At 32.5% G+C, this 138,295-nt stretch overlaps 18 protein-coding genes, 3 long non-coding RNA genes and 5 other non-coding genes across 47 annotated transcripts; 13 read left to right on the top strand and 13 right to left on the bottom strand.

Annotated features, from left to right (window-relative positions):
• The first annotated feature begins 1,851 nt into the window (after positions 1–1,851).
• LOC111199445 lies at positions 1,852–3,132 on the top strand. 2 transcript variants are annotated; one of them, XM_048736635.1, is made up of 3 exons: positions 1,852–2,233; positions 2,336–2,455; positions 2,787–3,132. In XM_048736635.1, exons 1-3 carry the CDS (start codon positions 2,159–2,161, stop codon positions 3,027–3,029), a joined length of 438 nt encoding a protein of 145 aa, XP_048592592.1. In that variant the 5' UTR covers positions 1,852–2,158; the 3' UTR covers positions 3,030–3,132. The 2 variants fall into 2 exon arrangements, with proteins under 2 accessions (XP_048592592.1, XP_022545244.2); XM_022689523.2 differs by having other exon boundaries at positions 1,858–2,233; positions 2,321–2,455.
• A 14,911-nt stretch (positions 3,133–18,043) lies between these two features.
• Positions 18,044–18,818, top strand: BNAA07G08040D (precursor of CEP14). Its single transcript, XM_013796084.3, has one exon. It carries the CDS (start codon positions 18,314–18,316, stop codon positions 18,632–18,634), a length of 321 nt encoding a protein of 106 aa, XP_013651538.1. The 5' UTR covers positions 18,044–18,313; the 3' UTR covers positions 18,635–18,818.
• Positions 18,819–24,271: 5,453 nt separating this feature from the next.
• LOC106357965 (putative uncharacterized protein DDB_G0271606) lies at positions 24,272–29,129 on the bottom strand. Of its 2 annotated transcripts, none has more exons than XM_022688732.2 (10): positions 28,797–29,129; positions 28,418–28,461; positions 27,942–28,059; positions 27,762–27,876; positions 26,695–27,251; positions 26,102–26,330; positions 25,729–26,002; positions 25,418–25,549; positions 24,839–25,285; positions 24,272–24,742 (listed from the first exon to the last, which is right to left on the bottom strand). In XM_022688732.2, the coding sequence occupies exons 1-10, from the start codon at positions 28,978–28,980 to the stop codon at positions 24,467–24,469; spliced, it is 2,376 nt and encodes a 791-aa protein (XP_022544453.2). In that variant the 5' UTR covers positions 28,981–29,129; the 3' UTR covers positions 24,272–24,466. The 2 variants fall into 2 exon arrangements, with proteins under 2 accessions (XP_022544453.2, XP_022544452.2); XM_022688731.2 differs by having other exon boundaries at positions 25,418–25,552; positions 28,797–29,127.
• Positions 29,130–30,042: 913 nt separating this feature from the next.
• Positions 30,043–30,124, bottom strand: TRNAS-AGA. The gene has a single exon. It is a non-coding gene; the product is annotated as a tRNA-Ser (tRNA).
• A 1,657-nt stretch (positions 30,125–31,781) lies between these two features.
• On the bottom strand, positions 31,782–35,942 carry LOC106357966 (protein MEI2-like 5). Of its 4 annotated transcripts, none has more exons than XM_048736633.1 (13): positions 35,751–35,914; positions 35,316–35,401; positions 35,057–35,204; positions 34,581–34,951; positions 34,351–34,509; positions 34,162–34,278; positions 33,908–34,059; positions 33,743–33,831; positions 32,875–33,655; positions 32,714–32,798; positions 32,568–32,636; positions 32,311–32,493; positions 31,782–32,156 (listed from the first exon to the last, which is right to left on the bottom strand). In XM_048736633.1, exons 3-13 carry the CDS (start codon positions 35,181–35,183, stop codon positions 32,079–32,081), a joined length of 2,211 nt encoding a protein of 736 aa, XP_048592590.1. In that variant the 5' UTR covers positions 35,184–35,204; positions 35,316–35,401; positions 35,751–35,914; the 3' UTR covers positions 31,782–32,078. The 4 variants fall into 4 exon arrangements, with proteins under 4 accessions (XP_048592590.1, XP_048592591.1, XP_013653145.2 ...); XM_048736634.1 differs by having other exon boundaries at positions 35,057–35,207; positions 35,751–35,908; XM_013797691.3 differs by lacking the exon at positions 35,316–35,401 and having other exon boundaries at positions 35,751–35,942.
• Positions 35,943–41,489: 5,547 nt separating this feature from the next.
• On the bottom strand, positions 41,490–48,403 carry LOC106358037. The gene is made up of 3 exons (XR_007314839.1): positions 43,959–48,403; positions 43,032–43,774; positions 41,490–42,948 (listed from the first exon to the last, which is right to left on the bottom strand). It is a non-coding gene; the product is annotated as an uncharacterized LOC106358037 (long non-coding RNA).
• Positions 48,404–53,980: 5,577 nt separating this feature from the next.
• Positions 53,981–59,283, top strand: LOC106357968 (protein FAM91A1). 2 transcript variants are annotated; one of them, XM_013797693.3, is made up of 11 exons: positions 53,981–54,168; positions 54,448–54,585; positions 54,716–54,833; positions 55,201–55,297; positions 55,392–55,498; positions 55,775–55,897; positions 56,034–56,187; positions 56,416–56,476; positions 56,574–56,941; positions 57,057–58,659; positions 58,734–59,283. In XM_013797693.3, the coding sequence occupies exons 2-11, from the start codon at positions 54,458–54,460 to the stop codon at positions 58,975–58,977; spliced, it is 3,003 nt and encodes a 1,000-aa protein (XP_013653147.2). In that variant the 5' UTR covers positions 53,981–54,168; positions 54,448–54,457; the 3' UTR covers positions 58,978–59,283. The 2 variants fall into 2 exon arrangements, with proteins under 2 accessions (XP_013653147.2, XP_013653148.2); XM_013797694.3 differs by lacking the exons at positions 53,981–54,168; positions 54,448–54,585; positions 54,716–54,833 and having other exon boundaries at positions 55,195–55,297; positions 55,767–55,897.
• Positions 59,284–59,340: 57 nt separating this feature from the next.
• LOC125576119 lies at positions 59,341–60,010 on the bottom strand. The gene is made up of 2 exons (XM_048735493.1): positions 59,482–60,010; positions 59,341–59,366 (listed from the first exon to the last, which is right to left on the bottom strand). The coding sequence occupies exons 1-2, from the start codon at positions 60,008–60,010 to the stop codon at positions 59,341–59,343; spliced, it is 555 nt and encodes a 184-aa protein (XP_048591450.1).
• Positions 60,011–62,423: 2,413 nt separating this feature from the next.
• Positions 62,424–64,360, top strand: LOC106357971 (pentatricopeptide repeat-containing protein At2g13420, mitochondrial-like). The gene has a single exon (XM_013797701.3). The coding sequence runs from the start codon at positions 62,615–62,617 to the stop codon at positions 64,157–64,159; it is 1,545 nt and encodes a 514-aa protein (XP_013653155.2). The 5' UTR covers positions 62,424–62,614; the 3' UTR covers positions 64,160–64,360.
• LOC106357973 (probable methyltransferase PMT24) lies at positions 64,326–68,057 on the bottom strand. Of its 3 annotated transcripts, none has more exons than XM_013797700.3 (8): positions 67,737–68,057; positions 66,405–67,299; positions 66,181–66,330; positions 65,722–66,103; positions 65,471–65,645; positions 65,134–65,403; positions 64,853–65,047; positions 64,326–64,761 (listed from the first exon to the last, which is right to left on the bottom strand). In XM_013797700.3, exons 2-8 carry the CDS (start codon positions 67,254–67,256, stop codon positions 64,533–64,535), a joined length of 2,253 nt encoding a protein of 750 aa, XP_013653154.2. In that variant the 5' UTR covers positions 67,257–67,299; positions 67,737–68,057; the 3' UTR covers positions 64,326–64,532. The 3 variants fall into 3 exon arrangements, with proteins under 3 accessions (XP_013653154.2, XP_048592587.1, XP_048592586.1); XM_048736630.1 differs by having other exon boundaries at positions 66,405–67,311; positions 67,737–68,013; XM_048736629.1 differs by having other exon boundaries at positions 66,405–67,308; positions 67,737–68,013.
• A 197-nt stretch (positions 68,058–68,254) lies between these two features.
• LOC106356311 lies at positions 68,255–69,428 on the top strand. The gene is made up of 2 exons (XM_048736632.1): positions 68,255–68,530; positions 68,608–69,428. The coding sequence occupies exons 1-2, from the start codon at positions 68,384–68,386 to the stop codon at positions 69,172–69,174; spliced, it is 714 nt and encodes a 237-aa protein (XP_048592589.1). The 5' UTR covers positions 68,255–68,383; the 3' UTR covers positions 69,175–69,428.
• A 6,523-nt stretch (positions 69,429–75,951) lies between these two features.
• On the bottom strand, positions 75,952–76,040 carry LOC125576786. Its single transcript, XR_007315212.1, has one exon. It is a non-coding gene; the product is annotated as a small nucleolar RNA Z196/R39/R59 family (small nucleolar RNA).
• Positions 76,041–76,079: 39 nt separating this feature from the next.
• On the bottom strand, positions 76,080–76,166 carry LOC125576785. The gene has a single exon (XR_007315211.1). It is a non-coding gene; the product is annotated as a small nucleolar RNA Z195/SNORD33/SNORD32 family (small nucleolar RNA).
• Positions 76,167–76,199: 33 nt separating this feature from the next.
• On the bottom strand, positions 76,200–76,284 carry LOC125576816. The gene has a single exon (XR_007315240.1). It is a non-coding gene; the product is annotated as a small nucleolar RNA snoR4a (small nucleolar RNA).
• Positions 76,285–76,330: 46 nt separating this feature from the next.
• Positions 76,331–76,419, bottom strand: LOC125576813. Its single transcript, XR_007315237.1, has one exon. It is a non-coding gene; the product is annotated as a small nucleolar RNA U31b (small nucleolar RNA).
• A 1,569-nt stretch (positions 76,420–77,988) lies between these two features.
• Positions 77,989–79,149, top strand: LOC106357977 (membrane protein PM19L-like). The gene is made up of 4 exons (XM_013797709.3): positions 77,989–78,240; positions 78,391–78,610; positions 78,708–78,753; positions 78,849–79,149. Exons 1-4 carry the CDS (start codon positions 78,105–78,107, stop codon positions 78,933–78,935), a joined length of 489 nt encoding a protein of 162 aa, XP_013653163.2. The 5' UTR covers positions 77,989–78,104; the 3' UTR covers positions 78,936–79,149.
• A 58-nt stretch (positions 79,150–79,207) lies between these two features.
• LOC106357974 lies at positions 79,208–81,615 on the bottom strand. 9 transcript variants are annotated; one of them, XR_007314837.1, is made up of 5 exons: positions 81,332–81,615; positions 80,902–81,096; positions 80,307–80,782; positions 80,115–80,244; positions 79,208–79,430 (listed from the first exon to the last, which is right to left on the bottom strand). XR_007314837.1 is itself a non-coding variant. In XM_048736628.1 (5 exons), the coding sequence occupies exons 2-4, from the start codon at positions 81,005–81,007 to the stop codon at positions 80,121–80,123; spliced, it is 672 nt and encodes a 223-aa protein (XP_048592585.1). In that variant the 5' UTR covers positions 81,008–81,096; positions 81,332–81,611; the 3' UTR covers positions 79,208–79,435; positions 80,115–80,120. The 9 variants fall into 9 exon arrangements, 5 of the variants coding, with proteins under 5 accessions (XP_048592585.1, XP_022544443.2, XP_013653159.2 ...); XM_048736628.1 differs by having other exon boundaries at positions 79,208–79,435; positions 80,115–80,210; positions 81,332–81,611; XM_022688722.2 differs by having other exon boundaries at positions 80,115–80,210; positions 81,332–81,607.
• A 616-nt stretch (positions 81,616–82,231) lies between these two features.
• Positions 82,232–83,132, top strand: LOC106356313. Its single transcript, XM_013796086.3, has one exon. The coding sequence runs from the start codon at positions 82,301–82,303 to the stop codon at positions 82,709–82,711; it is 411 nt and encodes a 136-aa protein (XP_013651540.2). The 5' UTR covers positions 82,232–82,300; the 3' UTR covers positions 82,712–83,132.
• A 750-nt stretch (positions 83,133–83,882) lies between these two features.
• On the top strand, positions 83,883–88,408 carry LOC106357978 (eukaryotic translation initiation factor 4E-3-like). 6 transcript variants are annotated; one of them, XM_048736623.1, is made up of 13 exons: positions 84,812–84,936; positions 85,103–85,168; positions 85,263–85,356; positions 85,965–86,104; positions 86,307–86,396; positions 86,475–86,612; positions 86,702–86,833; positions 86,924–87,022; positions 87,229–87,312; positions 87,374–87,448; positions 87,517–87,780; positions 87,870–87,923; positions 88,015–88,408. In XM_048736623.1, exons 4-13 carry the CDS (start codon positions 86,015–86,017, stop codon positions 88,204–88,206), a joined length of 1,218 nt encoding a protein of 405 aa, XP_048592580.1. In that variant the 5' UTR covers positions 84,812–84,936; positions 85,103–85,168; positions 85,263–85,356; positions 85,965–86,014; the 3' UTR covers positions 88,207–88,408. The 6 variants fall into 6 exon arrangements, 5 of the variants coding, with proteins under 5 accessions (XP_013653166.2, XP_048592580.1, XP_022544438.2 ...); XM_022688717.2 differs by lacking the exon at positions 87,229–87,312 and having other exon boundaries at positions 87,377–87,448; XR_007314834.1 differs by lacking the exons at positions 87,870–87,923; positions 88,015–88,408 and having other exon boundaries at positions 87,229–87,295; positions 87,377–87,448; positions 87,517–87,754.
• Positions 88,409–92,732: 4,324 nt separating this feature from the next.
• LOC125576473 lies at positions 92,733–93,302 on the bottom strand. Its single transcript, XR_007314836.1, has 2 exons — positions 93,163–93,302; positions 92,733–93,058 (listed from the first exon to the last, which is right to left on the bottom strand). It is a non-coding gene; the product is annotated as an uncharacterized LOC125576473 (long non-coding RNA).
• Positions 93,303–97,091: 3,789 nt separating this feature from the next.
• LOC125576472 lies at positions 97,092–98,286 on the bottom strand. Its single transcript, XR_007314835.1, has 2 exons — positions 97,669–98,286; positions 97,092–97,564 (listed from the first exon to the last, which is right to left on the bottom strand). It is a non-coding gene; the product is annotated as an uncharacterized LOC125576472 (long non-coding RNA).
• Positions 98,287–99,710: 1,424 nt separating this feature from the next.
• Positions 99,711–103,054, top strand: LOC111199217 (putative zinc finger CCCH domain-containing protein 9). The gene is made up of 11 exons (XM_022688718.2): positions 99,711–99,850; positions 100,023–100,112; positions 100,195–100,329; positions 100,421–100,624; positions 100,715–100,807; positions 100,895–100,930; positions 101,134–101,226; positions 101,320–101,379; positions 101,522–101,641; positions 101,724–101,864; positions 101,970–103,054. Exons 1-11 carry the CDS (start codon positions 99,761–99,763, stop codon positions 102,060–102,062), a joined length of 1,155 nt encoding a protein of 384 aa, XP_022544439.2. The 5' UTR covers positions 99,711–99,760; the 3' UTR covers positions 102,063–103,054.
• A 2,539-nt stretch (positions 103,055–105,593) lies between these two features.
• LOC111199345 (putative zinc finger CCCH domain-containing protein 9) lies at positions 105,594–106,800 on the top strand. Its single transcript, XM_022689340.2, has 7 exons — positions 105,594–105,701; positions 105,777–105,812; positions 105,961–106,047; positions 106,120–106,173; positions 106,246–106,308; positions 106,474–106,614; positions 106,708–106,800. The coding sequence occupies exons 1-7, from the start codon at positions 105,594–105,596 to the stop codon at positions 106,798–106,800; spliced, it is 582 nt and encodes a 193-aa protein (XP_022545061.2).
• A 303-nt stretch (positions 106,801–107,103) lies between these two features.
• On the top strand, positions 107,104–112,630 carry LOC111199444 (trichohyalin). Its single transcript, XM_022689522.2, has 11 exons — positions 107,104–109,979; positions 110,168–110,269; positions 110,345–110,539; positions 110,697–110,867; positions 111,044–111,088; positions 111,191–111,274; positions 111,362–111,514; positions 111,580–111,720; positions 111,793–111,996; positions 112,073–112,297; positions 112,395–112,630. Exons 1-11 carry the CDS (start codon positions 109,896–109,898, stop codon positions 112,494–112,496), a joined length of 1,506 nt encoding a protein of 501 aa, XP_022545243.2. The 5' UTR covers positions 107,104–109,895; the 3' UTR covers positions 112,497–112,630.
• An 18,405-nt stretch (positions 112,631–131,035) lies between these two features.
• LOC106435236 (mediator of RNA polymerase II transcription subunit 9-like) lies at positions 131,036–132,476 on the top strand. The gene is made up of 4 exons (XM_048736622.1): positions 131,036–131,143; positions 131,242–131,382; positions 131,453–131,515; positions 131,601–132,476. Exons 1-4 carry the CDS (start codon positions 131,036–131,038, stop codon positions 131,727–131,729), a joined length of 441 nt encoding a protein of 146 aa, XP_048592579.1. The 3' UTR covers positions 131,730–132,476.
• Positions 132,477–133,634: 1,158 nt separating this feature from the next.
• Positions 133,635–137,762, top strand: LOC106435232 (exonuclease 1). Its single transcript, XM_013876099.3, has 13 exons — positions 133,635–133,931; positions 134,059–134,178; positions 134,291–134,414; positions 134,501–134,638; positions 134,733–134,942; positions 135,119–135,294; positions 135,387–135,459; positions 135,547–135,670; positions 135,803–135,963; positions 136,037–136,085; positions 136,175–136,692; positions 136,797–137,053; positions 137,161–137,762. Exons 1-13 carry the CDS (start codon positions 133,771–133,773, stop codon positions 137,231–137,233), a joined length of 2,184 nt encoding a protein of 727 aa, XP_013731553.1. The 5' UTR covers positions 133,635–133,770; the 3' UTR covers positions 137,234–137,762.
• The last annotated feature ends 533 nt before the right edge of the window (positions 137,763–138,295 follow it).

Genomic DNA, 138,295 nt, shown 5'->3' with positions numbered 1-138,295 from the left:
GGAAGCAACTGTGCTTAATAATGATTTACTATACACATGCTTTACTATATTTACTCTAAAATTCTATCTGAATAAAATATTTTCATATCTTTTTTTCATTTTTTCATTAAAACATATATATTTCATTTTATCATTAAAATAAATATTTGGATAATTAAGTAATTTCAAATTTATTTAAAATAAATTTATATTTCATTTTTATTTTAAACAAAACTTTTAAATATTTAGTTAATGTCGTATTTATTTTAAAATTAAATTTATATTTCATTTTAACTAAAACAAAATTTTAAAATATCTAACTAATTTTGTTATGGGCAATTCTCTCAAATAGACCTTTTTATTTTGAAAATTTTAATATTTTTTAGTTTTTAAAATTTGAAATCATACCCCCAAAACCCCACCCCTTAACTCTAAACCCTAAATCATAAACCCTAAGCCCTAAATTATAAATCCTAAACCCAAAAATACACCCCTAATAAAACTTTTTGGTCATTTTGATATTTGAGGTCTATATTTGTTATAAAAACTTTTTTAGGTCTATCCTAGGGAATTTCTCTTTTGTAATTACAACTAAAGACATGTATAGTTTTGTATTAATCTGTGATTTAATTTAATATAATATAATACTTTTTAAAAAAAATTGATCTTTCAGCAGTAAAATTTTTCAATTTAGAATATTGTATATCACATGATTTAAAATATGCTTTCACTCAAAATTTAAAACAAATAAAATAAATTATTGTAAATGAACTATAAAATTATTGTGTTTTAAAATGTTTTATAAACAATTAGTAATATTGTAAATGTAGTGAAATTTTTTGTAAATTAACAAATTTGAATCATGTAATCCGCGCGTAGCGCGGAAAACGAATCTAGTTAAAATAAAAGTAAGAAATAATTCTGAGATCGTACAGTACAATACTTATATATTTAAAATTAAGCGAAAGTAAATTTTAAATTACGTATACTGTGATAATTTAGACGTTTGCTTATGGTAGGAAAGATAACGATAGAGAATAAAACAGAGAAAATGGTAGCAACGAAGCATGTGAAACAATCACTGAGTAGCTAGCTCCATGCTGAACACTTACGGTCTGCTCTCTTACGCACCTTTCGGAGTGAGACAAACGTAAAGATACAACCCGTGATACCTCTGATCTCTCTTCCCTCGACACTTCATCTTTTACTATCAACATATATGCAACACATTACACATTTGAACTCGCTGATATGTATTTATCGGTTGGATTATTATGGCTAATTCACAGGCGTATCTGACATCTGGAAGTTTGCCATTGTTTTATTCTCCTTTCTCGTTCATCGATGTGTGCTCAAACTGTCTTATTTTAGTTTATGCTCAAGATCATTTACTTGAAAGTTGAAAGAATATTTTTTTTTCCTTACCAACAAACCTTTAAACCCGTGCTACAAGTTAGTATTTTCTTTTGTCAGAAAAAGTTAGCATTTTCTTTCTTCAAAATATTATTTAGCTTAGTCCCAATAAGTCTGATGGGTTTAATCAAATATTCAAATATTTATTTTTTATAAAATTAGGAATATAATAATATAACCAAGAGCTCTGGCCTCTTGATCTAGTGGTAATAGAACTCCAGCTAGAGAGTGTCCGTCCTGGGTTCGAGTCACTTTGGTCACCTTCTCGACTATAACTGTGTGTGCCCGGATGGAAAATTTCGTGGGGATTAGTCTAGGTTTACCGTCTGGGATCCCCCACGAACATAAAATATATATATAATGTATGGATAATAAGTTAAATACAAATTAATGATTTTAATGTCCACACACCAATTATTTTCATATTAATATTTGAATAGATTATTTTATTCGCTTTACAAATAATATAGTACTATAATATGAAGACATTATATAATTTATTTGTCAAACTATCTAGAATCAGAAATCAATACAACACGAGATATATAATCTTAGACTCACTTTCAATTTCAAATAACCTCTAGTCCGCTAATTTTACTATTTCTAATCTTATTTGGTTTTTGATGTTTCAATAAGCTCATCACCAAGATGTATGTTCGTGCTAAACGACAAAAAGATGTGTGTATATATAGATCCCGAGATATATTCTTTAAAGCTCAAAAAATAATAATCTTTATCTCAAAGAGCTCAAATTATTGAGAAAGCTATGGTGGCTCGTGGACAAAAGAAGAGGGCACGCCAAGAGAAGCCTCATTTCCTTAATCCCAGACACTCTAAACTTGTATGTATATTTATTATGTTCATATCCTTATATATGTCATTATGTGTGTGTGAATTTAGAAGCTTTAGTCCGTGAGCTATTTTTTAGAGTAACCATGAACAGAGCATGGTCGATAGCGAAGCTCTTTTATACATAATCATGCTCAAACTCAAAATAGAAGCTCTGCAAAGGAAAGCTGAAGTTTTCAAGATCATCAAAAGAGAACCTTTACACCAGTTTCAGGTTCCCCTCTCCTCTCTTCTATACATATTGCATAATCATATATTGATAAATCTTTGTATGGTCAATTGAGAGCCTGTTTTCGTCATTTGAAACTCTGTGATGAGTAACCTTGATGTGCAAGTCTTTTCACCAAATTTAAATTTGATCATACAAACTACAGAGCAAGTAGATCTATAATCTTTTGAAGTTAAATTAGCTATCTTCTAGGCTTTTAGTTCAAATATCAGCATGACGTATAGAGGTATATACATGGAGCTCTATATGAAAGATTACTACGGCCAAGTCAGTGAATATTGTTTTATATATTATAAGTTCTTGTGAACTTTGGTAGGATGTAAAGGTGGAGAAGATTGGGGAAAAGTTCCAAGTAAAGATAAAAAGTCTAAAGGGAGACGATAAGCTTATTAACATTCTTGAAGCATTTGAAGAAATGGGGTTGAGTGTAGCTCAAGCAAGGGCTTCATGCCAAGATACATTTGTCATGGAAGCAATTGTTGTACCTCAATCCAAAGACAAGCTGTGGAGCGTAGATGATATGACCGATACTCTGGTTAAAGCACTTTACCCACTGTAATAATATATTGGAAAAGGGAACTAAAGAAGAAAAAAAGAAGCTCAAGAATGTAATTCTTATTTTCGAATTGGGACTTTGAATATATATGTCGTTTTGAAACTCAGTTCAGATTCAGTGTTGCCCAATGCAAACCATAGAAATCAAAATGTAAACTGATGATTATAATAATTTACTAGAAGATTAAATATCAGGTTAAATCATATATTTTTCCATAAATAACAGTTAAGATGAAAAGTGAATAGTGAATGAAGATGATGATAGAGGAAAGTCATTTGAACTAAAACGTTATAATAAAAAGAAGTTTCAAGTAGAGGATCATGACAAAAGAAAGTCAATTTTTTTTAACTTTGAAGGTATCTCAAGACCAAAACCACGGAAAAACTCAAACTAATCCTTAAAGAGGTGGTGTGACCCATGGACTCTCATTTCAGGTATTCAAATTAGGTTAAAGCATGGCTCCATAGAAATCTAAAGCATAGCCTCATATCCGCGTGAAATGTAGTGGAGTACCTCCGAACCCGAATTACTTAACACTCTGAAACCTGCCTACCACTAGAACACCATATTGTAGTTCAAAAGAAAGTCATTAAAACAAACCAAGAAAAGATTCGGATGTGAGGGATTATTTCACTATCATTAGCTTTCGCAGAAAATTATGAAAAAGTATAATACAATCCCTGCAAGAAGAAAAAAGTGCATGATACACCAAAAAGGTATGAAGTTTGTAAGATAGTGATGTTGGTAAAAATAATGATGGTACGGAAGCAAAATTACAATAACACAGAAATGATTATTCTATTTTCTGAAATGGTAAATACAGAAATGATGATTTGTAGAGTTTTAGATCGATTTGCCTTAGGTTTTAACTTTCTTAGGTTAAGGATTGATTTCGATTGTTTATGGTTTAAGGTTCGAGATCAAAATCAAAACACAAACAAAGACACAAGACACTTGTTCACCCGGTGTTCGCTGATATACTCACCGTGGAGGGAGACGGTATCCCTCAACTGCTTCACAATCGGATTTGATCAAGTTACACAAGTACAACAATGGTGAACTTTGTGTACAATCGAAATAATGAATGAAAGAGTTAGCAAGCTTATCACTTTCCCTGTGAAGCCGGAAAGTCATGCCGGAATGATCCAACCTGATCATTTACCGCTTTCATGACTCCGTCGATCTTCACCTCGTGATCTCCAAGCTAAGTTTTCTACTCTCTCCTTCTCGATCTCTTTATTTTGATCTTCTCCACCGTGCAGTGATGATGCCAGCTCATGATTTTGTTATAACAAACTCGTCAACTTGCTTACCCGAAACGCACCGTTTCATTTAGCAAGTAATCTTTTAGACTATTGGACTGAGACTTGGGCTTCATATCTTTCTTGCAGGTTTCGGACAAGTCTGGGCTGTGGAACACGAAGCCCACTTGGAGTTTGGCTGAACAAAACCCACAATCTCCACCTTTCAAACAAAACACCAAAGTGATGTCTCTCTCTTCAAAACCCTAACCTCATGTTTCTCTCCCTTTCTCTCTAAGGCGATAAGTCGCCTCCACTGCATCATCCTTTTGTTAACGTCTACCAGAGCCACCGCTTAGGTCCTTTGACTCCAGAGAACACCCATCTCAACAATGTACTCTCTGTAACTATTCTCTTCTTTTCTTCTCCTTCTCGTTTACATCATTTTCCGATGTAAACCCTTATTGGATCTTCTGCCGACTAATCCTTTCTCTGTTTCTCCTGCAGATCCAGGATTATTCAGCTTCAGTCTCTGACCATAGCTCTCTGCATGTACCAGAACTGAACTGACGAAACTTCAACAACTCTGCATGTATCAGATCTGAACCATATTACCTATCATCTGACCATAAAAGCTTCAAGCTTTTTCATCGCCGAACCAAATAAGTCTTCTATGACCTTTCTCTTTCTTAGACAAACCTTGAAAAGTTTTCAGGATACTGACGATGATTGTAGAAATCTTTTTCTGACTCGGATCTTCTTTCTGTTTCAGGAAAACTGAAGAGACTCCACCTGAAACTGAACTTTCCCAGAGAACTCCACCTTGCTTCCAATACTCGGGTAACGAATTTTTTCCTTATTCTTCAAGTTGGTTTGAGAAACATTAAGATTAAATAATATCTGATGTTTGATATAATCTAACCTCACCGTCAATTTGGTTTTGCGAGATAACCAACAACGGAGACACATCGTTACCCGAAGCCGCTTCTTCCTCATAACAAGTTCACTAGCTCAAAACAAAGCCTGAACTTCGGACCAGGTAACACTGTAGGTAAAAAATTGCCTGGATTCTTGCTTGTGTGTATCTTGTGTAGGATAATATCACCCTGAGCAACAATGTCATGGATGAAGTGATATTTGTTTGCAACATGCTTTATTTTTTCGTGAAAACTCTGTTCTTTGCTAGAGCTCGGGAACTCTGTGAATCACAATGCATCTTGACACTTCCTGTTTGTAGACCTAGTTCTTCCCATATAGCTTTTAACCAAACTGCCTCTTTGGTTGCTGTGGAGAGTGCCATATACTCTGCCTCAGTAGTCGATAGAGCTACAACTGATTGTAAATCTGATCTCGACGAAACTGTATTACCCCATACCTTGAACACATAACCAGTAACTGAACGTCATCTGTCCAAATTTGCTGAATAATCTAAATGTGAAAACCCTTCAATTGAACAAACAGAACTCTTAACAAATGTTAAATTGGTTTTAGATTCACCCCTCAAGTATTTAAGAATCCACTTAATTACTTGCCAGTGATCCATTCCTGATTTGGACATAAATCTGCTCACAACCCCCACTGCGTGAGCTAAGTCTGGCCGGAATCCCTTCCATTTTTGCAGCTTGTTCTAACGCCTCTGCCTTGGTTAGACTCTTCAATTTGAATTGAGGCGCCAATGGAGTTATGCCTGGCTTAGAATCTTCCATTCCAAAACACTTTAGGACTTTCTCAATGTAGGACTCCTGAGATAGCACTAGTGTTCCTTTCTTTTTGTCGTGTATAATGCCCATTCTAAGAATTCTGGAAGCTTGTCCCAAATCTTTCATTTCAAACTCTCTGCTCAGTCTATCTTTCATCTTTTGGAACTCTGTCTTATCTCATGAGTTTATCAACATGTCATCGACATAAAGCAATAGCAGATAGCCTTAGGAGCATTGACACTTCTCATGTAGACAAATGAATCATAATCGCTCTGTAGGAACTTTTTTTCTTCATAAAGCTGTCAAAACGCAAATTTCATTGCCTTGGAGACTGTTTTAAGCCGTACAAAGATTTTCTCAGAAGATACACTTTATTCTCTTCACCTGGTTTCACATAACCTTCAGGTTGATCCATTAGAATCCTCTCGTCTAGGTTTCCATGTAGAAACACGGTCTTGACATCCAACTGTTCCAACTCATAATCTTTATTCACCACAATTGAAAGCATTAGTCGTATTGAGACGTGCTTGACCATTGGTGAGAAAATTTCGTTATAGTCAATTTCTTCCTTCTGTGAGAATCCTTTTGCAACTAGCATACTCTTATGCCGAAGATCTTTAACTCCAGGGATACCAGACTTATACTTGAAAATCCACTTGCATCCCACAGTCTTCTAATCTTTTGGTCTCTCAGTAAGATCCCAAGTGTGATTTCTCTCAAGTGAATCCATTTCATCATTTGCAGCATTTTTCCAGTGTTTCCAGTATTTGCTTCTTTTAGCTTCGTCAAAAGATTTAGGTTCTTCCTTCTCTATTTCATCTGCCACTGCTAAAGCGTAAACAACTATGTTAGCATCCTGATATCTCGACCATGACCTCACATTATGTCTACGGACTCGATCTCTTGCAAGCAGTAGTTATCAACATACCCCATAGCTTCAATGTTTTCAACAAACGTCAACTCTTCTGACTCATCATCACTTTCTGATTCACTTGAACTTCCTTGATCCTCTAAGCCCTGTTGAGACATACTTGTGTTTCCAGGATTTGATGTTTACCATGTTCATAGTTGGGATCACTAGGTCCACGAATCAAACTGGGACTGAAAGAGACTTTCTTCGTTGATTTTTTGGTTTGTTTGTCTGTGCATCTGACCCATCTACGCTTTCTTCTTGTTTATGAATTATCGTGTCCTTGTAGATTTCATCTTCCTGAACACAACATCTCGGCTTGTAGTAGACTTTAGGTCTTCTAGAATCCATACCCTGTAGCCTTTAACTCTAAACGGATATCCCAAGAAAACTCCTTTCCTAGCTCTAGAACTCGTCTTCTCTTGAGTAATATGAACATATGCCGTGCAACCAAATCTTCTCAAGTGTGATAAATCAAGCATGTTCCCAGACCAAACTTCCTCTGGTAGTTTGAAGTCTAAGGTTGAATTTGATGTCTAGATTATCAAATACATGCTGTAGAAGTAGCTTCTGCCAAAAACCTTTGTCCCAAACTAGTTTATGCGAGCATACTCTTTACTTTATCCATGATGGTGCAGTTCATACATTCTGAAACCCCATTCTGTTGAGGCGTGTAGGTGCAGGTTTGATGCCTCTTGATTCCAACATTTCTACACAACTCATCAAATTGATTGTTGCAGTATTCCAGTCCATTGTAAGACCCTTGATTCTTTTCTTTGTGTAGCTTTCGACTGCCTCTTTCCACTCTTTCAACTTGGAGAACTCTTCATCCTTAGTTCTTAGGAAATATACCTAAACTTTCTTTGAGAAGTCAACGCTTCATCCTTATTTTCGGAGTTGATGGAGAACCCCAAAGATTTAAATGAACATACTCTAGGATGCCTTTAGTAGTATGCTTAGCTGTAGGAAAGCTTTGTTTGTGTGATTTTCCCACGCAGCCTTCGCAAAGTTCTAGTTTTCCCACTTCAGTCTTTGGTATGAAACCTTCTTTTACAAGCAACTTCATGTTCTTTGAACTCATGTGGCTCAATCGAGAATGCCACACTTTTGTTTTGTTATGAGTAGCTTCAATGACATTTTCTTCACCTCGTGACACTGTTTCTTGTAGATGGTACAATCCATTTTCATATTTGCAAGTGATCACTTTATGTCCTTCTTTGTAGAATGTTATGGTGAAGTCTCCACCTTAATAGTTACATCCTGACTTTTCTGGCATTCCATAAGAGATTAAGTTCTTGCTCATGTATGACATATAGCGAACATCTTTAAGAATGATTACTGCACCATCTTCATTTGTAATTCTGATCTTGCCAATGTTTTTTATTTTGCATTATGTGTTGTTCGTCATTAGAAATTTGCTTCAATTTCCTTCTTTTAGATCAAATAGGACATCTTTGCCTAGTGTGATGTGAAATGTATAGTCTGAATCGAGAACCTATTTTTTTTTTAAATTTAAATTAATTATGACATATTTAAGAATCATAGTATAAAATACAAATACTTTTAAAATTAATTCTGAAGTTTTATTTTTGAAAAAAAAAATGTCATTAATTGCCAAATATGAAATTTTTGCAAACTTCAAATAAAATGTTTTTTCAGAAACGCTCTTAGTTATCATCGCTCCTCGTTTTCTTTGTCGTCTTTTTCACCACCAGTGTTCGAACTTGGTGGAATTTTTTTTTTTAATGTTTACCATGATCATATTTGTAGACTAGTATATCACAATAAACTTGCAGGCACTTTTTAAAACATTTTATGATTTTGTTAGGATTGTTGGCTCTCATATCATATTAAGAAAAAAAAAATTGAAGAAATTATCTTCTTAAGGTTAAAGGATAATTAAGCACTTTTGAATTAAAATAAAAACAAAAAAGGTTAAAGGATAATGAAATAAATATATTATGGCAGACCAACAAAATCTTATTTTAAGGCGAGAATTGATTTACTCTGATCAATTAGAACTTAGAATAAATTTTCTATGCATGCCCATATCATCAAAAAGTTTATCACAACAGAATTCCAAGTAATTAAATTTGCGAAAACAATTAAAAAGTAATAAGTCAAGCCATAAAGTTCAAATCCCATGCAACTCTTCCAACATTTTCACCATTTCACTCAGAACGATTAACATTGAGTTAATTTCAGTTTTGCATAATACAATATGCGTATAAATCTAAACAGACAAGTTCAGAAAAAAGGCCTTTCGTGTGAAATAAATTAGCCTGAAAAAAGTCACCACGAAGTATTAGTATATATGTTCCAAATCTAACATTTAGAAGTAGGCCTGGGCATTCGGGGTCCCAAACGGGTTTCGGTTTTATCCAATCGGGTTTCGGTTTTTCGGGTTTATCAAAATCAGCCCCATTCGGATTATATGAAAGTTCGGTTCGGGACCGGTTCAGGTTCTATCGGGTTCGGGTCGGGGTTAGTAAATCTTCAAAGAACCGGTACAACCCAATATACTTTCGGGTTCGGGTCCCAATCGGTTTTTCGGTTTAAAAGTACCTGATTTTTTACCTATTTTATAACCGAAACATGAGTAAACTTTGTTTTTCAGTTTTAAAATACCTGATTTGTACCTATTTTGTAACCAAAACTTAAGTAAAAATCGATTCAAAAATAAGGAACATCAACCGTGATCATTCAAAATCAAACGAAAAGTAAACATATTTACTGATAAAAAGAAAACCAAATAAATAAAAGCATAAAATGAAAACCAAGTTCTCATGAAATGAAAAACATTGTTTAATGAAAACAAAATCAAAATCTAAATACTTCAAGATTCAACGGCCATCTTCAACCATCAACCTTCATGTAATAGAACCACCAACCTTCATGTAATAGATAAGTATTTTAGATGTTCAATATTTCTTAGTGTATTTTGGATACATATTAGGAATTGAGATCATGTTTGGTACAAGATCTTTTCGAGGTTTTGAATGTTTCGGGTTCTATCGGATATCCATTTAGATTCGGGTTCGGTTCGGATAATACCCATAACCCGAAATACCACAAAACAAGATCCATTCGGTATTTACGTCGGGTTCGGATCGGTTCGGATTCATTTTTATCGGATCGGATTCGGTTCGGGTTTTCGGGTTCGGTTTATTTGCCCAGCCCTATTTAGAAGTCAAAATATATACAAGGATTTTTTAATCATAGCCCATTGGTTTTGGCTTAATTTTTTTTATGAATTGTTACGATTACAGTGCATCAAATGATGCTTTTCATTTTTGAATATAATGCAATGTAAACGGATTCAAACTTCAGTTTAAAATGATAATGTTTTGCTGCAATGGAGAACATCTATTGATTTCATCCGTACTTATACGTAAAGTAAGTTTGCCTTTGGGCCTTGGGTCCTGCTATGTTAATGGGCTAAGTTAACTGAATCTTACTCCAATTTTAGGAATCAAGATCTTAGAAAAGTATTAAAATTATTTATTTTATTTTACTACAAACGCCGTCCAGAAATGCCATCGGCATCATCTTTATTAATTGTAGACCTTTTTTCAAAAAAAGCTCTCATTCTCTCTCGTGTAGACGCCGTTCGTGAAACACCTCTAAGCTCCGGTGACCGTGCAAGCGGCACCGGAGGCGTCACGCCTTCTTCCTTTCCTCATTTTTCTTTTGCTTTCGTCCTTTCCATCTCTCCTGGGTCAAGATTCTTGTCGCTCTGTGCTTTCGTGGTCACTCCAGAAACTCGCTTAGCGACGGATGGAGACGACTTCGGACTTTTAATGGAGGGGCGGTGAGACCTTAGGCGACACGGCAGAGACAAGAGTCGGCGTTTAGGGTTTCAGCTTTAACCAGATCCAGTTTTCCCTTTTGGAGATCTCCCGTTAAAGCTGTTTGATGTTGGCGCGTGACGAGGCGTGACAGTTCTTCCACCATGGATCTACCTTTCCCCGGCGGCGGTGTGACTGTAGAAGGAAGAATACGACTGGCAGCGAAAGAGGTTCCGATCTCTGAATTTGACGCGCGGATTGGATCTCAACGATGGACTTATCCTTCGGAGAAGAGGTCCTTGCCGGAGACGCGCGGTGGAGAAGTGCTCCAATGGCGACGGTTCAGCTTGTGACTGGTCCAATTTTCGATCTCTACTCTCTTTCAAGCTGCGATGTGGAGTCCTCGTTCCGTTTAGTTGATGTCAAGGCCCGCTTTTCATTCCGGACAGTCACGTTCGGCTTTAGGCTTAAGGTCGGGATGGTGTGACTGAAGGGATGGATTTGCGGTCGGTCTGCGCCCTTAGGTGAGTTACTGTTAGTCCATGTGCTGAAATCACATTATATGGAGGCTAATAGTTCTGAAGCTTTACTGGTCCTGACTGCGGTTCAGAACCCGACAACTCAATTCCATCCTAGCGCTTCAAGGTCTTATTTATACGACCAGCCTGTCAGTACGGAACTGTTCCGTTTTTTGGCTTAGGAGCGGAGTTTTTCAAACCGGTGGTGACACATCTATTCAAGGAATGCATCGAAAGATGAGGAGTGTTGTTCATGTGCCCCAATTTTATCATATAGAGATCAATGCTATGGTTCAATATTGGTCCTTGGATAGTGCTTGTCATCTAAGGGGCATAAAGCTCTCGTCTCGTGGGGTCTAATTAGGTGGTTTAAGAACCGGCTTCTTCTGTGTCTTGGAAGGAGTTTGTGTTCACTGGGGGAAATTACAACAAAGAATTGCATTTGGTAGTGTAGGATCCAAGCAGTGATCTTAGATGTTACTAAATCTCTTTGTTTGTAAGTGAGGTTTTAAACACTTGTGTGGTGTAAAAGCTTTGTACCCTTATTTGGTGAATATAAAGTTGATGTTGAGTTAAAAAAAAAAAAAAAAATTGTAGACCTTTCCCCTCAACCAGAGACTGAATTTTGTTTACTACTTCCATGAAAAATGCACATGCACGTACCATTAGTAATTATTATCAATCCATTTGAGAAAATGATGCGACGATAGAACAAAACAAAAAATTGAAAACATCATTTTGTTTTAATTAACAGAAATCCAATATTGACAACACATATATATTTGACCAAAAAGAAAGACAACACATATATGCTCAAGAAAAAACTAGTGTTTTGATTTTCTTTTCATATTTTTTAATCAGCCAACACTCGTACGTATTTAACCAGAAGAACAACAAAATACTTGAAAAACTTTTGAGACAAAACGAATACTATGAGGCACCAAAAATACTTTATGTCTGAATTCAGATACCTTAGCCACTGACATCGATCATCCATTCAGGCCCCATTTTGCTCACCAAAAGCCCCACTCATGTTTTCTCTTCCTCTATTTTTGTCCCATTTTCATAAGAAAATTTTGGGTCTAAGAAACATTTTTGTTTAAAACACTGTGATATTTCATGTTAGGTTAATGATATCCGAATTAAATATATAGATGTCATCTTCTCCTCCCGCTATTTGATAAACTTTCAGATTCGTGTTATACAGTAGTAAAGGGTACAAAAGAAAACCTTATTACAAGTAAAGTCAGCAAATGCAACAGTGAGACACCGTTCCGGGCTCTTGGTCGTCGAGGAAAATTGTGTCACCAACTCTTATTATACTACACATAGATTGCAACCGAAGTCGGCTATCTTTTTCACTATTTGGAAACATGTTCTCATTTTCTAAGACAAACGGGGTATAAAACTATTTATCACATTTCTTTAATAGGGCAATATATTTGATAGCTGTATGATATTAGATTAGACCACATAAATTATAATATCTGGGAAGCAATTATTGTCGGCAGCCCATAACTTGTTTGCTTGATTCACCTTTTTATTATGTATATCTTGTAACAGAGTATGCGATAGGTTGTGTACAACATGATCAAACACGTCGTCTTTCGTATTTTAGAAATTATAAGTCAAATAATATTCATCTGACAAAGATAAATTCGTTTACATGTCAATTAGTACAAGCTTCTTGTACTCATTTTCAAAATTTAAATTAAATCTTATATTAACGAGAATAATTGTCGCACAAGTCAATTCGACTATTTACTGCTTTGTCAAAAGCCTGAACCAAATATTGTTCCGTCTAATAAATCGATAAAGACAAGTTTTACCCAAAAAAGTTCTGATGTGGGGGTTATGCTTGAGAAATGATACTCTTATTTTTTATGACTAAAAAATGATACTCTTACAATAGACAGTATAAAGGTAATAAGAAGGTAATAAAGATTGGCATCGCCTACATAGATTTCCTGTATCTGGAATTTTGTGATGCATAAGTACTGAAAAAGTGATGACCGGTGGTTGGTAATTGAATAATTTATCTTGTAGACTCTTTTATATATTTTTGCTAACTTTAGATGTCTGGCCGAAATTTAAATAATTATTCAGAAGATAGATATTGATGAATAACTTAATCTTTAATTTCTAAATAAAATTTGAGACATGGTTTCATGTCGTCTGATCAAACAAATGGCAATTAGTTTCTAGTAAGAATCGAATCCATGAGATTCTTTCATATATTTGAAAAATAATTAAAATCAATATGGGATAGTCGCTAGTTAAAACAAGTTTTATACCTTTTTGTCAAGTATGGAATTTTTAACGGCAATTACTAGATAGGACATAGATATCAAACATCAACATTAGTTTTTAAACATTTCTATGATCTCATGTAATAGTTTGTTTTATTCTTTTTCATCATTCGAATTTCATTTTAAACTATCACATATAAATTGTATTTGGTGATAATATTGTAGTTCGGTATAGACGTGTATACATCATCTCTTGTGTGTGCTACTAGTTTAACACATATTATGTGTATGCATGTATTACATACAAAGGGATTAAATTTAAATGTGTACATAACGGAGCATGAAGTAGAGGATGCATGGGACCGGACGTGTTCATGAAAAGGCGGAACGCGCCAATGTTTCTCTGTTGATCGGCAACACCAGAACATGCCCATGTCACCCGCTCTTTTTTTTTTTTTTTGTCATTCTTCACTTCCGTTTCTTCCTCTATTTCAAATTCGTTGATTACACCAAAAAAAAAAAAAATTGATGAAAACATGTTCATCTTCTTCTTTCTTTTTCTCTTAAAAAGGACCTACCACTTAATGGTATTGGACGTCACAGATATTTACCTACATCCACCGGAGAAAACATTAGTAATTTAACTAAGCAGTGGTAGCTTGATGATGAAAAAAAGCATTGGATGGAGAAATACATAAATTCGTCGGTCCTTTGATTGGTTTTTAAGTTTAGCTCTTAATATTTGTTGTTTATCCAGTAGTAAGAATTTTGCCTATATAAAGCTTTTGTATTTTTTTCGTTATTATGCAGTTTTGATTGGTTACAGAAAGTAATTTATAAATGAGATTTATAGCACCGAAAAACGTATTATGCTATTACAAACTATGAGAAATATTACAGATGATTCTACAGTATCTGGTTTATGAGGATTCACGCCTGACTATATTACCTGAGCCACCATATGGAATCTACAGTTGATGATATTCTTTGCGTCTTGATGCATATCTTTTTTATACATCTTTTTCTTTTAATGTTTCTTGGTGTAGAAACATTAATGAACATTTATTTAAACCACTAGAACAATGAGACTTCTACAAATAACTTTTGATTAAGAACTAAAGAAAAATACTCAAACTCTAGAAATTTCTACTCGATCATTGTTTCTTTTGAAAAATTGATTAGTCTCTGATCCATGTATGTACCAAGTCAATAAAAATTGTTTTTAATTTGTAAATATTGAAAAAGTTGGGTTGGCTGAATACACGTATACTGTTCTAAATCATTTTGAAAATTAAAAAATCATCATATATTAATCTAAAAATTACTTGGTTCATTTTTCTGAACTTAAAAAAAAAGAATCAAGTAATTTTTTTCTTATTTGATTCCGGAGAATTTTCAACACTTTTTAAGGAAAACCAATAATTTAAATTTCTTGAATTCAAATTTGTTTTTCTGATTCAATGAGAATTTCTATGTAGCATGTTCTAAATTTCAAGCAAAAGTTGTTTGAAATTAGTCAAATGGCTTACAGGTCGACATGCTTATATGAGGATGAAGAATTATTTAGATATAAATAATACAATAAATATATAGATAGAAATTAAACATATAAATATAAAGAATACAATAAACATTTTGGTTCAATAAAAATATAGATAGAAATTATAGAAGTATGTAATATTTGTTTGGTAAAATACTGTTGTCATTACATAAGGTAAATGCATACGTGGAGCTGGAGCGGCGGAGGCCCATTTTGGAGTCTTAGAGCATCATTATCCTTAAAATCCACTTTGGATTTTTAATTTTTTTTTTCTGATTTAACAAAAAATTTTTAAAAAAATGAATTGCGGGCCGCTACGTATCAGTGAGACCCGTAAACAATACAAAAAACTCTCAACAACCGGATCTTATTTGATGATTATTATAACCGGTTCTTAACAAAAAAGGGAGACCCACGTGCTAAGAAACCCATTTGGGATCTGCGATAATTGTGCCCTTACGTACTGTACATGCTCTTGACTTTCCTCTGCATCCACACCACACGTTTATGTTTAGCTTATTAATATCGTGAAAGGGGCTGGGCACGGGGATATCTGGGTATTTAGAGATATTTGTGATTTGTTAGAATATTACGGATATCAAATTTTTCGACTTTTTTTGCTCTAGAAAAATATAGATATCCGAAAAACCAGATATCCTGAAAATATGTAGATAGTTGCGGATATCTACAAAATACTTACGGATATATCATTTTGTTTTAGTTAATACAAATAATCTAAAAAAAATCAAGCTAAATTTGCTCTTTAAAATATTATATATGACATATAAAATAAAAAATAAAATATAGTAAAACTATATGTTTGTAAATTTTAAAAGGAAAATTTTCATGTTTACCACATTGTTGGTATCATTATTTATGTTTACCATCACTAAAGATCGTCAAAAGACTCTTATAACTTTGCTCTCTATATATATAATAAATAATTATTTAAAAAATAAAAAAATAATTTTTTTATGTTTTCGAATTATACTTTTTGAGATTCAAACTTTTTTATAAAAAAAAAGAAATTTTGAATTTTTTTCAAAATCCGAAAATTATTTTTGAAAAAATAATTAGACTTTTTAAATATTTATTTATATAATTATTATAATCCAAATCTCTAAATTCCAAAAATCCTAACTCATCCCTCAACTCTAAAATCTAAATCTAGATTAGTTACTTCTAGGGTTATAAATATCATTTTTCTTCTTTAAAAATGAGGGTAAAAATGTTTAAGGAAAACATGAAAAGTGGTATCATGAATGTGGTATTTTTTGGTAATTTCTCATTTTAAAATTAGTTATAAGAAAGACAAATTTAAGAAAAGTTATAAATATCATAAAAATTTCTTTTCATTTTTTGTGTTTAGTACCCTTTTAAGTAATAATGTGAATATAATTTATTAAATCATATGTTAAAATAAAAATTATATAAACTTATACACTTAATCAATATATATGTATTTATATAGCTGGCGGAGTGGAGTAGATATCATGTTATTAAAATCAGAGCGGAACAAATATATGGTTATGAAAATCTTAGTATTTTGAATTGTTTCATTTTTAACGGATATTTATTTTTAGTATTTAATTTGCTCCAAGACTTTACGGATATCCGGATTTTTCAGATTCAATAAAAAAAAATAACGGATCGAATCAAATTTAACGGATAAAATTCTTAACCCTAATCATGAACACGGTTCAGCTTGGCATACTTCCAAAGATAAAACAGTGACTAATGTTGACAATGTTTGGATATATAATAAAACAAAATAAAAATTCTAATTATTTTTCGATTATAATAAATTTTGCAAAAAATAAATTTACGATTTCACATGGTTAAAAATAAATAAAAGCATAGTGTTTTGACCATTTTAATGAAAATAATTATCAGAAAATAATTTCTTTTCTTTTATTTTGGTATATTATTTTTAAAAAATTACAAAATTATCAAACTTATCTATCTCTCTGTATTTACTATTAGCATTTATCAGTTTTCACCAAATTTATATAAAAAAATTTGAAACTTTTTTCCAAAAACTTAACAGTTATTCAAAAATTGAAAATTATGAAAATTGCTATAACTTTTTATTTACAAATAATATTTCCGGTTTTCTTGAAGATAAATGTGATTAAATATCTTATAAAAGCTAGCTTGTATTTTTTTTTTTACAATTGTAACAAATTTTGTATATTATCGCATTACCATGAACACGTAATGATTAGTGCGATATGTATGTGTGAAAAAAAGTATATGATAAACAACATCTTTTAAGAAAAAAAGTCCAAAAATTGAGAAACTGATTTCACTTTCTTAGTAGAAATTGATTTCACTTGTCATAACTCAAACTATAGAAAAAGAAGACTCCAAAATAAAAAGAATGAACCCAAAAATGTGAAACTTGTGAGCCTAACATTTGGCGGTCGCGTGATGACCGCCGTTGAAAATGGTGGCCGGCGGCTTCTATATTTTGAAACACATAAACTTCAACAACACCAAACTCCACCCACGTGTTACATCGTATCTAATACCTATCCCAAGAGATATAATCAGCCTACCTAACTAATTAACTAAATTAATATAATAGTATTAAATTGATTAACTTGATTCACTACGCACATAGGACTCAGCTTGATTCACTAAAGATTATTCTGATTACTGCATACTTGATTAAACAATCTTTGTAATCTCGTTCATGACTTATCCCTTTCTTGTCAAGCCAAACTTATCTTCTTCGTTTCTTTCTTTTCTTTTAGTTTCATTTAATCTTTGACTTGGGCCTCCTTGCAAACAAATACCTTTCACATTTTGGAATAACAAGTTTTTGATAATGTGTATCTTTCTGCAATTAATAATTTCACTTTTCTTCAGGCTGCTGTCTAAAATTTCCTAAATTCATTTTTCATATACAACTAAAATTGCCAAGAATCTTCTTAAGTGTGTACATAACTTTGGAACGTTTGATTTGCGTTCCTCGATTCATTTTTCCAAATTACTATATAAATGAAATTTCATTGGAAAAAAAAATTTCATGGAAAACATATTTTTTGAAAATTCTAACCAAGTCATACTAATTTGCTATGCATGCATGTGGTAGACTCTCACTTTAGATTTCTATTTAAAAAAAAAACAAGCCCAAAAGACAAATAGGGATTCCACCAATTCATTAATGAGTCACCTTTTATCAACATTCTTAAATAGGAACTTTCCTTCTCTCTCTCTATTATATCAACTATATATACATCATACTTCATGCTTTCATATCAACCTTAAGGCTAAGAATTTTATTGAATTCATCTCTCACTACTATTTCTCAGAATCTGATATATCAAAAGCTTTTCATGGCCGTACGTTTAGTGACGATCTGGCTTTTCATAGTCTTAGCCGTCATCATCGTGGCCTCGCCGTCGCCTGTTGTTTCAAGAAAGCTGTTGGAGATGAAGAAACAAGAGAACTTGACGGTGAGAGAGGAAGAAAAGAGTCACATGCCTCACGTGACCAAAACCACTACCCTAACTGCTCTGCCAAAGGGCAAAATCCCAAACTCGACGCCGAGCAAAAAGGGTCATGCCGCCGTCTCCACCGTGAAACTCCGATCTCGACATCTCTCCACCGTTAGCCGGTTTCTTCAATCCGTTCCCAGTCCCGGTGTTGGTCATTGATAGTCTCCGTTAGATTCCTACTTCATTTTTCAAAAAGTTCAGTACATTCTTTTCTCCTAACTATCATAATACGAAATTTCCATGAGACTACACAAATTGTTTTGTTTTATTTTCGTTTAAAAGTACATTTATTCAGGTATCCAAATTTTCCTTGTGTAAATTAGTAAAAGTTTATTGTTTTCAATATCACACGGGGTTTTAACATCCCATCTTGTAATTAATTAATGAATGTTACTTCACTTTTCTTCAAGCTGTCTTTTATTGGCCAAGATTAGCGATTCTTATTCAGTAGACGTAATTAGTAAATTTAACATTTATATGCAGCCACGGTCTTGAAAGAGGCAATTCGGCTATAAATTTATAATACAAATGAGAGATCTCAACTTACAAAAATATCAAAATATCTCAACTTACAAAAATATCAATATCGCATGGTTCTTGTGGCTATTGATATTTTTGTAAGTCTAGAAACTGTAAGTGTTTTCACAATTGTTTGAAACCAAGTTGAGTTTATGGACTGTTTTCACAATTGTTTGAAAACAAGTTGAGTTTATGGACTGTATTGAATCCAACGTCACTATAAATGTTCGCACATTTTCCCCAAACTCAGTGAATCCTTCTCTTATTGAGGTCAGAACTCCACCAAAACATTGCAATCGCTTTAGTAATCTTTGAAAAGGCTAGTAAGAAGTTAGACATGATGTAAATTGAGAAGGTCAATGCAACTAATTTGATTAACATGTTATAATCGTGGACCGAATGTTTTAGGGATTGGACGTTGTTAACTGGAGAACCTTTACCGATGGTCGTTAAACTTTTTATTTATTTCCGTGTTACTGAAAGCAGTAGTATGAAGGGGCGTATCTAGGAGAGTTTTTAGTCGGGGGCATTAATTTTAAGTTTCCGTTTATGCATCGTACATTTGGAACATGACAGAGTGAGATTTCAAATTTGATTTGTAAGAAAAAATATTCAAATTTGTTTTGCTATCTAATTATATGTTTATTTTGATTTGAAAATGTTTTCAATTTTTAATTATAAAGGTTGAGGAGAGTATTAATTCCTGATATACTGTAAGAAATAATTAAAGAAAATGTAAAAACAAAAATATCCATCAACCAAAAAATCAATCAACTCCACACCCAAGTTTAGTGTTTTAAGCAATGTTTTTAAACCCGATCCGGACACTGAACCGGACGACTTACCGGATCGTTGGGTCACTGGATCGACCGCGGATAAACCGCGGGTTAATAAATAAATTAATTTTATTATCTAATAATATATTAGCTATGAAAATAAATATATAAAAACTAAAGTTTTAATATTTTCTAAATATTTTTTAAAACATAAAATAATAGTTTGGATATGTATATACTTTATGTTTAAAAAGTATTTAACAAATATTTAACTTTAGTTTTTATATTTTTATTTTCATTTGACATGCAAAATATCAAAAAGATAGTTTAGACTATTTAAAATTTTTAGTAACAAAGTAAGAGTTATGACATTTAAGAAAATCAAGATATAAAACTCACAAATATTTAAATATCTAATGTGAATAATAAATTAACTTCATATTTAAAATAAACTAAAAGTAAAAGATCATTGTAATAAATTGTTAATAACAGAAATAAACTAACATCAAATCACATCAACTAATTTTGGTTTTCTTTATCATCGTTCACTTCATTTTTTTTAGGTGGCATAGTGAAAAATCTTCATTAAAATATATAAATTACAAATATAAAACTGAAAAAGGAAAACCTAACTTTTTTTTTGTCAGCACCTAACTTTTTAATTGAAAACTTAGAATATAAAACATAATTTAAAAACTAAAAAAAAAAGTAAAAATTATTTATTGGTTCAACCAGTGGTTCAACCGGTATCGGGTTTAGTGGGTTTTTGCGGGTTTTTACGGGTTTTTGCGGGTTTCTAAATATTGGATTTTTCATAAAACCCAAACCGATTTTTTTATGGGTCACCGGATTTACCGGTTCAACCACAGATCCGGGTCGGGTTTCAAAACACTGGTTTTAAGGTAATTAGTTCGATTCGATGAGATAATCAACCAATGGGCCCAACTGATTTACAAAAACCCAATTATTGAGTTATTCCATTGAGTTTTACGGCATAATATATTGTATTATTTTTGGAATTAACAAAAAAATCTAAGCAATATTGAATGCAAGATTTTTTTTTGTTTTAAAGAATTCACACACAAACATATATATTATCAACCAGAAAATACTGTTTGATAGACGAAAATCAAAATTTATGAACAATCCTAAAAAGACACAATATTTTTACATGTTTGAATTGTAATTTTTTCTAAGCAATTTTTACATAAAATTTATACATTCGCAAAAGCGATTACAAATATGTTGAAACGGTAAAGATAAGAAAACATCAAATGTGAAGTTCGTCTTATTTTTCTCTTAAGCACAATACCCCCTAAGGAAAGTTTTTGTGTTCTCTTTTGTCATCGACATAAGCGATTACTTAGAGCATGATTAACCCAAATATCCAAATGGGTTTCTAATTTTTTTTTTTTTGGCTGATTTAAAAAAAAAAATTAAAAAAAAATCAATCGTGGGCCGCCACATGTCAGTGGGGTCCGCACACAGTAAAAAAACCCAACTGCATACGTTTCTTATTTGGCTACATTTGACTCCCTTCTTCCTCGGTTCCCTCATTTTTGTGGGCCCCCACTCTCCTAAAAACCCCTCTACATACCCGGTTAATGCTGCTCTTATGACGCCTATTTTGGGTATTGAAAAACCGCCTACTTTCAGCCTTGCCTGTTAACCGAGAAAACTCATCCATCAATTTCAACTCCAAATGCCATTGCTCCTCCATGAGCTGTAGTTAATGGTGAAGAAGAGGTTCCTGACCTACCAGAATCTCACTCGATTCCTCTACCTCAATTATTGGATTTGCGATTGGGTTACACTCTTTATCTCATTGATCTTTGTGTGTTGATTTAGTTTCTTTCAGATTCAGTGATACCTTTCTCGTCTTAGTATGATTTTTTTTACTGTAGTATGCAACCTATTTCTTGAATATATTCCAAATTCCATATAAAATGCTTAATCCAAAAACATTAGCCTACGGTCTAAATATAGCATATACTCAATTTCATTAAATTTAATATTCAATACTATATTATTATTAAAAACACAGCCAAATTTTTCTTAATCTTCAATATTCACTAATGGATTTTGCAATGACTCTAGTGATGAGTTTCTACTATTGTGCTCTTGCAAGAATTTAAGTACAAGAACACCATATATAATTGTTTTGTGTTAAGTTCAGTTCAAAATCAAACTTATCAATAATGACTATCTTTATCCTTCCTCTTCTTATAAATACCTCATCATTTTTTCTTCATATTTACAACAGTTCAATTTCTCTTCTTCTTTATATCTCTATTGATAGCTCTCAAAATTCACAAAGAAACTTACAAAGAAGAATATCATCAAGGTTATGAAACACGTCATAAGATGCGTGTCCACCGTAAACACCAAGACGGTAACAATTAATTAAACCATGTTGCAACAATCGGTGTCTTGAAATCTAAAAGAGGCAGCAAAATACTTAAAAATATTGTGAATGCTGAAAAATGGAATTCTAATAACAAGTATATCAATGAGAAAATCTCTGAATATTTTTATTTTTCAAGATGAGAATCGACGCTATAGAAAAATCGTTTGTTCAGATTTCAATAAAGTCAAAATGAAATGAGAAGAAATGTAACAAAACAATGTTTCAATAGAGGAATATCATGTTGATGAGAAAATATTTCTTTATTTGAATGATTGTGAGCAAATACATTTTGTCTATTTTGTTTGTGTTTTATTTGTCTTGGGAGTTCATATTTATAAAATTTTACAATTTAGTAGAAGCTTAACAATCTTCATGTTGAATATGTCGGTTGACAAAAGTGGTGAACTAACGTGGACCGCCATGGTTTTTAAGCACCTACTAGGGCTAGTACGGATCTACCAATCTAACACAACGTAATTACTTAACATTTGATCATTGTATCGTTATATTAAATATTTGATTCATTTTATAGTTTATACAGAAAGCCATTGTAGTCGTTCATATCGTGGTTTTTTCCCAGATGGAATGGATTATTTAGATAACTGATATAAGTAAAATATATACATTTAAATATATCTTCTTGAATGATTCAATGAAAGATCATATCGGCATGCATACGTAGTTTCTTTTCTGCCTAGTTTTGAACAATAGTGTTATTATAATGCACATTCAAAATAGGAAAATTTTCATTCACACATACTTTTAGGCTTTTCATTTACACTCAGACATACTTCTACCATGTAGAATATTTTGTCTCAAACAAATGTCTCTTGTACAGTTGTACCCTCCAACTAAAGGACCTAAAAACACAAGTTAACTAAATTACTTTAAAACTCAGATCCAAAAACATAACTTTTTTCTTACTTTTTTCTACAGAAAATCACTTTACTCTTTTACAAACCCTAATTTGATAATTTGTCTCTTTTTTTTTCATCGATTATACTTTTGCAACCAATTGCAGTTGTTGAGGCAGAGACGGAAGTGGTAACGGAGATGGTGGAGAATCATCTTATGGTGGTGGAGGTCATGGTTACGAAAATGGAACTGACGAAAGTGATAGCACAAGGTAAAAATGCATATGGAGGTGTTGTTCGAGGTGGGGCGGTCATGGAAGAGGTGGTTTTATGGTGATGGTGCTTACGGAATTAGTGAAGAAAGAAGACCCATAAGTGGAAATAGATCATAAACCATATGGTATGGAAGAGGTGACGATAGAGAAAGTGGCAGTGGAAAAGCTTATAAAAATGGTTATAGAAGTGATAGTGAGGAAGGATGTGGATATTGTATACAATTATGCATGACCACACTACTCTTGACCACATGGACAGCACACTTCCCCAAAGTCCCTCCAACCATGTGGTTCTCCACCCACACATCATCCAACCAAAGTACTAATCTCCATCGACCACCGGACAAGTAAATGTGTACTTGCTTCAATAATAGTTGTCCAACTTTTTTTTATAAATTTTTTATCTAAGGGTTCCAACCCAATCTCACTATTCGATAAATCTACTAAACTAATACACCCAAAGCAAGTTAACTTTTGGCTATTTTAAGTTTAGTCAGCATCCAACCAAAACTTATCATTTTTCTCATTCACATGAAGAGTAATAAAAGAAAAAAAAAATAAAAGTAAGGCACAAAGTACACCTCATGAAAAAAGTGTATCAACATGATAAAGATCCATGAAAAAAATACCCAATAATGTAAACTTCTCTTCAAAATATTGACTTTGACTCCACCGTCACATGCAAGTTTTACTAGTGTAGTACTTGTTAAAATTAGACTGAAAATCTAAAAGATGGATTCAGACATTATTTGGCTCCACAATCCCTCTATTGACTTTTACAGCTGGAGACAAGTTTGTAATTTTCTAACCCGTTTTAAAAGTTATTTAGAAAGATTAAACTTGACATTCAGGGGGAGACTGGACTAAAAGGTTTGGTTTAGTCAAGCTTTGAAATCGTGTTAAGCCCAAAGCTTTAAGATCTTTAAAAAACGTTTAAACACTAAGGCAAGAAAAGAAGAGGCAGATTAAGAAAAATTTCCATTTCTATAAGTTGCATTGATGAAATAGGAATTGCGTGTTCCCTAAGTTAATAGAGGAGGCAAAAGGATGATGATGGTAGTAAAGTAAATACATTCAGAACATATCCATGCCTCGACAGTCGACACACAAACCTCTCTATAACCGAAAGAAGCTGATTAAAACAAACTCACTTTCTTTATTTAGTAAGAGTTTTGCCAGAGCTGCTGGGTTTGGTTCGAGGGCTGACCAGCCTGAGCCCCTGCACCGTCTCTAGGGTTTTGCTGCTGGCGCTCGTGCGACACTTCTGTTTGGGACTGATAGTAATTAGGGTAGCCGTGAGATCCATAATGCTGTTGTTGCTGAGCTTGACGTAGTTGTTGTTGTTGTTGTGCTTGGGGGTTGTAGTAAGTGTTAGCCGGAACACCAGACATGGTTCGAGAACCATGACCGTGATGCCACATTGCCGAGTTTTCGTTCTGAATGGTTAACGCAAGAGGGAAAAAATGTCATGAAAACGGTTCTTGTCTGAAACCAAAAGAAAGTGTAGGGAAGTGACCATAAAGAAATGATACCTGCTGCTGTTGTTGCTGCTGAAGTGCCAAGAGATGATTACTCTCTTTGTATTGAGAACTAAGAACATCTTCATAACCCATCGTTGTACCGGGAGGAGTAGACTGTTGGTTAAGAGGGAAGTTTCCAGCGGATCCAACATTAAGAGCTGTTGCAGAGTGAGGCAAATTACTGGGAGAGAGATTGGTCTTGTACTGCGGAAGCAAAGCAGCTAGTTGCTGCTGGTATAAGCTGTTACCAGCAAACGTTTGAGGGAAAGCTGATGGCATGTATGGATAGTTCTGAGGCATTAGAGGATAACCAAGCATGTTTGCAAAGTGTGCTAGCGGGATTGTGGGTTGAGAGTAGGGATGCATTGGAAGCTGTTGAGGAGGAAGAGCTGTTCCAGTTGCCATGTTAGCACCGGGTAAGGTTTGCTGCGTTGCTGGAACTCCACTGCCTCGGAGGGCCTGCAATGTAAAGAATATACTACCTTTCAGTCAAGTAAACAAGAGAAGACTACTTCGTAATAGAAAAAGCTAAGAGAAGTTGGTAGAAACAAAAGACATCTCGTGTTTGTTTAAGGCAAAGGGATTATTCACCTCTGGCATGGGAATGCTTTGGCCACCAAGTGATGAAGCATTGTTGTTGTTTCTTGACTGCATAGCATATTGGATTTCAAGCTCCCTCGCATTTTGTGCCAATAAACTGTTGGGAACTGAGTGTGGATACCCCTGCTGCGGCAAAAACAAACAAGAACCAATGTTAGCAATGGCCGTTCAAGAATTTCATACGTATTACTAGCCTCACAAAACTACCTTTCCAGCAAAACTGTGAACAGCTAGAATGCAGTAATTAGAAAGCAAGACGAATTTCCTAAAAATATATCATAAATAATGCACATTTAGCTTACCATCACATTCGATAATGAAGCAAGATTCTGCATCTGATTCTGTGCATTTGTCTGTGAGGCATCATATGCAGTATTCAGCTGCTGCTGCTTAGCATACCCTGGCTCAGATTGAGCAAATGCGTACTGGTTCTCCTGAGCAGTCTCGGAGTTTTCTTGTTTCAGAACCTCCGGCCTAGATTCCAAAGAATCATCATAACTTCCAGCGGCAGGTGCGTGGCCCATATTTCCATTGGCTCTACTTCGAAGTTGTTCATCTCCACAGAACTCAGTATTTCTGCAAAAAACAAGGATTGATCATTAGGTAAAATAAGATATAAACATGAAACCCACAATATATTTTGGGAAAAGGATATCATCAGTTGTAATGGGATACCTAGCATCTGAATGTTCGACCTGTTGAGCTACATCAGGAGTCTCTTCTGCGTTGTTGCTCAAAGTCATTGATCCAAAACTTCCAAAACTTAATTGGGAGCATTCTTTTGTATGGATCAGTAAATGATTTGGAATAAGAACAGCAGGTCTATCCTCTTCATGCGAGGCTTCTTGATCATCTACGGTTAGTTGTTGCAACTCCGCCGAACCAGATGAAACCTCATCTTCATCTGAAAAGTAATAATGAGACAATGAATAAGATATAATCAAGAACGCCAAAAGATCCTCTCACATGCTACTCATTTTCAAGCTTTTATTTTGCAGAACTTGCAATGTTAAGCAATCAACTCTACCACCAAAAGCTATTAAAGAGAATAAAACAGAACAGGCAAAGTATAGTTTCAGAACAAACCAAATAGCAAAGAAGCTTTCATCCACCCTAGGCACACTACTAGCAAACGACTAGCAATCACTACTATTGTCATTCACAGCCTAAGTCCAGAGAGTGCTCACATAAAAATCAGACAAACACACACTAAAGTTTATATCCGAGATAAGCAAAAAAGAAACATATATACAGATTGAAGATATTACCTTTGTGGTGCTCTACAGGATGGCTCTGCGTCTGATATGTGTACTGATTATCTTTAAATTCAGACGAAACTACAGAGTCATCTTCTTGGACATTTCTACCATTAACCGAGTCATGCTGCACATGATCGACTCCAAGATTCTCAGAAGGGCCATTTTCAGCTAAATGTATATCTCCTAACCGGTCACTCAGATGCTGATCTACTCTATCGGATTGGAGATCAGCTGGACTACTGCAGATCTCTGACTCTACTGGTGCTACCGATACAGAAGATGTATTAGGAGCCTGTGGCTTTTCAATCGATGGCCATTCGTCTTTGACAGGGACCTGGTGATTTGCATTAGCTTCATTCTCGTGATTAATCTCAGAGTGTGTATTGACATTTTGTTGTAAGTTTTTTGTCTTGTTCTGTGGTCTGCCCATCTTCACAATGTCAGCCATAGACATCTTGCCTGGAGCTCCGAACCAGGCAGTTTGATGTCCAGAAGCAGACTGTGATGATGATATTCCATCGCCAGAGGGAGCAGATGGTAATTTGTTTTCTGTGACAACAGAATCACTGCAAAAGATATGCACCATGGATCAGAAACCTGCACAGCCCAAATGGAAATATGTACAAAAAGACTTGAAGAGAAGAAATATCATATTCTCACACTTACAAGTTACAACTACACTCAGCATGTAAAACCTTTTCAGTGCTTCTAGTTAATCAAATATACATGAAGAAGAATTGAATAGAGTTATAAATCTCAGATCTTTCAGAGTTTAAAGACTTGCAGGTAAACCAATCAAACTAATTGTTTTATTCTACTACATACCTAAGCCATAGGTCATATAGAAACTTTAAGCAGATAAAGCTTTGTTTACAAAGAAGGACAAGGACATATTCCTTAAGCACATCATTTTGGGATTCCACGAAATGGATTCTACCAACACAATCATTAACTAAATGGGTAAAATATGAAACCAATTATCTGATTCAATATGAAGCACACGGAACTTCCATTGAATATTTCAATTTGCATCCAAACTCCCAACTGCAAAAGAAAGAGACCAGGCAAGGGAAAACCTGTGTGGTGTCTGATGGTGGTTTGCCACTCCAGAGGCAGAAGACCAAGAACCTGCGTGACCCTGGGTTCCACTCTTTTTCTTGTCTGTAGATTTCCCCTGGAAGTTTCCAGAACCTGAAACACATAATAAGCATGAATCCTATGGTTAAAATATGTATACAAGAGATCGAAATTTATACCAGTAGAGCTGAAATGGCTAGATCCAGTTCGTCCAGTATAACGATCAGAAGCACCTCTACCACCACGGTTGTATGTGTTATAAGTACCACGCAGCCGGGAATCCGGTATATCCCTTGTCTGAAGAACAGAAATAAAAGACTTCAAAAAAACTCGCCAAAGTAAACAAAAATGATAAGTAGATAAACCTAGAATCCATTTAATTCCAACAAAACATCTAAGGTCAGGACTCAGGTGCTACATGAAGACAGCTAGTAAGAAAGCGTTTGACGGGAGTAAGTAGTAGTTCTCTCAGCAATGAAAACATAAATTGCTACAATATTTTGATACCATTAGACGTGTCAATGTAAAGATTGTGACTAGAAGCAGACGATAATACTAATACACCAACTCGTTTGCATTTAAAAATGCCAGCACTGGACACAGAAAGCACACAAGACATTTAGAACTGAGAAGACGAGTTTGAGCAATGACTCACCTCTTTCTTCTTTTCTTTTTTGCTCTTCACCTCGTGAAAAGGATCTGTGTAGAGAAAAAAAAAAACAAAGTATCAATCAATATCATTAATAATAGACGCCAACTGTTACAAAGACTTCCTAACTATCACAAGAAAGCAAGAAAACAAAAAAACGAACTTTCACCAAAGTAACAAAAGAACAAAACTTTCATTAGAAAGTATGAAAGAAAAAGACCTTCAACAGGAAATGGTGAAACAGCTTTAGACATTTTTGCACAAAAAACATAAAGCAAAACAGTTGGTTCTGTCGGAATCAATTAACACCCGAATAGTAGAAACCATAAATAAAGTCAGTTAATTTTCGATTAAAACCTCGTGGGGGAAACATCAAAGAAAATACCTTGAGAGAGGAGGCGATGAACGGCTTCGTTAGGATCCATATTACACTCTTTGAGCATAGCGTAGATCTCAGCCTCAGGGGAGTTTACAATCTCCTTCAAGCTCTGCACTATTTTTCTACACCCAGACGGAATATCATTTCTCCCTCCGCCGCCGCCGAGGCTGACCTTGCTGCTGCTGCTCATCTTGTCAGTCGCGAGAATACGAAGAAGAGAGGAGGTAGGGGAAGGCCAAGAAGATATATCTCTGTAGAAGGAAACCCTTTCTCTCTCGAGAGAGATATTGAATAGTGTTTTTTCTTTTCTTTTCTTTTCAAAATTGTTAAAATTACTGGACCGTTTACTTACGGTGGTTCTCTTGTCTTAACCAAGCGTTTCTAAATTAAACCGAACTCAATTAAAGCTGTGACGCATATTGAAGCGGCGTCTATTTCCTCTGCGGATCCAACGGCTACGATTCAGTTCTCCTGCTAAAATAGTAAAAAGGAGTATATTAAACAATAGATTTTTATCAAAACAGAAAAAACACACACAATAGATGTTACTTGTAAGGTGTAACCTATGAAGCACGGGGACGTCAAATTGATTGACGTATCCGTACCGGAGACGTTTCCGGGACGGGGACACTTCGGGGACGGCACGGGGACACTTTGGAGACTGAACGGTTAATTATGGAAATTTTCTGAACATATTTGCTTTGCTATTATTCTTTCTTAAGCTTATTTACTTACTTTTCTTCCAAATAAAACATAAAAAGTAGAAGTTTATACTAGATTTTGAATTTATAACCTACTTTCTAATCTTTTTAGTTTATTAGATAAGATTTACAGTGATATATTTTTATTTTTCAGTATATAAATATACATATATATATTTTTATTGATATATATTTGCTGTACCCGTACCCATAATTTTTTAGTTTTACCGTTTCCCGTCCCCGCTTCCGTACCCGTATCTGTCCCCGTATCCGTCCCGGTGCATCATAGGGTGTAACAGAGGGTGTCTATCTCTGAACTCTCTCTCAGGTGTAATCCAATTTCAAACGTATGCTCAAATACTAGCCTGTCCATTTGTTCTTCTTAGTGTTCTCTAAGTTCAAGAGAACATCAACAAAATTTGGTCTGTTTTGGACCCTACTTGCTCCAATAATTAAATAAATAAAAAAAAGGAGCAACTAGCGGATGTAACTAAAAGAGCAAAACAGTAAAAAAGTGAGCACGGAAGAGAGTCAAAGTTATAAAAATAAGACGTGAACGGCAGGATTCGAACCTGCGCGGGCAGAGCCCACATGATTTCTAGTCATGCCCGATAACCACTCCGGCACGTCCACTTATGTTCAACTGTTTCTTCATTTAAATATATTTAGATTAGTACTCAAATATGCTCTTATACTGCTTCAGGTAAAGGAAGCTGTCGCTTCTCAGCATCATCAGGAACAGTCGGGTATGTTTCTTTTTCCACTAAGTTAACGTCTTAACCTGCCCAGAGAAATGTGAGAACAAAACAAAGTAATACTAATATATCTATGCTGAATGCAGCACAAGCCCGCCATGTCAACTAAGTCCACCAGATTTAAACTCCCCACCTTCTAATTCTACATTCCTACCGCCAATAACTACTTCAACTACAGTCATACCTGGTTCTAGACCCAACGGCGTGGGATACTGGTGCCACTGCTCAGGCAAAATTATCTTTGAATCCAGGACCTTACTCTCATCATATGTTCTCTTTCTATAATTCATATTGGGAAATATATTTATTTATCCCCTATATATATTATTTGAGAAACATTGCAATATTTTTTTGTAGTCACGTGTCATCACTACAATGATTCTTAGAATCCTTAGAGAAATAGGTTGGTCCATCTAAATATATAATAAGCTTTTTATTAAACCACAATAAATACATTATTAATGTGTTTCATTATTTCCTTAAATAAGATTACGGAATTGCCTAATGTGGCTAAAGTATATATGACAATTAATGATTTTGAATAATAAAGATTTGATAAAAATAAGTGTGTATTATAATTATATTTGTTTAATTTTAAGCTATTAAAGTAAATTAAACAATCATAGTAACCATATAATAAAAACTAAAAAAATTATTTATATATTATATTTTGAACTTTTAAAAACGAGTATAAATTACTAAAACTGTTAAAAGTTTCACATTCAAATTTTGTGATCTATGATTTAAAACTTTTGTTATGACATGATACAAATAATTAAAAAAATAATATAAGTTGAAAGTCTCATTTAATAAGTATCAAAAATAAAAGATATATAAATATATGTATCATTTTAAATTAAACTATATGCCATATAAAAATACATAAATATCTTAATTTTAAAATTTACTTTGAACATTATTTTGATAAAAAATTTGAAAAAATATTGACAACTTAATTTTTTAAAATATTATAAATTACATAAACCATTAATTCCACAGTGAAAATTTTGTTATCACTAATTTAGACTTTTTGCTATAACAGATACAAATGATAAAAAAAAATATGAGCAAAAAACATCATCTAATAAATATTAATATTAAAATATACCATATATGTTACTATCATTTAAATTTAATTATATATCATATCAAATAGAAAAAAATAGTTTTTCGATTTATATAATTTATTTATATGTTCGCACAAATTTAATTATATAAGTAGTAGATAATGACTTTTTTTATTCAATATATATTTATTTATTTCATAATATGTTATAAACAAATAATATATAAAATAATATATATATATAATGTTCATCCCGTGCAAGGCGCGGATCTTAACCTAACCTAGTTAGGAATTATTACAAAATCAAAGTGCTTATGTTATATACATTCTTGTAGTAACATGAAGGATTATCTTGTCTCCACAGTTTGAGTATAAAAATACTTAGCGAGCGGTTAAAATAATTTAGACATGAAATCTTTTTTTAAGACAGAGACTTGTGAAAGTAGTCTGTTTTTCTTACTGTACAAACTGCCAAAGCTTTGTTTAACAAAAGCAACAAAGAGTCACACAGAGAGTTACAACATAATATACCCACATAGAACCGAGAATTCATGGTTTCTTAATATACACATACTCCATGAAACCAAAAAAGAAAAATATAGTAGTAGATACTCCAGCTGCAGCATTTAAAACCCGCAAATCGAAAAACACACTTTGCAGGGTCCCCCGCATCAGTTAACGCTGCCTTTCACCTATATATGTACGGTTGAAAATTAGTACTTCAAAACAGCCATGACCACAACACCTAGTCTTCTTTACTCTTGTGTCACCACTTCTCTCTACCACCATCATCATTAAGCTCAGAGTCACGGAGATCCACACTCTTAGTTTCCTTACCGATAACCTATAAAGGACAAAAGAAACACCATATCTTCCTCAACCCCCGTAACAAGTCTAATAGATCATCTCCAGCTGTTATCCAGTATTAACTTCCTTAGGGATTATCTGGACTGTAGTTGTTTCAGACCAAAGAATAATGTTTTAAGAACAGGCTTTACCTGTTGAACAGACTCTGAACTGTTAGGTGTGTCGAAGATGATTGGACGGCAACGCATGTCTTCATTCATCAAGCTTGAGTTCTGAAAATGGCTTATAAGAGCACATTTTCCTTGTATCCGAGCGTAAGCCAATGATGCTACTTTCTCACTGTTGAACTTCTCCCACTTCTTCCCGTTAAACGCCTGCACATACATTGAGCTCATCTTAACTGAATTTAATAGTACTTTGAAGCAAAGCAGATAGAGAGATGGGAGACCTCGTAAAATGGAATGATGAGATCTGGAGAGAGAATGTTGATGAACGCATAGCCAACATTGCATTTGTTCTGCAAGACCATCAAGATTCATTAACCGCTCATTTTAATCAGTCAGTGAATCTGTATTGATGAGTCTTCTTTTTTACCTTAAAATCAATGGGCAGATACAGAAAGTTGTAAGTTCCTTGGTTCTTTTCATCAATCGCTGCTAACAACATCTTTGACGTGTATCTGTTGATAAACGGCATGAAACAAAGTTAGTTATATTCAGCAAGAATTAGCGGTAGAAAAAATGAAAAAAGCTTACTTGTTTGGAATGTTCTTGATCATCAAGGTAGTCCGGGAATCCTCTCCGTTCATAATTTTCTCCAAATCAAGCTGAAACTGCTTCCTGCTTTCCACCTGGCTCGAATAGTTCTCGACTCTACGCGCCCTTTCATTCTCATACAAACCATCAAAGCCAGAGGTGGTGAACCGTCCCGGGTTTAAGAGGCTGATGAATCTTGGTGAAGACATCATTCTGTACTCGACCATGATCCCATGACTTGCCATTTTTGACGGGAAGCTTCCACCGTTGAGACCAAAAGAGTTCATGAACATAGTGTCCTTTGAAGACTCTGGGAAGAATCCAAAACGCTTTTCAAGAGGAACACCAGATGGTGCAGACCCAACGTTGAGATGATGATGCGGAGATGGAACAGACCGGTGTACATGAGCTGAGGAGAACGGAATGCCACTGGATGATGTTGACCATACAGAAGCGTTTGAAGGTTCAGAGCGTGAGTTAGGACTTCCCCAGAGAAACTCTGATCCTGACAACGTCTCAATGCCACCTCCATTTGAGATCAAAGGACCAGAAGGTGAAACATTCCCAGCGTACTTGTTATCCATCTTTGTCTCTTGGAAGACGTTGCTACCGGTCTGAGCTCTACCGATGGGTGCAAGCTTGGAGCCTGGTGCTTGTGAGTTTGGAGCAGAAGACAAACCAGACAAGTTGCTGTTCCTTGTAGGACTAAACCCGAAAACAGGTGACCTGCTCATTACACTTTGAAGCGGGCTACCCTCAACAGGACTCTTCATCCAGGTACCTGCCACCACATCAAACAGTGTTAGCCTTTAAAGGATGTCAAAGTTACACCTTTGTTTCAAGAGAAGCATAAAGTTTATAAACTCACTTGGAGGAGAGTTTGCCATTGGTGAACCAAGCAGTGGTAGGTAATGCAAATCATCATCCTCAAGTTCTTGGTTAAGTTGCAACATCAAGCTAGAAAGATCAAATATATATAGTCAGAAGAAATATCATACTGAATGTGACGACTCAAAGAAAGAAAGATACAAACCTTCGGCGAGCTCCTCCAGGGCGACTAGGTTCAACTTTTATACGTTTACCAGCAATCTCACACCTATTCAAAGCCTTTAATGCTGCTTCAGCATCTCGAACATCGTAAAACTCAACGAACTTGTGATGCCACTTGTGCGGTGTTTCCCTTATCTGCTTTTCAGTAGGAAAGAAACAACAACACTTAACATGAATGTTTGTTTTCTTCCAAACGTTCTGATATGAGAAAAAGATAAAGAGAAAGATATGTATCACCTCTTTGATCTCGCCATGAACACCAAATATTACATACAAGTCATCGTTAGTTATTGAAGGATCCAGGTTAAAAACCACTAACGTCCCCTGATTCATATCCTTCTCAGCTGGATTATCCTACAGATCAGATACAAATTAGAGCAGCAACAAGAAAAGTGGAGAATTATATACAAAAAGACACTAGTGAACCTTGGGAATTGAGAAGTGAATATCCAACTTTCTACGTCTTAATGGCTTGTTCTGTAACGACCGCATAGCCATTAGAGCAGCACGGATGTCATAATAAGATATCATTACAAATCCCCTATGCTTACAAGTAGTGTAGAGCGTCCTAATGTCACCGTATTGCTGCCACACATCACCAAAAAATAACCCATCAGTGTCTGTAGAGTTAGTTTGTTATAGTGTAGAGAAGTTACCTCAAAGAGAGCCTTGAGCTCGGAGTCCTCTACATTGCTGTTAATGTTCCGGACAAACAATGTCCTGGAGGGATGTTCACCATAAGGATGCTCGCCAGTAACCGTTCCCGTTCCAGCAAGGCTTGGAATGGATAACCTTGGAGGACCACCACTCATGCTAAAGCCATCTCGAGAATCAGTGTCAAGTTCCATTCCTCCTCCACTACCGAAAAGATCATAATCATCAGGAGAATCTGGTATCTGGGCAAGGTCAAGATCATCCATCATCCCTGTCAGAAGATCCTCTTCATCAGGGAGCATGTTTCCAAAGGGATGAGAAGCAGCCGCATCATCTGTGAATGAGAAACCATCTCTGCTGTCACTTGATTGCACTGCAAAAAGAAGCAAAACATGTAAGCGACAGAGAGAGAGAGAGAGGGAGAAGATATGCGTTTATATAGCATATAATAATGAGTTAAGGGGACTTGTTTTTATACGTTTTGCATAGGGAATAAGAGGTAAAGAAGTGGAGAACAAAGAAGAATCAGTGGGGAGATGGTTGTGGCGACCAAATCTAGAGGGAAGCCCCCAAGCTCCAGCTACTTCTTCTTGTGGGATATCCATTCAGTAAGTTACTTCTTTAATCTGCTAATTGAAGGTCAAACACACACACATTAGGCCTCCTTTATTCAAGCTGGAACTAGATACATTAGAGATACACTTTGAAAATCAAGAGACAAGAGTGTGTAAGTGTACCCATAAGAAAATCTCAAGTCATGTGTTGAATAATTAACATGCAAGCAAGAAAGATTGATTTAAGGAAGCAATCAAAACCCACAAACCTACAAACAAAAGCTTGATCAATACGAGAGTAACAACAATAAACTCTCTGCAAAAGCTCAAAGCTTTTAATCAAGCATGAAGTAGAGAAATCAAATTTACATGGCATGAAAGTAATCTTCTCTTTTTTTTTTGCTCTTAAAGAAAGTCTAAAAAATTGAGTAATTTGACTATAGCAAAAATGTCAAATGATTGAAGCTTTAGCATGATCAAACGCTCAGAACCAGGCTGTTTCCGGATCATCAAAAGCTGAGACTTTTCAGACACAGTATTGATCGATAAAAAGTTGAGACTTTTTTAACGAATAAAAACCCTGTAGAGAAATAAACATTCAATTCGAAGAGGTGATACCTGAAAATGTGAAGTTACCAACACCAACGACGATGATCACGATACAGAGAGTATCCAGAGAAATAGATTCTCGCTACCACTAACAAAGAAAGAGAGGGAGGAAGGAAGGAAGAAAAACTGGATTTTTCTTGGGGGGGTTTAATAGCGAATAAAACAAAAACAGAGTGTGGGAAAGTATCAAAAGACAGAAAGGGTGAGGTGAGATTTGATTGGTTGGGCTCAAAGATGTTTTTCTTAAACTCTTATTTAAACATGATTTTGACACTTTTTAAACATGATTTTGACTCCCTATGTATTTATTTATCTTTTATTATCCATTAATGTGTTCTAATTAATCGAACTATATTTTTTAACCGCGCTACGCACGGATAAGATATTATATGTATTTCTCAATTCTAAAAAAATAATGTATAATATTGTATTACATTATTCAAAGAATATAAAATAAAACTACAGAACATAAATATATTTTTTAAATTTTCTTTGTGAAAATCATTATGTTGTTTGATTGTTGTACTTGATTCACATATTTGCATAGTTATTTGTGATAGATGAATAACTATATTTTTATTATCAGTAAATAATATATCTTTATTATATAATATAAAAAAATAAAATTATTAACTTTTAAAACAAACTTGTCTCATGTGGGGACTCGGTTATAGACATATCATATTCGAATGAGACATTTTTACAGTTATCAATTTTCTTAACAGTCAAGAAACAAATCTGAATATCAAAACAATATCTCATACTATCTCTTTGTGGAATAGCTGCTCTGAAGAAATTGAATTTATTAATATTGTCTAATTAATAATAAACTTTTAGCTGACAACAAAAATCATATTTGTCTAATTATCGCTTAAATATTTTATTAATATTGTCTAAGAAGCTTTCAATTGATATCATAGTTTATTTTTTATTGGTTTTTTTGTTAATTTTAGAGTTTTTTGTATTTAAGATTTTTTTCCATATTAAGCTTATATTTCTTTCACATAATATACATATATATATATATATGTCATAAAAATTACCATCAAATCAGTTTTACTTATTTATTATTTTGTTTATAATGAAAATACACTTTTTAAATAATTTAATTTAAAATAAAATTATAGATTAATTTGTTGTATTCTAACAATTTGATTGATTTAATTAATTTGCTTTGGTGGATAACTTAAAAAGTTTTCATATGAATCGGGGAAAGCAAACTTATGTTGTTATATTATATTTATTTGTGTATATGTAATCTATATATAATGCTAGTGTAATAAAGAAAGAACATTATTTTTTTGTAACTTCAAAATGATACATTATTAAAATTTGAAATTAATCAAAATTGAATAAAATGGTAATTAAATAAATCTAATTATTTTTTATCCTTAAATAATATTTTATTAAGACATTAGAGAACTATGTTTTGAGTTGTTTTGTCAAAATTGTACAAAAATTTATGTTTTTTCATATTTGTCACGAAAATTTATATGTTAACTTATTTTACAAAATTCTTAACTTTGTCACGAAAACAAAAATCTATGCTTTTTCATATTTGTCAATGTTCTCACACTTTCAAAGAATATATTAGCTTAGTCACTTACTTATTTTTTTTACAAAACAAAGTATCGAAGTCTTGAAAGTTGAATCCATATTATTGTAAATGTACATAAGAGTTTGTGATTACATATTTAGTGATGCTTGTATATTTGTCCAAGAAAGTTTCAATGGCTTAGTGGTGTATGCCCTATATTCATGTCATACTAACCCAGGTTCGATCCTTTCCTTTATATTGTTTTTTTCTTTTTTTCCGAAAAAGTAAATGAGATGACGTGACAACTTCGAACTCTTTGATTGGACGATTTTTTATGCCTACGTAGACACTCTAAGAGGAGCTTATATCCTCCTTTTAGTATAGTATTTTCTTTGTGAAAATCATTATGTTGTTTGATTGTTGTACTTGATTCACATATTTGCATAGTTATTTGTGATAGATGAATAACTATATTTTTATTATCAGTAAATAATATATATTTATTATATAATATAAAAAAATAAAATTATTAACTTTTAAAACAAACTTGTCTCATGTGTGGAATCGGTTATAGACATATCATATTCGAATGAGACATTTTTACAGTTATCAATTTTCTTAACAGTCAAGAAACAAATCTGAATATCAAAACAATATCTCATACTATCTCTTTGTGGAATAGCTGCTCTGAAGAAATTGAATTTAGGCATCAAAAATGACTGGAAATGGATGTGCAGATGTGTTTTCTAAGTCAGCTTTACAAAGTACTATTCATAGTTCATATATCATTTATGTCCATCCTATTTTTTTGTCCATCATTTCTTAAACATCTTGAAATAACTGATGCTAATTAATAATAAACTTTTGGCTAGCAAAAAAAAATCAAATTTGTCTAATTATCGTTTAATTTATCTAACTAATATATATGTATTTCTCAATTCTAAAAAAATAATGTATAATATTGTATTACATTATTCAAAAAATATAAAATAAGACTACATAACATAAATATATTTTTTTAATTTTCTTTGTGGAAATCATTATGTTGTTTGATAGTTGTATTTGATTCACATATTTGCATAGATATTTGTGATAGATGAATAACTATATTTTTATTATCAGTAAATAATATATATTTATTATATAATATAAGAAAAATGAAATTATTTATTTTTTAAACAAAGTTGTCTCATGTTGGGGATTCAGTTATAGACATATAATATTCGAAGGAGATATTTTTACAGTTATCAATCTTCTTAACAGTCAAGAAACAAATCTGAATATCAAAACAATATTTCATACGATATCTTTGTGGAATAACTGCTTTGAAGAAATTGAATTTAGGCATCAAAAATGATTGGAAATAATGTGCAGATGTGTTATCTAAGTCAGTTTTACAAAGTACTACTATTCATAGTTCATCTATCATTAAAGTCCATCCTTTCTTAAACATTTTGAAATAACTGATACTAATTAATAATAAACTTTTAGCTGACAACAAAAATCAAATTTGTCTAATTATCGCTTAAATATTTTATTAATATTGTCTAAGAAGCTTTCAATTGATATCATAGTTTATTTTTTATTGGTTTTTTTGTTAATTTTAGAGTTTTTTTTATTTAAGATTTTTTTCCATATTAAGCTTATATTTCTTTCACATAATATATATATATATATGTCATAAAAATTACCATCAAATCAGTTTTACTTATTTATTATTTTGTTTATAATGAAAATACACTTTTTAAATAATTTAATTTAAAATAAAATTATAGATTAATTTGTTGTATTCTAACAATTTGATTGATTTAATTAATTTGCTTTGGTGGATAACTTAAAAAGTTTTCATATGAATCGGGGAAAGCAAACTTATGTTGTTATATTATATTTATTTGTGTATATGTAATCTATATATAATGCTAGTGTAATAAAGAAAGAACATTATTTTTTTGTAACTTCAAAAAGATACATTATTAAAATTTGAAATTAATCAAAATTGAATAAATGGTAATTAAATAAATCTAATTATTTTTTATCTTGTTTAGTTGGATTCTCATGAAAAGAAATCGATAGGTTAAACAAATGTTTCAAAATTTGTTGTGTTATTGTTTTGTCTATAAATTACCAAATATATTGAATTGATATATTTAATTATTGCATCCTTAAATAATATTTTATTAAGACATTATTGAACTATGTTTTGAGTTGTTTTGTCAAAATTGTACAAAAATTTATGTTTTTTCATATTTGTCACGAAAATTTATATGTTAACTTATTTTACAAAATTCTTAACTTTGTCACGAAAACAAAAATCTATGCTTTTTTCATATTTGTCAATGTTCTCACACTTTCAAAGAATATATTAGCTTAGTCACTTACTTATTTTTTTTACAAAACAAAGTATCGAAGTCTTGAAAGTTGAATCCATATTATTGTAAATGTACATAAGAGTTTGTGATTACATATTTAGTGTTGCTTGTATATTTGTCCAAGAAAGTTTCAATGGCTTAGTGGTGTATGCCCTATATTCATGTCATACTAACCCGGGTTCGATCCTTTCCTTTGTATTGTTTTTTTCTTTTTTTCCGAAAAAGTAAATGAGATGACGTGACAACTTCGAACTCTTTGATTGGACGATTTTTTATGCCTACGTAGACACTCTAAGAGGAGCTTATATCCTCCTTTTAGTATAGTATACTAGGGGTTGGCCCGCCCTTCGGGCGGGTGAGTTTACAATAAAAATTATTTAATATTTCAATATGCTTTAACTTTATATAGCTTTTTAAAATATATACATATATTAAATTTAAGATTATATTGTAAATTTTATTAAAATTTGTTGGTTCAAGTTGAAAGACCACTAATGGATTTTAGTAAACATAGAATTATTAAATAAAACAAAAATAAGGAAAATGTAATGATTTATATTGCCTCTTTTGACTTTTATTTCACTTTTATATAGTTGAAGAAGATCTAAAAAACTGATACATTTTTCTAAGAGTTTTAAATTTTAATATTTTACTCTAATTAATTTCTCACGATATTAATTATTTCATCTCCAACCTAAGTAAATTGAAAATATTATGTAATAAAATTATATTTTTTTATTATTTTAAAGTACTATATAAACAATTTCAATAATTTCATAGATAATTAATATATCTATTTGAGAACAAATGATGTTTCGTAATATATGTTTGTTTCACTTTATATTAGATTTTCAATTTATAATGAAATTTTATTTAGTTATAGGATTTTATTAATTATCTTTTGTAATCATTTTAGCATTTGTTAAACTTTGTATTATAACAAAATTATTTGTTGGAAATTTTGCTCAGGCTATTTGGAAATATTTTTTTACAGATTAATAGTTTTAAAAATTAATAAAATATTACAGTTTTAACTGAAGTTTACTTGTGTTTCACACCACATCATATCAAATAATTTACTTCGGATAAGGTAAGATGAACCAAAACGTATTTTAACCAAAATAACTTAAATGTAGCGTGGAGACGATCGTAGCGTTAATTAAGTTGGTGTTGTGTTAAGAGAAGTTGGAAACTGGTTGGAACAATTTAATTAGAGGTTAATCATACTTTTTAGAGCAAATTAGGTCAATATACTAAACAAGTTGGGATACCATAGAATAGGGGGAAAATAGTAGTGATGGGGAAAAAAAAATTGGGGGAAAATAATGTATGGAGTGCAAATAGGGTGGATTTTATGTATAGGGAGTGCAAATTCTCTACTTTTTATAACTAAGATCTAGTCCTAATATTTAGTAGGGCTGGGAGAGTTGAGAGACGCAGTCTCAAAATCTCTATTTTCTATAACATGTACCTTGTTTTTAGTTCTTTTTCTTTTTGCCAAGGTAAATCTTAGTTTGTTTAAAATTTTGTAAAGTTTCACAAACACTTTTTTTATGGAATTTCACGTATATGGCAAAAACAATATATCTTTCGTAATTTAAGAATATTATGCATAGTGACATCTATCTATTCTATTAATTTAGAGTCATGTTTTTATTTACTTAAAAAGTTATCATTTAAGTTTTGGAGTTATTCACATATATTAGAAAAAAATATCTTTAATGATTTGGATCTTTTAGATATTACACTTTTTGGATCCATTTAAAACATATTTCATTAAAGATTATGTCCTTTGATGATTTGGACGTAATAATCAAACACAATGATAGAATAATTTATACATTTTACTAATATGTATTATTTTTTGTATATGTATTATTATTTGTTGTATAACATAATATTTTTTTTAATCTAATTTCTTTTATCGTAAATTAACACTAAGTTGTAAAATTCTATTTCAAGTATTTTTGTTCGTCTGATGTTGTTGCCATTGCTGTCAAAAACGGTACCTTCGCGTACATCAGTCATCTATATATCCTTAAAGCTTAGATATATTTATTGATCATTTGCATTTGTATTATGTATATCACTTATTGTTATGTTTTTGTATGCGAGTTGTGAATAATTATTAGAAGCAGACATAAACATTTGTAATATATGAAAACGAACATATCATTTAATTGCATTGGAAAAATTCCCAAATCTAAATGAATTCTTAAGTATAGTATAGAAGAATAATTATTGTGATGTATTAGTTTTGAATTTATTTAGTATGAAATTCGTGCTCGAAAAAATTACTTGTAAAAATAACACTTGCTTATTGTAGTTTTTTGTTAGTAAAACTTTCTATTGAATGTAGTATTGAGAAATAACATGTGTCTGGTTCGAGACCATTAACAAATCTTGTGTGTTATTTCTGAACCAGACACTTAAAATACATTTAATATTCAAGATAACCAAAACTTCATTTCACCGTCTTACTAACATGTGTCTGGTTCGAGACCATCAACAAATCTTGTGTCTTGTGTTTTCAGTCGTTACCAAAAGATCATTTCCCATCAAATGCTTTGAAAAAAGTCTCCAGTACAGCACCCAAAACGTACCTAAACAAAGTGTAGTCATTAGAAAGACTTGGACATCATGTGAAGCTTAACAGAGCACAAGAAAGCAACGATTGTCACACTTAAGAACGTTCCCATGAAATTTTCCTTGAAAGGGCCCAGGATTTAAGCTAACAAAGCTCCATCAACTGCTTTGCCAAGAAAGAAGCATTATCCCGACCTCCCAGCCAAGAGCAGGAGAAATGAGATAATATGGTCCCCAACCCACCCCGACCAAGGAAGTCGTTACAAAATAAACTTGTATCTCAGTTTTTGAAAACACTCAAATTTGGTTAAATTCTTTAGTTTACATGTTGAGCAATACAAAGGATTGAATTTCTTTTGTATTATTATCAGATGGCATTAGCAAAAGAATCAAACATTTATTGTTCCTAGTTATACGTTTATAACGCTAAGGTAGGTTATTTGGTTACTGAAAATTTTGCTGAGAATAAAAAGAACAAAAGACTCTGGATGAATGCAACAAAAAAAAAAATGAAAGAAAGAAATGTTCTCTATCTATCCAAAAGGTAGTCACTCTTGTTGTCTTGGAGTTGCTCTCGGAGCTTTTGTTACGTCAAATTTGCTCAAACCACGGATCAGTTTGATGATATGAAGTTGTCTTTCTATTCCGATTGAGTTTGCTTCTTGTGGTTCTAGTAAACTACCAGTTCGTAGTTCGGGTCGAGAGCTTCAATGGCCTGTAGAGAGATTATAACATTGTGTAAAGAGTAAAGCTCCTTCAACAGGTTCTATAGAAGAAGAGTTGGTCCTAAATGTTTACCTGAAGCAGACTTCACACGCAGTGTATAATGGCTCTAGCGGAACCTGTATGGAGATAGTGAAGCCCTTTAGCGCATATCTCAAGCTTCTGTCTCCAGCTCAACCTAGGATTATCCGAGTCATACAGATGGTCTTTAAGCATTCCTTTTTTCATATACTCATACACAACGTTCATCTTACTTTCCTCATTGCAATACCTGATTAAAGAAACCAAATGCATGCGTCTGAACTGAGACAACATTTTGATCTATGTCCTGAATTTTTTTGATGTAAAGCTATATCGAGCTGATTACTATTTCTGTGTTAAAAAATTAAAAAAAAAAGAAGACATTACATTCTGTGGTTGGAGATACTCACGGTCCAAAAAAGATTGATTCTGGTGAGATACCATGTAACAGAAAGCTTTCTTTCGTTGTTTGCTCTTTTATCTCAGGGACACTGCACTCAAAACAAAAGAGAACAGTTCGATCCAATTAATATTTTTAATATATTCAGTATTTTATCAGTGGAAGAGCAGAGAAGTTGGTTTCAAACCTTTGGATAAGGCACCAACGAAAGTGAAAGAAATTGTCGGTCAAGAAACGCACTAACAGATGGGTTACGTGAAAGTGGTCACCTGTGGGGAGATGTGATGTAAGCATTTAGCTCAGACAGTGTTAACGTTCCGATCTTCTTAACACCACCATATTTTGTAGACGTTGAGGATGAACCTTCCTACCGAGACCAACCTTGTGGTGACCAACTCTGTATACGATTTATAACATGAAGAAATGTAAGTTATTTGCAGAGTAACAAAGGTTATAACTCCTTACTTTGTGAGATAACTTTGGCTGGCAATACTCTCATGGTCAAAAAAGAAATGTATTCCTGGAGTAGCATTTAGAAAAAAGTTGGCCTAAAATAACAGATGAGTGTTAGAAATGGTTACCTCCAACTAATTTAGGGTTGATATTGGTGGCTACAACAACCTTTGGTTCCACACCTGACATTACTAATTCCTCATCGATGAGCTCTGCGAGGTTGCCAAATACACTTATGCATGCGGGTCCGTCCCTGCAAAGTTGAGCATTCAGACAGTCGGACATTAACAATTAAATGACATTTTGCAACCCATAGCCTCCACCTTTCCACATATGAAAATATCAAAAGATACAGAGCAAAATGAATAAAAATTAATACCACTACACAAAGTTATAGACTTTTATCATGACATTCATCACATAATATATTTTTTTTAAAAAGTTTGATACAAAGAAACTAAGGGTTAAGAGAGAATGTTTTCCTATTCCAAACTTCTTCCTCTGTTCTGTACCAAAGACAAATAAAGTTGTATATATTAAATTGGATCCACAGTTCCTAAAATTAGATATCTCAGAATAGCAGGAAGCAGTCAACAACACAGAGAATGAACATTTTCCCTAACCACACACAGACTTAATTAGTACTTCAGGGAAGCATGTTAACTAAACCTGAAGATGTAATCTAGATGTCATGTAAACGACGTAAGGTCAGACGACAACAACCAAACCGCTAAGGGGATCTATGTGAAGCAAGTAATGAGTTCAGGCTTCAGACATGAGGCGTCAAGTGGATTAGTATCTCGGTCTAAGTGGTCCTTATGCCCCGCACCTCCCCCAATGATATCTGCAGAGAAACATAAGGATTAATGGCAGATTTTAGAGGATGAAATTAATTATAGGTCAGGTAATGAAGTGTCTAACTGGCAATTCAGTGTTTGTGTTCGCCAGTGACAATAGCTGGTCGAAATTTACAAAACCTGAAGCTCTTTGTTGGGCTAGGGTTATTGCTAGCTGAGATATCGACGAAACTTGTTTGCTCTACGAATCTGATTGAAACAGGGGCATCAGCGAATCTGAAGTTTTGGATGCTCCTGGTGACATCAAAAACAGTTAGCTCATAAAAGGATCCTTGTTTGAGCAGGTGTTTGAATCTAGATGGTGAAGGATTGAAATAAAATCATGGATTAAAGTAACTTATAAGAGATTAAAGAGAATCAGATAATCTTCCCGTCAATCAGAACCATGTCAACACCTATGAACTTACCCCTTTTCTCTGCAATGACCTTCCTTCAATTCTGAAAATAGAATCTGGAAATTAACCATTCATTTTTGGATCTTTTCTGGAGAACTCTTGAAAAAACGTTAGCAGACAGAAGAACTATGAAACTCACTTGTGAAATTGATCGGAGAAAAGAGTCGTTTAAGAAGAGGTAATGGGTTTCATTGATTCAACTCGACGTTACCTCGTAGAACCGAGGCGAAGAGGAAAAGGTACGGCTGAATCTGAAGTGATTGAGTTGCCACGTGGCGAAAAAAGCCCATATCTCCTAAATGACGTGGCTGCAGGAAGTGAGAGAAAACTCTCCTTTATAGTTATAGATATATAGATGACAATTCTCTTAAATAACTTTTTAAAGTTTTTATCACAAAACTAACTCTAAAAAGACCAAAATAACTTTTTTTTATTTTGAAAAAATTAAAAAGCTCCTCTAAGAACGTGGAGTCTCCTTACCTTAGAAGTCAGTAAAGCAAATTAGTGTTTTCAGTGCGACCTACCTTGCAACAACAATTGAAAATACACATATAATGATCTTGTTTATTAACTTAAACTTCAGAAACAATCAACGTGCTGTTAGAAATGAGAGAGTGAATCAGTACCGTCCACTTTCTAGTTTTATGCAAGCTGTTAGAAAAGTCGTGAATGCAATAGGCAACGTCTGTTCGAACACGAGTTATTGCTATTGCTGCGAAGAAAAATCATTTCAGAGAACTTAGGATTCTTGAAAACATAACTGATAACACAAAATAAAAATGAATACCACTCACTTATGAGATGGCGATCTTTAGGAGAACACTCGACATGATTGGTAGCTTTGACTATGAATGGGATTGTTGTAGAGACAAAAGAGATTCATAATGATCGTTAGGCTCCATAAGCTTTACGCTATGGCTGCAGAATTCCCATCGAATGAGACTTTTTCAAATATGTGTGTTGGTGTTATAAAATAGAAGAACCCGTGTTTGTAGTCTTCATAGATGGATCAAGAACAAAGTGGAGATGCGCATTGTTTCTAGTAATATGCAACTTGGAACTTCTACGATGAAATATATTTGACTGCTTGTGACTGGCCAATTGGAGATTAGTTGTGTGTTGACATGTAATTTTTCTCTACTTTTACTAAATTTCTGTAAAATACATTTTACATTATGTAATTTTTCTAGTTGTTTTTTATATATATCTTTTTAAAAAAATTTAACTTCAATAAATATATCAATAATAACTCATGTGTCCAGAAAATAAAAGAATAAATTATTGCAAATGTAAAAGTGCTACGAATAAAATTAACATATTAATAGCGGTTAGGAAATGGTGCTGTAAAAGATACTATCTAAATTAGTTGAAGTTTTACTAAGTTTTATAGCTACACCAAACTTACTAAAAGTTATCCAAAATTTTATAGTTACACCAAATTTACTAAGTTATAGCATTCTGGGTTCGTAAGTTATGGAGAAGAATATCCGAATTTTATGAGCCGGGTTTAGATTGTCCGCGAAATACTCTTGATAGGCTTGTAATTATGCAAGTTTCTCTTGATTTAGTTTTTACTAATTTTCCATTTAAATAAAGTTTTATTAAATTAATTTTTGGAGGAGTACGAAAAAAAAAATTCTTCAGTTAAGAGCACTGGAGCATTTGATTCACCTCTAAAAATTTTGATGGTCATGGTAGGTTTCTGGATCCCTTGAGTTGTATGTAATTATCTTATTAAAAACAATATTACTTGGCCTTGTTATATAGACTTGCAAGCGATTGCAAAATTTCATAAAAGTTTTAAAGGTCATTCCTCTAGAAATGATATTATTAAGTTTTGATAGATTTCTTGGCTTGAGATTTAAAGGTCATTTAATGATTAGAGAGGAGAAGCTGAAGAAAAAGAAGAAGAAGAACAAGAACAAGAAGCAAGCAGATTACATGTTGACTTCAATCAATGAGCAAAATGACCCGTATATCTGTTTGGTCTTCCCTTCCTAGATGTTCGCCTTCTCGTCTCAAAAACATGATGGTTGTTATTTTCTTCTCTTTCACTCATCAATGAAGAAGAAGAAGCACCAGCAGAAACAGAAGAAGCACCAGCAGAAACAGTCAAATGTGGTTCTTCTCTTGCTCTCTTCCTCTCATACCGGAGATCATCAGTCGGAAGCTGGAACCTACAAACAGGACACGAGTTTCTTGTCTCTAACCATGGCAAAATACAATTATCATGGTAAAAATGTCCACATGGAAGCTTCTTCCCTATTTCACTCATCACCATGGCATCTTTACACACAGCACACATCACAGCCGTCCTCTCTCCTTCCTCAGAAGAAGTAGAACCAACCTCAAAAGTCTCTAACGCCTCAACCGCTGACTTCGCAGCTGGTGGTGCTCCTCTCCTTCCACCAATATTATCGGCGACTCGTTCCAATGTATTTGGAGGCGAAGCTTCGTGCCTAGACCATAAGCGGTTGATTACTCTCTCTAGGTTACTTTCTCTTCGCTGATGGAGCCCGTACGACTGCACTTCAATCTCAGTTGAATGAGCGGCGGGAATCGCCTGGATTAACCTGACGAAACCGTTGTTGCATTCGCAGCACAGGACCTCGTCGTCTAAGGTTCTAACGGCTACATGTTTGAAGCAGCGGTAGCACCAGTATGACTCCTGAGCGTCGGACATGGTTCTTTCTTTGCGTAAAATCGGTTTTGGTTTTATGTTTTGAGTTGTGTTTTTCTTTAGACCATTATAATAATAATAAGGTGGTCATGCTACTTATACACAGCTAAAAGACTTGACTCTTGGTCCAAATTCATTCATAGTTTTATCATAGAAGTAGAATAAAATCTGCACCCTGCGCGGGTTGAGTATCGTATATAGAATTTGTTTTTTTTTTCTCTTACAAAGATTATTGAATCTGATTTTCTTTGAAAAAGGATGAATGAAAGTACATTTCTATATACTTATGCAAATATGAAAACAAATATATCATTACCATTTAATCACGGTTCTTTTAACTAGATTTCACGTACAAATCCGATCCAGTAAAAGTTCATTCTGATTAAGCTGACTTTAAATATTCACATCCCAATTGATTAGTCTTACCATTAATACTACCTTAAACGCGACGATTAGATAAGAATGGATCAAAATCATATAAGATTTTAGGTGGCATGCTTCCAGACAACAAAGATTAGATAAGACCGTATCAAATTAGTTCCACAAAAGTTAAATATCTCCATAATAATATCTGGAAATCTCAATTTCCTATATACCGCACATATGTTAAATTTAAAAACGGCTAATTACAAAATTAATCTTAATAAATTACAAAATTTATATTTAACACCACCATTATAATTTTATTTTTGATAATTTTGTCACTTTGATTTTAAAATTTAAAAACGCGTTAAAAAATACATTTTCATAAAAAGGAAAGTTCACAAAAATAAGATTCATATATATTTAAAAAATATAATTTCCTTTTTTAAAACAATCTCACACATCATAATAAATTTTTTAAAGGTAAAATTTTTTAATTAGATTTTAATTTTAAATTATTTTTCTTTATACTGGTTTCCAAATAACATATATAAAATGAAATATCTTTCTAAAATAAAAAGTGTTATGTTTTATATGTATACTTGATTTCATAAAAAACGTACAAAAACACCTATCATACTTTAGTTTGTAAATGAATATCATTTTAAACATTCTTTTATAAACTAAAAATCTGGAAAAAAAATTGGTGTATCTTTTACAAAAATAATAATTAATATTTAAAATGATCTTAAGAAGCCTAACAAATTTATTAGAAAATATAAGTAAGAGATTTGTTTACTATAAACCTATTTTAATAAAATAACTAGATTCTTACCCGCGTTGAACGCATGTTATATTTTGATTATTTTAAATTATTTGAATTTTAAATTTATTTTTGTATAAGAAAATTATATTGTTATTAACTGTTTCTTTAAAATATTTGATTTGTTTTGATAAATAATATATATAAAACATATCATTTTATTTTTATCATATATTTTTAAAAATATTTATTTTATATTTGTGAACATAAACTGAAAAGTATTTTACAATGTAAAATATATTAATTCTTGAACATATGAAGAGTAAACTAGTACAAACTTCAAAATTGTATTATAGCGCATAATAATTATGTTTTAACCTCTAATCCAAGTTTTAAATTCAAATCATAATTTGATAATATATATAATGCTTTAATTAAAAAATAGTAATTATAAAATATATGTTATGTAAATTTAATGTTTATTTTATTTTAAGAAAATAAAATAATCATTTGTTATTTATAAGATTTTGTAGATTTTTATTTAAAATTTAAAAATAAATAAATATAGAAATATATACTCTGGATAGTAAATAATATATCTTATCATATTTGTTTTTTTTAATATTCTAATTTTGAGAGAAAAACTTCAAATGTCTGATAAGGAAAAAAACACATTTGTTAAAGATATTTTTAATTGATTTAAACATAATATATATATTGAATTTTTTCATAAAATTTGTTATTTTTAACAAATATGTTAATTTAGAAATAAATCTGAATACTTGGTCTAATCATGCAACTCATCTATTAATATACTAAATTATGTAAATGATTGGAATACATATTATGGACTGACCATTTGTTTAGAATTTCATTTGATATGTTCATAAATAAAGTTAAAAACAAAAATAAATTATGTGATATATTTTTTAAATTCCATATAAGCTATTGAAATTTGGTTGATATCAATTTTGAAAGATTAAAATCTATTATATATTATGTTTGTATAATTTCATAAATAGTTCATATATTGTTATAACAACGTATGTTTATACAAATATGTGACAAAATATTATCAAGGAAAAAATATTTTATACATTTAAAAATTTTACACACGTAAATGTGTAAACACCTAAAAATGTTATATATTTTTAAATTATATAAATTTATAGTATTGGTTAAGTATTTGGATAAGATGTATAAAATCTAGGGGAAATTTCATGTGTATCACTTTCATATTACAACTTTTCATTTTTACCATCACTAAATAAACATTTTCAAAAATGTCTTCTTCATTAAATGACAAAAGACTCTTAGAGCATCAGTAATGGACGTCCTTATTAATTTTGGCCCAAAAGAAAAATAAAAAATGGATTAATTTGTTAAGGATTGTGTCTGAAAGTCCCAGAATAAGAAGTTTGTGGGCTCGTCCTGGGCTCGTCCTTCGTCAGACATGGTGAAAAAACAATATAAAACTCTAAGGACCACCAAATAAGTCCCATTGATAATCATGCCCTTATATCTTTGTTCTCTATATAAATAATAAATTATTATTTAAATAAATTAAAAATAAAATAAAAATAATAAAATAAATTAATATTTTTTTATTTTTTGAATTATACTTTTTCACATTCGAAGTTTTTTAATATATTTTTTAATCTTTTTTTTATTTTATTTTTTCAAATTTTCTTTTTGAAAATCAAAAATTATGTTTGAAACTATTTTAATATTTTTTTTTATATTTTTAAGTATTTATTTATATATTTATTAGAATCTTAAATTTCATATTTTTTATATTTATTTATATTTTTATTTATATTTATTTATAGCACATTCATAGTACCTCTTTTCATGTTTACACTAACCACTTTTACCCTCACTTTTAATGAGATTTATAAAAAATATAAATAAATATAAAAAATATGAAATTTAAGATTCTAATAAATATATAAATAAATACTTAAAAATATAAAAAAAATATTAAAATAGTTTCAAACATAATTTTTGATTTTCAAAAAGAAAATTTGAAAAAAAAATCGAAAAAGATTAAAAAAAATATATTTAAAAACTTCGAATGTGAAAAAGTATAATTCAAAAAATAAAAAAAATAAAAATTTATTTTATTATTTTTATTTTATTTTTAATTTATTTAAATAATAATTTATTATTTATATAGAGAACAAAGATATAAGAGTCTTTTGTCATTTAATGAAGAAGACATTTTTGAAAATGTTTATTTAGTGGTGGTAAAAATGAAAAGTGGTAATATGAAAGTGGTAAACATAAAATTTCTCCTTCCAAAAGGCAAATTGCCACAAATAGCATATTCATAGTACCAATTTTTATGTTTACACTAACCACTTTTACCTTCACTTTTAATGAAAGGTAAAAGACAAATATACCATTAGGGTTAACTAATCTAGACTTAGGGTTTAAAGTTGAAGGGTGGGGTAGGGTTTTTGGAATGTGAAATTTAGGATTCTAATAAATATATAAATAAATACTTAAAAATATATAAAAAAACATTTTTAAAAAATAGTTTCAAACATAATTTTCGTTTTTCAAAAAGAAATTTGAAAAAAAAAATTCGAAAAGAAAATTTCAAAAAAAAAAAATTTATAAAAAGTTCAAATTTGAAAAAGTTTAATTCGAAAACATAAAAAAAAAAAAGGAAATTGCCACAAATACCACATTCATAGTACCACTTTTCATGTTTACACTAACCACTTTTACCTTCACTTTTAATGAAGGGTAAAATACAATTATACCCTTAGGATTAACTAATCTAGACTTAGGGTTTCGAGTTGAGGGGTGGGGTACGGTTTTTGGAAAGTGAAATTTATGATTCTAATAAATATATAAATACTTAAAAAATATATAAAAAATTTTTAAAAATAGTTTCAAACATAACTTTCGTTTTTCAAAAAGAAATTTGAAAAACAATTAAAAAAAAATTCGAAAGAAAAATTCAAATTTTTTTTTTTATTATAAAAAAGTTCAAATTTGAAAAAGTGTAATTCGAAAACATAAAAAAATACATTTTTCTCTTTTTTTTTTACTTTTTTTAATTTTTTTTAATTTTTATTATTATTTTTATTATTATTTTTTGTTATTTATTTTATTTTATTTATTTTTTTTAATTTTTTTAATTTTTTTATTATTTTTATTTAAATAATAATTTATTATATATATAAATAACAAGGGCATAATAGTCTTTTGCCACTTAATAAAGAAGGTATTTTTGAAAATGTCTCATTAGTGGTTGTAAAAATGAAAAGTGGTACCATGAAAGTTGTAAACATGTAATTTCCCCAAAAAAAAATTACTTTTTTAATTCGCAATTTAAATAACATAAACTATGATATCTTTGATAAATTATATGTTTATTCAGTTTGCATACCTTTTTCTTAGTTTTTAATTTTTATTCACTTTTTTTCAAGCAACATAAATTAAAAATATATAAACATTAACCAAACCTAATTTACCACTAAAATTTTCTGTAAGGCTTAATATTTTGATTTTGATTTTTTATTATACAACCCAATATACATATGATAAAAATATATGCTGTCAAAAAAAATAAATATATATATATATATATACAAACCAATATGATTTTTTTTTATGGTTGAAACTATTTAGAATGTTTTTAATTTATCTTTTATATAGCTAAAGCATAAAGGTACTTGGAATTTACAAAAAAAAATTATTTTGTAAATAATGATATCCTTTCATTATTTTCAAAATTTTATCGGTAATGTGCGTTTATGAAACTTCATATTTATCATCACCTTAGTTTTTTTATATTATTTTTACAAACTAAAATATTTCAAACTATATAAAAGTTTATGAAATTATAATCACATATTAAGACGAAGAACTAGACTAATACAATAAATTAAACTAATAAAAACTGTTTAACTAGAATCAAAAGTAGTTGTATATAATTGAAGAATTATATGTAATTCAATTAATATAACTCACAAAATGAGTAAGAACACAAAATAAATATATTATTAAAACTTGTAATCTATTCAGAACAAAAAAAAATATTATGGTTAAAATTGGAAAAGTAAATGCATTCCAATACATCCAAGTAATAACCAAATCAGCTAGATATATATTCAAAATTACATGTCTAATTAAAATAAAATTAATATTATTTAATTAATTCATACATATAACCCATGGCATATAACTGAAAAATGATTTAGTGAGGGATTTGTTGTAGATTTGACATTGCGATTGTTTCTGATGTTGATGTTCTAGTTTAGCTCGGTGATGTTCCCTTCAGGGTTGGGATATCACTCAAGATTTTTGCTCCTTAGTTCAGCCTCAATGTTACATTATTCTATGGAAAGGTGGTGAGTAATTACTGGATCATGAGTCCCAACTCTAATTTGCATTGTCTCTCTATATATTGCTTGTCTACTGTTTTAAAATTTATCGGTTATTTTGGTTAGTATCATGTCTCCTTCTTTTGGGCTACTGTCTTCCGGAATTTATTTATGTTCCACCGGCTTATGCATTTCACCTTGTATCTTTTCAGTCAATGAAATGAATTTTTGAATTAAAAAAGAGAGGTGAAAGAAAATTACATAATAAGAAAATAGAAAAATAATTTAGATAAACATAGTAACTTCATTGAAAAAAAACGTAGTAACTTCATTTAGAATTTGTTTTTCTTCTCTCGGTCCAAATTCATTAATAGCTTTTAAGTTTAGAAAAAATATAGCATATGATAATTCTCATAAAAAAAAAAAGAGATTATAAACTATGTTAACTGCAAAAAATAGTTAACTAATAGTTTTAACATTTTATAAAAATAAAATATTCAATGGCTTTTTAGTTTTAACCTAATTGATTGATTCATTTTCGTTTTTATATTGTTCTCGTAGAGGTTAACTGGATTGTTCTTATATTTTCCTTTGAGAGTCTTTTAGAGAGTAAGCTGCTTTTCAGGTGAATGTGGGTATAAATCTTTATACTTTTTTTTTTGATAAAAAAAAAAATTATAAAGATCATAACAAAATAATATGATATAACAAAATAGAGACGCAGAGACGTGTGCAAATGAATGAGGAGGAGTTTGGGCCTACATTTCTAATTTTTTTTTAATAGATTATGATGTTTGGGCCCACATATCATTTGAAAGCTCATACCTTCCCTTCCCAGCTTAGGCCCAGGGAGCGTACATAGTCGTAGGTCGCTTCGCTTCAGATCTCATGAGATTCCGGTGAAGAAAACTTTAGTTTTCTCTTGAATCGCCGGTGAGCTCAGGTAATCTCCGATCGCCATTCGTCTTCTTCAATTCACCATCTTCGAGTTTCTTATTCTGTTACGGATCACTAGTCTCGAGATCGCTGCATTTAGTCGCCGATGTTCTTTGGATTTCATAATTAGACTGCATTTCTGTGTTCTAGAGTAAACTTATACGCGAAACGAAGAGTTTGCGATCTTGATTAGGGATGGAAAATTGATCTTGTCGGTGGAAAGACTTCTTTGGATTGAGATTCAAGCTTATTTTATTTATTGTTGGATTTGGTTTTATTTTTGAAGATACGGAAAGATGCAGCACACTCCAGTCACCATAGAGGACCAGTTGATATCGAAAGCTGTAAGGGAAGAATGTCCATGGGAGAACCTCCCTAAGCGACTTCAGTCTATTCTTGGTTCCAAGGAGGAATGGCATAGAAGGTTTGTATACTAGCTTGACGTTCTTTAGCAATGAACGTTAATGTCATTATTCGTGTTGAGTTCCCATGTTCTACCTTTTGGGTAGCAGCAGTATCCTTTTTTCATTGTTTTTTTTTATTGTTTTATGCAGGGTTATTGAGCATTGTATTAAAAAGAGACTCCTTTGGAATACGTGTTTTGCTTGTAAAGTTTGCAAAGAAGGTGAATATTATGAAGATATGATGCGTTACTTGCGCAAGAATCTGGCGGTAAGGGTTGATGGATTACTCTTTAAGAAATCTTCTTTTTTAGTTATTTTAATGGCATTCTTGAGGAGAGTTAATAGCCTATCATTTTCTATATTTTCTCGTCTTCCTCCCTCTTTGTTTTGTATTCAATGGATTCCTCTGGAAATTACTGAAGTTGCTAGAATCTGGGATTAGTAATAGTGGCAAACAAGGTTTATTTTTGGACAAGTCTGTGATGGTAATTGCTACTATTATGAAAGAGAGCTATGATTTCACACTGTTGACACAAGGCGAGATGCTTTTTGATATAGATTTGAGCTTTTTATTTCTTCTTCTTGTTACTGTCACAGGATCCGTAATCTTAATTGCTTTTAACATTTACCTGCAGCTGTTTCCTTATCACCTTGCGGAGCATGTTTGCCGTGTGATGAGGATATCACCTTTCAGATACTACTGTGATATGATATTTGAAGTCATGCGAAATGGTATATTGTTGCTTCACTTTATAGCTCACTTTTCACTTAAAGTTCTACTAGCCAGCGAGTTTTTCATCCTCATTCCTTTTTTTATTTGACACAGAGCAACCTTACGACAGTATCCCAAACTTCAGTGCGGCAGATGCTTTCAGGCTTACGGGCATAGGGAGAAATGAATTCATTGATATTATGAATAAATGCAGATCTAAGGTACTTCTGCATCTATAATCTGCACTGATATATTATCCAAGTTACACTCTTGATATTTTATTTTGCTTTGACTTCCTACTCGGAGATGTTTGTGTATAAAATACGGGAATTCAAAGTTTACGAAATTCAAGATTTAGTGTTTCCTGATTTCATTTTCGGACACTGTAATTCGTAAAGAAATTATCGTAAAGAATCACTTTTTCTCGAGCCAATAAGTGGATGTTGTCCAGCTTCCTTATGTCTTAATTCTTTTCATGTATGTGTTGAGCTTTCCAGAAAATTATGTGGAAGCTGAACAAATCGATTGCGAAAGATTTCTTACCTACTCAGCCTGTGGATTTCCCTATTGACCCTTGGTGGGGTGTTTGCCTTGTTAACTTCACCATAGAAGAGTTTAAGGTGATCTAAGCTTGTCTATATCTTTTATGCTTCTTGCTTTTGAAACCAATTTTGCTCGTAGTGAACTACTGAGATGTCACTGCAATCGTATTGTTCCTTGTCTGATCGCAGATCTTAATTTTTGTTCTTTGCATAGAAACTTTCAGAAGATGAGACGGCCACAATAGATAAAATTTGCAAGGAGGAAGTTAATGCATATGTCCTCTTTGATCCGGAAGTCATAAAAGGTCTATACCAAAGAGGATTGATATATTTTGATGTCCCAGTCTACCAGGATGACCGCTTTAAAGGTGAGTTTATGTTTGCCAATATTTATACACTATGTTCTCCTTATAAAAGTCTCCGCAACTACGTACTTAAAGGTTGGAGAATTTTGAATTTCTGCCAATACAATTTCATGCTATTTTTATTTACTTGGAACAAAGCCAGGAGTCTGCTCTCAGATTCCAGTATGTCTGTATGGGATTTTGTCTCGTGAGACTAAGATTTCACTGACATGCATTGCATCGCTGTTTCAGTTTCAAAGCTTGAAGGGTTCATCTCCAACAGAGAGCAGTCTTATGAAGATCCCATTGAAGAGTAAGGAATCTATTGGGCTACATGGAAGCTTAGCTCATCTTGGATGTAGTTCCCTGAGATTATATAGAATTCTAATTGCTGCAAGTTCATTTTGCAGATTACTGTATGCAGTTTTTGTAGTTTCAAATGAGAATTCAACAGTTGCAGAGCTGGCATCCACTTTGCAAGCTGACCTAGCTCAATTACAGGCTGCTGCGTCTTTTGTTTGCCGCTTGGGGTGGGCTGTAAAGCTAATTGATCCGGCTTCTGTGCTTCATGACAAGATTATGCCTGGGTCTCCACGTGCCATCCTCAGTGATGAAGACGATACTCGTGCTTCCTACATGTCTGCTGATGGTGAGGCGGCTCAAAATGGAGATAATTTAGGGACAGAAAGCTCTGGATTACGTTCGAGTCATGTTCGAGTTGCTTTCATAGTCGATGCTAACATAACATCATATCTAATGATGGGTTCTGTCTCACCAGGTATCCTTTCCTAGTTCCATTTGATGCGCAACTTATAATTATTGATAGCCCATAAATATCAACTATACTTTTTGCATTATTCTAATACATTCCATCCATGTTAATGAATATATAGGATTGAAGTCTCATGCTGTAACACTCTATGAAGCTGGAAAGCTCGGGCATACTAGCATCCCGGACCTTTGCAAGGATTTGAGCACATTAGAGGGAGCAAAATTTGAGGGTGAACTGCAAGAATTTGCAAATCATGCCTTTAGCCTTCGTTGTGTTCTGGAATGTTTGATATCTGGTGGAGTTGCTACTGATACAGCAGTTGATACGATGGGACCAGGAACTTCGATTAATGATGAGGCTGTAACTCTTCTTGCTGATGTTAATTCTCCTGATAATTCTGGAGATTCTTTAACCAGCCAAAATAGTGAGGCTTCAATGGTTTCAGATACCCCTCACGAGGATCCCATATCGACAGAGCGTGTCCCTGAAAGCTCTGAACATGAAGCAGCTGCAACTACATTGGCCGATGATACTACTGCCTTGACCGAGACCCTTAGTTCTAACCTAAGCCTTGAGAATGACGGGAAGCCGATCACCGTAGAAGGACCCGACACCAGTAAAGGAAACAAGAAAAGGAAGAGATATCGCGTTGATATTCTTCGTTGTGAAAGTCTGGCTTCTCTAACACCAGTTACTCTAGATCGTTTGTTTTCCCGAGACTACGACATTGTTGTTTCAATGGTTCCTCTTCCACTGACGACTGTTCTACCTGGACCTTCAGGCCCAGTTCATTTCGGTCCTCCCTCCCATTCATCGATGACACAGTGGATGAAACTGGTATTGTATTCAACCGTGGGCACTGGGCCTTTGTCGGTTATCTTGATGAAAGGGCAGTGTCTGCGGATGCTTCCTGCTCCACTAGCTGGCTGTGAGAAAGCTCTCATTTGGTCTTGGGATGGATCTTCGGTTGGTGGCTTAGGAAACAAGTTTGAAGGTAACTTGGTCAAGGGAAGTATACTGTTACACTGTTTGAATTGCCTTCTCAAATGCTCAGCTGTTCTCGTTCAGCCTCTCAGCAAGCATGATCTTGATAGCTCTGGACGAATTGTTACTTTAGATATACCATTACCCCTGAAGAACTCTGATGGTTCTATTCCTCATTTCGCGGACGAGCTTGGACTTCCCCTTGAGGAAAACACAAAGTTGAACTCTCTCTTAACCAAGCTGGCGAACAACATGGAACTGTGGACTGTCGGTTACATCCGCCTTTTGAAACTCTTTAAAGCAAAGGATCCGGCAGGCTACTTTTCTCCAGATGATGATGAGAAGTATGAATGGGTCCCTTTAACCGTGGAGTTTGGTCTGCCACTTTTCAGTCCAAAGCTATGCAACCATATCTGCAAAAGGATCGTCTCATCAGAGTTACTTCAAGCAGATTCGCTCATGGAACAGCACAATGCAATGCAGTGCATAAGGAAAAGGTTGAAAGATATATGCGCACAGTACCAAGCAACAGGTCCAGCTGCTAAACTTCTTTACCAGAAAGAACAAGCAAAGGAGGCTCCTCGTAGTAAGCTCATGAACTATGCAAGTGGCAAATGGAACCCACTCGTGGACCCTTCCTCACCAATCTCAGGTGCCTCGAGTGAATTTCAACGGTTGAAACTAGCTAATCGCCAGCGTTGCCGGACTGAAGTTCTAAGCTTTGATGGTAGCATCCTAAGGTCAGTTTAGTTTCTTGAATTTTATTTATTTCTTGTCTCAGATTTTGAGGAACTTTTGGGGGGGGTGGTCGCAGATCCTACACTTGCCCTGTATATGAAGCTGCCACTAGGACCATAGACGAGAATGCGCCTTCAACTGCAACAAAGGCAGATGCAGATGAAGCAGATAGCCGAGAAGTGGTTCTTCCAGGACTGAATCTTCTGTATGATGGTTCAGAGTTGCACCCTTTTGACATTGGTGCTTGCCTTCAAGCTCGTCAACCAGTTGCTCTCATTGCAGAAGCTGCTGCTGCATCTGCTATCCTCGCCCCCAAGTAGTAAACTCCCATGGAGGCTCTCTCCAAAAATTTCACAGGACATCAAGTGAAAGGTGAAATATTTCGACAGAAATCTTGAATCTTATCAGTGTTTTAATTTTTTTTTTTTTTTTTTTTTTTGCTAAAATCAGTGTTTCAAAGTTTTAGTAGTCAGTCCTCTTTTGCAGCTGCATATAAACTTTGGGTTATTTCGGTTACACAAGTTCATGACCAAATAATTTCGGTTTGGATTTGGGTTGGTTTGATGTGAATTTTGTTTAATTTGATGAAAATCTGATTCGAAGACATGCAAAGAGAGACTTTGATTTTTAGAGCAACTAAACCAGAAAGTAGTTTGATCGTATTGCAAATACTACAGACAGAATTACACTGAAACTTTGACATATTTACCTGAAAAGATAAACTCCAAACATGTTTACTTTACAACAAATAAAACACAGAAAAAATTCTTTCTCAATGAATATATTCACTAGACCGTGGGAGTTCCTTCGTCTCCAAGACTGACTATCAATGTCGTAGTCGTTTCTTGACAACAAACTGAACATCTTCAAGCAACTGACTTGATCGCGGATGAAATGGCACCCAAGGTTTTGCAATTCTGTATGATATTTAAGATGATCATCGAAATCATCATCAGTTTCTACTATCTGATCAAGAGCTAACCGAGCAGCTATCCTCTGGCTTGCAATGTCAGTGTTCCTATCATCAAACTGCCTCTTTTCTTGCAGTTTCTCACGTGCCTTTGCTATCAAGTCTTTGAAACCGTGGTTTTGTTTCTCAATCTTGTCACGGCCTGGTTTCGTTGTAATAACCTCGCCCTCCTTCGTCTTTGTATCGTGATCACGAATTCTCCAAGCCGTATTCTCACGGATCAGTCGCGTAACCTTTGAATCCGCCTTTGTTTCACGAAGTCTGATCAAAGCTGTGATTGATTTCTCCGGTTCTTCAAATTTAGAAGCTTCGATGGTCTTCTTTTGTCTCTTTTCAGGTAGAGTCTCTTCACCAGAGTGTTTGCGTTTCCTTGGAACCGCCATGTCGCACCTTTGACACACTAAGACAAATTATAAGAAGAGATGTGACTCAAACCCTAACAAAAGAGAGTAGAGAAGTAATTGGTGAATCTTTTGGATCAAGTCTAAGTTTATTACATAGTGTCTCACACTTGCTTCTATTCGATCGGAGCGGTTATGCTTACGTTGCGCCCAAGCTATTATAATTTTTTGATTGTTTAGATTTGATTCTTGTTTTTCTTTTATTCTCTCCATGTTTTATTTGGTTGGTGTTTCAAATTATTATTATTTTTTAAAATAATTCTGTTTATGCTTGTGGAACACTTGATTCCTGTATATTTGTCTGCCAATTCTTCAAGTTACTATGCAATTTATTGTATACTTAGAAGAAATTTTATTTATATAGTACTGAAGAAGAATACTTCTTTTTTTCTAAAAATGCTTTGAATTTGCAAATCAACATTTAATTAAAATGAGAGTCACATCTTGATGAAAAAAATATTCTACAAAACTAATCACTACAAAAATTCAGGTAAAGTTAGTGATAGAAAATAGTAAAATAAATGAGAAAACCGTTTGTCAAAAAAAAGAAGGAAAACCGTACCTCTGTTGTAATCAAATATAATTATGTGAGTATTATCTAAACAAAATAAGACAAATTGCGTAATTAAATTTGATATGACATAAATATTTTTGAGATGGTTTTACTTGGTATTTTTAAAATTATGTTTTTTCAAAAATTATTTACAGACATTCCGGTAGGGTTTTTCTGTATGTTTTGTGGACATTCCAACTTTTTCATAATTCGTTCTTCATATTCGGTTTTAGTCTCTTATCAGTTGTTAAGTTTTCACATTTGCAAGGTCGGTCTTAAGTTTTCTTTATTCATAAACATTTCAAAGTAAATCTTGATAAAAGATTTTTCTTTTGTAAGGATTATATAACATTTGTATATTAGTTCATTAAAATTTGGAAGCTAATTTGTTTTTGGTAGGCTTCGGTCATGGACCGTCCATGCATCCTTGCCTTTTCTGATCATTGCTCTCAGAGGATCAAAGTCCACAAGACTGGAGACTAAGGGTTCTTGGAACAAGATCAAATAACCAACAGAAGAAAGAAAAGTGTAACAGGCTAAAGATGAAAATACTTCATTTGGGGTTAAAGTAAGAGTAATAATTGGCAATAAGTGATGCATAATATTAGAGTGAAGTCCCAAGGCTGAATAAATGATAGCCCATTACTAATTGATGGTAAAGTGGGAAAAATTAAATTAAGAAACCAAGTGGTTGTAACTTACTCACAATTTTTTGGGGTTTAGTGTGTACCCACGTTAGTTTTGGGTTCGATTCCTTCTGGGAGCAAAATTATCACTACTTGGCCAGTCTTGGCTTGAGCTTCATACCAAGTGGTTTACATGGTGGACTGTAACAGATGATCGGTTTATCTCTGGTATTAATCGGAAAGTATTCCAAACTCGGATGTGGTACGCTTTTGGGCTACTCCACTATGTAGCACTAAGTGCGTTCCTCCCGGAACTGACCGGATCAGCCGATAGGACTTATCACGAAAAAAGATTAAGTTAAGATGATGCTAATATTTTCAGATTTTACAACCTCATGTAAATTCTTGCTGCAATAATTATAACTTGGGGGGGGGGGGGGGGGGGTCGGGGTTACTTTGGTCAGACAATCTCATGTGAATTTTAATTGATGCAAATCTGAACCATATTGTTGATTCTAAGACATGCAACTACCATCTTTCTATAAAGAGAAACTTATTTGAACTTTTAGAGCAACTGAACCAAATATAGTTTGCTAATACAATAACAGAATTACACTGAATCATATTTACTAGAAAAAAGATAAACTTCAGACATGTTCTACATATTACACCACAAATAAAACATAAAGGGGATGTTAGTGGGACATAGATTTTTATAGAGTTTGTTGATTTTAAAAGTTGAGAGATTTGTTAAATTTGGAAAGAGATGTAGAGAATTTTGTATATTGTGAAAATCTATGAAAATAAAGTAATGTAATGATTCTAAGAATTCAAGGTAAACATGTAGTATTCTCAAAATCTTAATTTGTGAGTTAAAATGATAAGAATTCAACTCCCAATAACACTTACTTTAATAAATTTGTAGAATCATTAAAATCTAAATTTTTTGAATAACAAATGATTTTGTATAGAATTATAGAATCATCAAACCAATAACAATAGATTTTAATGAGAATATGAGAATCTATAAACCAATAATACTAGATTTAGACTCATTATAAATCTCATCCCCACTAACACCCCCAAAAACAGATCACAAACTCTGGGTGTTCTCTTTGATTCATCAATGTTGTAATCATATCTTTATCATGTAATAATGTACATGAACAGCGGTCAGACAACACAGAAGTTTGAATAAAAGTGGCTGAAGTTTTGTGCAACTCTTAGACCGAATAATCTCAACATCTAAAAGTCTGGTTATTTTTGGTTTTGATCCGGTTATTCAGGTTAAACCGATCAGTAATTTATCTGAAAAATCTTGCTCGGTCCAGTTTTTGGTTAACCGCAGTGTGAAAACCATAATTATATTTTTGAGTTGTTCACAGCAAAACGGAACATTGCAGAAAGATGCTGAAACAAAAAATCTCACAACCGGCCTTTCCTCTCCTCCGTCGTCTCTCCACCACCGCCGCCGCCGCCGCTGGATTCTCTCTCAACCTCCCGAAACTCGAACCCTCAAACGAAGCCGAACTAATATCCCAAATCCTCGTGACCAACCACAACCCTTTCCACTTCACAGAATCATCTCTGCAGCTCAACGGAATCTCCCTCTCTCCTCACCTCATCAACCAAACCCTCCTCCGTCTCCGTCACAACTCCAAAATCGCCCTCTCCTTCTTCCAATACCTACGCTCCTTACCCTCTCCTTCGACGACAACATCACTCACCTCCTTCAACCTCATCATCGACATCCTCGGAAAAGTCCGCCAATTCGACGTCGCTCGACAGCTAATCGTCGAGATGGAGCAGCGGGAGAATCTCAAACCTTCCTCGGAGACGTTCCTCATCCTCGTCAAGCGCCTAATCGCCGCCGGACTCACTCGCCAAGCCGTCCGAGCTTTCGACGACGCGCCTTGCTTCCTCGAGAACCGCCTCGGCGTCGACGAGTTCGCCTTTCTCCTCGACACGCTTTGTAAGTACGGACACACGAAGCTGGCCGTTGGGGTTTTCAACGAACGCAAAGCTGAGTTCGGATCCGACGAGAAGGTTTACACGATTCTCATCGCCGGCTGGTGTAAGCTGCGGAGGATCGACATGGCGGAGAGATTCTTAGCGGAGATGATCGGATCCGGGATCGAGCCTAACGTCGTGACGTACAACGTTCTGCTCAACGGGATCTGCCGGACGGCGAGTTTGCATCCCGAGGAGAGGTTTGAGAGGAACGTGAGGAACGCGGAGAAGGTGTTCGATGAAATGCGTGAGAGAGGGATCGAGCCTGACGTCACGAGCTTTTCGATCGTGCTCCATATGTACAGCCGAGCTCATAAGTCCGAGCTGAGTTTGGATAAGCTGAAACTCATGAAGGCCAAAGGGATTAGCCCGACCACGGAGACGTACACTTCGGTTGTGAAGTGTCTATGTTCTTGTGGGAGGTTGGAGGAGGCTGAGGAGCTGCTTGAAGCCATGGTGGGAGATGGGATAAGCCCTTCTTCCGCTACATACAATTGCTTTTTCAAAGAGTACAAAGGAAGAAAAGATGTTACCGGGGCGATGAATCTGTATAAGAAGATGAAAGATGGATTGTGCAAGCCGAATACGAACACTTATAATGTTCTGTTGAGTACGTTTATCAACTTGGGGAAGATGGAGATTGTGGGAGAGATTTGGGATGATCTTAAAGGAAGCGAGACGGGTCCGGATTTGGATTCGTATACTTGCTTGGTTCATGGGTTGTGTGGGAAGGATAAATGGAAAGAGGCTTGTGGGTACTTTGTGGAGATGATAGAGAGAGGTTTCTTGCCGCAGAAGCTAACGTTTGAGACGTTGTATAAAGGGTTAATACAGTCTAATAAGTTGAGGACTTGGAGGAGGTTGAAGAAGAAACTCGACGAGGAGTCTATCACCTTTGGATCTGAGTTTCAGAGATATCCTTTTGAGCCTTACAAGAGATGATGAGGCTGAATGTTCTGTTTAATTAAAATCTTGTTTCTAAACTGTTTGTTTTTCTTTCTTAAACTTAAAACACATGTATAATCTGGCCATTTTACAAGGTCATAGTTATATTTTACTTTCTAGATTTGTCACAGTTATGATTTATATGTATGACTTTTCATGGGTGTTTAGGACCAAATAAAATACTCATAAGTTTACACTTTTGAGACAATTGTCTTGTATACAATTTTTGTCAATGCAAAGGAAAAAGGGATACAAATATTGGACTAATACAAGTAACAATCAATGTGATCATAAAAGAAAAAAAAAACTTAATTATGAAACTATAGAAAGTAAAAAAAACATTTTATTCTTCTTAGTTTTTCCATTCACCTCAGGCTATTGCCCATGTAACTGTCTCGACCTCTGAAGGACGCCACAATGACTTCTGAACAGAGAGCACTCCTTCTCCATCTTTGGAATGTGTCATTCTTACATTCCACTTCATCGATTTCACCATCTTCTCTATTTCTCCTATTGTTTCCATGTCATCTCTTACTATAAAAGTTCCTTGTGGCCTAAGAATCCTGTCCACTTCAGCCATTGCCGATACCAAGCTGCACCTGAATGAGTGTTGTTTATACATGCAATCATCAGATTTCGCAATCAAGAAAAAGCCACAGAGATATGTGAGTGTACTGTATATCTACATACCTCTTCTTCAGTGCAGAGAAAAGATGATCAGCATGAAGGAGGTCGTAAGTTCGAGGGTAAGTGCTGAATGATTCACACCAGTCATGGTAGATTCCAAACAAACCACGTTCATATATAATTGGAAGCGTATCAGCTGAGTCGATAGGAACTACATTCATCACCCACAGCTTCAGATCCTTCAATGCAGCAGCAAAACTGAAACCAAGAAAGAGAGAGATCATTTAATAACAAATACATGGAGTCAGTTCTTATATTGGTGAATGGTTTTCTTCAGTACTTACCCTCCATAGACAGCTCTCATGTCCATCACATTTCTCACATACGACCAATCGATTCCCATACCGTTGAGGTATGACTTTGACACAATAGTCTTCCAACGTTCTTGGTCTGCTGTGAAATCCTCTTGTGCAGGTTTTCCATACACACCTTCCTGAGAATCCAACCACTGAGGAACAGTCTCTACTCTCTCTGGCCAACTCTCAGGCCAAACTGCTCCGCGTTTTGATGAGTCTTCTGTCACTTTGTGCATACATGCCTCAAGTGGAACATTCCTGCAATCATATACTTTAGCAACAAAGTTCCATTGCATTGATGTGAGAGAGGTAATAGATAAGCTACCAAGCGGCGTTTTGATCATCAGAGTCTTTGCAGAGAGGTGGCTCGTTTTGAGATCTTTCGTTGTAGCAATCATTAGACATTGGCTTTTGGTAAATGGCAGCACCAACTTCATTCAGTTTATCTTTCTTTATCGTCATTAGTTTCCAGCACATTGCCTTTGTGAGCTTCGACATAGCTACAAAAAAAAGATAAAACATCTCTCATGTTAGTTAAGAACCAGTTGCAAATAAAAGGTAACAAAGTTTCCAAACCTTTCCATATGCCAACGTCTTCTTCTGTCTTCCTGTAAACTGGAGTTGCCGACCAGACAAAGAAACCACCAGGCCTCAATGCACGGTTCAGTTCCAAAAGTAGTTTACCACCTTCAATATGCCAAGGGACTCTACAACGAGCACAATGGATAAGGTCGAAAACAGATCCTGGGAAAGGCAATCTCTTGGTTCCCATCACATTTGACATAGCAGGGATACCACGTTCCAAAGCAAACTGCACCTGCGCCTCGTGTTCATCTTTGGGTGCAAATGACAAAGCAAGGACATCTCTGTCAAAAAGATACCCTCCGAAGCTAGCAACACCACACCCAACATCCAATATAACACGGGTTCTGTTTCCCCAAGCAATATCAGGATATGACTGCAATCAATACACATATCAATGTTAATAGTCAATGAGAAAATTGTGTAGACATTGAATGAAATATCAAAGTGTACCTCTTGGAGGAAATCGATATAGTGAAGAGCACCGTTCTTGAACTGAGTCCCACCACCAGGGAATGTTAAGTATTCACCACTCATCTTCACCCAGTTTTGATGTCCTTTCACTTGTGCTAGCTTGGTGTGAGGAATGTTGTTGTACCATATCTGTGTGTCAACACAAAACATAAAGAGTTAATGGGTATCATTGACACATAACGTAAAGGAGCTATCAGTTTTACCTTTTCTCTGCTCTTAGGCCATTTGATGGATCGTTTATACCCTTCTGGAAGAGAAACAAGGCAGGTTGGAGAGTCCTCAGGACAATGCCTCTCGCGATGTTCATAATGCTTAGTGGAATGAAGCTTCTTGATAGCTTGCCAATTGTCAAGGCAAGGGATGTAGTCTGGTCCAGCTGTCACATTGCAGACCTTCCATTTGATTGAGGACACTTGTGCTTTCTTCTCGTTCTGCGACTCAACCAATTGTGTAGACCAGGTCCCGCTTCCAGTGCTCGACTCCTTTGTAATCTCGGCCTGGTCACCACTGCTCTTCTCAGTGTTCTCTTCAGTTTCACCAGCGCTTTCTTCCGTCTTCTTCTCAGTGTTTTCTTCAGTATTCTCTTCGGTTCCATTACCATCCTCTGATTTGTTCTCTTCTGAGCTCTCTTCCAGTTGTGTCTTCTCTTTCTGCTTCGTTTCATCAGTTTCTGACTCATCCTCTCCGTCTTTTCTATCGCCTTCACCATTCTTGTCTTCAAACTCTTTTTTCTCCTCAACCTGCTCCGTCTTCTCCTCACCAGAGCTCTCAGGATCAGGCTTGTCTTCGTTGCTCTCTTTCACAACCTCAGTTTCCTCACTCTTGGAACCTTTGTCAAATTCTTCGTTTGTGAAATCAGTCTTGGTAATAGTTTCCACATCCTTTGGAGTCTGGGTAGAAGAGAAGTCAACAGACTCCTCAGTAGGAGCAGACCATGAAGACATGAACATCCAGGCCCCAACCAAACAGAGAGAAACAACTAAGACTATGGTAATGGTTAAGCCATAGCCAGAAGACTTCTTCCCGTCTACACGAGAATACTTCCCCATTGCCATGTTCCTCCTATAGACCCACAGCACAATCCCTAGTCACATGCACCTGCAACACCTTCTAGATACTGCCATATTAAAAGACTGTCTAAAAGAAGGCAAGGAAGAAGATCCACAAGGATGTTGGGTTTCTATAGAAATTTTGATAGCAAACCATTGTACGCACTATTGACTAATAAGGTTTCTCTGATTTCTGAGCTTAATAACATGATACTATAGAGAAGGTAAAAGAGCACAGCGCAGAGAACATGTAACAGCAGATCCAAAAATTAACAAACAAACACTTGAATTTATAATTAAAAGTGAAACAACCCAAAGCATACTACTTTTTTTCTTTTCTTGCTCAAAGCATAGTACACTTTGAGCAAACATAAGTTAAAAAGCTAAACAAAAAAAGAGCATAGACATTTACAGAAATAGCCAGAAGAGGCAAGAAACATTTAAAGAAAGGCATAGAGTTGGTGTAGTTCAAAGTAAAAAGATTACCAGAAAGAAAGGTGTTGCAGACTCAGATCTCCCTCCTCCCAAAAAGATTGAAACTTTATGAGCAGAGAGAGAAAGGTCCAGATCCCGATCTAGTAGAAAGAGCAAGCAAGAGAGACTATATGATCTACTACTTTAAGACTTGCTTTATAATTGAGAGAGCAAGTGGTGAATCAAATCATAGTCTTTACTGGCTCTCTACTAGTGACTGAGTCAGTGGGTTACGACCTTAAAATACCAGAATTTTGGATCTCAATTTCCACCCACATTCCCATTTAATTTTCATTTCATATTTCGTTTTCCACGATTTGATTATTCGCTTGTCCCCCCGCGTCGGTCACCGACATTTACAGCTAAGCTATCAACGATATTTATTCCCCGCAAAACGGTACCGTTTCATTGAGTGAAACAGCTAAGCCCGTGAGAAGGCCCATTGAGCCCATTTTGGTTAGTTTTCGTGTTAAGCCCATATTGGGTCCGACTCCTGGTGGTGGTTGGATCTACTTTATGCGAAGAACATCCGAAAGGGTTTGACTTGTCCTTTGCTGTTTGGTTTCCGGCAATCATTCATCTGATTCAGATCAGAGACATTTAAAAACTGAGAAAAGTCGAAAAAGGAAAGAAGAAGATTGAGGGAGGAAGCAGATAACATGTCTGCGGTTGTTTGCGGCAGCAAGAGATCTCTTTTCGACGATTCTTCCTCTCCTCCCCTCTCCAAGAAGCTCCGTTCCTCTCGTTTCTCCTCCTCCCTTCTCCTCCCTCACCTCGCCGCCATTTTCCCCGACATGGATTATCAGGTCACCTTCTCCTTCTCCAACTTTCTATTTTGGGGTTTTTTGAAAATCTTTCACATTTCTTGATATTTTTTTTTTAGATTCTTGAGCGAGCAATCGAGGAATGTGGAGAGGATCTTGATTCTGCTATTAGGTCTTTGAACCAGCTTCGTTTAGAATCAACCAATCAGAATCCAGAAGAAGCAAAAGTTGAAGGATCAGAGAAGGAGCAAGTCTTGAACTTGGACGGCACTGAGTGGGTTGAGCTCTTTGTCAGGGAGATGATGAGTGCTTCAGACATGAACGACGCCAAAGACCGTGCTTCAACAGCACTAGAAGCTTTGGACAAGTCCATCAAGGCACGTGCTGGTGCTGACGCGGCCATGCAAAGCAGTCTCCAACAGGAGAACTCGATGCTGAAGCAGCAGTTAGAAGCTACGGTCCAGGAGAATAGTTTGCTGAAAAGAGCTGTGGTGACGCAGCAGAAGCGGCAGAGAGAGACGGAAGATCAGAGTCAGGAGTTGCAGGGTTTGAGGCAGATGGTTAGTCAGTACCAGGAACAGCTGAGAACTCTGGAGGTTAACAACTATGCTCTCACGCTTCATTTGAAACAAGCTCTCCAGAATAATAGTTCCATCCCTGGCCGGTTCCATCCAGACGTCTTCTAATATTCCTTCTTCAGAGGAATGCTCAGAGACGTATTTCTAATTTGGTTTCCAGTGTTTGTTTTATGTTTCTTCTTCGCTGACTATATTTATAAATTATACATGAATTCTGGAATGATTGATGAATGGCTATACTTGGGGAACAACAGTGTCTCCGAAGCAGTTACTTTGTATTCTTAGACAAGACTTTGAAACATACCCTGTAATGTTGATGTTGTAATATGTACATATATCTATAAAATATTAGTCTAATATCATCTGACTGGATTACGTTTCTGCGGCAGTGCTACATCTATTATATGCGAGTACATCTCTATGTTTTAGGTTGTGTGAGGTATGCAACACTGACATCAATCATATTGTTATTCTTCCACTTCACCATGAACAGTATGTTAGACGAACAATTCTCTCTTAATTACTAATAATACAATTCTTTTTTTTTTTTTGGTTCAACAACAACTTTATATTAATCCAATTCAGTTTCTTACAAATGGCTTATCAGCCTCAAAACATGAATTCAAGCACATAGGCACCATAGAATATAGCTTAGGACAAAGGACGTAAACGTTGAAGTCTCCTTCGCTATTCTATCTGCTGACTTATTACCACTCCGGGGATAGTACACCACTTTATACCCTGCATTGACCGCCAAAGATGAGGTTATGCCTTGCAAGATGGGTTCCAACACTGGCCAGATCTCTTCCTCTCCATTGAGCATTCTTGCCAACACAAGAGAGTCAGTTTCGATTATCACCTTTTTGTACCCAAAGCCCACCAGAGTTTGAACTGCCCAGCTTATTGCTTCCGCTTCTGTTTCTATCACCGACCTCATCATTGGCAGTTTTCTTGCTCCCGCCCACAGTAAAAGGCCCTAATGATCACGCAAAATCCAGCCCACCCCTCCTATCATTGTCTCTTTGGACCATGAGGCATCAGTGTTACATTTCAAAATCGCTGGGGCCGGTGGTGTCCATTTCTTCTCAGGTTCTTCTGCTGTAGTTACTTTGACCTCCTCCTTTATAACCTCATCTCTGTTCCTGCGTTCCCATACCCCATCCCAGATCTTCTGAATTGTTGAGATTGCATCGTATTCTTTTCCCCTAAACAGTAGCTCGTTTCTGTTTTTCCATAATCTCCATAACAACTCAGAGACAAATCCTTCCTCTACTTCCTCTTGTGGGTACTCTTTTTTTAAGTTTAAGACCCAATAAAGATTAGTAAACAAAGAATCTGACCAGTTACCCGCTGGGGGTATGTGGACATTAGCAACTGCCCAAATCATCCTCGCATAATGACACTGGAAGCAGAGGCGAACCTACTCAGACCAATAGTGTGTCACATGACACACCTTAAATATGATAAATATTAAATTGTAGGTAGAAACATTGAAAATTCTCTAGCATTTTTGGTTTAAATTGCACTTTGACACCCCTAAAACTTGGGTTCAACTCCCTCTGACACCAAACATTTTTCACAATTTTTTTTTGGTTACATGTGTGACCCAGGTTAAAGTGAATCCTGGGTCCGCCACTGACTGGAAGAGTAAATGATTTACGCTCTCTGCTTCTCCTCCACATCGACAACAGCTCTTGTCTTTACCGATGTGTCTATATGTCATGTTTTCAGCCACCGGAAGGGCATTGTCGAGGCATCTCCAAAGGAAGTGCTTGATTTTGGGACTTGTTTCTAAACGCCAGACCATCTGATAGATACTATCCAGGCTTGGTTGAACCACTTCTTGCTGTTCCTTTGGCAGTGCAAGAATGCTGGTTTGGACCCAATAACCGGATTTGACTATATAATGCCCTGTCTTTGTGAACTCCCACACATGTGTCTTTACTATTTGTGCATGCAGGTCGGATCGATGTGATGTTGTGCTTAACTTCCTCTGTAAAGAGTCTGTTAAGCATGTCCATATTCCATTCCCGCCCATTAGGTATGAGTAGTTCACTGACTCGCATATCATCAGACCAATTCTCACTTCCTTGTTGCGCCCCAATCCGCATCGACTGGACCATTGTAGCTGGTGCTGCGCCCAACCATCTCTCTGACCACACCCTCATATTTTTACCATTCCCAATCACCACTCTCGCTCCTTGTTGAATCAACTTCTGCGCTGCATGAGTACTTCTCCAAGCGAAAGATGGTCTTGTACCTAGTGAGGTATTGAGCGGATCTGATGCTTTGAAATATCAGCTTTTAAAGACTCTGGCCATTAATGACTGGGGGTTCTTGATCATTATCTACAGTTGCTTCCCCAATAACGCAAGATTGTAAGCCTCAAGATCCTTAAAACCAAGGCCACCACACTCTTTGGGTTTACAGAAGCTCTCCCAACTCTTCCAATGCATTCCGCGCGAATCTCTCCCATTCCTCCACCAGAACTCAGCCATGATCGACATGATCTGTTTGATTGTGGTTTTTGGGAGGAAGAAGCATGCCATAGTGTAAGTGGGCAGGGCCATTGCAACAGCCTTGAGAAGAACTTCTTTACCCCCCGGGGAGAGGAACTTCGTTTGCCATCCATGAACTCTTTGATTCAAGTTCTCTCTCAAGTAGTTCAAAATGGAGACTTTGGACCCTCCAAAAGACTCTGGGAGTACTAGATAGAGCCCTTCCCCACCCTCTGTTGTAATTCCCAGCTTCTGCATTATCTCCTCCCTCCTCTCCGTTGGACCCTCCAAAATACAATTCTTTTTTTTTAATGAAAGTTTTATAAGAAATATAATTAATCAGACAACACACAATATTTACATGTAGCAGGTTTTATTATTACTAGATTTGTGTCCGCGCTACGCGCGGATTATGTGGTTATATAATTTTCTGTTAAAATTCAGTATACATATATATCATGTTTGATAGTTCTATCCTTAAAAGTGCAAAGTTTGGTCTTGAAAAGGAGCTAGAAATGTTGTCCATTAATAATGTTTTGCTTATGATTTCTTTTGGCTTTAAGTTGGTAAAACACACCATTCATGTAAGTTCAATATTTGCACAATTTAGAGTCAATTAGAATTGGACATTTTGAATATAACTAAAGTTTTTGTTACTGTATACGATGAACTTTTGTTTTTAGATAATATTCATGAATTGCCTCAAAATATGTTCATTAATAAAAAATCTGGTTCTAATGTTAACTCTTGTAGGCTGCACCGCGTGCTTTGTCCAAACTTTAATATTAAACATAAATTTCAATGTTTAATATCAAAGTACCTTAGTTTTATCATCTAATTAATCATGTAATTAGTTTAATGGTTGTGTAGGTAGGGAACGAACCATAAGTTTGGCAAAAGAAGTGATATATTGGCAAAGAAACTGATATTATCTTCAGATGTAGTTTATACTTGCAACAGTAAAAAAAATATTACAAAACATAAATAATTGTTAACGAACTTCAACAGAATTTCTCTGCTTACTGTGTTTTATTCTTAATCCCAAGTGAATGTTATACACTATTAATGAGATACATGCATGCAGCCAAACATGTGGAGATTCGTACCAACTGGTGATATTTTTAATAATTAAAGTGGTGGTTTCTTATGTTTCTGATTGAATATTTTCTTGAGCAAATAAAAATGTTATCGGCATCAACGTCGTAGCCTAGTTGAGATTTAACTTGTAAGGAATCCAATATGGAAAGTAACCCACTTATAATCTCAAGGAATCCAAATTCTTTAATAGACTGATCATATTCTACTGTTTCGAACAACAAATTAAATCAGTTCTTCACGAAAGGGAAGAGAATCAGGGCTGGATTTGAGTGTTTTAAGTGAAAATTCCTAATCATCTCACTTTGTGTATTATCCGGAGAAACCACTTAAAAGAGCCATAACCTACAAAAGCGACAAACAATCACATGAATTGTGTATTGTCCGGAAGAAGCTTGAAAGATTTTAATAGTAATTAGCAAGATCGCGAAAAGTTTGAGGCACCAAATTTTACTTTGAATACAACTAAGCAGTGATGCACCCACAATACAGTAGGAAGATTCCTGCCCACTGAATCTCCATCGATCAAACTGTTCGAGAAGAAAGTAAGCGAACTGAATAAACAGAATCTCTTTCATACGACATCAATAAGTTTTTGGTATATAACAGAAAATTATGGATTTTCAGAACAACTATTCAGTAGAAGCTGTTACCTCTAGGAGTAGGCTTCTTCATCGAGAGTGTTTTAAGAGACTTGTTCATGTTTGACTGATACACAAACAAAGGAAGAATCTCCATCATTGCTACCATCTCTTCAGCCTTCGTTACCACTATCCCGTTTTTGCCGTTATTTCCAGCGTAATCTATGTCGTCGCCATCGAGCCCCGGCTCCAAATCTCTGAAGGTCTCATCTTTTGATCCCTCATATGCCCATTCTCATTCCTGCACCGATCTGCGGTAGATTTCTCCACTGACGACATCCAATCGCACATATCATGTTCTCAATTTCAGAGAAGAGAGTTCGAAGCTTCGATTGATCAGTCTGGATTTGACACCATGACTGCTGGTAACAAATGGGAAAATAATATTCCCTATATTCCTAAAAGATACATATTCTATAATTTTCACACATTTTAATAAAATACATTAAATTTGTATAATTTTTTGTGTTTATTTTTTTTCTATAACTTTAAGCCAATAAAAAATCAATTAGTGCAATTAAGTTTTTTTGAAGTTTGCAATTAGTTAATAAAACATGTATTGAAAAAGTAAAAAATGAATCTTTTTGAAACAATTTTTTTCTTTAGAATATGTAACTTTAAGGAGCGGATGGAGTAATAGTTAGTAATATATAAGTTTGGAGCGGAGAAACCCGGAACAATTGCTTGGATTGTTGTAGTAGTGGAGGGTCTTTATGAGTAGGAGTGGGAAGTAACTTTACAAAGAGAATTGGAGAAGGTATAAACAGTATGGAAGTTTTAGATAGGAAATTTTCACATATTTTAATAAAATACATTAAATTTGTATAATTTTTTGTGTTTATTTTTTTCTATAACTTTAAGCCAATAAAAAATCAATTAGTGTAACTAAATTTTTTGAAGTTTGCAATTAGTTAATAAAACATGAATTGAAAAAGTAAAAAATGGATCTTTTTGAAACAATTTTTTTCTCTAGAATATGTAACTTTAAAGAGCGGAGGGAGTATTAGTTAGTAATATATAAGTTTGGAGCGGAGGAACCCGAAACAATTGCTTGGATTGTTGTAGTAGTGGAGGGTCTTTATGAGTAGGAGTGGGAAGTAACTTTACAAAGAGAATTGGAGAAGGTGTAAAAGGTATGGAAGTTTTAGATAGGAAAAAGAAGATGAAGTCCATGAGTCGTTGTACAACTATTGTTGACTTTACATGTAATTATGGTTTGATTATGGACCTGTAAAACATAACTCAATTATAATATAAAGGCTCCGTCCAATTTATTTTAGTCTCGTAAATGAAAAGAAGGGTGACATGTAAATATGATGCTAAGCTGTCGATTTAACAGGTTGAAAATATTTTAGCTGACGTGTCCTATCTCAGAAACCTTAAAAATAGTAGCTTTTATATAGTAGGATTATTTTTTTGTTCTCTTTGAGAAAAGCTGGTTTAAGTCTTTGATTACACATTTTGATGGGTACAAAACATAGCAAGTGGTACAAAATCTGATGCAGCTTAAAAACTGACCCTCTATATGAACTCTATCACGCTTGGGGTTGAGATCTAAAGGAAGCGCCTGAATGTAAACATTGAAATTTTCAATTCAATATAAAGAAAGACGGCTTTGAAGAATTGTTACAGACATCAGACATGATCATGCCTTCTCACCATCATAAGTTGTATAGTCCGCAAGTTGTTTTGCAGATATAGTGGACCATACCAACTTGGGACCATCATTGATCAGATAGAGTAGAAACATAAGCATGTGCTGTGTCTGGTTAGGTTGCTCAGGAGCTTTATATAACAATGGCTGGAGAGCAGAGGCAAAGACCAGAAGAAAAGGTTGCGTTAAACGCAACTATGATGCTAGTGTTCTGGAGTTGTATACTGATGTGTTACTCAGATGATTAGCAGAGCTACCTAAGTACAATGATGGGCAAAGCTTGTTTCTCAACATAAACTGAAAGAGACTTTTATATTTTCAATCAACATAAATTCTCAACATCTTTAAAACAAAAGACAAGCAACGACAGATTAAAGTCACTACCAGTCCAAGATTCTACACCAACTGTAATAGAAAACCATTTCATTGTCCAAGAGACCAACCTAAGTGATTAATTAACTTGCACAAGAACAATACAAAGACACAAATGATACGAGACAATATATCAATTAGACAATACGAGAAGATGGCAAATCACTCACTCTACAGAAGCAGATCAGACTGGGTGTCACAAAACAAATATGCCAATTTCATCATATCAATATCACTACATCCTAAGACAAGGCAAGAAACGTACAAGGTGAAATCCATAATAGTCAGGACCAAACCAAACAACGACAGGCTGTCATTTGTTAAGTAAGCAAATAGTGAATGAATAATAATCCATAAGAAGCCACTTCAGTCAAACCCAACTCATGATCCAAAACACACGAAAAAAAAGATATTATGAACCAAAAAGATAGACACACAAGTGTTTATCGAATGTAAACAGGTAAAAAGTAACAAGTAGCTTATGTGATTAAGCTAGCTGTGTCGCAAAGGCCTGTTCAGATTCAGTTTCTGCCTTTGAAAAACGAAATGTCCAACTACTTTTTTTTATAAATTTGGACATCAGATACCATAGGCAATTTAGATACAAAATCAAAATGTTAAAAACTGCAATCTCAGCCGAAAGATGGTGATCTAGTGATTAATAATCACGGGTTTATCATTAAATATGGACGATTTTATTCATCATTGATTGCAGTGAAACAAAAAAAAAAAAAGAGATTTAAAAAAAAAAAAAAGAGGTCAGATGGTAGTGCATGTCTTTGAATCAACATAGTAATTCAGATTTGCAGACGTATGGTAATAAAGATCCTCATTCCTCCCATGTACACACACAAAAAAACATCAATGAAATAGGAATCAGAAAGATGGCAAATCACTCACTCTGCAGAAGCAGATCAGACTGGGTGTCACAAAACAATTATGCCATTTCATCATATCCATAACACTAAATCCTATAATAACGTTACAAAAAATTGAATTCGATTGAATCAGACGAGAATAGTCAATCACCATCTTGCATCCATCGCAATGGATGCAAATAAGACTGGGGCGACAATTTCATATCATCACTTTCCTTCAAAATCATTGACGGACGGAGTAAGAGAAGAAAACCCAATGATAAAGAACTAGAATTTTATAAACAACGACATTGAAGATTTTGTTTTGTCGAGTCTCTGATTAATGAAGCTTAGCTTTAGGGCTTTGTCTTTATATAAAAACTCTGCTGGTTTAAGAGGGTAAACTGTGACCGGTTCAATTCGATTCAGTTTGGTTTACTTTACTTTAACCGGTATTCCTAATTTCTCTTGGTTTAGGACACGTATCTTTTTTCACAATCGTGCGTACATCATCAAAGATGAAAGAACTAAAATGGTGACCAATGAACAAAAGGAAAAGCTGAATTTTTTATCATTCCAAAAAAAAATCACTATTCTTTGTTAGATTTGATAAGGAACAAGCATTTTTCTTCATTCCTGTAATTTTATTCCTATACGTTCATTTTCTATTCATTTTTCGTGTTCCCGAAAAGGTCACCAGCCAGAGCCTAAGTAAATAACAATACTTATGCCTCATGTCTTCTCACCATCTTATATGTTTTAATCCACAATTTGGTCTGAGATACCTTTCCATATTCAACTAGGTTTGAGATCTTGTACTTTGTATAAATATACGACCGTGAGGTCTGAGAAAGAGAGGTTGAACATTCATCGATTCAGTATTTGTCAGTTCTCCCCCATGGAAAAAGTATAAAACAAATCACTTAATCATTATGTAGAACACATATCTTCTCTCGCTTACAAGTTTTGCTTCTTTGCAGTGCGTTTGAGTGACAGCAGAGATGGTTTCTCATTCACAGATGATGCAGCTGCTTTTCGCCCCCGACAAGTTTCATGAAACTGTTGAGGACATTGAGTATCATCCCATTGGAAACATGCTCCCTGAGGAAGAGGATCTTCTGACAGTAATGATGGACGATCTTGACCTTACCGAGTTACCAGATTATGCTGATGATTATGATCTTTTCGGAATGGAACTTGACACTGGTCCTGATGATGCTGAGAAGCGACAGCTTCCTCTACCTCGAGGAGGAGTATAAGAGCAGATTTGAGTACCAGTCTCAGATTTATGATGCAGGTTTACTTACTGAATTCTACTTTCATGGATCTTATGATAACATCTTTGTAGACTTGTAGATACAAAAGTTATAAATTGCAGCTGTCCAAAAACTACTACTCCACTGTTTGAAAAGGAAACTGGATATGAAAAAAAAAACAAAAATCCTAAGATGCATTTGGAGACACGGTTGGATCATTTGGAGACTATTACATTAACGTAACAACGCAAAGGTTTTGTAATTTCTTCAAATCATTGAGAATTGTTTAAGAATAAGTACCATGTCTCAATTGGATAAGAAGCAAATAATAAGGAGACATTAAACTGCCAAAGAATCTACCTTTTGTCTTCTGTAAGAACATCTTTATAAAGACTCTTGAAAATTTGGACAATACTTTTCTACATGTACAAAGAACAAAGCCAAGAATATTGGGTTTTATAATATTGCCTTGAACTTCAAGCTATCAACTTTACAACTCTCTAATAAACCATTATTTTATTACCAGCAGCCTTAACAAGAAAAGAACAATGCATAGTTTATAAAGTAGCTTCACATATCTTGTTCCAAACATAAGAACAAACTTAATTTTCCTCTGTTCTTCTTCTTTTTCTTTCTCTTCTCCTGTTTTTGTAATTTAAAAAAAAATGGGTGAAATGGCGGGTGAGCAAATGAAACCTGTTGCTTCTCTACTTCTGGTGCTGAACTTCTGCATGTATGTGATTGTTTTAGGGATTGGAGGATGGGCCATGAACCGTGCAATCGACCACGGTTTCGAAATTGGTAAGTATACGATCAAAATTTTAACTCATCTCCAATTATGATTGCTTTGTTATCGGTTTTTGGTTTCTTCGAGTTTGTTTGCTTTTCGCACGTATAGTTTGGTTTGTTGTTCTTTAACTTAATAACATTTCGGATTCTTTTGAAAACAAGGCCCTGATCTCAAGCTGCCAGCACATTTCTCCCCAATTTATTTTCCGATGGGAAACGCAGCCACAGGTTTCTTTGTGACATTCGCGTTGCTTGCGGGAGTAGTTGGTGCGGCTTCCACAATCTCAGGCCTTAGCCACATTCGTTCTTGGACCGTGGGAAGCTTACCTGCTGCAGCCGCAGCTGCAACTATTGCCTGGACCCTCACAGTCCTTGCCATGGGGTAAATATAAACTATATTAACCTATCTCTTGTTTCACAAGCAAGCACATCATGTTTTGAGACATTGGTGGTATGACTAATAATTATTTCATCAACAGATTCGCCTGGAAAGAAATCGAGCTTCACGTGCGAAATGCAAAACTGGTGAAGAATTTTCTCTAATCCTAAATCCTATTAAAGATTCAATTTAGGAAAACCCATAATTATTGGCTTCATGTTCCTCTCCTTTTGCTTTGTAGAGAACCATAGAGGCGTTCTTGATCATACTCTCAGTCACACAGCTTCTTTACATCGCTGCTGTTCACGGCGTGAGGAGACCTACCTAAGGAATCATGAGCTTTCGGGTTTCTTTCTACTTTTCATGTCAATCTATGCTGAGTGTTTTTGCGTGTGTGTGATGTTATTTTCATAGGAAGTTGAACAAAAAGCTTAATTTAAATTCATGCATTCTTTGTGTACAAAAGGTTCAGATCTTGTTTTGTGTGCGCGTCACTTGGTGTTCATGGAATAAAATCAAAACTTGAGGCTTGAAACGGATCAGGCTTCGACACATATCTAATGAACTAAATATATAGAAGATCAATGATGATTGTGGTAATTGATAAGAAAGATTGAGCTAGATTTAGTCATGAATCTAAAATCCATTTAATGAACAAATGTACCCAGTTAAGGATGTTGGTCTTGTTCGTATGTTGCTAAAAGCCGCCCACATTATTATCTACCAAAGACAATGTACAGAGAAAAGTTTACGGACCGTGAATCATGTTTTTCGGTTGTCTTTGAGCTTTGGCTGTCATGCGCGTCCCACCTTTATCTACCTCCTGCTCTTCCGCAATAAAATGCAGAGAAAACATGTCAATGAGACGGTTTAACATAATAGAAAATGTAGTTAATGATTCACACAAGAACAGAAAAAGGATTTGATCCCTGAGGGAGAGTGGAGAGAAACCGCAAGAATCTAAGGAGATGAGTTTATGCTAGATGCCATTTTTAACAAGATTGTGTGACAACCAAAGCAAAGAACATGGAAGTAGCTAATATATATCAAGACCTATAAACAAGAAAAGGAGCAAGTAGACTTAGGAGAACGTATTTTATTATACAAATACAATCAAAGTTTTAGAGAAGAGAATGATGTGAAAGACAAGGACGCAATTATGCATTGCCATAAACTTCAGATTCCTGGGAGACTATAATCTGTTTTTTTACATAGTTTGGTAATTGATATTTACTTGTAAACAATTTCAGTAACTGATTGAAACTCTAAGTTAAACAATCTACTTAAAGAGCCACTCACAATCCAAGATTCTAACTCCACGAACCCTCTTACTAGAGACCATTTAGATGGTCAGAAGATTAAGTGAAGTAGTTTCAGTGAAATATTGATGAATCAAGGACATCCATCCACAAAAGCAGGAGACATAATACGCCATGGAAGATCATAGAAATAAGGAGCCTCGACCAGGTAAAGGACATGTAGCAAGAATCATAAAACCAAGACTAACCTGTGTTTATCTGTCAGATCCTGTCACTGCATCAAACAAACCGCAGCAACTTAACCAGGAAGTTCGGACGGCTGGTGGATCAGTCAACAAGAGACGCTGCATATATCACAGCCACAGGAGATTCAGCCAACTGAAAAGAGAGGAATCTATAAGTAAAATGATGCAGTAAGAAGAAAAGAAAAGAGATGCAACCTTCTCCTCAGAGGACACTGGAACTTCAGATTTTATTATACTCCCTACATTTCTGCTTGTTCCAGCAGCAGACCCAGGAAGAGTAGCCGCCACCTTACCATTATCTTTCTCCGGAGATGGATACTCCTTCGTTCCATCAGACTTGTTGTTGACTAAATTTGAGTGTGTTGAGGTCTCAGCATGCTCAGTCTTTTCAGGTTTGGCAACAGGAGTGATTTCCTTGATCGAATTGCCACAAGCATCCTGAGAAGCTAAGTCCACAGAGTTTTTCTTGTCATCCTTTCCTCTTTCAATACCATTTTTTGGTCCTAGCCCCTGAGTAACATGATCTGATATCTCTTTAGCAGTGTCATTCACCAAACCAGATGGATCTTTTGCCTCGCCAAATTCTCCACTTCCTTGAGAAGCAGGGGAACTCAAACTGCTATCATCACTTCCCCTATCATCTTGCCTTCCATTTTCATCATGTCCTTTCTCTTCACAAAGATCAAACAAATACTGAGTAAACAAAAATACTAACTCTGTTGTTCTTCTTCATCAGTCCAACAAAGTGTAGCTCAAGTTCAATGAACGAAAGGGCTGTTCGTTTGGTTGCCGCAGGTACCGGCGGCAGTGGCAGCGTCAACATTCTGCGTCAACTTTTGTTCGTTTTGTTGACGCAGGAAGCTGCGTCGATAAAACTTGCGGTCGCGATATAACATGCGGCAGCGTCAGCGGCAGCGTCAGCAGCGTCTGCGAAACAAACAACAACTGTTCTCATTGACGCTGCCGCCGCTGCTGACGCCGAAACCTGCGGCAACCAAACGAACGGGGCTGAAGAAGCATTCATTCATCAATTCTTAGCTCGAAACAGATGATCAGAGAACTATTAAAACAAAAAGGCACAAATGATGGAGCAATAATCAAACAGATCGCAGCAACCATGAAATGATTAATCCGATACCTAAATCCATTAAACCGTTCAAGACGATATCTATCGACCAAATCCTGAGATCAAAAATCGAGCGGGAGATGAAGAAAGGTACCATGGTGATTATCGCCATTGGTGGATCCCTTAGTGTTCGTGCTTGTTACAGTCGGTTCCTGTTGTTGCTGCTGCTTCTTCTTCTTCAACGCCTTTCTCTTCTTCGCACCTGGCGGCATGATCTATCGAAACGATGGACGATTTTTAATGAAAGTTTAGGTTCGCTTCAGTGTGTGTGAGTTGGTGTGTGGAGTGACTTCTTTTTGTCTCTACGCTGAATAAAATCAGAATCTCTCGCACAGGAATCAGATAAAGGAGAGAGAAAGAAAGGGATCAACTTTCTTTTTTAAATTCAACCGTATTACTATTAGCATTTCCATATTTATTCTCTTTTTTTTTTGAACAAATATAACTATTCATTTACATTCAGAGAAAAAAGAAAACTAAAATATGGTATCATATATGGATTCTATTGGTATAAATCACGGGTACTCCTTACATCACTGCACAATATAATACTATTTACTTTAGCTGGTTACCATTTCAGAACCTATGGTTTTTAAATCCGAAATTTGAAAATGATCTACTCTTATTACTTAAATAAATGATTTACAAATTGAAGTTAAAATATATAAAAAACTTTGAGTTTGTAAAAGCAAAATCAGAATATGCTTTTTGTGAACTTATTTTTGATATAATTTAGTTTGGACTTTTTGGAGAACTAGTGCATCACATGACTAGCTTATTAACAATGCTCTCAGTCTGTGGATTGATATACAATTAAGAATTATAAAATGATCTGAACGCTATTAGCAAGACTTTATCACTAGGGACAAGAGACAAGATAAAGACTTTGTGAAGAGCATAATCATGGCTTACCACAAACTTAAAGTCAAAGTCACAAAAATCGTGAAACGCACCTGTCCAAAGTCCGTGGCTACAAAAGAGAACCCACCTGAGGCACAGAGCAACAAACACCTTATTCTTCTCTCAGAACTTGCTTTCGGTTAACCCATAGCAATAGCACGAGATGATAGCCACATCATCATTACTTACATTCAACCAGAAGATTATGCAGCGTTGCAGGAAACTCCTGATCAGACTCACCAGTAGCCGTCCCAAACGCCATTACCGGCATTTGAAACTTAACAAGCCTTCTTCTTCGTCATCATCATCTTCTGGGAAGAAAGCCACCAGAGTAGTGTCTTCGTTCTTCCTTGCCTTCCAAAAGAAGAAGCAGAAGAAGGAGAAGATGAAACGGCTTAACGAACTCAGGAGTTTCTCCGATTCCGTCAGTGATAAGAAGGCCGAATCAAGAAAAAAGGCGTTCCCATCTAGTCTCACAACGTCTTGCATTGGTCAAGGGAAGAAGGCTCATTCACAAAAAGTCTCACAAGATCTTGATGCACCTAGAGACAGCACAAGCGCATTCCTGCCGTGACTAGGCGAGAAGATCATCTGTATTTTGCTTTTCAACTTGATATGTGATGTGGACGTTGTAGAATCTCAATGTCAAATAGTTTTTACACTAAGACTAAGACTCTCTCTAAGAATGTATCATGAATCCAAATTAAATTCTTTGTAGTGCATATCTTAATAAGATTTGATGTATATGATTCAAAAATATATATATGAAAGAAGACATTGAATTGGAACCAGAAATGATTGTAGTACAAGAATCCAGATAATTTTCAGAACGAAAGAGAAGATAGACATCAATTGTTTTTGTATACATCTATCCCTAAAAGCACGGACCAATGGCTTCATTCCAATCCCCACAACCTTGCTGGCATAATCAAAACTAACCAGGTGAAGAATATCCTTGGATCAGCTCTCTGCAAAATCTCTCTTGTATGATATGACCACCTAAGTAACATCAGCGGGGAACAGAGAAAATGATTAAGCAAAAGTTTACAACACAAAGGGACTTTCTGCTAACCTCAACAGTCATCAGGCCTTAAAATTCCTTAAGATTAAAGCTTTCAATTAATCCTAATAGCAACCTTAGATTTAACATTACTTCTTCATTTGACACACATTACCACAGCTAATTGGGCTTATTTCACTATTCATATCAATAACAATAGTTTCCCAATCAACTAAAAACAGAAGGGAAAACCCACCTTCGTTTAACATTCTAAAATCCAAATAATTGGACTCAATATGAAGCTAAAAGCCCTAACAATCCGACAAGTTCACGGCCTACATTGAAGCAGAGAACCAGAAAACGCAACAAATAAAGATCAGAAACCACATTACCATTTCCAACGAATCTATAGGAGCTGCTTGAGAGAAGTGAACCCATGGTCGGAGAGTTACAATGCTCTTAAACCCTAAAAGAGTGAGATCTACTGGCAATTTTTAAGTAAAAGTGAGCTGCTTTAAAGAGAGAGAGAGAGGGAGAGATGAATAGAGCACAGATATCGATACAAGAGTTGAGAAAGAGACTCGTTGCCGTTACGCGAGAGTCCAAGAGGTCTGTCTCTCTCTCTCTCTCTCTTTGTTTTTGTCGCTCTTTATTCCCCAATTAAATAAATGATTAAATAAAACTATCCCCGCGCATTTTACTTCGGTTGTGTATGGGCCTTTAATAGGCTACAAATGGGCCTTTATTACGAAAATCTCTCTCCCTCTCCATCGCCGTTTACAACTGAAGACGGAGTCGACGGAGCGAACGGAAAAGTAACTGACTCGAGCGATTATGGCGGTTGAGAGCTCTTCGCTATCAGCGATTATGGCGGAAGAGGAGAATCTCGATCCTAACACCACGAACCTTATCCGTATCGAGAAGCATGTCCCGGCGATTAAGGCTATCTGCGGCGGCGGCGATGAAGGTCCGTCGAAGGAGAAGAAGATCATGTGCGGCGGAGAGAAATCGAAATCGAACACCGTAATCCAACCTTCGCACTCCTTCCAGAACTCTTGGACCTTCTGGTTCGATAATCCATCGTCGAAATCGAATCAAACCACATGGGGAAGCTCTTTGAGATCCTTGTACACTTTCGCTTCTATCGAGGAGTTCTGGAGGTGTGATTTTAACCTAATTAGCATAGGGATGCATTGATCTAAAAGCTCCTTTAATAGAGTAGTCTTCTTGGATTTGCTTAAGTTTTGCGCTGGAGAATCCAAATTGTTGTATATGTAGGTTTCCATCAGAGAGCTGCTCGTGATTGTATCCATATAAGAAGCTAGTTTGATTTGTATGTGTGTTTTAGGTTGCTTGTATCTTAAGGTAGGTTTAAAGAGATGCTTGTGTGTTAATAACTACTTGATGCAGTCTTTACAATAACATGCATCCTCCAACCAAGTGGGTTCATGGGGCGGATCTCTACTGCTTCAAACACAAGATTGAACCCAAATGGGAAGATCCTGTTTGTGCTGATGGAGGAAAGTGGACTATGATGTTCCCTAAGGCTACACTGGAATCCAATTGGCTTAACACGGTATTGTCACTTTCGTTGTAGTTATCCTCTTAGGCCCCATGATACTTGTTGGATCGATTTTGTGATTTGTAATTTTGTCTCTGCTACTTGTTTTTAGTTACTTGCGTTAGTTGGTGAGCAATTTGAGAAAGGAGATGAGATTTGCGGAGCAGTTCTGAATTTCAGAACGAGAGGGGATAAGATCTCTATATGGACAAAGAACGCTGCAAATGAGAAGGCTCAGGTAAAGCAGCGCTTTTTTTTTTTTGAGGAAACACAACATGTGAATAGTGGATATTCTGAGCTTCCTAAGCGCTTAACCCAAAACTAGTATGGGACGACTGTTTCATAGAAAACACATACATTGGCTTCATCTTCGGGATGATGATATCTTGTTGTTGTTGCTGCAGATAAGCATTGGGAAGCAGTGGAAGGAACTTCTTGGTTACACTGAAACAATCGGATTCATATTTCATGTAAATGTTTCTTCAACATCTTTCTACTGTTCTCTTAAAACTACATTGGTTTTGTGCTATTGTGACTTGTCCTATTTCTTTTCTTTTTTTTCAGGAGGATGCAAAGACTCTTGATCGCACTGCTAAACCTCGCTATACTGTATGAGTTTTACGTTTTACTTCTCTCAAAGAAAAAGAAGACTCAAAAGGTAAGTCATATGAGAGAATATATGACCTTTAGTTGCTTCTGATTCTGTCTTTTACTGTAGTTTGAAGTGTTCTCTCACTTTCAAACTGGTGAAATGGGTTCTAATCAAATGTACATGACTTTCGTAATTTTCATAAAGAAATAAAGTTTCTTACGTACGTTATATTTTTGTTTTCTATTAAGTTATAACCAGAACAGAAGAACCGAAAAATCCACTTAAACTACCCGAAACATTTCCCCAGCTGGTATATGTATGTGTTGCTTAAACACAGTATCAAAACCCTCGATTAAAGCCAAGATTTTAATTGAGGAACTAAGAAAATGAAATTAAGAAACTAATACCATACGTGACATAATTAAGAAAATGGAATTACTTAAAACTCAGTATATAATTTTATTTCCCTTACAACATTTAACAGAATGGCTGTTGAAGAAACACCAACAACAAGAAACATTTTCTCGCTACAAAAAAAGAAAGAAAGAAAGAGTAGTATGTATCTTGGGACGTATTAAAAATACCGTTACGGAAACAATCTTGTCAAATAACGAACTTCAGAGTTTTGAATTTAAAGAACCAAAACCCATTCTTTGATTTGATTTGATTTCCAGCGAGAAGAGAGCAAAGAAGAGGCACAGAGAAAAGAGATAACACAAACAGAATGAGCGACAGAGAGAACTCAGAGATGGAAATCGAGGAGGCTAAAGAAAATGATCCGAGAAGAGAGTCGACATCCATGGAAGAAGCAGAGGTAAGACATAGAAACTGAACGAGAATCTACTCTCTTCTTTACTCAGATTACTTGTTTGGCTGTCTTGGTTTCGGTTTTACTCCTTACAATATAGTAATCAAGAGAAAGATTTGTTGAGAGAAGTCAAACAGAATCGAACTATGTACTTCTTGCGAAGGGTTATGTTTTGGTTTAAGGGCTTCGTTTTGATTTCGATTCTCAGGGGCAAGATACGGATTTGAGGACGAGCGAAGCTGATGATAGAACTGATTGGAGACACAAAAGAGATCCAAGATCCTCGGCAGAGAAAAGGGTAAAGAAACTGACCAAGCACTCACTGCTCTGTTTCTTTACCATTATGCTAAAACAGAGTCGATATCGTTTTTCTCAGGAGAATGCAACTCAAATGCGACACGAATTGGGTCAGTCGAGTGAGTATCCAGTTCGTACAGGTGTAGCAGATTGTTACTATTACCTGAAAAACGGTGGTTGTTTCTTTGGACGAAGTTGCAGATACAATCATCCACCGGTGAGTGTGAACACAAATAAATATTACTTAACTGAGTCTAACTTTCAAGACTTCCTTATGTTTTATTGTCTCTGAAACACCTTCCTCAGAGAAATCAGTTGGGAGATGACACGGTGCAACCGAGTGCGTATAAAGTTCGTCTAGGTGCAACAAATTGCGAACAGTATCTACACACTGGGCAGTGTACCTATGGAAGTAGATGCTGGTTCAATCATCCACCGGTGAGTGAGAACACAAAGAAAAGAGTATTTATTTTTTTTCACTGAGCCCAAGTTGCAGAACTTCCTCATGGTTTATTGTCTTTGATACAGCTTCCAGGTGCAAGAGATTGCGAACAATATCTACAGACAGGACAGTGTAGCTATGGACGTAGGTGCCGATTCAATCATCATCCTACTCATCTTGCACCGGTGAGAAAGAAATCAAATTATCTACTTTTTTTGCTGAGTATAAGTTTCAGTTTTCCTCATGATGGCTTTGAAACATCTTAAATAGGTGCTTCCACAGAGGGTTAGGAAAACTGATTAATTATGATTATTAGTAAAAGTAACACAACTTATTAGTCTATTTTTTGAAACTTTTACTTGAGAAAGCAACTTCCTTTTCTTCATTGCAGTACTTTCAGAAAGGAGGTTGTAAGCACGGCTCAAGTTTTAAATTTACTAATTCAATGAGAGGGGATGGTATAGAGCCTATGCGTGTGAAAGACTTGTAGATCTCTTCTCCATTTTCTTTAACGTTTTCCTTTTGATTTTGGTGATCAGGCTACAACTTGGGGTAGGAGATCTGATGAGAGGAGACACGAAACAGAGTCAAGCTCTAGGGCAGAGAAGAGGGTAGCCTAAACTAAGTGTGTGATCTTTATATGTTTACTGTCTTGAGTTACTTATATGTTGATTCTCAGGCGAGAACTATTCCGGATTATCCAAGCGTGATCCAAGATGTAAGTGATGAAGTAGGGGCGGGACAAAACAGTTGGTTGCAGAGGAGACGAGCTCAGAGAGGGAAAATTGACTGCGGGCAAAGGAGAGTGAGTGAGGAGGAACGAACACTGAGAGAGACAGTACCTTGCACTGTTCTTGTACTCTATTCACAGGAGAGGCAAACTCATGATCTGGAGGAACAGAAACAGAGGGAAAGGGTGTACGAAAATTTGAGAATTGATCAGGTCGTGGATTGAATCATCAGAAGTTTCTCTCATTTGCATTTCTTGAAATATATTCTCATGTGTTTTTGTTTGTTCCGAGTTTTCTACAGATCAAAGCCTCGGTTCAATCAGATGGAGGGATTCAAACGGAACAGAGACTGGAGGTAGAAACAAGACTCTTCTTTACTGTGATTACAAGGAGAAAGGTTAACAAAATTGAAGAAGACCTGACCATGTTCTTTTCCTTCAAACAAGATACCAGAGAATCACAGCGTTAATGCTCAAGAGAATCTTCAAGAGCAGGCAGATGTGGAGAAGGAGAAGAGAAGGGCTCAAGAGAAAGCGCAGGAGGAACGTAGTAGATCATTAACAGGTAACGTGGATCAGCTCATACAGTCACTACAAGATAATATTGGGATTGGGAGGAAAAAGGGCGATGGGGTTTAAAAGGAAACAGAGTTAAGAGACATACCAAAGAGAACTAATCAGATTGTTTGGGACGCAAGAAACAATATGTGTTGGGATGATGGTCAAGCTTTTCGTAGCTTCAGTCTTGTAACTGTTTAGTGTTGTTGTGTTCGGTTGATCATTCACTTTTAAAAGATTACGTTTGACCAAATAATAGCCAAGTACAGTTCCAAAAGGTAAACTAGTCTTCAATCACATTAATATGAAAATAAATAGTAGCCAAGTACAATTCTTCTATGCTCAAGGTCTTGTATTTTCTTTACTAAGAGAAATAAGCATATAAGTATTATTTAAGTTATAAGTTCATTGGTTGAAACTGATCTTTTTTGAAATGCAATGTATACTTTGGTGAAACAACTGATGGAAATCAATGCATATATATATATACATAGTCATATTTGTTTTTGTATCTGATGCATCATCTAGATGTAGCATTTGAAAACATCATCTAGATATTGCTTCGAAATGTTGTTCAATTTTATAATTAATATTTTCAAGTAAATGCAACATCCATATGCTAAATTGTTTTTTTTAATTTAATAATAGCTTTTAAATATTAGAAGTTAAAAGACTAAAAACAATGATTTTTTTATTCTTAGTAATAAACTAATTATAATATTCAAATAAATATATCCAAAATTAATTGTATTTTTTGGTGAAAACGCGATTTTACAGTTTTTGCAGGAAACTTAATTTTGTAGTTTTGTTGAAAAAACTTGATTTAACATTTTTGGTGAGAAAATTCAATTTTGTAGTTTTGAATTTTAGCTGGAAAACGTGATTTTCAGTTTTGACGGAAAATCCTATTTTGTTATTTTGGCAGAAAGCGTGTTTTTGGTTTTGACGAAAAAACTTGATTTTGTGATTTTGGCGAGAAATTTTTTTTACAAAATGATTTTATGGTTTTGAGGAAAACATAATTTTATTAATTTTAAACTAGATCTAATAATAATAGTTGATATAAATTAATCATCTTTTATTATATTGAGAGGTATTTAAGTCTTTTGGATTTTAATATGCAAATGCTCTATCCAAATTCTACAGTTTTGGTGTCTCAATTATCTAGATATTCTAAATGCTATGGATTTTGCATTCAGACGTCGGATCTACAATATATTTACTTACTATTTATTTTATTATACATTTTTCAGATAGATGTTTAATGTAGTTTTCTATTTCTTATATTATATATTTACTTATTATTTATTTTTCTTATATTTTATATTTATTTATTCTAATATTATAATAGATGTTTAATGTAATATTTTTATTTTTTATGTTGTATATTTACTTATTATTTATTTTACTACATTTTCATATAGATGTTTAATTTAGTTTTTCTATTTCTTATATTGTATATTTTTTTTTCTTGTATGTATGTTTACTTATTATTTATATTTTCTTATATTTTATATATAATTATTATTCATTTTTTATTTTTTAGTAATAAAGCCACATGTCATTTTTCGGAAAAAAAAATTTCGCTTATGTGGACATCCCATGGAACCTTAAAATGTCTTTTTTATTAGTATAGATTTTTATTTGTCAATCTTGTATACATAAATGTATTTGAAACTCACATAACTGTATTATCATTACAAAGTGTATAATAGAAGAAATTTTCACTATACAAATAAGAAAATTGCTATAATTACAATTTGAAAATGCCGTCAAAAATTGCTTTATGACATTTGATTTCATTTTTAGGTTTCAAAGTGTCTTTTTTGTTATGATCACTATAATGGATGCACAATTAAGTGATTAACTTGCAACAATTACATAGTGCTCATGCTATGTTTTAATTTCAACATTTGTATGATTAACCATTAAGTAATTATTATTGGATAAATGAAGATAGATAAATTTCATTATATATACTGATTTGAAAGTAGAACTAATTGTTTTTTTCTTCTGAAATCTTCTTCCTTATCTCAGAGAGGTAGGCTTCATGTAATTTGATTTCCCATCAGCTTTTATATCACTCCATATCCACCTCCGATCCATGCAGCACCTTCTTTGAGTATCGATGATGCTAACAAATGTTTTTGTTCATGAGCAGCAAGTTTCATCATTCTTATAATATTTTGTGTACCAAACAGTTTAGTAGCAGCTTCATAATCGTCTTGCCTATAAAAATTGATTTAACAATACATCAATATTAAATTCTAGTTCAGAAATCATGTCTAACACGTTAAGAGAAAATACAGAAAATAAAGTATAAAAATATATACATTTCATTTGGAAAATGATGCTAACAAATGTTTTTGTTCACGAGGAGCAAGTTTCATCATTCTTATAATATTTGGTGTACCAAACAATTTAGTACCAGCTTCATAATCGCCTTGCCTATAAAAGATTGATGTAACAATACATCAACATTAAATTCTAGTTCAAAAATATGGTGATGATTGGTTTGACTGTGGCTGTAAAAATTTATCTGTAAAAGTTTAGCTGTAGGTAACTTGGTTGTAGTTGTAAAGTTGTAACTGTAAACTTTTTTGCAGAGACTTTTGTTGTAGTTAAATTTGTTGCAGCTGTAAGCTATATGTTGTAGATATTTCAAACTCAAATATGTAATGTATATAAAAAATAATTATTTTTTATGAACTAAAATAATTTATATAATGATTCTTATAAATTATCAAAGCTTACTGTTATTTAAAATGTGATATGTAAATAATATTTTATTGTATTTAAAATATTTCAATAATTTTGGAAACACCTATAATTAAATAAAAATACTTACAAATGTTTTTATTATGATTATCTAATTTATTTGATATTATAGATAGTTTCTTCATTTTACAGTTGCTACAACCTATAAAACAATTATTTAGATTTTTTGCCTAAATACATAAGAAAAAATTTGCTTTATTTTTTTTTGCTGTAGCTTTAAAAATAAAGCTAAAGCATGATTGGTAAAAGTTAATAGAAATTTAGTGTAGGCTTTGACTAACAAAAATAAAGCTACAACATGATTGGTAAAGTTTAGTGCTTTAGAAATAAATAAAGCTAAAGTATGGAGATAAAGCCCAACCAATCACTCTTAATGTCTAACACCGTTAGGAGAAAAGACAGATTATAAAGTATAAGAAAATATATACATTTAATTTGGAAAATATGCAGCAAATTCACATTTCTGGTACATATTTTGTTTTTCTCCATGCAAACGCAACAACGACCATGTTTAGTATCGGTTCCTAGAGCTTCCATCACAATATTTTTTTTCTTTGGAAGAAATATGTAGATTATTAAGTATTTATATGTGAATTGTGGAAATCCAGGCAACAAAACATTAATTTTATATATCCAAATATCAGGATGTGCTTAAAAACTTCATGATTTTGTGTAATTAATAATTCAAAAGTCATCAGATCCAAGTTTAAAATTATATGGATAATTATATTTATAATATAATTTAAACCAAATTATTATAGTCTGATAAAAATGATCAAATCCCTTAAATATCAAATAATTGACAAGTTTCGAAATTCATAGAACTTTTTTTTACTATATTTGCAACTAAAGTATGACTATAGTCAAATTAAATTGTTCTTAATTTCAAAACTTGTCAAAGAATTAAATTTAAATTATTTTTAGGTTATGTATCTTAATAATTACCTATTCTAATATTGTCTATTTACTCATTATTTTTTTATATTATATATTTACTTATTCTAATTGTTTTGCTTTTATATCAAATTCTAATATTACGATGGATGTTTAATATAATATTTATATTTCTTATACAATATATTTAATTACTATTTATATTATTATTTATTTTTCTGATAGATGTTTAATGTAGTTTTCTATTTCTTATATTATATATTTACTTATTATTTATTTTTATTAAATTTTATATTTACTTATTTAAATATTATAATAGATGTTTAATGTAATATTTTTTATTTTTATGTTGTAAATTTACTTATTATTTATTTTACTATATATTTTCAGATCGATGCTTAATTTAGTTTTTCTATTCCTTTTATTGTGTATTTACGTATTTTTTCTTGTATGTATATTTACTTATTATTTATATTTTCTTATATTTTATATATACTTATTATTCATTTTTTTATTTTTTAGTAATAAAACCATGTGGCATTTTGCGGGAGAAACGTTTTCGCTTATGTGGACATCCCATGGAGCCTCAAAGGGTCTTTTTTATTAGTATAGATTTTTATTTGTCAATCTTGTATACATAAATGTATTTGCAACTCACATAACTGTATTATCATTACAGAGTGAATAATAGAAGAAATTATTAACTACTGAATTGGTTGTTCAATGAAAAAAAGTTTAAAATTTTCAATATAGAAATTAGAAAATTGCTATAATTACAATTTGAAAGTGCCATTAAAAATTGCTTTATGACATTTGATATCATTTTTAGGCTTCAAAGTGTCTTTTTTATGATCACTATAAGCATGCACAATTAAGTGATTAGCTTGCAACAATTACATTGTGAAATTGTATATTTTAAATTTCAACATTTGATATAATTAACCATTGAATAATTATTATTGGATAAATCAAGATAGATAAATTTCATTATATATACTGATTTGAAAGTAGAACTAATTGTTTTTTTTCTTCTGAAATCTTCATCCTTATCTTAGAGAGGGAGGCTTCATGTAATTCGATTTCCCACCTCAGCTTTTGTATCACTCCATATCCACCTCCGATATTATCATCGGTCCATGCAGCACTTTCTTTGAGTATCGATGATGCTAACAAATGTTTTTGTTCATGAGCAGCAAGTTTCATCATTCTTATAATATTTTGTGTACCAAACAGTTTAGTAGCAGCTTCATAATCGTCTTGCCTATAAAAATTGATTTAACAATACATCAATATTAAATTCTAGTTCAGAAATCATGTCTAACACGTTAAGAGAAAATACAGAAAATAAAGTATAAAAATATATACATTTCATTTGGAAAATATGCAGCAAATTCACATTTTCTGGTACATATTTTGTTTTTCACCATGCAAACGCAACAACGACCATGTTTAGTATCGGTTCCTAGAGCTTCCATCACAATGTTTTTTTTTTCTTTGGAAGAAATGTGTATATTATTAAGTAGGATGCATAATAAAAAAATTATCAAAGAAGTATTTATATGTAAATTGTGGAAATACAGGCAACAAAACATTAATTATATATATCTAAATATGAGGATATGCTTAAAAACTTCATGATTTTGTGTAAATAATAACTCAAAAGTCATCAGATCCAAGTTTAAAATTATATGGATAATTATATTTATAATACAATTAAAACCAAATTATTATAGTCTGATAAAAATGATCAAATCCCTTAAATATCAAATAATTGACAAGATTTTCTTGCCAAAGTAATTGACAAGTTTTGAAATTCATAGAAATGTTTTTTATTATATTTTGCATATAAAGTATGACTATAGTCAAATTAAAGTGTTCTTAATTTCAAAACTTGTCAAAGAATTAAATATAAATTATTTTTAGGTTATGTATCTGAATATTTACCTATTCTAATATTGTATATTTACTTATTATTTTTTTATTATATATTTACTTATTCTAATTGTTTTGCTTTTATATCAAATTCTAATATTACGATGAATGTTTAATGTAATATTTATATTTCTTATTCAATATATTTAATTAATAATTATTTTACTATTCATTTTTCTGATAGATGTTTAATGTAGTTTTCTATTTCTTATATTATATATTTACTTATTATTTATTTTTCTTATATTATATATTTACTTATTCTAATATTATAATAGATTTTTAATGTAATATTTTTTATTTTTTATGTTGTATATTTACTTATTATTTATTTTACTATATATTTTAAGATAGATGCTTAATTTAGTTTTTCTATTTCTTATATTGTATATTTACTTATTACATATTTTTTCTTAGATTATATATTTACTTATTCTAATTGTTTTGCTTTTATATCAAATTCTAATATTAAGATGGATATTTAATGTAATATTTATATTTCTTATACAATATGTTTACTTACTATTTATTATATTATACATTTTTCAAATGGATGTTTAATGTTGTTTTCTATTTCTTATATTATATATTACTTATTATTTATTTTTCTTATATTTTATATTTACTTATTCTAATATTATAATAGATGTTTAATATAATAATTTTTTTTGATGTTGTATATTTACTTATTATTTATTTAACTATATATTTTCATATAGATGTTTAATTTAGTTTTTCTATTTCTTATATTGTATATTTACTTATTTTTTCTTGTATGTATATTACTTATTATTTATATTTTCTTATATTTTATATATACTTATTATTCAGTTTTTTTATTTTTTAGTAATAAAGCCACTTGGCATTTTTCGGGAGAAATTTTTTCGCTATGTGGACATCTCATGTAGCCTCAAAATGTTTTTTTTATTAGTATAGATTTTTATTTGTCAATCTTGTATACATAAATATATTTTCAACTCACATATTTGTATTATCATTACAAAATGTATAATAGAAGAAATTATTAACTACTGAATTGGTTGTTCAATGAAAAAAAGTTTAAAATTTTCAATAGCCAAATGAGAAAATTGCTAAATATTTACAATTTGAAAGTGCCATTAAAAATTTCTTTTTGACATTTGATATAATTTTTAGGTTTCAAAGTGTCTCTTTTTTATGATCACTATAACACATGTACGATTAAGTGATTAACTCTCAACAATTACGTTGTGCTCATGGTATGTTTTAAATTTTAACATTTGATATGATTAACCATTAAATAATTATTATTTGATAAATGAAGATAGATAAATTTCATTATATATACTCATTTGAAAGTAGAACTAATTGTTTTTTTCTTCTTCCGTATCTCAGAAAGGTAGACTTCATGTAATTTGATTTCCCACATCAGCTTCTGTATCACTCCATATCCACCTTTGATATTATCATCGGTCCTTGCAGCACATTCTTTGAGTATTGATGATGCTAACAAATGTTTTTATTCATGGGGAGCAAGTTTCATTATTCGTATAATATTTGTTATGCCAAACAATTTATTAGCAGCTTCATAATCGCTTTGCCTATAAAAGAATGATTTAACAATACATCAACATAAAATTCTAGTTCAAAAATCATGTCTAACACGTTAAGACAAAAGACAGATTATAAAGTATAAGAAAATATATACAGTTCATTTAGAAAATATGCAGCAAATTCATTTTCTGGCACATATTTTGTTTTTCTCCATTCAAACGCAACAATGACCATATTTAGTATCGGTTCCTAGAGCTTCCATCATAATTTTTTTTTTTGGAAGAAATATGCAGATTATTAAGTAAGATGCATAATAAAAAATTTATCAAAGAAGTATTTATATGTGAAATTGTGAAAATACTGTCAACCAAAAATTAATTATATATATCCAAATTTGAGGATATGCTTAAAAACTTCATGATTTTGTGTAATTAATAACTCAAAAGTCATCAGATCCAAGTTTAAAATTATATGGATAATTATATTTATAATACAATTAAAACCAAATTATTATAGTCTTATAAAAATGATCAAATCCCTTAAATATCAAATAATTGACAAGATTTTCTTGCCAAAGTAATTGACAAGTTTTGAAATTCATAGAAATTTTTTTTACTATATTTTGCATATAAAGTATGACTATAGTCAAATTAAAGTGTTCTTAATTTCAAAACTTGTCAAAGAATTAAATACAAATTATTTTTAGGTTATGTATCTGAATATTTACCTATTCTAATATTGTATATTTACTTATTTTTTTTTATTATATATTTACTTATTCTAATTGTTTTGCTTTTATATCAAATTCTAATATTACGATGAATGTTTAATGTAATATTTATATTTCTTATTCAATATATTTAATTAATATTTATTTTACTATTCATTTTTCTGATAGACGTTTAATGTAGTTTTCTATTTCTTATATTATATATTTACTTATTATTTATTTTTCTTATATTTTATATTTACTTATTCTAATATTATAATATATGTTTAATGTAATATTTTTTATTTTTTATGTTGTATATTTACTTATTATTTATTTTACTATATATTTTAAGATAGATGCTTAATTTAGTTTTTCTATTTCTTATATTGTATATTTACTTATTACATATTTTTTTCTTAGATTATATATTTACTTATTCTAATTGTTTTGCTTTTATATCAAATTCTAATATTAAGATGGATATTTAATGTAATATTTATATTTCTTATACAATATGTTTACTTACTATTTATTATATTATACATTTTTCAAATGGATGTTTAATGTTGTTTTCTATTTCTTATATTATATATTACTTATTATTTATTTTTCTTATATTTTATATTTACTTATTCTAATATTATAATAGATGTTTAATATAATAATTTTTTTTGATGTTGTATATTTACTTATTATTTATTTAACTATATATTTTCATATAGATGTTTAATTTAGTTTTTCTATTTCTTATATTGTATATTTACTTATTTTTTCTTGTATGTATATTACTTATTATTTATATTTTCTTATATTTTATATATACTTATTATTCAGTTTTTTATTTTTTTAGTAATAAAGCCACGTGGCATTTTTCGGGAGAAACGTTTTCGCTTATGTGGACATCCCATGGAGCCTCAAAGGGTCTTTTTTATTAGTGTAGATTTTTATTTGTCAATCTTGTATACATAAATGTATTTGCAACTCACATAACTGTATTATCATTACAAAGTGAATAATAGAAGAAATTATTAACTACTGAATTGGTTGTTCAATGAAAAAAAGTTTAAAATTTTCAATATAGAAATTAGAAAATTGCTATAATTACAATTTGAAAGTGCCATTAAAAATTGCTTTATGACATTTGATATCATTTTTAGGTTTCAAAGTGTCTTTTTTTATGATCACTATAAGCATGCACAATTAAGTGATTAGCTAGCAACAATTACATTGTGAAATTGTATATTTTAAATTTCAACATTTGATATAATTAACCATTGAATAATTATTATTGGATAAATCAAGATAGATAAATTTCATTATATATACTGATTTGAAAGTAGAACTAATTGTTTTTTTTCTTCTGAAATCTTCATCCTTATCTTAGAGAGGGAGGCTTCATGTAATTCGATTTCCCACCTCAGCTTTTGTATCACTCCATATCCACCTCCGATATTATCATCGGTCCATGCAGCACCTTCTTTGAGTATCGATGATGCTAACAAATGTTTTTGTTCATGAGCAGCAAGTTTCATCATTCTTATAATATTTTGTGTACCAAACAGTTTAGTAGCAGCTTCATAATCGTCTTGCCTATAAAAATTGATTTAACAATACATCAATATTAAATTCTAGTTCAGAAATCATGTCTAACACGTTAAGAGAAAATACAGAAAATAAAGTATAAAAATATATACATTTCATTTGGAAAATATGCAGAAAATTCACATTTTCTGGTACATATTTTGTTTTTCACCATGCAAACGCAACAACGACCATGTTTAGTATCGGTTCCTAGAGCTTCCATCACAATGTTTTTTTTTTCTTTGGAAGAAATGTGTATATTATTAAGTAGGATGCATAATAAAAAAATTATCAAAGAAGTATTTATATGTGAATTGTGGAAATACAGGCAACAAAACATTAATTATATATATCCAAATATGAGGATATGCTTAAAAACTTCATGATTTTGTGTAATTAATAACTCAAAAGTCATCAGATCCAAGTTTAAAATTATATGGATAATTATATTTATAATACAATTAAAACCAAATTATTACAGTCTGATAAAAATGATCAAATCCCTTAAATATGAAATAATTGACAAGATTTTCTTGCCAAAGTAATTGACAAGTTTTGAAATTCATAGAATTTTGTTTTACTATATTTTGCATATAAAGTATGACTATAGTCAAATTAAAGTGTTCTTAATTTCAAAACTTGTCAAAGAATTAAATATAAATTATTTTTAGGTTATGTATCTGAATATTTACCTATTCTAATATTGTATATTTACTTATTATTTTTTTATTATATATTTACTTATTCTAATTGTTTTGCTTTTATATCAAATTCTAATATTACGATGAATGTTTAATGTAATATTTATATTTCTTATTCAATATATTTATTTAATATTTATTTTACTATTCATTTTTCTGATAGATGTTTAATGTAGTTTTCTATTTCTTATATTTTATATTTACTTATTCTAATATTATAATAGATGTTTAATGTAATATTTTTTATTTTTTATGTTGTATATTTAGTTATTATTTATTTTACTATATATTTTAAGATAGATGCTTAATTTAGTTTTTCTATTTCTTATATTGTATATTTACTTATTACATATTTTTTTCTTAGATTATATATTTATTATTCTAATTGTTTTGCTTTTATATCAAATTCTAATATTAAGATGGATATTTAATGTAATATTTATATTTCTTATACAATATGTTTACTTACTATTTATTTTATTATACATTTTTCAAATGGATGTTTAATGTTGTTTTCTATTTCTTATATTATATATTACTTATTATTTATTTTTTCTTATATTTTATATTTACTTATTCTAATATTATAATAGATGTTTAATATAATAATTTTTTTTTATGTTGTATATTTACTTATTATTTATTTAACTATATATTTTCATATAGATGTTTAATTTAGTTTTTTAGTAATAAAGCCACGTGGCATTTTTCGGGAGAAATTTTTTCGCTATGTGGACATCTCATGTAGCCTCAAAAGGTTTTTTTATTAGTATAGACTTATTACATATTATTTTATTTATTATACATTTTTAGATAGATGTTTAATGTATTTTTCTATTTCTTATATTATATATTTACTTATTATTTATTTTTCTTATATTTTATATTTATTTATTCTATTACTATAATAGATGTTTAATATAATATTTTCTTATGTTTTATATTTTCTTATTATTTATTTTACTATATATTTTTAGATAGATGTTTAATTTAGTTTTCTATTTCTTATATTACATATTTAATTATTTTTTATTGTATGTATATTTACTTATTATTTATTTTTTCTTATATTTGATATTTATTTATTATTTATTTTTTATTTTTTAGTAATAATGCCATGTGACATTTTCGGGAGAAATTTTTTCTCTTATATGTACATCCCATGGAGTTTCAAAAGGTTATTAGTATAGATTAGACAATTACACAAACATATATATTACACAAACATATATATATATTTAAGAATATTTACTATATTTTCTTTATTATGACCTTAACAGGATAGCTGTTAAAGAAACACAATACATTAAAAACAATAAAACATTTTCCCGCCACCAAATAAATAAACAATTGAAGTGGTAAAGATACTGGTTATGGGAAATATATTGTCAAATAACGAACTTTAGAGTTTTGGATTTAAAGAATCAAAACCCATGCTTTGATGTGATTTCCAGAGAGAAGAGAGCAAAGAAGAGGCGCTGAGAAAAGAGATAACGCAAACGCAATGAGCGACAGAGAGAACCCAGAGAAGGGAGACGAAGAGGCTAAAGAAACCGATACGAGAACAGAGTCGACATCCATGGAAGAAACAGAGGTAAAACGAAGAAACTGAACGATAATCTACTCTCTTCTTTACCATTATGAACTCTTTTTGAACGATAATAAAGATTTGTTGAGAGAAGTCAAAGTCGCCATGGAAACAGAGTCGCCATGGAAACAGAGAGATGTTCTGACTCAAGCTTTTTGCTTTTAATTTCGATTCTCAGGGACGTGATCCGGATTCAGGTCCGAGCGAATCTAATGTTAGAACTGATCGGAGACACGAAAGATATCCAAGATCCAGGGCAGCGAAGAGGGTAAAGAAACTGAACAAGAACTCACTACTCTGTTTCCTTATCATTATGCTAAAACAGAGTCGATACATACGGTTTTTCTCAGGAGAATGAACCAGAGAGACATGGATTGGGTGAGTCGAGTGAGTATCCAGTTCGCATCGGTGTAGAAGATTGTTACTATTACATGAAAAAAGGTCGTTGTGGCTATGGACTAAGTTGCAGGTTCAACCATCCACCTGTGAGTGAGACATTAATAAAGAGTACTTACTGTGTCTAGCTTTCAAGATCTTCTCATGGTTTATTCTCATGGTTTATTGTCTTTGAATCAGCTTCCGCAGAGAGATCAGATGAGGCATGACATGGTGCAACCGAGTCGCTATCCAGTTCGTCCACAACTTCCTGAGAGAAGTCAGATGAGGCATGACATGGTGCAAACGAGTCCGTATCCAGGTGCAGGAGATTGTATACAATATCTACAAACTGGGAAGTGTAGCTACGGACCTAAGTGCCGATTCAACCATCCTCCTTCACCGGTGAGTGAGATGAGAACACAAATAAAGAGTATACAATATAGCTATGGACCTAAGTTTCATGGTTTATTGTCTTTGAAACCCCTTCCTCAGAGAGTTATAGGTGCAATAGATTGTAGACAATATCTACAAACTGGGCAGTGTAGCTATGGACCTAAGTGCCGATACAACCATCCTCCTTCACCGGTGAGAAAGAAAGAAAGCAAATTACGTTACTTTCTGTCTAAGTAAAAGTTTCAGTCTCCTTAATGAAAAAAAAAACATCTTAAATAGGTGCTTCCACAGTGGGTTAGCCGTCAGATTTGTAAGGTACAGTTCTCACTTGATTAATTATGATTATTAGTAAAAGTAACACAACTTAGCCTAGTTTTGAAAGAGAAAACGAGAATTAAGCTCATTGTCCATATAGAGTTAGTAACACTTTCATTTAATAGGTGACAAGAATCTACAAAAGATTCATGTTATCTGGTTTAGTACTTGTGTTGTAAGCAACTTCCTTTTGTACTTTGCAGTTTTTTCAGAAAGGAGATTGTAAGAACGGCTCAGGTTGTAAATTTACTCATTCAATGAGTGGGGATGGTGCAGAAGCAGAACCTATGCGTCAGGTTGTGGTTACTATTATATTATTCTTATCAGCCGAACTTTAAATTTTATTCTCACCATGTCATTTAACGTTTTATTTTAATTTTGGTACTCAGGATACAAGTTGGGGTAAGAAAAGACACGCAGCCAAGTCAAGCTCTAGGCCATGGAAGAGGGTAACTAAGCTAAATCTTTACATTTGTTTGTTGTTTTAAGTTAATTCTCAGACGAGAGTTATTGTAAGGAAATGGAACAGAGAATATGAGATAAGCACCTTACTCTGTTTGTCTACTCTGTTTTTGACTTAATTCTTCACAGGAGAGGCAAGCTCATGATCTGGAGGAACGTAAACAGAAGAAGAGGAGGGTGGAAAATTTGAGAATTGATCCCAATGTTCAATCCGGCGAAGGAGGGAGTCAAACGGAACAGAGATTGGAGGTAAAGAAACAAGACCATGTTCTTATTTTGGTTTACTGATCCTGAGTCCTTGAATAAGTTGGTTTCTTTGCCTTCAAACTAGGTTCCAGAGAACCGCAACGTTAACGCTCAAGAACAGGCAGATATGGAGAGGCAGAACAGAGAGGCTCAAGAGAAAGCGCAGGAGGAACGTAGACTACGGATAGATAATGAGAGGAGGCAGGCTCGTTTGCGTCTTGAGCGGGTATTGAATGGCATCATGAAGATTTTCTCAATCGCACTTTGAATTTTTTTTTATGCAGTACGGGTATATGATATTCACATGATATTTTTTTTTCCTTCTCTTCAGATGCAACCCAGAGTTCTAACCAACAACGTTGATCAGCTCAGAGAGGCATTACCAGATATTGGGATTGAAAGAAAAGAGGGCGATGGGTTTTAGGAGAAAACAGAGTTACTAATCAGATTGTTTGGGACGCAAGAAAACGATATGTTTTGGGATGATTTAGGTCAATCTTTTCGTTGTTTTAGTCGTGTAACTGTTTAGTGTTGTTGTGTTAGTTCGCTTGATCGTTCACTTTTATAAGATTACGTTTGAGCAACTTAATAGCTAACTACAGTTCCGAACGGTAATCTAGGCAACTTCAATCACATTAGTATGAAAATAAATAGTAGCCAAATACAGTTCTTGTATGCTCTAGGTCTTGTATTTGTTTTACTAAGAGAAATAAGCATATAGGTCTTGTCTGCTCTAGGTCTTGTATTTAAGTTATAATTTCATTGGTTAGAACTGATCTTTTTGAAATGCAATGTATATTTTGGTGAAACAACTGATGGAAATCAATACATATACATTATGGCCATATTCGTTTTTGTACTTGATGCATCATCATCTAGATGTAGGGTCTGAAAATAATATCTAGCTATTGCATCCAAATGTTGTGAATTTATTCTTTTTATATTATTCGAGGAACACTTTTATTAAGTAACTTTATTTTTATGTGTGATTAACCAAAATGTCATTACTTAGGTGGCATCACTAGAGCTTTTCTCACATCATTACATCAAAAGCCCTCCATCACCTAGATTTATTACATGTAATGCCATTATTCATTATTTTCAGACTAAAATTATACTATGTGTTTCGTATAGAACCGAAATTATTATGTCTTACATCCATTAGCTAAACCCAAAATAACAAATTTATTTGTCTTAACCAAATTTTAAATTTTATGTAGATTTATCTACTGTTTAACAATCGTGTTCTAAAATAATAGTTGAGCCATATATTTATTTTTAGAACGTATTCATCATGTACACTAGACCAAATTTATATTAAATAATGTACATTACATTATGTTACAAACTCGATATTTCAATTTTAATGACCACAAGTTACTCATTTACCAAAATAATAAAAATGTCATATGAAAATGACGACCACAACCAACATGTAAAATAATATATAACAGTTTTGCTAATGTCGTAAAAAACATTATCTTGCTAACAATCACTGTTATTAATGTTATTAATACATAACATTAGCATATACTCTAAAGTTATGGACCGAATGAAAAAAGTCAACTTATTCAATTTTATTCAATTATATCATTAAAAGGGTCTATACATTAAGTCCATGTAACATTATTTGGATCTCATTAGTTTGTACCAACTTGGAATAGTGTCAAAGTTAAATTAGAAAAAAAATGTAATCTTATTAATTTTCTTGCCATCTATTTACATGCGGCATCAATGGGTACGTAAAAGGTAATTATATAAGTTTACAAAAATGTAACTTTATATATGCAATGTTTAGTAATTATAGTGTGTCTTAAAGAAAGTATTTGTATCTTTGAATCATTATAGCGATATTATTCTATATACATATGTGACCATTGATTATAGTATGTGTTAAGGAACATATTATAGTATGTGTTAAGGAACATATTAATTTAATATATACCACTAATATCATAGGAACTCTTTTAATTGGTTTTCTTCAAGAGGCATTATCGGAACTCGGGTTTAAGAACATAGAGGGTGATGGGTTTAAGATGAAACACATGCAGTTACTTGACAACTCTGGGAACCAATGTGTTGGATGATAAGTTTTCGTAGTTTCAGTCTTGTTGTTTTTAGTTCGGTTGGTTAAATCAATAAATTTACTTCAAAAGACTACTTTTGTGCAAAATTGTAGCTAGATATAGTTCTGAAAATGTAGTATAGTAAGTACAAATCACATTATTCCGAAACTAGTTCAGTTAAATATATTGTCATCATCAAGAAATTTACACTTCAATATTCTTGTATGCTCAAAAAAAAATTGTTATATTTTTTGTTCGATAAAGAACATATGTATTATTACTATATATAAATGCTGTATTGTATTTTTGATATATTCTAACATATTTCTTTCAAATTAATAAGTTTTTTTAGGTTAAACACACATTTTAATGAAGTTTGAAGTATCAACAGTAAAGAATAGACAAAGTAAATAATAGATCAATCCATCAATAAGTTCATTTCATGAAACATTTCCATGTATAATTCCCATTTGATGAAATTCTTTGAAATTGGTATATTTTGTTGCCATCGATAGCAGAGCTATGGTTAAGGAGATCGTTGATGTTGTGGTAGACGTCAACCATCTCTCATCTCTGTTTTCTCCGATCTTTTTCTTTTTTATTTCTTGATCTTTTAATTTCCAAACCAACGGTTTGGCTAAACGATCTCTTCGCCGTCATGCATCTGTAATGGGCCGTGAATTGGGCCAAACTACTTTTTCCTTAAACGAAATTTGGGTTGAACAAAAAAAGGATATTTATTTTTTCGTTAAACCAAATTGTCAAATTTAATGCATTTCTCTTATTTTATTTGAATTAACCACAAAATATCTTTATGTAAAGAAAGTCAATGATTTACTGCAGTCAATTCTTGAAAAGTACTACTAATTCATGGCAATTTAGTGATTAAAAAAATTTCCTTAAATTTAAAGGGTAAGAATTCGAGTCCTCTCAATATATATTGCAATAGATTTTATTAATTATAAATTTCATGTAATAGGAAAAAACATAAATGTGGGGAAGGGGTTAAAAAGTTTAAAATGACACAATATATCATTTAGAGAAAATTTTAGTCTTTTCATTGTCTTGATTCGGAACTTTGCTCTTGAAAGCGATTCGACGAAATCTACTATTACTGTAAGTTTGTTGTAAGTTTGTTGCTTGTTAAGAAATAATTGTTTGTTCTGCATGATTTTAGAATTGAATTCTTTTTCTAAGAAACTTCAATAAAAATTGTTGATTGGATGATAAAAAACTCCATCGGTTTGTCAAGAGATCCACATCTTATACGAACCCATTTCACAAGTCTTTAATATTTTGATTCTATATATTTTAGCATATTTTGTGTGAAAGTGAAAATAGCTAGAGAAGTAATTATATATGCATATATGACGTCTAGTAAATTATAAATATGGTATCGTGAGACATGAAATGTTAGAGTCTCTTTTTTAAAAATAACCCGAGGGTATTTGGCGGGCCAAGGCCCAACTCAGAGCCGGCCATGGATTAAAGTTGGTAAAGCTCTTATTTTAGGCACCAAATTATCTTCTATATTTAAAGGGCAGCAAAATGTTAATAATTGATTGTGGTGTAGTGGTAGGAACAACTTATATCATAGAGAGGGTATAGAAGCAGTGGATTCGATCCTTACTTGTTTCATATAAACACTTAACTTAAGCAGTATATAAACACTCAACTATTGAGAATTTACCATACTAGTCCATGTCAAGGATCAAATCCCCTCAAGTGTGGAATTACTAATGGTTTCATAGTTGTGATTTCTTGATAGATATTTCAGATTTTAACTTTTATAGCATTTTGAATCTTTTTTGTTGGTTATGTATCTAATGAAAAAATAAAATTTGGATGTATAGTGAATAATCATGTTATGTTTACATACATTTAGGAGGATGAGAGACGATGAGTATCCAGTTCGTCCTGGTAAAGAAGATTGCTCGTTTTATCTTAAAACTGGTCGATGTGACTTCGGAGAAAGGTGTCGCTTCAATCATCCAAAGGTGAGAAACAACATTATCTAGTTTATTCTAATTTGCAAAGTTCCTTATGGCTTACTGCTTTTGACATCTTATTAGGAGCTTCCAAAGGAGCTTAGTCTGCAAAAATGTAAGGTACGAGTATATTATATAGTTAGTTAAAAAACAATATTTTGTTGACCGTTATGCATTTGACTTAAGCTAGCAAAAGGAACATCTTGTTCTAGTTTTGTAATATCATTTAAGAGGTAACAGTTTGCTCTTCTATGTGCAATTCGTTCAGTTTTTTCTGGGAGGAAAATGTAAGTACGGCTCAACTTGTAAATTTAAACATTCAAAGGAAGGGGATAGTACAGAAGCTATGCGTCAGGTGATTGCATATAAATTACTATACTATTCTGATCAGCCAAATGTGAAAAACTTAACTGAGTCTCTTCTTCAGGATCAGAAAAGACAGCGAACTGAGTCAAGCTATGGTCCAAGTCAAGAGAAGAGGGTAACTATTACTAAATGTCATCTTTTATACTATTGATTTACTGTTTTAAGTCACTTCTATGTTAATTTTCAGGCAAAAACTATTGACAAGCAGAGGAGAGAGGCTCAAAATAATCTGCAGGAAGAAAGATTGATGGTAAAAAAATAAATAAATGGCTTGATTATGTTCTTTACTAGTAGATGAAACAGAGTTTACTCTGTCTTTTACTGTGAATTATCATTTGGTTTACATGTTCTCAGCCAAATCTGGTTTACTGCTCCTGAGTCCTTGAATAAATTAGTTTCTTTTCCTTCAAACTAGATTCCAGAGAACCGCAACGTTAACGCTCAAGAACAGGCAGATATGGAGAGGCAGAACAGAGAGGCTCAAGAGAAAGCGCAGGAGGAACGTAGAAGACAGATAGATAATGAGAGGAGGCAGGCTCGTTTGCGTCTTGAGCGGGTATTGAATCATAAAGATTTTTTCAATCGCATTTTATATTTCTATGCAATATAGGTACGATATTCACATGATGTTTTTTTCATCTTCTTTCAGATGAAACCGAGAGTTCTAACCAGTAACGTGGATCAGCTCAGAGAGGCATTACGAGATATTGGGATTGAAAGAAAAGAGGGCGATGGGTTTTAGGAGAGAACAGAGTTATGAGACAAACCCAAGAGAACTAATCAGATTGTTTGGGGTGCAAGAAAAATGATATGTGTTGGGATGATTTAGGTCAATCTTTTCGTAGTTTCAATCTATTTGTGGACAACATAAACTTTATTGCTATTTCGTCAACTATTTTCGTATTTGTGGACAACATTAAACATAATAGCTAACTACAGTTCCGAAAGGTAATCTAGTCAATTTCAACCACATTGGTATGAAAATAAATAGTAGATTGTACCAAAAAAAAAAAAAAAAAAAAAAAAAAATAAATAGTAGCCAAGTACAATTCTTGTCTGCTCTAGGTCATGTATTTTTTTACTAAGAGAAATAAGCATATAAGTATTATTTAAGTTTTAATTTCACTGGTTAGAACTGATCTTTTGAAATGCAATGTTTATTTTGGTGAAACAACTGATGGAAATCAATACATATACATTATGGCCATATTCGTTTTTGTATTTGATGCATCATCTAGATGTTGCGTCTGAAAATAATATCTAGCTATTGCATCCAAATTTTGTGATTTTATAGTTAATATTTCTATTCAGATGCAACATCTAGATGCTAAATTGTTTGTTTTTTTTAATTTAAAATAGCATTTGAATACTACAAGTTAAAAAGACCAATAATACATGATTATTTTGTCCTAATTATAATATTCAAATAAATATATCTAAAATTATTTTTTTAATTTTGGTGGAAAAACACGATTTTACACTTATTGCAGGAAACTTAATTTTGCGGTTTGGTGGAAAAACACGATTTTTTCATTTTGGCGGAAACAAATTGGTGAGAAAACTTGATTTAATGGTTTTGGTGGAAAAATTTTATTTTGTGATTTTTGAATTTAGTAGGAAAACATGATTTTGCGATTTTCGAGAAAATCATTTTTTAGCGGAATACGTTTTTGATTTGACTTTGGAGGCAAAACGTAATTTTGCGGTTTACGCGAGAAAACGTTTTTTTTGTTTTGCAAAATGATTTTTTGGTTTTGAGAGAAATATTATTTTATTATTTCAAAAATTATATCTAATAATAATTACGAAAATTATATCTAATAATAATCTTTATGAAATAGATTAAAGTCTTTTGGATTTTGATATGCAAATGCTGCATCCAAATTTTAACATTTTTGGCATCTGAAATACCTCCATTTAGTATAATTACTCAACTGTAACAATCTCAGTTTCGGGTAATAATAGAAAGTACATCATTTTGTAGACTGAAATTTATATAATTGTTTTAATGATTGACTATATCATATAATGAATTATGAATAGATTTTTGATGTTGTAAGCCAAAAACTATAATTTCAAATTCTAGTTTTATAAATCTTATGAATAAATTTACAGATAAAAAATACAAAACTATATTTTAGACATATTATAAACATTAAAAAATTGTTTACTATTATTTTACACAAATTGAAGATTTTTAAGAAACAATTAAGGACCAAAATCATTTTTTTTTATTCTTGTTTGAGAAATCTCAGTACCGGCCTTGGTCGCAATCACATTATTCTGAAACTAGTTCAGTTAAATATATTCTCATCATCTATAAATTACACTTAAATATTCTCGTATGCTCGAAATTATTTTGTTGTATTTTTTTGTTCGAGAAAAACATATGCATTATTACTACATACTGTATAAGTGATGTTTGTGTTTTTGACATATTCTAACATAGTTCTTTTAAAATTAATAAATCTTTTTAGGTTAACAATAAAGAATAAAAAAATTAAATAATCTTTCAATTCATAAATAATTTCATTCCATGAAACCTTTCCATGTATAATTCCTATTTGATGACAAATTTTGAAATTGTATATGTATTTTCGTTAAACCGAGTGATGAAACATAATGCAATTCCCTTATATATGTAATTTGAATTAACCCCAAAATATCTTTGTGTGAAGAAAGTCAATGATTTACTCTAGTCAATTTTTAAAAAGTACGATTAATTTATGGCAATTTAGTGATTAAAAACTTACCCTAAATTTAAAGGTAAGAATTCGAGTCCACACACTATTATATTGCAATAAAGTGATTAGAAACAAAATGTATTGTTTTATTTTTGTTATTCTACGAATCCATGTAATAGGAAACAACATAAATGGGGGAGGGGATAAAAAGAATAAAATGACACAATAAATCATTTAGAGAAAATTTTACTTTCGTCATTGTCTTGATCCGGAACTTTGCTCTTGAAGGCGATTCGACGATCTTTACTATTATTGTAAGTTTGTTGCTTGTTATGAAAACATCTTATACAAGCTCTTTTCACAAATCATCGTAATTTCGTTTTATATCCTATGCCATTTTCTGTATGAAAGTGAAAGCAGAAAAGTAATTAAATATGCATATGTATAATATCATCTAAGTAATTACCAAATCTGTTATTTTCAAATATGAAATGTTTGTTTTGGACTAATAGATCTTGTAACGTCAAATTTAGAGCATGAAATCCCCTCACTGTGATTTCTTGATAGATATTTCAGATTACAACTTTTATAGCATTTTAAACCTTAAATCATTTTATTTTTGTGTTGATTATGGAATTACGAGTGGTTTCACTGTGTCTATATTATATTTCTGTTTTGGATTTATAAAAATATATTTTCTGAAACCTAGAATTATTTAGATCATTAATCCAAATCAATTATTTAATTCAAATACGAATTAAAAAAACATCATAGAGCTTTCAATGATTGTAGTTAATATACTCATCTAAACTATATTATTATATTTTAGCTATATTCGTACGAAAAGCTAAAATGTTATAAAAGGCTAGATAAGGAAATAAAGTATAAAACAATTATGTGGAAATTTATATAACTATTTTAATTATAATAAATTTCCGATTAATATTTGTGATTATAGAAAATAAGCAGTTTAAGAGAATGTCTTCATGTCTTGTGTCCTCCACGGCATAATTTTGTTCATCAATTTTAAACCTAACTATATATTTACTTATTCCCATGCAATTAAACCGTTCTTTAATTTGATTTTTTGAGAGGGAAGAGTGGGTAAGGTTAACAGAAAATAAAAGCGGAAACAGAGTTCGCATTCAAGAAAATGGCAGATGCTCTAGACAATCAGCAAGAAGATCAGAGATCAGGAAGCAATGAAACAGAGTCGAGATCCAATGAAGAAACGAAGGTAACCAATAACGTATTCTGCTGATGTTCTTACTGAGATTTAGTTTCACTCAGATTCTTCCTTACAGTATTTAGAGCAAGATTTCATGATAGAAGTCAAAGCGACCATGGAAACAGAGTCAAGAAAGACGTTATCGTTATTCTCTTGCCTAGTGCTGATACATTTTGATTTATTGTGTTCCGGCACAGGGACAAACTCTGGATATGAGGCCGAGTGGATCAGGGACGAGGTCTGTTGAGAAAGCCGTTGTTAGATACGATAGAGATACAAGATTCCGTGACGCGAACAGGGTAACAAGAAACAGAGTCGAGAAATACCTAATCATTATGATTTATTTTTTTGATTTAATTTTTTGATTCTTAAAGGAAGCAACTCCGGATAGAGATCCAATTGCACATGCAATATACTGGGAAAAGAAAGTGCAAGAACTGAGAGTGAGAAATGCTGAGATGAAACAGAGGAGAGCCAATGAAACAATACAAAAACAGAGACTGAGAAATGCTGAGATGCAACAGAGGAGAGCCAATAAAACAGAGTCGATATCTATTGAAGAAACAAAGGTAAAAAATAACATTTTGATTTGGCGTTTTAAGTTTCTTATGTGAAGTTTTGATGATAGAAGTCAAATGATACCATGGAAACAGAGTCAAGAAAGAACATATTGTTATGCTCCTCTTGCGTAGGGATTTTATCCTTCAGTTTACTGTTGATTGTCAGGGAGAAACTGTGGATATGAAGCCGAGTGGACCATGGGAGAAAGCGGTTGTTAGATACGATAGAGATACAAGATTCTGGGAAGATAAAATGCAACAACAGAGACAGAGAGATGTTGAGATGCAACAAAGGAGAGCCAATGAAACAGAGTCGAGATCCATTGAAGAACCAGAGGTAAGGAAATAACATTTTGATTTGGCGTTTCAGTTTCATTTAGATTCCTGGGTGTCCTTATAGCAAGATTTTAGGATAGAAGTCAAAGATACCATAGAAAGAAAGTCAAGTAAGAACATATTGTTATACTCCTCTTGCCTAAGTACTTTATCTTTCAGTTTACTGTTGATTGTCAGGGAGAAACTGTGGATACGAGGCCGAGTGGATCAGGGGAGAAAGTGGTACACGGTTTCACTTAAAGTCAAGGAAAAGAGTCGAGAAAGACCAATTGTTATGCTCTTGCGTTAGGGTGATTTATCGTTCTGTTTATTGTTGATTCTTAGGGACAAACTCGGCCTAGTGGATCAAGGAGGTGGTCACCAGTTGTTAGATACAATAGAGATACAAGATCCTGGGAAGAGAACAGGGTAACAAAAAAACAGTACAACAACTTACTCTGTTCTGTAGTAGAATGAATCAAAAGAGTTAATCCGAATTATTAATTATTTTCTCAGGAATACTTAGAATCAAGTGGAAGAGAGAACGAAGCGGTTCAGATTCGTGATCAAAACGAGACATACATACAACAGAGACAGAGAGATGATGAGATGAAACAGAGGAGAAGCCGTGAAACAGAGTCGATATTCTTTCAACAGCAGAAGAACAGGGTAAGGAAACTCAACATAGAGTTTACTCTGTTGTGAAGCTAAGAGGTTGATGTGAATTTTCTCAGGAATACGAATGCTCTGGTTCAAGAATGAACGAAGCGGGTCCGATTCGTGACCCACGCATACTTGAGAATCTGAGAGATTTTGGGATGCAACAGAGGAGACGCCATGAAACAGAGTGGAGATTCCAGAAACAACAGAATAGGGTAAAGAAACCTTAAGTTTCTTTCTTACGCTTTTTGATTTAGACGTTGGGTCTTATAATTTTGATTCTCTAGGCTGAAGCTCCTGATTTGGGATACAAAAGAAGAAGATTCGAACAGGAGCAGTATCCAACTCGTCCCCGTATTAAAAAAGGAGTTTGTCACTTTTATCTAAAAAAAGGTTGGTGTGGCTTTGGAAGTGATTGCGTTTTCAAACATCCTACTCCGAGTTGGAGATTTGACGAGAGGAGATACGAAACAGAGGTTCCAGAGAATATGGTAACTATACTGAATATGATCTTTTATATTTTGTTTAGTTTATGGTTTAGTTTAAACGTTTTCTTTTGATTATCAGGCTAGAACAGTGTACGGGAGGGAGAGTGGGTCCACATGGAGATTCGACGAGGAAAGAAAGTCAGGATATGGAGAGGCTCAAGAGAATAACATTTGGTGGCAGAGGAGAGAAGCTCCAGAGAATGTGCGGGAACAGAGAGACAGCACTGCTGGGTGGCTGAGTTATGATGAGAGACGGATAAACCCTGCAACTAGGGAGATTCTTATGCGTCCTGCAAGGAGAATGGTAAGGAAGTTGAATATGACCCCTGACCAGTTCTATAGTTTCTTCAAACAAATATCGTAATATATATTCTAATGCTCATTAGAATCTACGTGAACAGGAACAGAGAGATAGGGAGAGGGAGGTGAGAAATGAAGGGGCACATAACAGTGAGTCATCACCACAACTTGGGACTGAAAGAGAAGAGAGTGATGGAATTTAAAGAGGAAACAGAGTTAATAAACATATCAAAGATGATTCCTTTTGGCGCAAGAAATTATGTGTCTTGTGAATTTTTATTTGCTTATGATCTATCTTTACTGTATTAAAAGATGCACATGTTAGATTTTTTTTTTTTCTTTTGCGAAAAACGGGGGGGGGGGGGGGGGGGGGGGGGGGGGGGGGGGTTTTAAATCAACTATATCAGATGTACTTGTGGTATTATAAAAACCTTCAAAATTATAATTATTACAAGGGTTTGACTGGTGACCATTCGGAAAACAAGAGGAACGAATAAAAAAAAAAAGAATGTTCGGGAATAAAATAGTAGGAATGAAAAGGAATGGTTGTTCCTTATCAATTTTATCAAGGAATAATGTTGTTCTTTAATTCTCTACAAAAAAAAAGGAATGAAAGGGAATGAGAGGGAATTATTATTCCTTGTGAATGGTGTTTTTTTAGGAACGTTAGGGAATGCATTATTCCTCGCCGTTCTCTGGTCACCATTCATACCCTAGGTGTGATAAATTTTTTAAAAGTTAAATTATATTTAAAATGAAATTTATTAATATTATATATTTTATTATTTCAGCTAGTATTTAATATAAAGTTGATTATTTAAGCATAAAATAAGCAAAAATAATAATTTTGTTTATTTTAAACTACATTTAATAATATATATATATGCAATATATTAAAATTAGAATCTTAGATAAAAAATTTATCTATTTATTTTGGTTAAATGTATTAAATCAACTTGTATAAAATTACTAAAAATCATATAAAAATTGCATAGTTATTAAACATTATAACTAAATAATATTTATAAAATTTGTAGATATCTAAAAGAAACTAATGAAATTACAATTAACAATTTATTATTAGTTTAAAAAAGATGTAGAAAATTTTGAAAATATTAGTAATAAAAATTATATAATTATAAAAATACAATTAAATAAACAATTAAATAATGTATTTCGAAATTTATAATGCATATTTCAATATATTTATTTTAGTGATGATTTATGAATTATTATCATATTTTAAGAAGTTTACCAAAAATATAAATCAACATTAAATGTAATGTATTAAGTATTGTCATATTCTATAAAGTTTACCAAAAATATATGTCAGTAATAAATGTGATTGTCCATTTCATATTAACTATAAGTCACGTCATCAATCTTGTTAGTCATGTCATCATTGTTTTTATAAAAATGATTGTAGAGAAGACATGTGGCAAAATCACTTCGCAAATATAGTTTAGGAGATATTATTCACTCACAATCTTCTTTGATCTCCGTCTGTAACAAAAAGCCTGTATTCAAGTTGGTTTTTAGGGTTCTTAGACATTGAATTGTTGCAGGTAACTGAACTTACTAGCTATTTCAACAAAAGACAACAGCTGCTGAACTCGGTTTCAGGATCAAAGTGGGTAACCCTTGGTGAAGATGTCGGCATATTGAAATGAATCACAACTTTTTTTCCTGAAAAAATGAATGTCCAGTTCAACCTGCTTCTGAAATAGATCAAATGATGGGATGGACCAGAAGGGCACAAAAAAATCTAGAATAGACCTCTTCTATCTTTATATTTTTAATGAATTAAAAATATATCAAAACTAAGCAGAATATACCATAAACCCTAAAACTTCAACATTTTTACATATCCAACCAGTCTACCCACCCATTTACCATTACCCCGATCCGACCCGCATTTTAATAACCCTAAATCTCCAATTTCTTTGTCTTCGACATAAGTTATGTCACATAACCAACGATATCAGATGTACTTGTGGTATTATAAAAACCTTCAAAATTATAATTATTACTAGGGTTTGACTGGTGACCATTCGGAAAACAAGAGGAACGAATAAAAAAAGAATGTTCGGGAATAAAATAGTAGGAATGAAAAGGAATGGTTGTTCCTTATCAATTTTATCAAGGAATAATGTTGTTCTTTAATTCTCTACAAAAAAAAAGGAATGAAAGGGAATGAGAGGGAATTGTTATTCCTTGTGAATGGTGATTTTTTTAGGAACGTTAGGGAATGCATTATTCCTCGCCGTTCTCTGGTCACCATTCATACCCTAGGTGTGATAAATTTTTTAAAAGTTAAATTATATTTAAAATGAAATTTATTAATATTATATATTTTATTATTTCAGCTAGTATTTAATATAAAGTTGATTATTTAAGCATAAAATAAGCAAAAATAATAATTTTGTTTATTTTAAACTACATTTAATAATATATATATATGCAATATATTAAAATTAGAATCTTAGATAAAAAATTTATCTATTTATTTTGGTTAAATGTATTAAATCAACTTGTATAAAATTACTAAAAATCATATAAAAATTGCATAGTTATTAAACATTATAACTAAATAATATTTATAAAATTTGTAGATATCTAAAAGAAACTAATGAAATTACAATTAACAATTTATTATTAGTTTAAAAAAGATGTAGAAAATTTTGAAAATATTAGTAATAAAAATTATATAATTATAAAAATACAATTAAATAATGTATTTCGAAATTTATAATGCATATTTCAATATATTTATTTTAGTGATGATTTATGAATTATTATCATATTTTAAGAAGTTTACCAAAAATATAAATCAACATTAAATGTAATGTATTAAGTATTGTCATATTCTATAAAGTTTACCAAAAATATATGTCAGTAATAAATGTGATTGTCCATTTCATATTAACTATAAGTCACGTCATCAATCTTGTTAGTCATGTCATCATTGTTTTTATAAAAATGATTGTAGAGAAGACATGTGGCAAAATCACTTCGCAAATATAGTTTAGGAGATATTATTCACTCACAATCTTCTTTGATCTCCGTCTGTAACAAAAAGCCTGTATTCAAGTTGGTTTTTAGGGTTCTTAGACATTGAATTGTTGCAGGTAACTGAACTTACTAGCTATTTCAACAAAAGACAACAGCTGCTGAACTCGGTTTCAGGATCAAAGTGGGTAACCCTTGGTGAAGATGTCGGCATATTGAAATGAATCACAACTTTTTTTCCTGAAAAAATGAATGTCCAGTTCAACCTGCTTCTGAAATAGATCAAATGATGGGATGGACCAGAAGGGCACAAAAAAATCTAGAATAGACCTCTTCTATCTTTATATTTTTAATGAATTAAAAATATATCAAAACTAAGCAGAATATACCATAAACCCTAAAACTTCAACATTTTTACATATCCAACCAGTCTACCCACCCATTTACCATTACCCCGATCCGACCCGCGTTTTAATAACCCTAAATCTCCAATTTCTTTGTCTTCGACATAAGTTATGTCACATAACCAACGATATCAGATGTACTTGTGGTATTATAAAAACCTTCAAAATTATAATTATTACTAGGGTTTGACTGGTGACCATTCGGAAAACAAGAGGAACGAATAAAAAAAGAATGTTCGGGAATAAAATAGTAGGAATGAAAAGGAATGGTTGTTCCTTATCAATTTTATCAAGGAATAATGTTATTCTTTAATTCTCTACAAAAAAAAAGGAATGAAAGGGAATAAGAGGGAATTATTATTCCTTGTGAATGGTGATTTTTTTAGGAACGTTAGGGAATGCATTATTCCTCGCCGTTCTCTGGTCACCATTCATACCCTAGGTGTGATAAATTTTTTAAAAGTTAAATTATATTTAAAATGAAATTTATTAATATTATATATTTTATTATTTCAGCTAGTATTTAATATAAAGTTGATTATTTAAGCATAAAATAAGCAAAAATAATAATTTTGTTTATTTTAAACTACATTTAATAATATATATATATGCAATATATTAAAATTAGAATCTTAGATAAAAAAGTTATCTATTTATTTTGGTTAAATGTATTAAATCAACTTGTATAAAATTACTAAAAATCATATAAAAATTGCATAGTTATTAAACATTATAACTAAATAATATTTATAAAATTTGTAGATATCTAAAAGAAACTAATGAAATTACAATTAACAATTTATTATTAGTTTAAAAAAGATGTAGAAAATTTTGAAAATATTAGTAATAAAAATTATATAATTATAAAAATACAATTAAATAATGTATTTCGAAATTTATAATGCATATTTCAATATATTTATTTTAGTGATGATTTATGAATTATTATCATATTTTAAGAAGTTTACCAAAAATATAAATCAACATTAAATGTAATGTATTAAGTATTGTCATATTCTATAAAGTTTACCAAAAATATATGTCAGTAATAAATGTGATTGTCCATTTCATATTAACTATAAGTCACGTCATCAATCTTGTTAGTCATGTCATCATTGTTTTTATAAAAATGATTGTAGAGAAGACATGTGGCAAAATCACTTCGCAAATATAGTTTAGGAGATATTATTCACTCACAATCTTCTTTGATCTCCGTCTGTAACAAAAAGCCTGTATTCAAGTTGGTTTTTAGGGTTCTTAGACATTGAATTGTTGCAGGTAACTGAACTTACTAGCTATTTCAACAAAAGACAACAGCTGCTGAACTCGGTTTCAGGATCAAAGTGGGTAACCCTTGGTGAAGATGTCGGCATATTGAAATGAATCACAACTTTTTTTCCTGAAAAAATGAATGTCCAGTTCAACCTGCTTCTGAAATAGATCAAATGATGGGATGGACCAGAAGGGCACAAAAAAATCTAGAATAGACCTCTTCTATCTTTATATTTTTAATGAATTAAAAATATATCAAAACTAAGCAGAATATACCATAAACCCTAAAACTTCAACATTTTTACATATCCAACCAGTCTACCCACCCATTTACCATTACCCCGATCCGACCCGCATTTTAATAACCCTAAATCTCCAATTTCTTTGTCTTCGACATAAGTTATGTCACATAACCAACGATATCAGATGTACTTGTGGTATTATAAAAACCTTCAAAATTATAATTATTACTAGGGTTTGACTGGTGACCATTCGGAAAACAAGAGGAACGAATAAAAAAAGAATGTTCGGGAATAAAATAGTAGGAATGAAAAGGAATGGTTGTTCCTTATCAATTTTATCAAGGAATAATGTTGTTCTTTAATTCTCTACAAAAAAAAGGAATGAAAGGGAATGAGAGAGAATTGTTATTCCTTGTGAATGGTGATTTTTTTAGGAACGTTAGGGAATGCATTATTCCTCGCCGTTCTCTGGTCACCATTCATACCCTAGGTGTGATAAATTTTTTAAAAGTTAAATTATATTTAAAATGAAATTTATTAATATTATATATTTTATTATTTCAGCTAGTATTTAATATAAAGTTGATTATTTAAGCATAAAATAAGCAAAAATAATAATTTTGTTTATTTTAAACTACATTTAATAATATATATATATATATATATGCAATATATTAAAATTAGAATCTTAGATAAAAAATTTATCTATTTATTTTGGTTAAATGTATTAAATCAACTTGTATAAAATTACTAAAAATCATATAAAAATTGCATAGTTATTAAACATTATAACTAAATAATATTTATAAAATTTGTAGATATCTAAAAGAAACTAATGAAATTACAATTAACAATTTATTATTAGTTTAAAAAAGATGTAGAAAATTTTGAAAATATTAGTAATAAAAATTATATAATTATAAAAATACAATTAAATAAACAATTAAATAATGTATTTCGAAATTTATAATGCATATTTCAATATATTTATTTTAGTGATGATTTATGAATTATTATCATATTTTAAGAAGTTTACCAAAAATATAAATCAACATTAAATGTAATGTATTAAGTATTGTCATATTCTATAAAGTTTACCAAAAATATATGTCAGTAATAAATGTGATTGTCCATTTCATATTAACTATAAGTCACGTCATCAATCTTGTTAGTCATGTCATCATTGTTTTTATAAAAATGATTGTAGAGAAGACATGTGGCAAAATCACTTCGCAAATATAGTTTAGGAGATATTATTCACTCACAATCTTCTTTGATCTCCGTCTGTAACAAAAAGCCTGTATTCAAGTTGGTTTTTAGGGTTCTTAGACATTGAATTGTTGCAGGTAACTGAACTTACTAGCTATTTCAACAAAAGACAACAGCTGCTGAACTCGGTTTCAGGATCAAAGTGGGTAACCCTTGGTGAAGATGTCGGCATATTGAAATGAATCACAACTTTTTTTCCTGAAAAAATGAATGTCCAGTTCAACCTGCTTCTGAAATAGATCAAATGATGGGATGGACCAGAAGGGCACAAAAAAATCTAGAATAGACCTCTTCTATCTTTATATTTTTAATGAATTAAAAATATATCAAAACTAAGCAGAATATACCATAAACCCTAAAACTTCAACATTTTTACATATCCAACCAGTCTACCCACCCATTTACCATTACCCCGATCCGACCCGCGTTTTAATAACCCTAAATCTCCAATTTCTTTGTCTTCGACATAAGTTATGTCACATAACCAACGATATCAGATGTACTTGTGGTATTATAAAAACCTTCAAAATTATAATTATTACTAGGGTTTGACTGGTGACCATTCGGAAAACAAGAGGAACGAATAAAAAAAAAATGTTCGGGAATAAAATAGTAGGAATGAAAAGGAATGGTTGTTCCTTATCAATTTTATCAAGGAATAATGTTGTTCTTTAATTCTCTACAAAAAAAAGGAATGAAAGGGAATGAGAGGGAATTGTTATTCCTTGTGAATGGTGATTTTTTTAGGAACGTTAGGGAATGCATTATTCCTCGCCGTTCTCTGGTCACCATTCATACCCTAGGTGTGATAAATTTTTTAAAAGTTAAATTATATTTAAAATGAAATTTATTAATATTATATATTTTATTATTTCAGCTAGTATTTAATATAAAGTTGATTATTTAAGCATAAAATAAGCAAAAATAATAATTTTGTTTATTTTAAACTACATTTAATAATATTTATATATATGCAATATATTAAAATTAGAATCTTAGATAAAAAATTTATCTATTTATTTTGGTTAAATGTATTAAATCAACTTGTATAAAATTACTAAAAATCATATAAAAATTGCATAGTTATTAAACATTATAACTAAATAATATTTATAAAATTTGTAGATATCTAAAAGAAACTAATGAAATTACAATTAACAATTTATTATTAGTTTAAAAAAGATGTAGAAAATTTTGAAAATATTAGTAATAAAAATTATATAATTATAAAAATACAATTAAATAAACAATTAAATAATGTATTTCGAAATTTATAATGCATATTTCAATATATTTATTTTAGTGATGATTTATGAATTATTATCATATTTTAAGAAGTTTACCAAAAATATAAATCAACATTAAATGTAATGTATTAAGTATTGTCATATTCTATAAAGTTTACCAAAAATATATGTCAGTAATAAATGTGATTGTCCATTTCATATTAACTATAAGTCACGTCATCAATCTTGTTAGTCATGTCATCATTGTTTTTATAAAAATGATTGTAGAGAAGACATGTGGCAAAATCACTTCGCAAATATAGTTTAGGAGATATTATTCACTCACAATCTTCTTTGATCTCCGTCTGTAACAAAAAGCCTGTATTCAAGTTGGTTTTTAGGGTTCTTAGACATTGAATTGTTGCAGGTAACTGAACTTACTAGCTATTTCAACAAAAGACAACAGCTGCTGAACTCGGTTTCAGGATCAAAGTGGGTAACCCTTGGTGAAGATGTCGGCATATTGAAATGAATCACAACTTTTTTTCCTGAAAAAATGAATGTCCAGTTCAACCTGCTTCTGAAATAGATCAAATGATGGGATGGACCAGAAGGGCACAAAAAAATCTAGAATAGACCTCTTCTATCTTTATATTTTTAATGAATTAAAAATATATCAAAACTAAGCAGAATATACCATAAACCCTAAAACTTCAACATTTTTACATATCCAACCAGTCTACCCACCCATTTACCATTACCCCAATCCGACCCGCGTTTTAATAACCCTAAATCTCCAATTTCTTTGTCTTCGACATAAGTTATGTCACATAACCAACGATATCAGATGTACTTGTGGTATTATAAAAACCTTCAAAATTATAATTATTACTAGGGTTTGACTGGTGACCATTCGGAAAACAAGAGGAACGAATAAAAAAAGAATGTTCGGGAATAAAATAGTAGGAATGAAAAGGAATGGTTGTTCCTTATCAATTTTATCAAGGAATAATGTTATTCTTTAATTCTCTACAAAAAAAAAGGAATGAAAGGGAATAAGAGGGAATTATTATTCCTTGTGAATGGTGATTTTTTTAGGAACGTTAGGGAATGCATTATTCTCGCCGTTCTCTGGTCACCATTCATACCCTAGGTGTGATAAATTTTTTAAAAGTTAAATTATATTTAAAATGAAATTTATTAATATTATATATTTTATTATTTCAGCTAGTATTTAATATAAAGTTGATTATTTAAGCATAAAATAAGCAAAAATAATAATTTTGTTTATTTTAAACTACATTTAATAATATATATATATGCAATATATTAAAATTAGAATCTTAGATAAAAAAGTTATCTATTTATTTTGGTTAAATGTATTAAATCAACTTGTATAAAATTACTAAAAAGCATATAAAAATTGCATAGTTATTAAACATTATAACTAAATAATATTTATAAAATTTGTAGATATCTAAAAGAAACTAATGAAATTACAATTAACAATTTATTATTAGTTTAAAAAAGATGTAGAAAATTTTGAAAATATTAGTAATAAAAATTATATAATTATAAAAATACAATTAAATAATGTATTTCGAAATTTATAATGCATATTTCAATATATTTATTTTAGTGATGATTTATGAATTATTATCATATTTTAAGAAGTTTACCAAAAATATAAATCAACATTAAATGTAATGTATTAAGTATTGTCATATTCTATAAAGTTTACCAAAAATATATGTCAGTAATAAATGTGATTGTCCATTTCATATTAACTATAAGTCACGTCATCAATCTTGTTAGTCATGTCATCATTGTTTTTATAAAAATGATTGTAGAGAAGACATGTGGCAAAATCACTTCGCAAATATAGTTTAGGAGATATTATTCACTCACAATCTTCTTTGATCTCCGTCTGTAACAAAAAGCCTGTATTCAAGTTGGTTTTTAGGGTTCTTAGACATTGAATTGTTGCAGGTAACTGAACTTACTAGCTATTTCAACAAAAGACAACAGCTGCTGAACTCGGTTTCAGGATCAAAGTGGGTAACCCTTGGTGAAGATGTCGGCATATTGAAATGAATCACAACTTTTTTTCCTGAAAAAATGAATGTCCAGTTCAACCTGCTTCTGAAATAGATCAAATGATGGGATGGACCAGAAGGGCACAAAAAAATCTAGAATAGACCTCTTCTATCTTTATATTTTTAATGAATTAAAAATATATCAAAACTAAGCAGAATATACCATAAACCCTAAAACTTCAACATTTTTACATATCCAACCAGTCTACCCACCCATTTACCATTACCCCGATCCGACCCGCATTTTAATAACCCTAAATCTCCAATTTCTTTGTCTTCGACATAAGTTATGTCACATAACCAACGATATCAGATGTACTTGTGGTATTATAAAAACCTTCAAAATTATAATTATTACTAGGGTTTGACTGGTGACCATTCGGAAAACAAGAGGAACGAATAAAAAAAGAATGTTCGGGAATAAAATAGTAGGAATGAAAAGGAATGGTTGTTCCTTATCAATTTTATCAAGGAATAATGTTGTTCTTTAATTCTCTACAAAAAAAAAGGAATGAAAGGGAATGAGAGGGAATTGTTATTCCTTGTGAATGGTGATTTTTTTAGGAACGTTAGGGAATGCATTATTCCTCGCCGTTCTCTGGTCACCATTCATACCCTAGGTGTGATAAATTTTTTAAAAGTTAAATTATATTTAAAATGAAATTTATTAATATTATATATTTTATTATTTCAGCTAGTATTTAATATAAAGTTGATTATTTAAGCATAAAATAAGCAAAAATAATAATTTTGTTTATTTTAAACTACATTTAATAATATATATATATATGCAATATATTAAAATTAGAATCTTAGATAAAAAAATTATCTATTTATTTTGGTTAAATGTATTAAATCAACTTGTATAAAATTACTAAAAATCATATAAAAATTGCATAGTTATTAAACATTATAACTAAATAATATTTATAAAATTTGTAGATATCTAAAAGAAACTAATGAAATTACAATTAACAATTTATTATTAGTTTAAAAAAGATGTAGAAAATTTTGAAAATATTAGTAATAAAAATTATATAATTATAAAAATACAATTAAATAATGTATTTCGAAATTTATAATGCATATTTCAATATATTTATTTTAGTGATGATTTATGAATTATTATCATATTTTAAGAAGTTTACCAAAAATATAAATCAACATTAAATGTAATGTATTAAGTATTGTCATATTCTATAAAGTTTACCAAAAATATATGTCAGTAATAAATGTGATTGTCCATGTCATATTAACTATAAGTCACGTCATCAATCTTGTTAGTCATGTCATCATTGTTTTTATAAAAATGATTGTAGAGAAGACATGTGGCAAAATCACTTCGCAAATATAGTTTAGGAGATATTATTCACTCACAATCTTCTTTGATCTCCGTCTGTAACAAAAAGCATGTATTCAAGTTGGTTTTTAGGGTTCTTAGACATTGAATTGTTGCAGGTAATTGAACTTACTAGCTATTTCAACAAAAGACAACAGCTGCTGAACTCGGTTTCAGGATCAAAGTGGGTAACCCTTGGTGAAGATGTCGGCATATTGAAATGAATCACAACTTTTTTTCCTGAAAAAATGAATGTCCAGTTCAACCTGCTTCTGAAATAGATCAAATGATGGGATGGACCAGAAGGGCACAAAAAAATCTAGAATAGACCTCTTCTATCTTTATATTTTTAATGAATTAAAAATATATCAAAACTAAGCAGAATATACCATAAACCCTAAAACTTCAACATTTTTACATATCCAACCAGTCTACCCACCCATTTACCATTACCCCGATCCGACCCGCGTTTTAATAACCCTAAATCTCCAATTTCTTTGTCTTCGACATAAGTTATGTCACATAACCAACGAAACTTACGGACTAAAATCACAATCACAATCTTGAATCTCATCTATTTTTCCAGTTTCGTGTCACTCATTGAGAAACTATGTTTCCAATTAGTGCCAGAAAAAAAACAAGGAAGCACCCGACCCAATCTCCTTCTTCTTCCCCTTTTTTTTCACTATAAAACAAAATAAAAATTTCTTCAAGCATCCACTAATTTTCTCCTTTTTATCTCAAATTGAACAACCCATAGTCATATTTAATCAATTATATCTTATCCAGAATCAAATTTCATCTTTTCCATACGAGTTAAGATAATGAAGAACAAAGTATTACTAGTACAGCTCAAACTAGTACAACTAGTACACAAATAAAACTAGTACAACTCTAATTAGTACAACAAGTACAGATTGAGTATCTCCTATACATTATTTGAGAAGTGATTTTCTTATGTGTCATCACCATATTCATTCTCACCAAAAAAAGATGATATGGCTTTGAGAAATGAAATGGCATCACTTAATTATGAGATGTATAATTTCCTTTATTTATTGTTTCCAACATATGAAGATGCTAGAAAAGAGAATGATGTAGAACCAATAAGACATATTGGTATAATCTCCCCTAATTGCATGTGTCAAATATATGAATAGTATTTTTTTAATAATATTTGATTTGGAATTGATACATTTATAAGTTGTACTAGTTATACTAGTTGTACGATTTTTGGAAAAAAAATTCATCTTCATCTTTTTGCTCTCGAGGCCAAAAAGCTAGTTGCGGAGCCAGACAAATCTTCAACCATTGCTCTAAAAACGCGAGTCACCAGAAAAAAAAAAGATTGGGTTTCATGTATGATTTTTGTGTTTTTTTTTTGCAAATAATTGTTTTAATAATGATGTATTATACAATTTTTATCAACAATTATAAAATTTTAGTTTGTTTATCAATATAATAATAGATATTAGAAAGAAACAAAAGTGCAACAAATAATACAAATAATCAGTAAAAATATTAATTAAGAATTATTTACAAAATAAATCATTTTAATCAAATATTTTTTTTTAAATTACGTTTAATTAGTAAATGATATAAATCAGCAGTTCTAAATGATATATATTTTTGAATAACTTCTTAAAATTGATACTAATTTTACCACTTCTTTATGTGTACGTGACTTTGGCACTGAAATCAAACAAACTAGTTGTACCATATAAAATTTAAACTTACCTCAGTTGTACCATTCTTTATGTACATGACTTTGCCCCAATAAAATGAAATCATCAATTTAGTCAAAATACATTTCATGTATGTTTTCAAAAAATTATGTGGACAACGAAGTTAACAAACCTTAAAAATATAAGATAGATCATGCAAACTTATGAAATGGTGTAAAAACTGCAAAAAAAAAAAAATTATTTAAATAATAAGGAATCTATCTAAATATTTACCAGTTTGGTCATTTGATTGTTTTTTTCATATGGATACCCAATGAAATATATAAATTTCATGTATGTTTTCCCAAAATTATGTGGAAAAACAAGTTAACAAACCTTAAAAGTATAAGGTAAATGATGCAAACTTATGTGATGGTGTAAGAATTGCAAAAAGGCCACAAAAATCATAAAAAGTAATAAGAAACATATCTAACACTAGGTGATAGATTTCTCATCCCAGCATCTATTTTTTTATATGGATATAAAAATAAGATATGAAATAAAGAAATTGTAAAGACATGTACAATAAAAACATGGTGAAACTTACATATTTCGACATGAAGAGATGACATACCAATGATTTTATATATGAGTTTCTATAGACATTACACATACTTGAAAAAGATTTTAATGTTATTAATAGAAATATACCTCTATCAAGAAAATGAAAGCCTAAAAGACACAAAATTAAAAGAAAAGTAGATTAATATGATCAGTATAAATAGTAAAACAAGTATAACTACAAGAAAAATATGTATGACTGGTTTAACCGATACAACTATGTTCTTTCAATAACACGTTGTTGTACCAAATTTTGGGTTTTACAAGTTTGTGCATAGTTGTATTTTGGCAGAGAAATTGAAAAACTTAGTTGTACCATATTAAAAATAAATATACCAGTTGTACCACTTCTATATATTTACCTATCTGATATCACATATAATCGAATCATTAATTTGGTTAAATGCATTCGGTGTATGTTTTTCAAAAATATAGTGGACAAACATGTAAACAAACTTTTAAAGTATAAGGTGGAACATGGAAACTTATGAGATAGGGTAATAATTTCCAAAAACCATTAAAAATTAAAATAGTTAGGAGAGACCATTATAAAGACACACCAATTAGGCCATTTGATTGTTTTTTCATACGGAAAACCAAATGAATTTTTTAATTTTTTTATAATGAAGAAATTGAACTAGTTGTACCAGTATTACATATCTGGTACATAATACAAAGTTGTACTAGTATTATATGTTTAGTTACGCGTAGTTATACCAGTTTTGGAGTTGTACCAGATTACATGTAGTTGTAGTTTAACTGTAAAATTGAAATAATTAAGAATGTACTAGTTGTATCATCATCTATAATCCACTCCTACTCAAATTTCATGATATAGCTTATTATAACATCATATTAAACTTGATTTATATGTAGATTTATATTTAATAGGGTCTATAGTTCACAATTAAAAAGTTTGGGACGAAATCACAACAAAATCTGTTAATTAGAAAGTTTAGGGTCAAATGAAAGGAAGTGAGAAAGCTAAGGACCAAAGACATAAATACCAATTTTCTAGTTGTATTGACTGTACATAGTTGTGATAGTTTTTGAGTTGTACTAAATTGTGCATAGTTGTACTTTGGCACTGAAATAAAAAAATATTAGTTGTACCACATAATAAATACATTTACCTTAGTTGTACCACTTATTTATGTTTACATGAATTTTCCTGGTTACAATGAAATCATCAATTTCATAAAAAAATACACATTGTGTATGTTTTTCAAAAGTTATGTGGACAAACAAGCTAACAAACCTTAAAAATATAAGGTAGATCATGTAAACTTATGCATATGTTTAATAATTGTTAAGTTTTTTTTCAAAATTTCAAATTAAATTAAGAAAAACTTTCTGAGTACATACTTATTGGGATATTTGATTGTTTTCTAATATTAAAAAAAAAACAAATTGGTTTTGTCAATTTCTGAAATGTCAAAGTTGTATCAGTTGTAACAATAATACTCGTCTAATATATAATAAAAAAAATTATATCAATTGTTTATAGGGGTTGTATTTATATTTTCACATTATAGCTTTGTAAAAATATTTTTGATGTTTGTTTATCATAATAATATGGCTAATATAGTTAATAAACCTTAAAAATATAAAGTATATAATGTAAAATTAAGAGTGTAATGTATTAATATAAAAACAAATTGAAAAATCTCAAATAAAATAGATGAAATTTTGTCATCATATACCATTTAGAATATTAACTTTTTTATTTTATGTGTAAATTATAACATTTATATACTAGTTATACAATTTTTAACTTGTTTAGTTATACGAGTTATACTAGTTATACTCAGTCGAATGAGAGAATGAGATAAGAAAAATTGTGTGGTTATGAGTGGTTGAGATTAAATAAAGAGAATGAGATAGAAGAAGAGAGAAATAGAGATGTATGAAATCGTGTGGTCAAGATTAAAACATAGATGAGATGATCCAATGGCTTATGTTCTTCATTAATGGCAAAATTGTTATTTTACTTTCATTGGTCTATGTAGATTTTTTAGGTTGTTGTAGATTTTGTGTTGACCATTTAGTCTATAACAGATTTGGATCCTTTTGAAATGTTGAAGTGGAGTTCAAGTTGTAGATTTCGTAGCCAACAAAGCTTTGCAACCGTATTAGCGGAAAAAAAATAGGAAGAGATTGGAGAGGAGTGGAGGAAAAAAACTCAAGAGTGATCTACCTCTGATGCCATAATAACTTTGGTAATTCTTCGATGAGGATTCATTCATTGACGAGGTATTTAAATAGCCTAAGAGGTTACAATTGGTTACAACATTCCTTGGGTATTCTACGTGATAAGTTGAACAATATTTACAAGAATATATATCAGAAACGATAGAGATAGAAGATTACGGGAAGAGAATAAGGTTAAAAAATGAACAAGAACTTATTTTGTTCTTTACTTAATCGAGAGTCGATATGAATATTTTTTCAGGAATACTTAGAATCAGGTCCAAGAGTGAATGAAGCTGTTCAGATTTCTGATCACAATGAGACATACATACGAGAGAATCTACAACAACATAGACTAAGAGATGCTGAGATGCAACATAGGAGAAACCCTGAAATAGATTCGAGATTCTTGCAACATAAGAAGAGAATATGAAGTGGTCGGTTAAAACTAGCAAGAACCTTTTTTGTACTATTGTAAAAGTTATAAATATCTGTCAATCAACGCATGAAAGGAATGCTAATATTGGTAGGAGTATCTCGTCTGGTTCATTGATTGTCAAGGCGTGCCTTTGAAACTTTCCACATTATTGTGCGAATATTTTGCATATTTGACCATGGTTGGCTAGTAATAGCTGTGACACATCATTTTAACTGCGAGCGATCTTTCGCCAGAATGATTTCCGCATGATCCGATATGGACTATTAGAGTATTAAAGTGATTAACATGAGGGTTTAGTGTCTAAACCAGGTTTAATGTGTAAACAGGTACAATATGGAGTATAAATACTAGTCTATGGTGTACAATACATTTCAACTTGGATAATAAAATACACTTTCATCTGTAACAAACTTTCTTTTCATCCTTCAAGTTCAATCTCTAATATGGACCTCCTCCATTATATTTCTTGATTTTTTCCCTTTGATGCAAGTCATGAGTAGTTAGATTTGCAAGACTAGGCTGCTTTATTCTAGGATGCTCAATGAATTCTATAAAGATGACTCTTTTGTGTCACTTTATGCTTTATATCACTGGTTTTGGTGTTTTCCCCTGCGTCATTACGAATCGATCAAACTATTTAGCCATATTATGGACTATTTTTAGGTATGAATTTATCATTTTGTCCTCGCTTTATATGGTCCTCTAAACCAATTTACGACGAACTGTCATTCACTTAATAAAAACACCTTATATCATTTGGATTAACCATAAAAATTATTTATGTGAATATCAATAATTTGATGCAGTCAATTCTTAACATGTGTAACTCATTCATGGTGATTTAGCGATTGATTGATAAACTTACCATAAATTTAAAGGATGAGAATTCCGATCCTCTCATTATTATGTTGACATTAAATGCTAAATTTTATGAATTTCAAGTATTTTTTACTAGGAAACAACATAAATGGGGAAATGGGGTTATAAAGCATAAAATGATACAATATATCATTTTGAGAAAATTTTGAGCTCTTGGAAGCAATTCGATGACGATTCTACTATTAGGGTAAGTTTGTTACTTGTTATGAAATCAATCGTATGTTTTATTGCAATTTCTGCATTAAAATCTATTTTTCAAAAAGCTTTACTAATATTATTTTATTGAATAATAAAAATTCTATCAATTTTGTGAAGAGATCTGATAGAATATGCCACCATATCTCATATATTCTTGAATCTAAAGCTAGATTAGAGGAATCGTTTAACAGATCTTGTTGTATTTAAACATTACCTCTTATACATTGTTTACAAAGGGAAATACAATAGTTTTCAAGATAAGATTTTATACAAACCCTTTTCGAAAATATTGATTTTTATATACTATGCTGATTTTTGGTATAAAAGTGAAAACGGAAAAGTAATTAAATATGCATATATGGTGTCTAATTAATTACAAATGCTTAGGGTGGAATGGTCCGGATATTTGAATTATTTTATAATATCTAGATCCAGATCAGTTGGATCCATGAAATTGCTTTTTGGATTTCGATTCGGGGGCATTCATATATCAAAAGTTATGATATCTGGATTACAATTGAATATATATGGCTAAAATTTGACTATCTGGATTCGCCTGATCCGTAAAATTATTATCTACCCCCCTTCCCTCCCCCCCCCCCCCCCCTCCCCTTTCATATTCGTTTTTTCAGAGCAGATTTCCGGAACAGATATGCCCTACCCCTACAAATACTGTTATTTTCAAACATGAAAGGTTAGGGTTTAGTTGTGGTTTTAAACATTGTTCTGGAACTCATAGTCCCCACACCCAACTATGACAATTTGAAGAATTTAGAAAAGTTTATAAAACCAGAGTATATAAACAATCCATGGGCTTAAAAAGACAGAATAGCCCAATTCGGATTACACCATGACGCACAGGTTGAATCGTGACACGTGACAACATACAAATAGAATCAAAACAGTCCCACATCGGTTATAGGTAGAATAGGCGACATGAAACATCCTTTATAAATATTGCTATCTCCATGCTTCATTGTGCTATTTGTCACTTCGAAGAAACGATCGAGAATTGCACAACGGTGGGCCTAAAATCCAATAAATACAATTTAAACAAAAACTAAAGCCAGTTAAATACAAATTTAAAATTGATTAGTCTGAATTTGTCACTATCGTGGCTGAGTTCCATATAGAACAAGACTTAAATATAAACCATAAGATAACATCTGCTGTAAAAAGGAACCATAAAATATCTAAAATCACTTTTACATACAAACTTTTTGTTTTGTATTCTGGATTAAGAAGAAAACTAAAAAGTGAAACCATGCTTTGATTTGATTTCCACTGAATAGAGAAGGAACTGAGGCGAGTTCTTACTCTCAACATCATGGCAGAAGCTCTTGCAAATCTGCAAGCAGTTGAGAGAAGAAGCTATACAACAGAGTTGAGATCCATTGAAGAAACCAATGTAAACAAGAAACTCAATAAGAACTTACTATGTTGATCCAAACTTGTCCTGATGATGTTCTTAACTGTGATTTCTCAGAGACGAGTTCCTGATTCAATGGTAAAGATTATGAACAAGAACATTACGGTGGGTCATCATGATAAAACAGAGTCGATACAAATATCTCAGAAGAAAGGAGACGAAAATGAGACGCAGAGTTCTATTGAGACCAGGCCAGAGAAGAGGGTAACTAAACTAAATGTCATCTTTATATATTGGAGACTGTGTTCAGTTTTTACTTATATGGATGTTCAATCTCAGGCGAAAACTATTCTGGATTCAAGAGAAAGATTCGAAGATTTAGAGAAGAATGTGGTAAATAAAGTAATTGACTTTCATCCTTATACTGTTTTTATGATCATGGTCCTTGACTTGTTGGTATTATTTTTGTTTAAACAAATATTGTAGGACATTCCAGAGAATCTTAGCCTTGAGGCTCAAGACAATATGCAGCAACAAAGCAACGATGAAACAAAGACTCATGATCAACAAAACATGGAGCCGCAGAGAGGTGTTGAGAAGAAGGGGCGAGATATTCGTTTCAGACTTGAGCAGGTATTTGTATATATATCTCTTATATGCATATCTAAGCTTCATGTTTATATTACTATATAATATACATCGACCTCAATGAAGTCTTTGACGTTTTACAGTTTTACAATCGACAACGGACGAAGAAGCAGCAGTTCCAGGCACAACAACAAGAACAAGAGATGAAACTCCAACAAGAACAAGAACAAGAACCTACTCAACAGCAACAGCAGCCGTTAGCTTCTCATTTCCATCTCTATGCGGTAAGAAATTAATCAGTTTCTTCTCTGAAACGGGATTACTTGGGATCTAAGTAACGTCAGGGTTTCCCAGCTGGTGGAGAAACTAGCAAATGCGGTTGAAACTGGAACACGAGATCAGAACTCTAATGCCATGGTTTGTTTGTTTCTTATCTCTCTCTGTAATAAAACTCCTGTATTCAAGTTGGAATTTAGGGTTCTAAGACGTTGAGTTGTTGCAGGTGACTGAACTTAGTAGCTATTTCAACAAGAGCCAACAGATGCTGAACTCGGTTTCAGAAGCCCTGGGATTTAAAACTATGGTAATAACAGGGAAAAAAAACAAGAAAGCTTTCACATTTGGACCATAAAACATAGCTTGTCTGGCTTTTTCCTTATGAATATTCGTGTGCTTTTATAGTATGTTGATTGGCAAAAGCGAAAACTAGAAGACACTGAGAAGTTGCTTCAACAGAGAAGGTAAAGCAAATTGTTACCAATTTTCAGTATCATCTTGTATCGTGCTTTGACTTATACTTGTCTTCTTAAACCTATGGTCAGGGAGTTGATTGTGGAATACAGAAAATCAATTGAAGATATTTTGAAGATCTAGCCTTAGTATTTCTCCCAAAAGATGTTTTGGATTACTCTCATTCAGCAACTCAGCTACTAAAGACCAGTAATTTGTAATCAGTATATTTTTCTTTCATCATTATATTAAATAGACCAATGAGAACTGTCAGACGCAAGAAATTAACGGATATATGTGGTGGAAAGATTTTTGCCAAGCTTTTTGTAATTTCAGTCTTGTGGTCGATGTTGTTATAGTTCGGCTGTTTACATTTACTTCTAAAATTAAAAAATTAATTGGTTTGAACAAAAAAAAATCTCTTATATATTAATTCAAGATCATTTAAAAAATTGTAACCTTAAATTTGTATTAATTAAAAAGAGACACTGCTTAGATGTTACTTAATTAAAATGTCAATTTATCTTATGTGGCAGCTTAAAATCAATTGAAAAAAAATGTTGGTCCTAATCTAATTACTATGGAATATTATATTAACCCAAAATATAAGAAGAGTGTATTCTTTCCTTAAATAGAAGCTACAAAATTACATAATATGATTAACATATATATGACAATTAATGCTTATGAATAATAAAGATTTGATAACAATTTTTGCATCATTCTTCATTTTTATTTAATTTTATATTATTAAAAAATAAACAATCACATTAATCGCATAATAAAAAATTATAATTTTTCTTATAAGTTATATTTTGTATTTTTTTTAAATGACTTTAAACCTTATCTGTTATATTTTAAATTTTTTAAAACAATTTTAAATTACAAAAATGAGTAAACCTTATATGTTATATTTTTTATATGTTATATTTTGTTTTTTCTAAAAAAATTTTAAATTACAAAAATGTAAGTTTTTCTTAAGCATACGACTAAAAACATTAAAATGACATGTATCAATTCGATGGTTGATCTGAAACCTTTCAAAACCATATGAAAGACAAATGTCAAAATAATTTAATTGTGGAAACAATACTGTTCACTTTTTCAATAATTTATTAAGTGGAAAAAATAAGGTTTTTGTGTCATAATTTGTTTAATGTCTAATCCGATCAATCCATGATATATTAACTATAGTGTAGTTCCACAACTTTTTTAAAAATTGATCCGGTCAATCAGGAAAAAATTATATAATAACAACAAAAAAACATTGTATATGTATAAATAAAATGATTAAATATATTAAAAAAATTATCGATAATGTATACAAATAAATTCACATTGCCCAAGGCACAAGTTCTATCCTAGTTTAAAATAATTTTAAACTCTTTATAGTAAAAAGTTACTCAAATTTTTGTATTTTTACTAAAAAAAAAAAAAATCATATACATATTCAATACTGGCCCAAACATTTTAGAGACTCAACATTTTAATGCATGAAGCATTTTAAAAAATGTCGCGTCTCTAGTTTCATAACAAAATAATTTAAAAAATGTTGGCTAGGAATGTCCGTTCCTTTCATAAATCTTTTTTTTTTATTGGTTGTTCTATTCCGGTCAGTTTACCTAAATCATCTCAAGTTTGAGATATATAGAATAGCCGTTTGTTGCAAAAAAAAAAAAGCAAATAATTTAATTATATTCTTTAAAAAAACAATAATTCAATATAAATTCTCCAAAAAAAAAAAAAAATTTGCAATAAGTAATAGAGATGGGCTGGGAATATATATACGTTGGGCCATTGTAAGAGTGTGGAATCAACAATTGGTAAAAATCCCCAATTACAACTTTTCCCGCTACATCTGCGAAAATCGTCCTGAAATGTCATCGTCGCGGCGAAATTAGGGTTTAGATATATAGTCCTTCATTCCGATCGAATTGGCGGAAATGGGTATTCAAGGGCTTCTGCCATTGCTGAAATCGATTATGGCTCCGGTACATATCCACGACCTCGAGGGTTGTACCGTCGCCGTTGATACCTATTCATGGCTTCACAAAGGCGCCCTCTCTTGCAGCCGAGACCTCTGCAAGGGTTTGCCCACCACCAGGTTCCCTCCCTAGATCGATCGATTTTTCCATTTTCCCCCAAATTTAGAAATTGAGAATAGTGTTCTTTAAGATATGCTGTTCTTGTTCTGGTTTTGCAGAAGCTAACAATGGTGTTTGATCTTTCAGGCATATTCAATACTGTATGCATAGAGTGAATTTACTCCGCCACCATGGGGTGAAGCCTCTTCTTGTCTTCGATGGAGGTCCGCTTCCTATGAAACTTGAACAAGAGAATAAGCGTGCTAGGTATCCAAAACATTACATCACTAGTTTTAAGAACAGTATGCTTGTTTATTGTTTTATCATCGAACTAGTTTCATACTAAGTCCTCTTCTTTTCTGTAACACATCAAGTTCAGGTCCAGAAAGGAAAATCTTGCACGTGCATTGGAGCATGAAGCAAATGGAAATTCCTCGGCTGCGTATGAGTGTTATCAAAAGGCTGTTGACATTTCACCTTCTATTGCACATGAGTTGATACAGGTATCATTAACCTGGAAGTTTCTCCAAATGAAGGGATTTTGTATTCTTCTTTGCTGTCATGAACTGAAGTTATTTTACCATCGAAGGTTCTGAGGCAGGAGAATGTCGATTACGTTGTTGCTCCTTACGAAGCTGATGCCCAGATGACTTTTTTGGCTATTACTAAGCAAGTTGATGCCATCATCACTGAGGATTCTGATCTTATTCCTTTTGGCTGCCCAAGAGTAAGTTTTCTGTTACACTATGCATCAGATCATTTGCACTTCCTAACTAGATAATGTCAAGTGCTGCTTTAAACTGTCAATGTTTATGTCGCAGATCATCTTTAAAATGGACAAGTTTGGCCATGGTGTTGAGTTTCAAGCCTCCAACCTGCCCAGAAATAAAGAGCTCAGCCTTTCTGGATTTTCAAGCCAGATGCTTCTCGAGATGTGCATACTGAGTGGCTGCGATTATTTGCAGTCACTTCCAGGAATGGGACTCAAAAGAGCTCATACACTCATTACAAAGTTCAAAAGCTATGATAGGGTACACATTCCTTTCTCACTTGATTTTTATCTTACAACAAAGGTTTGGTAAAGCAACAGTATGATTAATTCAGAAACTGGATACTACTTTACCACATATACTTTTACAGTCCTGTAGACATAGTCTGGTTAATAATAATAATTTGCTTGAATGATGTGTGGTTTGTTTGCTTATAGGTAATCAAGCACTTAAAGTACAGCACAGTTTCAGTTCCTCCTCTATATGAAGAGTCATTCAAGAAAGCTATGCTGACTTTCAAGCATCAACGGGTCTATGACCCCAAATCTGAAGACGTTGTACACTTGTCTTGCATTTCTGAAGACATTGGCGAAGATTCAGACTTTGTAGGCCCATATCCTTTGACACAAGTCTTGTGATTTTAGGACTCAGTTTATCAAGACTGATTAATGAACACATATTAGTTGATTCCTTAACTTCATGCACATCGATGCCACAACATATTGCTAAGGGTATAGCACTGGGGCAGCTTGATCCATTCACGCAGTTGCCTTTCCAGGTACAGTATGATGACTTCTCTATATTTATAATCTTTCCTCATGGCGATGGTTTCTTGATTTGCTGTCTTGTTTTCTTAAATGAATAGGCTGAGGGTGTCACTCCTAAGTTGGCTGTTGATGCTATTTCCCGCCCCAGAAGTTTCAAACCTGAAAATCTGAAGAAAAAGCTTGAGTTGCCAGTCCAGAAAAACCTGCTCACCAAATATTTCTGTATCCTTTGATGTTGCATCCCTTATCTCTTATTTTTAAACAGTTAATTACATTTGGAACTTAGTATCGCTGGTGTTGAGTAAGATCTTCTTTCTTCATCAAGAATGTCTTGTTCCACTTAACATCCGAAAGGCTTTGCATCTCTTGAGGCAAAAAGAAAGTTCAAGGCTCCGAGGATATCACCAATGTCTCTGACGCCAACAGGGGAGTCTCCAAGCACTCCTGAGGACAATTCAACAGATGTGGATGCTCCTTCGAGTCAGACAACAAATGAATCCCCGGTTTACAGCTTGGTAAGAAACTAGAAGGACTACATCTTAGTTCTCGGAAATCGTATAACAAGATATAATCTCTTTGTCTCTGTAGGGGGAGAATACTGGCAAAGTTGCAGAGAAAAGAGAATCACCCGACTATGGTACAGTTGCTTTTATCCTAAAAATTGGAAACAAATTATTCTTGAGACCTTAAATCCTGACTCATATTTTATGTGTCCTAATCTTTTAGATGCGGTGGAAAGGAATTACAAGGACCTTGATCATAAGTACATTTACCAGCACGTGGAGAGGCAGAAGAAGACGAAGACGGATATTGTAGTAAGAAGCAAATATTTCAAGCAGAAGCAGGATGACAAAAGTCTTAAAGAATCTCTCCCATGTCTCAATGATTGCTCTGTGATCGGCCAGAGAAAGACTGTTAATACTGTGCTAAACAAGTCAAGCGCATCTACGATAGAAGAGACTGACAGAGCTATATCAACAAGTTCATGTGAGCGTATCTACAACGATCATGAAGTTGCCAAAGAAGCGAGTATCTTTGCCATGAACGAGGTGGCTGAGAGAACAACAAACAGACACGAGATAGACCATGAGATCGATAAAGAAGAACAGAACCCATCCGTTGAGATCCTTTCCGCCTTTAGTACTCCCGAGGATGCTATACCTCTCAACTCCATTGGTACTTATAGTTTTTGTGGAGCTGCAACAGGGAAAAGGAAGCTTGAGCCAGAAGAAAACCTTCATAAGGTTAGATAGTATGGTTCAATCACGCCACGTTAATTGTTTTGTCGCTTATGTTATCATAATATCATTATTCAAAGCCATTTGTCAACTTTTCTTACAAATTTCAGGAAAATCTGAACTCCAAGCACATGCGCATAGACGAAACAGATCCTGGTAATGCAGAAACATCATTTGAAACCAACAACGATGTTGAGAAGTTTGGATCCAACATTTCGCATATAGGGCAGTACTCGGAAATAGCAGAGAAATCAGTGGAAAGATTTGTCTCAGCTATATCATCTTTTAGATACTCTGGTCCTGGCTCTCGTGCTAGTGGTCTGCGTGCACCTCTCAAAGACATCCGCAACACTTGTCCGTCCAAAGGGTGAACATTTTGACCTTTCAATGTTTACTATCTTCAATAGTTTATTGTGATTGATGCAACATTCTCACTAGAGGGTTGTTTGTTTTCTGTTTATTTTGTCAAAAAAGGTTATCTTCTAAACTGGACTTCAGCAAGTTTGGCTATGCATCAAGCAGCGCAACAAAATCAAGGCGATTGTGAGTTCAGTTTTGTAAGTTAACCAAATGTGAACGATTTTAGCAGAAGCAAAGGCTTTTGCTGTGGAAATTTCTTGGTTGCATTACATTAGCTCTGTTCTTTTACAAGACGCTGCGTCAGCGGTTTGGGGCCAAATGTATAACCTTTTTTTTGTTCACGCATCTGGAGAGCAACACCGGTGGCGGTGCTTTTGCCTATCAAAAATAATCGCAGCGACTATCTAACTGCCGCTACTTTTAACAGCGTCACAAACGACACCGGAAACCTTCGCAAAAATAATCGCAGCGTCAGCTTCATTGATTTTCCACCATTTTTTTGTTTATTTTGATGCTCAGTTTTTGGCCGCAAGCCGCTGCGTCCGCGTCTTGTAAAAGAACAGAGCTATTGTTGTTGTTTTGGTCTTTGTATTGTATGAGTATATCTTAGCTTTCCATTGTGCGGACCATTCTTGTTCATAGATTCTTTTGCCCAACAACTTGATCCTTAAGTTGGGGGGAAAACCGGAAAAGTTCTCATTGCCATTTCTTGGAAATTACTTCTATTTATTGATATTTTCTTGAGAAATTACAAATAAAAAAAAAATCATTTTCACAACTGAAAGTTGCAGAGAACCAAAAGCCATGGTCTGCAATAAATGTAAACTTGGGCCACTTAACCGAATTTTTTTTTTGTCAAAGAAAAAAGAAAAAGAAGTTATGCATAAATGTAAACTTGGGCCAATAAGTTACTAAACCATATAAACCTTGCAAAAGAGTTATTGAGAAGACGACAAGCTAAGTTGCTGCATCAATGATTTGAGATTGTTTGTTTGCACACGAAAGGGGGAAGAATTGTGGATAGAAAGGTATGCACGTGAACGCAATGAAACATATCATATGTGCAAGTCCAATCAGGTTCTGACACTTTGGGTCATACCATATGAAGTTTCTGCTAATTCTCACAGACGTGGTCCAGTTCTACTTCCATGTCATCTCACTTATTTTTCTGTCTTTTATTCTTTTGCAAGTTTTCTTAATCCTTTCATAAGTTAAAAAGATGGACTTATTTGTGTAACAATAATAGAGA

Source organism: Brassica napus, chromosome A7, assembly GCF_020379485.1.
Source record: "Brassica napus cultivar Da-Ae chromosome A7, Da-Ae, whole genome shotgun sequence".
Classification (NCBI taxonomy): Eukaryota; Viridiplantae; Streptophyta; class Magnoliopsida; order Brassicales; family Brassicaceae; genus Brassica; species Brassica napus.
The sequence above is the reverse complement of the archived record's forward strand: the minus strand, read 5'-3'. Positions and strand labels throughout refer to the sequence as shown.

Excerpts from the sequence above, each read along its gene's own strand:
- LOC106357978 (XM_048736623.1), top strand. The coding sequence starts at position 86,015 with ATGAGCGACAGAGAGAACTCAGAGATGGAAATCGAGGAGGCTAAAGAA. Across the intron at positions 86,613-86,701 it reads GCAGATACAATCATCCACCG|AGAAATCAGTTGGGAGATGA; the intron begins GTGAGTGTGAAC and ends CACCTTCCTCAG. Across the intron at positions 86,834-86,923 it reads GCTGGTTCAATCATCCACCG|CTTCCAGGTGCAAGAGATTG; the intron begins GTGAGTGAGAAC and ends TCTTTGATACAG.
- BNAA07G08040D (XM_013796084.3), top strand. The coding sequence starts at position 18,314 with ATGGCCGTACGTTTAGTGACGATCTGGCTTTTCATAGTCTTAGCCGTC.
- LOC106356311 (XM_048736632.1), top strand. The coding sequence starts at position 68,384 with ATGTCTGCGGTTGTTTGCGGCAGCAAGAGATCTCTTTTCGACGATTCT. Across the intron at positions 68,531-68,607 it reads TCCCCGACATGGATTATCAG|ATTCTTGAGCGAGCAATCGA; the intron begins GTCACCTTCTCC and ends TTTTTTTTTTAG.
- LOC106357966 (XM_013797691.3), bottom strand. The coding sequence starts at position 35,183 with ATGGATATCCCACAAGAAGAAGTAGCTGGAGCTTGGGGGCTTCCCTCT. Across the intron at positions 34,952-35,056 it reads TCTTATTCCCTATGCAAAAC|TGCAATCAAGTGACAGCAGA; the intron begins GTATAAAAACAA and ends TTCTTTTTGCAG. Across the intron at positions 33,656-33,742 it reads AATGGCAAACTCTCCTCCAA|GTACCTGGATGAAGAGTCCT; the intron begins GTGAGTTTATAA and ends ATGTGGTGGCAG.
- LOC106357974 (XM_013797705.3), bottom strand. The coding sequence starts at position 81,449 with ATGCCGCCAGGTGCGAAGAAGAGAAAGGCGTTGAAGAAGAAGAAGCAG. Across the intron at positions 80,783-81,331 it reads CAATGGCGATAATCACCATG|AGAAAGGACATGATGAAAAT; the intron begins GTACCTTTCTTC and ends ATCTTTGTGAAG. Across the intron at positions 80,211-80,306 it reads CAGTGTCCTCTGAGGAGAAG|CGTCTCTTGTTGACTGATCC; the intron begins GTTGCATCTCTT and ends TGATATATGCAG.
- LOC106357977 (XM_013797709.3), top strand. The coding sequence starts at position 78,105 with ATGGGTGAAATGGCGGGTGAGCAAATGAAACCTGTTGCTTCTCTACTT. Across the intron at positions 78,611-78,707 it reads CTCACAGTCCTTGCCATGGG|ATTCGCCTGGAAAGAAATCG; the intron begins GTAAATATAAAC and ends TTTCATCAACAG. Across the intron at positions 78,754-78,848 it reads ACGTGCGAAATGCAAAACTG|AGAACCATAGAGGCGTTCTT; the intron begins GTGAAGAATTTT and ends TTTGCTTTGTAG.
- LOC111199445 (XM_022689523.2), top strand. The coding sequence starts at position 2,159 with ATGGTGGCTCGTGGACAAAAGAAGAGGGCACGCCAAGAGAAGCCTCAT. Across the intron at positions 2,234-2,320 it reads ATCCCAGACACTCTAAACTT|AGTAACCATGAACAGAGCAT; the intron begins GTATGTATATTT and ends GCTATTTTTTAG. Across the intron at positions 2,456-2,786 it reads AACCTTTACACCAGTTTCAG|GATGTAAAGGTGGAGAAGAT; the intron begins GTTCCCCTCTCC and ends GAACTTTGGTAG.
- LOC111199444 (XM_022689522.2), top strand. The coding sequence starts at position 109,896 with ATGGCAGATGCTCTAGACAATCAGCAAGAAGATCAGAGATCAGGAAGC. Across the intron at positions 110,868-111,043 it reads GATCCATTGAAGAACCAGAG|GGAGAAACTGTGGATACGAG; the intron begins GTAAGGAAATAA and ends GTTGATTGTCAG. Across the intron at positions 111,515-111,579 it reads TTCAACAGCAGAAGAACAGG|GAATACGAATGCTCTGGTTC; the intron begins GTAAGGAAACTC and ends GAATTTTCTCAG.
- LOC106357968 (XM_013797693.3), top strand. The coding sequence starts at position 54,458 with ATGCAGCACACTCCAGTCACCATAGAGGACCAGTTGATATCGAAAGCT. Across the intron at positions 54,834-55,200 it reads ACTTGCGCAAGAATCTGGCG|CTGTTTCCTTATCACCTTGC; the intron begins GTAAGGGTTGAT and ends ATTTACCTGCAG. Across the intron at positions 56,477-56,573 it reads TATGAAGATCCCATTGAAGA|ATTACTGTATGCAGTTTTTG; the intron begins GTAAGGAATCTA and ends TTCATTTTGCAG.
- LOC106435236 (XM_048736622.1), top strand. The coding sequence starts at position 131,036 with ATGCAGCAACAAAGCAACGATGAAACAAAGACTCATGATCAACAAAAC. Across the intron at positions 131,144-131,241 it reads TTCGTTTCAGACTTGAGCAG|TTTTACAATCGACAACGGAC; the intron begins GTATTTGTATAT and ends GACGTTTTACAG. Across the intron at positions 131,383-131,452 it reads CTCATTTCCATCTCTATGCG|CTGGTGGAGAAACTAGCAAA; the intron begins GTAAGAAATTAA and ends AGGGTTTCCCAG.
- LOC106357971 (XM_013797701.3), top strand. The coding sequence starts at position 62,615 with ATGCTGAAACAAAAAATCTCACAACCGGCCTTTCCTCTCCTCCGTCGT.
- LOC106357965 (XM_022688731.2), bottom strand. The coding sequence starts at position 28,980 with ATGAGCAGCAGCAGCAAGGTCAGCCTCGGCGGCGGCGGAGGGAGAAAT. Across the intron at positions 26,003-26,101 it reads GTCGAACATTCAGATGCTAG|AAATACTGAGTTCTGTGGAG; the intron begins GTATCCCATTAC and ends TGTTTTTTGCAG. Across the intron at positions 25,286-25,417 it reads AAAGCATTCCCATGCCAGAG|GCCCTCCGAGGCAGTGGAGT; the intron begins GTGAATAATCCC and ends TTTACATTGCAG.
- LOC106435232 (XM_013876099.3), top strand. The coding sequence starts at position 133,771 with ATGGGTATTCAAGGGCTTCTGCCATTGCTGAAATCGATTATGGCTCCG. Across the intron at positions 134,179-134,290 it reads CAAGAGAATAAGCGTGCTAG|GTCCAGAAAGGAAAATCTTG; the intron begins GTATCCAAAACA and ends CATCAAGTTCAG. Across the intron at positions 134,639-134,732 it reads TTCCTTTTGGCTGCCCAAGA|ATCATCTTTAAAATGGACAA; the intron begins GTAAGTTTTCTG and ends TTTATGTCGCAG.
- LOC111199217 (XM_022688718.2), top strand. The coding sequence starts at position 99,761 with ATGAGCGACAGAGAGAACCCAGAGAAGGGAGACGAAGAGGCTAAAGAA. Across the intron at positions 100,330-100,420 it reads GCAGGTTCAACCATCCACCT|CTTCCGCAGAGAGATCAGAT; the intron begins GTGAGTGAGACA and ends TCTTTGAATCAG. Across the intron at positions 100,931-101,133 it reads TTAGCCGTCAGATTTGTAAG|TTTTTTCAGAAAGGAGATTG; the intron begins GTACAGTTCTCA and ends TGTACTTTGCAG.
- LOC106357973 (XM_013797700.3), bottom strand. The coding sequence starts at position 67,256 with ATGGCAATGGGGAAGTATTCTCGTGTAGACGGGAAGAAGTCTTCTGGC. Across the intron at positions 65,646-65,721 it reads AGACGTTGGCATATGGAAAG|CTATGTCGAAGCTCACAAAG; the intron begins GTTTGGAAACTT and ends TTTTTTTTGTAG. Across the intron at positions 64,762-64,852 it reads TTCTCTGCACTGAAGAAGAG|GTGCAGCTTGGTATCGGCAA; the intron begins GTATGTAGATAT and ends ACACTCATTCAG.
- LOC111199345 (XM_022689340.2), top strand. The coding sequence starts at position 105,594 with ATGAGAGACGATGAGTATCCAGTTCGTCCTGGTAAAGAAGATTGCTCG. Across the intron at positions 105,702-105,776 it reads GTCGCTTCAATCATCCAAAG|GAGCTTCCAAAGGAGCTTAG; the intron begins GTGAGAAACAAC and ends ACATCTTATTAG. Across the intron at positions 106,615-106,707 it reads CTCGTTTGCGTCTTGAGCGG|ATGAAACCGAGAGTTCTAAC; the intron begins GTATTGAATCAT and ends ATCTTCTTTCAG.
- LOC106356313 (XM_013796086.3), top strand. The coding sequence starts at position 82,301 with ATGATAGCCACATCATCATTACTTACATTCAACCAGAAGATTATGCAG.
- LOC125576119 (XM_048735493.1), bottom strand. The coding sequence starts at position 60,010 with ATGGCGGTTCCAAGGAAACGCAAACACTCTGGTGAAGAGACTCTACCT. Across the intron at positions 59,367-59,481 it reads AAACGACTACGACATTGATA|GTAAATATGTCAAAGTTTCA; the intron begins GTCAGTCTTGGA and ends TTATCTTTTCAG.